Below are 101,931 nucleotides of genomic sequence, written 5' to 3'. Positions count from 1 at the left end.
GCTAAAATTTCATCTACTCCTTTACTAATTCTACAGATATTTATTGGACCCTTTCTATGTGCCAGGCACTGTTCTTGGGTTGCGGGCGTAGCAGTGAACTAATTAGGACAACATCCTTGCTCTTAATAGAGTATATGTTCTAGTTGGAATATAGACAATTTTTAAAAAATAAATGAAATTACTAGTATGTTTAATAGTGATAAGTGCTAAAGGGGGAGAAAAGGTAGGGAAAGAGGATAGGAAGTGTGAGAGAGGGGATGGAATGGTAGGCAGGGTTACCAAGGAAGGGACTCACAAACAAAAAAGCCTTGAGGAGGAGGGTATCTGTGTGTTTATTTTGTGGCCAATACTTCTGTTTCTGGGACTATGGTAGACTAAAAGATTGTGAACACTCCTTTTAGGAACATTGTTAAATGCTGGACATTATATAATAAATGCCACCTGTATTAGATGTCTATTGCTGTAATAACGAGATTTCTATTGATGTATAACAAATTACTTAAAGGCTTAAAACAACAGTAAACGTTCAGAATCTCTTGCAGTTTTTCTAGATCAGGAATTCAGGGGAAGTATAGCTGGGATCTGCTTCCACAATGGCTCCCTCATGCAGAGGGAAAGTTGATGCTGGTTTGAGAAGCCTCAGTTTATCCCCATGTGGGCCACTCCACAGGCTGCTTGAATGTCCCTACAACGTGACACTGGTTTCACCTAGAAAAAGCAATCCGCGACAGATCAAGATGGAGGCTGCCATGTTCTTAGGACCTATGCTTGGAAGATACACTCTCATTTCTACTTTATCCTTCTGGGCACATGGGTCAACCACGATTCAGTGTGGGAGAGCAGGATGGAAATACCAGGAAATAAACTTCATTGAAGGCCATCTTGGAAACTAGATACAACAGCGCTTCATATACACAGGTGTACATTCAAGAAATAAGGAAAAACAAGTAAAAGAAGCTAAAGCCTTACTGCCAAGCAGCACTGAATTAATAGTTTCCCCCAGGAGATTTGCCAGTCTCCATCTTCCTGGGTCCAAGGCACAATCTTCTAACCACAGTAGTTATTAAATAACTAAGGCTTAGACCCAGAAAGATGGGGATTTGGAATAAAAACCCAACAGTATAGCTGGAACCCTGGAAGTGTTACACCCTTAGCAAAAGGAGGCCTAGGAAGTCTGCCCACCAAGAAAGGAAAACATTAAGTGCCATCCTTATTGGCCTGAGTTCTGAAAAAAATTGTTCCCTAAGAATTTGTAGCCACAGTCAGACCCTCACATGCCTTCAGGTTTGGATTTACACTTCCTGCAGGAACCAAGAACCCCAAACTAGAAAAATTCACGGACAGTGGTCCTGAGTGGGTAGCCTCGAGATGGTTGGCAGAATTAGTTCTAAATCCTCTCTGGAGAAGCAAATCTTCAAACCATGTCATCCGTGATCCCCATGTAGTATATGCTTAGTAACGGTAAGCATACATCACAAAATTATAAAGCACGCCAGGAAACAGGCATTCCGAGTGAGACTCAGAAGAAACTATAAGCTGTAGAATTAAAAACCCAGGATTTGGGATTAAAGGATTATGAAAATGAGAATCTAATGTAACCATTCTTTTAGAAAGTAAGAGAAGTAAAAAATGAAATGAGCACAAAAATGATCAGTCAGATTTGAAAAGAAATAAGAACAATAACAACCACAAATTAGAAAGGAATAACATAATGATCAAAAGTACAATCTCATTGGGACCTCCTACTTGTAGCAGTGTGTCAGAGCCAGCAGTCCCCAGGGCTGGGTCATTTGGCGAATCTGTGATTTAAGCCACTTTTCTTCTGGACTTTCTCTCCTGCCTAGTGAGGATGTAGTTTTCTGAGATTTGCTAAGTTACCGCTGATCCACATGCTTTATGGTTTCCAAAAGTTCGCTGCTCTTCCCTCCCCTTCCCTTCTCTTTTTCTTTGTGGATTTAGGGCTTCGAAAATTGCGTTAGTGAGTTTCAGGAGGGAGGGAGTCTAGGCATATCAAGGGTTCAGTTGACCATCTTTATCTGAAAGTGTGTCATGGTATTCTTTATATCTTTTTGTGTGCTAGAAAGTTTTCATAATTTAAGTAATTAGATTTCATGCTCAGAAGTAGACACATTCAGAGCCAGGCTGGTGTTTGATTATTGATAAGGGCAGTTATGTATCCCAAGAATGACGCTGTGCTGGCTTCCTAGAAGTTAGGCAACCACTTTTCTCTACCACACAGAGAAATTACATTTCTCCTGATCTCAAAGGAAATTGCTATCCTTTTCTCGATAATGTAAATAAAGATACTTCTTGAACATTTTCTTGCTACACATTTTACTCCTATCTTTTTGAAAGTAGACATCGAATAGTGATTTAGTGAATCCAGCGATTAAAGAGCAATAAGAAATAACCCAAAACATTCACATTTTAAATTTCCGGAATTAATGACTAGTTCAAAATGATTTCCTGGGCCCGTACACTTGTATTTTAACTTCCTCACAAATGAATAGCTATCTCAGAACTCTGTCGGGAATGAGATCTGTCCATTAGGTCAGAGGGCAACACGATGCGATGAGGCTCACGAACACCGAGTGCTTTGCGAGTGATGTCAGAAGCCTTGGGGGAGTCTACACATCTAAGGGGCTTTATTCATCCCAGTCAAACTCAGGGCTCCCACGCAGTCACCACTCAAGAGACAAGGGAATGAAACGTCTGTCTCTAATTTCAGTGGCTTTTTGATCCCCCAGAGTAACTGCCTGTAAATCCACTTGAGGCTTGTCTGCCAGAGTTGGTGAAAATTCACACTTAAGGTCAAAGCCGCCAGTTTGGTTAGTCTGCTGGAAAAGTCTGTTAAACTCAGCTCATCCAGGGAGGCCGGGTGGGGCCTCTTGGCCCCATCACACTTTCCCTTTGCCTTTGATGTTATTTGCCCTGGAACTCTTCACCTCTATATTTACGGTTCCCGACACGCTGGATGGACCACTTCGCCTGTAGCCGTGTTATTGGAGTCAGCCGAGGTCAACAGGACGCTCGCATGCTTTGGGCTGTAGGGATTTTCAATGCTTAATTCTGCTTTCCTCTGCTTCACTCTTAGTTACTTCTGCTGTTCTTCTCTCTCTCTCCACGCCACCTCTCCACGGTCGTCTCATTTCAGAGAAAATCTGCGTTTCATTAATGACCAATGGAATGGAAATAATAGATAATTTCTGGAATTTTTATTTACAAATGTGAATGAAATGGACAAAAAGGGATCAATTTCAGTTCTTGGAAATAGAATATATTTGTTGTGCAAGAACAAGTGCAATGGGGGAGGTAAGTAAAACACTGGGTGGCTTGACTAACTTTCTGTGTTCTAGAGAAATTATTTCTAGGAATGAAGAACAGTTTTATCTTTAGGCTTCTTTATTTATTTTATTTAACATGTCCTTATATAGTACTACCTAGTGCCAGGCTTTAAGGACTTCATAAGTATTTAATCCTAATAATCCTGGGACATAACTATTAATTTTATCCACATTTTATAAGTGATTAAAAAAATGAGGTACGGAGAAGTTACCTAACTTCCTAAGTTTGCACAGCTGGCAAGCGGCAGGACTGAGCTTCAACTCCAGGTGGTTCCCTGCTCCAAGGTCCATGTTCTTCCTTTTCTAAAAAATTGAACCCATACCTTATCACCTATAGGTACACTATGCCTGTAGAAATTAAATAGAGAAGGGAGAAAGGAAGGGAGAGAGAGAAGGAAAAGAAGGGGGGGGGAGGGAAAGGGAGGGAGGGTGGGAGGAGACAGAGGCGGGACAGGAGGAGAAAGAGAATCTTAAGTAACAATGATCAGTCACTTTCATCACTATCATCACAAGCTGGGTTTAATGTGACAGCATACATTTAAAGTATGTACCATTTGAAAATGCTTCCAGTGTAATCTTATCTTTACCGCAAAGCAAAGTGTCCTTGTACTTGAAAGCAGGGAAATAGTACATTAAAATCTAAATTTGCTTTAAATCAAGCATTTTAATTTGCCAAGTAGACTGTGATTGTAGGGAAATAAAGAGGTTATTTCATCATATTTTTCAGGATATTTACAAACTTCTCAATAACTGGCTAAGGAAAAATACACATATCAGAAGAAAGGTGTCCATTTCTACCATGTTCCTAAAAACTGTATTCTGTTTTCAAATGCAGACTCAATAAGTGAGTTTTAACTTCTGCAAAAATGGGTTAAATAGATGAGAGATGCTCTATAGGCATATATGTTTTCTCGGTAAATCCAGCTATCCCGTAATGTGTAGATGTTCTTAAACACGTGGTTATGAAATATATTACGAAACTGGAGACGCATTTTAACTGTGTATGTGTTGTGGAGGCAGTAGTCCAGAGCTGACGTCAGGACGCAGAGGAAGGAAGGCTGCAGAAGTGTGGCTGGAACAGGGGGACCCAAAGAATGATTGTGTGTGAAGCGATTTGAGTAAATATAAGACAGGAGGAGAAGAAAATATTTATGTAACAAAGCTAATAATTCAAAATGTCATACCCAAACATTCATTTTTCTTCCTAATAAATTTTCTTCCTAATAAATTAATTTGATAGGTGTAAACAGCTATACTTTGAGGTATCACTTAACAAAACGCACTGACATCTCAGACCTCCGTGGACATTATATGTTAGTCCTGCTCAGAATGGCACATCTCCATCTGTTTCTTTAGTGCTTGGACACAGTGTTTCTTTATGGTGATTTAAACTTTGTGTCTTGGCTCCACTGAGAGTATCTTGATGCAGGTCGCTCTTATATAAATACTCTCCCCCCAGATTTTTGCTTTGTTTTAGTTACTCTCCATGTTCCGATAATTCTTACCACATGGAGCAAAACATTGCAATACTTTATTTGGAGAATGGAGGCCCTTATTTTGTTTTTTCTTTTGATGGAGCTCAAAATAAGAGAATGGGAATATTTCAAAACTGGTTGTATATTAAAGAAAAATGTGTTCCGTGTCCATCTCAAAAGGGAAAAAAAAAAACTGATCAGGTTTTTGACTACCTGTAATTTGATTCATCTTCTAAAGGCTTCCTGTGTTACTTAACTCATTAGAATGCAAATTCCATGAGCGACAGGTTTTGTCTCCTGACTTTTATTCAGCGAGGTATCTCCCATGTCCAAAAGTATAGGCACACAATAGGTCCTCAAAAGTATTTGTGAATAAGTGAATAAAACAACATCTTGGAATGCAATCTAAATGAAAAACTCACAAATTTCAAACAAAAAATATTTAAAGGATTAATCCCAATGAATTAAGCAAGTGTTTTTTTTTTTTTATAGGGCTGTGTAAACATGATGATTTCTTAGAAAGGTTTTGCTTAATGATACTTGTGAAAATTTTTTTAATGTTTGCTTGTTTCGAAGTTATGCAAATCAACTGCTCTGATAATTTTTAATCATTAGTAAAAATACAGAAGCTTGAAAATCCTGGTAGCTATTCACAAAAGTCTGAATAAAAAAACCAAACTTCTCCATTATAGAACGTATATTGTGAACATTTCTTTCTATTAATATTTGAGTAGCATTTCTTAATTTTAAAGTGTTCTTTCTGTAAAAATCACAATTTTCTTAAACTTTCTGATTTTAAAGTTCTGATGTTTCCCAATCTTAAATTTGTCCTATAGATGGAGATCTTCCTTCTGGCCAAAACTGCGTGGACGACTCCTCACGAATCTGGCATCATATCTCATACAGACCTTTAACTTTTGTTTTAATCTTTAACTTTCCTTTTCAGGCCGGATCTTTAGATAAGCTCTACTCCTACCGTCATCTCTTTGCACCAACTTGTCTTCCCTCTCATCCACGTCTACGTTAGTTGGGCAGAGTTGTCTTGGATAATCTAGTTAAGTTTCTGTTTTCTGTTCGAACATCCCAAGCTTTTGCTCTCCTGGTTTCGAAGCTCTACTGTGAAATACCAAGAACTGGCCAAGTCAGGGCAATGGCCATAACTGATGGAGAGTTACCTTGAAACGGGCTTCTCAAAGGAGGCGGAGAATGTGGGCTGAGGCCATGTGACTGATGCTGGCAGGACTCTGGTTTTTGGCTGTCACCCTGATCCCTTTCACTTTTGCACATCTCCCACTCTTCTCACTCATTCGTGGGATTCATTCTGTTGCTGTTTCTAGTTCTCTCTTTTTCCATTCTTAGCCACCGAAGAAACGCATGGAATTCACACTACCTTAGACAACACTTTTCAGGTAATTTCTTCATATTAAAAGGGTCATTTGCTTCATTAGGTAATTCAGAATTGAAAATAAAAATGCTTTAAGAAATGGCTACCAAATGATTTATCGGTTGGTCTAACTTTGCCACCTCAAATAACATGCATTTTATCACATAGTGTTTCCTCTTGTTCACAGTGAACTAAGAAGTAAAATTAATGTTATTTACTCAGTATTACTTATTATTTCCTTGGGAAATATATCAATCCAGGAATTTCTGCACGACTGAATCAAGACATCACTTTTAAAGAGGAAGAGAGAATGGAGCAGGAGATGCTGTGTTCTGGCTGATCACTCAGCTTCCTCTTTGTGGGAGGCTGGTCAAAGTGGTCCCTCGGGTCAGGTCAAGCCCCTTTTCTGGAATATTTAAGCCTCCTAAATATTCTTTACATGGATAAGCCTACCTCATCATGGTAGATATTGTTGAAATACTTTCAAATCAAAACATTGGTTATGCTAGTTGAAAAAGCTTTTTAACAGTATTGGAGATATAGAAATAATATTTCCATTTCTCTGGTTTATATCCCAAATCATTTTTTTTGACTCCCTTACACCTTTTTTTTTTTTAAGGATTTTATTTTTCTCCTTTTTCTCCCCAAAGCCCCCCGGTACATAGTTGTATATTTCGTTGTGGGTCCTTCTAGTTGTGGCATGTGGGATGCTGCCTCAGCGTGGTCTGATGAGCAGTGCCATGTCTGCGCCCAGGATTCGAACCAACGAAACACCAGGCCGCCTGCAGTGGAGCGCGCGAACCTAACCACTCGGCCACGGGGCCAGCCCCTCCCTTACACCTTTTTTCTAACTTAACAGTCCGGCAATATAAGTATCAACAGTAAAACATTATTTGTCAGTTTTTTTTAAAGGAAAGTTTTCTTCTTAAAATTAGGTTTTCAAAATATTTCGTCCCACTAACTGGTTAATGCTGATAGTCATGGTCTGAATTATCTAAATGCCTTTACTCTCTAATGTCACTAGGGATCACAAAACAAACCTACAATTTGAGAAAATGTGACCATGGCAATTTTCTCCATAACTTTTTGCTGCTGTGAATTCTTAGCACTGATTATATACTTGAGGAAGAGAGCTAGGTTGTTTATTTTTTTCTAAGTTGTTCCTTACAAGACGTGCACTCTCATTTTATGTTGCATGAAGTTTAAATTTTCAACATGTCTAGTTCTCCTGTTCCCAACATCTGAAAAAAGGAGAAAAAATGGTTTGATAATTACCAGTTTCCCTAAAAGAATAATTGGATTACTCTAAGTGGTGTGTGTGTGTGTGTCTGTGTAGAGAGAGAGAGCGAATAAGACAGATAATAAGAGAGAAATAAAATTTAAAGTGATGACTCACTTTCTTCTATTTCACTCAAACTCACTTCCCCTCTTTACCTCATGCCCCTCACTATGACTTTTTTGACATTAAATTCTTATATGTTCCATTGCCACATAACCAATTTCAGTATATAGCCGCTCCTCTGGGAACTCAGTAACCACAGAAAGTTTTAGAAACTTGTGTCAAGAAGAGCTCCAAGACCTGCAGCAAATTGGTTTTCTGTGGTTTTTAATTTTATTTATATTCAATAAAAATACTACCAATAGAGTTGTTTGATAAGAGATGTAAAAAATTTTCTAAAATATGTAACAGTTTGTGGTATTCATAAATATTTAATATTATAGGGAATTTCTTCCTTCACAATTGAGAGCAGATCCTGTTGTCTTTGTGCTTATATAAATGGAAAAGCCGTTTTCTTCCTTAGTTTCCTCCACGTGGGGAGAAGACACCGCTGCCCTCACAAAGTTCCTGGATGTAATGTACCTGCAACTCTCAATAATTCCATTATTGTTGTTATTGTGACAATGTGTCATCATTATCATTGTTAGTATTATGGTTTTCCTCCTAGAGCTGACAACACCCGGCTCCTTCCATAACTTCCTCCTAGTTATTCTGTATTCTTTGGTGTCTCAAGCTCACTGTTGGAATTGGTTTTACCAAGTATTAACTTCCATAAACGTGTTGGAAGGAGAAAGAGTAGAGAGGAAGAAGGCACTGCGAATACAGTCAGATTCACTCCAAGCCTGGGGCTCCCCAGAAATTACCCTTCTGGTCACACTTCTGTGTTCTCATTATTATTGACACGTTTACTCCTAAGGCTAATTTTGTAATGGTCTGGAGTTCTGATAGACTCTGTTTGGCCAAACTCTGCTGTAAGTAAGGTGACAGCAATTATCTGGTCAATTATAGCAGTGACAGTCAATCTGATTATTGGTTTAAAATTTAGTGTCTTTTGTTTAATTATCTAAGTAAGGGAAAAGGTACCTTTTAAGACCAAATTGCATTTATGTAAGACTAAGTTAATCTTTAATTTCTAAATTAATTAATCTTTAATTTCTTTCACTTCTAATTTGGATCTTTAAATATGGAAACTTCCAAAGAATTGAGACTAGAGCTTAGATTTAGGAATGAGAGGAGGTAAAATCTTGCGGCATAGGGAAATACACACACGCATATTTTTCTTTTTTATACAAGTATTGATCTCAGACTGTGTCTTATATTTACCAGTTTCCATATGGAGAAATAATTTCTAATTGTTCATTTTTCAGTCTTTCATTTAAGGGAACCTCTTTTCATTATTTATTATGCCTAGTAATGATTGTAATGACTTCAATTAAATTCTTTGGATAATTAAATATTTTTATATTTATATTTCTAGTATTTATGTTTTTTTCATTACAGTACAGATTTCTTTAAACTTTTCCCAAACCACATGTGGAATTCTGGAATCAAGTAGTATTGAATCATCTCATCATTCTAGTGTGGACCTAAATTCTTACTCAGTTTTGAATTGATGCCCACTGCTCATTTTGATGAGGCTCTTAGACTTTTCTTTAAATTGGTGGCCTTAGAAGTATAAACACAAGTATTTAAATGCCAAACCTGTTGCAGAAACAGAAGAGTAACATGTAGGGAGTCCTGAGCTTGGCGAGAATCGCATTGTATTCACAATGCCCTCTTCCTCTCTACTCTTTCTCCCAGCATGTTTACAGAAGTTAGAACTTGGTAAAACCAATACCAGTGGTGACCATGAGACATCCAAAAGAATCACTGTTAAGAGGAGGATGTGGAAAGAGCCAGGCATTGTTGTCAGTGGTGCCAGGCCAGCAACTTTCCTGCTGTATCTATTTAAAAATCGTAACCTTGAACAATTCACTTCTCTCTAGAACTTTCTTTCCTCAGCTGCAAGATGGGAGTATGGACTGGAGGGTCTCTAAGGCTCTTTCCAAGCCTGACATTCCTAGAACTAACTCAGGTCAGTTTATCACCCTTTGTTTCTTCTCCCATAATCACTGATGGCTTCAGTTACTTCTTCCCCATGGAAGTGAAATTTGAAGAAATGTGAAGACGTGATTATTTTTCTTATGCTAAAGATCACTCTGATAAAGAGAACAATTTAAGGGCCTACTGCTCTCATCAATACCCAAACAACTTTTTAAACATGCCTTTATAATAATCTTGTCTGAGGACTAGCATAAATCAATTTCTTCCCTACCACATTATTGATGTATGTCATGATTCCCTGTAAAGGGAAATTTTAACAGATGGTCATTAGAGATAAAAAAAAAAGTATTATTTTTTTCTTCCACAGATTTTTTTAGTTGAAACAGTTTTATTTTAGAGCATAGTTTATAGATAATACCAAAGTGTAGGCTTTGCAGTAGAGACGGTGGTTTGCTTGCTGTTATTTTCATATGGAAGAGCCAACAGTGATTTGCAATGCCAACTGGCACTCAATTTCAAAGTAACCTCAAGAACTCAGGTAAGCCCATCTCAGTTTCCTGATGACAAAGGTAAATGCACAATAGCCTCCCTTCTTCCTCCACACCACCATCATTAGCATCATCCATTATTAAAACGAGGGGTATAACACTGGGCTAACACTGAATCTTGCTCATGTGAAAAAGAATCAGCCTGTTGAAAGAAAGTTTCAAAGTGACGACCTGGTGGCTTTAAAAATTTTTATTTTTTTTATGGAGATGAGCTGGAAGCTAGAGAAAGTATGTAGTTTATAAAAAAAAGGAAAGAAAGAAACCAAAGTTCTATTTTTGGCTTTTCTGCCACTGACTCATAGTATTAACTTGAACCAGTGACCAACTTTCGTCTGTTAACTAAGTCTATCCACACAAGAAGCTTAGTTAACAGACGACAGTGAAAAAAATGCTTCAGCTTCCCTATTTGAATGCTGGAGAACTGCTGAGATCACTTATATAAATATTTTTCTCTAAGCTCCCTAGAAGACAGGAACTTTATAAATACTTAGTATTACTGTTGCACCTTGGGTACAAGCAGACAGGAAAATTATGAGTCTCCTATATTTAAGTAAGAAAAAACCTAATTCAGATGATTCTCATTCATGCCAAGCGACTTTGCATTGGCTTGTTCCTGTCCCTTGGGCTTTTCTTTTTTTGTCTTCTTTCCCCTTGCAGTTGATGGATGTGGAAATATAAATAAATGCTCCCAGAGTGTTTGGGAGGTGAGGAAGCTCAGCACGGTGCAGTCATGCTGTGTATCAGAATGGGTGAGGAGTTAAAATAAACAGTACATTTAAAACTCCGGATTGAAAGTGTGAGAAAATGATTCACTTTAAGAATGAGTAATTTGGTTGAATGTTTTGAACTTAAGACCTCACTGAATCTCTAGTTTCGTCTGTTCTGTTTCTTTTCCGGATCCATGTGGAGAAAAGAAACCTAAAAAATATGATTGTAACTGGCATGTGTAGAGTCTCTCTGTTTATTTCCAGTGGAGTCTTCTTACAAAATTAATTCACCTGTCTCTTTGCAACTTCTTGTCTAACAGGCTCTTCCCCTGAGGTCTGAATGGAACTAGGTTCTGGAATGATGATCTTGGAATACACATAGGGTTATTTTTGGATGGTGGAATTTCAGGTGATTTTTCTTAGTTTGCTTTCTTATTCACAATTTTCTGCATTTCCTGACCTTTTTCTTTAAATAAGGAGCAAGTATCATTTTTATAAAAGAATAGTTTTTAAAAAAGTACATTTGAAACCCCTTACCGCTGATGTAATCTTCCTCTCTGCCTGCCGTATACTCCGAGTTTTTAACAGACCTACACTTTCTTCCGGCTTTCCTTACAGATTTAAGACAAGCAGCTATACAGTAATTAATTTCCAAATTGGGAAACTGAGTCCTCTATGCAGTTGAGTGGGGAGTTGATTTTGATCTCGGGAAGCCAGGGAGCTTCTGAAGCACACTTAGGTAAAATGTTCTCTTTTCTCTTTACTTCCTGGGGTAATTCAAGCCAAAGAAGAATGGGTCTCTTGAGAGTGAATTATGCTAATAATGTTCTGCTGTTGACCTAATCTGAAGATGATTATATTAGTTTTAATATTTCTTGAGCACACAGGGTTTTTTAGATTCAATGCCAGTCACAGACAAACAAAAGACAATAACTTCACACTCAACTCATCTTACTCAGTGAAAGAATAAAAACAATTTAAGAACTTTTCTTTTGTGTATTTACCTGTGGTCTTTTCTATTTTTGTCTCAATTCCAACGCAGAGCAGAACATTTAGTCATATCTGGGGGCAAAGTGCGCTCCCCCCATCCAAGTTTGTTAAGAGAATGCTTTCCCGGAAGATCTGGAAATGCATCTCTTTACTCTTCCTACAAATATTTATTAACACTTGTTGCATGCTGGTCCATATTCTACGCAATGCGGTTAGAACGAGAAACCAGAAGCGGTTCTCGTCTAATGAGGCTCCTGGAATAAAACAAGGATTAGACAGACACTGAAGAGTGGGGGTGCCATCATGAGGTCTGGACAAAACATTCTACGGGCACCATGCTGGAGGGGTCAGTGCAATCTGACTGAAGTGTGGCAAGGAGGATCAGAAAATACTTCAAAGAACAGAGAGGAGAAAAAGGCAGCCATGTTGGAGTGAACAATCTGAAAAGGCAGCGACCTGAGACAGCAGGGCTGTCTTCCGAGGAGGCTGGAGGTCGTTTTCCTGTGTCTAAAGGGCAGTGGGTGAGTGAGACGAGAGGGTTGGAAGGTGAAGCTAGAACAGGAAACGGGGGTCAGATTCCAGATGTGAATCTGAGATCTCTATAATGAACCCCAGGAAGCAGACACTGCCATGTGTTCCAGGCTCCTCTAAGCTAGGAATAAAAGTGGGGCCACAAAACTGGAAGTTTGCCTTGATCACTCTGGAGTATCGAACTGCCCTGAAATCCCTGTGCAATGTGCCGAGTGTGCCTTACCTGGTGCCAAGGCCCACTCCTCTTGGCCTCCATGTCCACCATTTTGTTCCTCTCTCCATATTCCCTTTCTCTTCCTGGCTGGAACCGGCAGCAGAAGCCACGTCCCTGGTGCTTGGAGAAGCTCAGATCTAGGGTCACAGCTCTCAGGCTGCTGCAGTTGATGCCGCCGCCCCTGCTGGCTGCCCAGTGGGCCCCCTGGCTGCTGACAGCTCATACTCTTAATGCCTCAGTTCTTTTAAAGCTTCACAGGCTCTTTTATCTCTTGCCTTGTCCCAAGGATTCAACATCACTCTTCTCTGATGTTGGACTAGGGCCACTGGCTAATCCCATGGACCTGGATCCCTGGATCCCCTCTCTCCTCGGGGATGAGCCCCTTCTCAGGCCGCACTCCTTGAACTCCCTGGTAAGCACATCCACTTGAAGGTGCCTTCCAGACAGGGTCAAATATGCCTGAATCCTTGGGAGAACACAGTTTTGATGAATGATGATAAGTTTGGAAAAGTTATGGGAACAGAAATGGGAATTAACAACTAGAGCAAGAAAACCAGGCTGAAACATGACTTGAAGAGAGAGCAGTATAGGAGGTTTGTGCGGGGCCTCCAAATCCAGAGCAAAGAGCACATATCCATATTTTTTCCTCTAGCTTACTTGTTTTTCTATTTTGTATTGTTTGTATTTTTCTAAGCCATCTTAAAACTTTTTTGAAACATGGCAGAGTATAAATAAATGAATAAATAAAGAAGGCAATTTACAGTTGCCACGTTCAGTAGTTATGCCGAAGACAGGAGTGATGTGGTCGAAGGTCGAGACAAAAAAAAAAAAACCCTTTTTAATAAACATGACTACGGCCAGAACTTGAAATAGCAGGAAAAGAGGATTTCAAAGTAAAATCTGACTCCCAAATGATGTTTCAACCCTGACCTACTCTGCTGATGGCAAAGTAGTTTGGCAGAATTCGCCCCCTCAAAACCAAACCAAACCGAACCCAAACAAACAGCAGGCAAGCATGGGGCGGGGCGCTGACTCCTGCAGCCAGGAACAAGACTTCCCAGACGGGGGCTCGCGGGGTGGAAGGGCCAGGGACGTGCGCTGGAGGAGGTGATCCCTGTCCCTCCCTGGGGGCATCGCTGGGTACAATGGCTCCGGGAGATCAATAGCAACGGATAGAGAGATGCTACTGTTACCCTGGACGGGACTTTCTCGCTTTCCCTCCACTGAACCCAGGATTACGCCTTTTGATCCTTCGACTCCTCCCCTCCCCGGCTAGGCTGAACTTGCCCTCTCTCATCAGTTTCCCATTCTTTCCCGGGGATCCCTCCCCGTTCCCCTACAAGTGCCAAGCTCTCCCCCAACTCACGCCTCCCTCTCGCTTTTCTTGGCTTCTGCCTCCTCCCTCTCCTTCCCGGACGCCCCTCGCTGCCCTCCCCGCCGATCCCAGACCGCGGGGACCGAGTCGGGGGCGCGGGGCGGCAGGTGGATCGGCGGGAAGGGCCTGGCACGCAGCCGGGGCGGGGAGGGCGCGCGGTGCTGCCCCTCCCGCGGCCGAGGGCGGGCGGAGGCCGAGGGGCGGGCCCGGCTCCCGCCGCTGCTCCTCGGGCCGCCCCGCGCCAGTCGGCGGGAGCCCAGGTGCCGGGCGGCAGCGCCCGAGGATGCGCGCCGGGCCGCTGCTGCTGCTGGGGGCGCTGCTGGGCGGCGCGGCGGCGGGGGGCTCGGGCCGGCCCCTGCCGCACCGCACGCTCCTCGACCCCGACGGCGGGTACTGGCTGAGCTGGGGCCCGCGGGGCGGCCGGCTCGCCTTCCGCCTCGAGGTGCGCACCGCTGGCTACGTGGGCTTCGGCTTCTCGCCCACCGGGGCCATGGCCGCGGCCGACATCGTCGTCGGCGGGGTGGCCCACGGGCGGCCCTACCTGCAGGTAAGCGGCCCCTCCCGAGCCCGCCGCACCCGGGGAGGCGCGGTTGCAGCGCCCCGGGGCCCCGCGTTCTCGGCCCGGGCTACACGCTGTCACCCCGCAGCGCCAGCCCCGCGCGCTCCCCCCGCCGTCGCTCCTGCACCCCGGGGCCCCGTCGCCGCCGCCAGCTCTGAGGTGTACCCCCGGGAAGCGGAGCACGGGGGACCGCAGGCAGTTTTCCATCTTGGATCACTTTCCGGTCCCCAGCGCCCCATTAATAAATAGACCTCCACGTACACACCTGCCACGCATCCGCCTGCGTCCCTTGATGGGAAAACAGAGGAACCCTGGCTTTGGGGACCTAACAGGACGGTTCTCTCAGGGTTGGAGGGGCCAGAGAGCCTAAGCACTTTGCTTTCTTGCTGTCTAGGGTCGGGGATCTCAGAATTTCCCAAATCACAGCGATTTTGGAGCCCCGAGGCACGGGGCTGATGTCAGCTACCTCACCCCAGAGATAAATGAAAGGTCCCCAAGAATCAAGAATCGGTTAGGAACTCTGCTGTTCCGAGAGCCGCTTAGGAAGCCGCATTTGAAGACCTGCAAAACCGAGTCCCCAGGCAAAGTCCCCTATGAAGGGGCAAAACTTTCCCCTTACTTTAGCAGCCAGCAAAGTTAATTTGACAGCTGCTGAGTTGCTTTGAAAGAGCCAGAGTAGAGATGTTGCCTGTTCATAGATGTCTTTATGAACAAGAAAAAAAAAAAAAAAAAAAAGACGTGAGATGACCGGAATGATAAGGTAGTTAGGTTTTCTCTTTGATCTTGTTTGTTTGATCTTGACCAGCATTTGGACACTTTTCCCAGATGACATAACATCTTAGTAAATGCGTGCATGCTCTTTGTTACTTACCAAAGTTCATCCAAATGCTGCCCTGTGCTAACCAGCCCTCTCTTGATCTGGATGAAAACTCCTGGCTGTTGTGGCATTGTGTTAACGCTGTGATGATGGGAAAACCAATGTACCAGGTGGATTTCACAATGCATTTCTCAGTAATTTTATTCCTGACTTCTAAATTTGATTTCCACGACGTTCTGACTGAGATGCCATCAAATTTGAATGCTACCTTTGGCTGGAAACAAAGGAAATGACATCAATAAAAACTTCAAAACCACCCTGGTGTCGATTTTTTCACAAATTAATCCTTTCCTCCCTAAATAAGTACTCTACTGCTGCAATAAAATAAAGTTTTATGAGGATTGCAGTCTGTTGAAGTCATTGATGTATAAATTTTCTCCTGCTGCAGCATCTCAGACATTAAATTTGTAAACCAAGAGTTTGACCCCAAACACAGGCCTCCCTGGCTGAATAACTTTCTTGCCATATGAAGTAACAATACTTTATTTAACTACCTATTTGAGCCAACTCTTTTTGATTTTTTAGGGTGGGGATTGTAATATGCCCCTTAACTATCTTTGCATGTTTTTTTGAAGCACACATGGGAAATTGTACTGTGGTAATTTCATAAAGCAGGGTGTACTTTCAAAGATAACTTGATATTGTTTTTCCCAAAAAGTAGCATTTCTAGAAAGCCCACCCAATTTGATATGAAATGAAAGGCCGAGGCTAGAGTCCTGTTTCATCATGCAGTGATGGGTTCCCTGTAAACAGACACTTTGTTAAGCTACAGTGTCTTCACAGTGCTGCTGGTTCTTCACAGAGATTGCGTAAGAATTAATTAAGAGGTCTTTAGATTGATTTTGAACCTTTCTTAAAGTAAAGAGTGAATACATATTGCTATGAGATAAAACTTAGAAACGGACACTTTCCCAGTATATTTAATAAGCAAGACATAGGCTTTCTCCCCTCTATTTATATTCCTAAGGAAATAAAATCCTTATTTTTGTATATAAATACAATCATTTTCAGTTGACTGAGATCCTTTAATATTCCATTTCCTTATACATCCTACTCATTTTAGAACATGAAATACAGTAAAATTATGCTAATTAGTTAAGTGGAAAGACAATTCATTAAAAACCTTTTTAATAAAATTAAAGATATGGAAGACTAAAAATACAAAGAAATGTATCCATCTGGGTCATTCAGGCTGGGTGATTCCATTTTCCAACACTTGAAATTGAATCTTTTCCCTAGAAACTATTTATTTGGGATTCTTCATTCCGTGGTATGATAAGGGTATAATCAGCACCTATATCAAGGTAAATATCTTCTTCATCATAGTGTATGTGATTCCATTAGTCGACTTTGGATTTCGTGTAATTTTACTCCCAGGGAGTACAAACTTTACGAGAAACAATGAAACAAAAAACGTTGGCTTCTGGGGCGTCACTGTAGGTGCAGCAGCCACTGATGGTTGGAGATGGTATCAAGCTGGATGATGATAACCTATGTTGACATCCCACTCACCTCCCCTGGTGACTTTTTTCATGTATTTCATTTCATACTTTCTTATTTAATTTTTTAAAACTTGACCTTTAGATATATTTTATTCTTTTATAGTTCTGACTTTAATTTTTCTGATTATCTTAAACTCTTCAGTAGGATGTTAACTCCTGGATAACTATATAAGAATGAATCCCAGCCAACCAGGTAGACAATTGTTGGCTAAATAGATGTCACAAACCCAAAGGCCTGTGGAGGTCAGGTCACAAATGTGAGAGAGCGATGGGGCCTGAGGGAAACAGGCGGGATGTAATTCGACAGAGAACTGAGGGGCGACCGAGGGACCTTGAGGAAACCTGAGGTTTTGTGAGTGAACTAGTGTTATGTGGGAATGTAAATCAAGTATTGCCAGATCCTGTTTGTTTTGTTTTTCTTGAGAGAAGACAGAAATTTAGATTTTTTGTGTGTGTAAGTAAAATCTTCTGATTACTAAATACTGGCCACAGGTCAGGCTCATACAAAGCGCCATGTAGCACACATACACAGACAAGTTCAGCTGAGATACAGCCCATGAATGACTTAATCTGGGACCAAGAGGAAAGGTCCGCACAGAATCAAGCCAAATTAAGAAAATCCATGAAAGTCAGAGAGGCAGGTCCATTTCTTTTCAGGTTTCTTCTGTGCCAAGAATATTCTGTCCAGTGTCAGAGGGGACCTTGCCTGTTGTTTTGGTTGTCTGTTGTTGTGTGGCAAACCACCCCAAAACACAGCAGCTTAACACAATGACAACACTTAGTTGGCGCACAAATCTGTAGGTTGAGCAGGGCGTGGTGGGGACAGATCTTTCTGCTCCACTTGGTGTCAACTCCGAGGTGAGTGGCTGGAATCATCTGAAGCCTTGCTCACTGGCTTGTCTGACTGGCAGTTGGTGCTGGCCGTTGGCTGAGACCCCAGCCGGTGCTGTGGTGGGAACGTGGCCTCTCCGTGTAGCTGCTCGGCTTCCCCACAGCAGAGTGACTGGGTCCCAGGAGTGAACATCCCAAGAGGCCCCGGTGGAAACTGTGTAGCCTTTCATAAGTTAGCCTTTGAGTCACGTATGTGTCTTCTGCTGTAGTCACAGTCTCACTGGATTTAAGAGGGGACGTAGGGGAATGGAGTGTATTAGCGTGACCATCTTTGGAAAACCCATTCTACTACAGCCACCCTCACTGACTAGCCACAGTCGCCTTCCTATCGCCACTTTTGAGTACCTGCCTACATGCATCCACCCTCTCTTGACACTGCTGAGACTGAGGGCCAATGTTTACTTGTCCACCTTCTTTCCTTTTCCTCGTTCTCTCTCTCTCTCTCACACACACACACACACACCCCCACTCATAAGAAGTTAGTGAACACTTGATAATTTCTCCACTGTCCTATTGCATACTCCCTCCACCTCTCCGCCCCTCTCCACCCCCGAAAAAGAGTTCTGAACTTCTCCAACCCATACTGTCCAATGGATGCCATCACTAATTCAGGGTTAGACCCAGTGAGACTGCCTCCAGAGGGCAGTGTGACATTTGCTTGTAGGCGTGTGGAGGGAAAGATCAGATGTTGGTTTCCTTGCCTCAAGACAACAGACTACTGTACCCAGAGAGGAGGCATTATGGAAATTTGCCCTTCCCATTTTGTAACCCTCTGACCCTAGCTGGAGATAGTTCCTCAAATGGTGTATAACCAGGTACAATCAAAACAGGAAAGAAAAGAGAGCAATGTGGTTGTGAAGTGAAGCCTGCCTCCATGTAATCTATGGGATAAATTGTTCGGGAGCGGCTTCCACTTGGGGAAACATTACCCCTGGGATGCAGCTGGGGTCAGTTTCTACACTGTCTTCCCCAAAACTGCCAGGGGTGGGGGTGGGACGCAGTCTCTCCTTTTGCGTTGGCTTTTGAAAACCTCACCATTTTGTCTCAATGAGTTAACTCAGCTCTCACTTCCCTGATGGATTCGTGTCCTTTCCTTGTACTTTGCCCCTTTTTGACACAGAGCAATTCCACCCCCACCGGAGCCACTTAGCAACTGTGAGTCCCTATTTGAGAAAAGTAATCCGGGGTGATGAATGCCCAGTTTGTGCGGGTTAGAGAAGAGAGCAGCATTGTCGGGCGTGCCCGTAGAATTTGCACAAAAATTGAGTCCCTCTTCCTCTGGGGGTATAAATCACTCGTGAATGGAGGCTGAAACATATGTCATCATTTGTTACAGCCTTGCTTGTTGGCTGCCTCTAAAACTGAAGCCTTTCTGTGATGAGAAGTCTTCTGCAGCAGGCTAATTGCTGCGGGGCGGCTCGCTGAGGAAGTGCTTGGAGCCGATTTGAAATCAACAGAAAACAGCGAGCATTCTTTGCGGTTAACGATGTGCTTCTTTTAAGTGCACCCCAGCCAACGGCAACAAAGAAATGTTTGGAAAGCAAATTGAAAGCTGTAAGGGAAAGATGAAGAGAGTGCGCAACCCTGACACAGCTCAGCTGGGGCTTTGTTAAGAGATATTTATAAGTCTTCAGATTATAGTGTCCCTGTCCGCCCCGCCCCCCAATTTCCAGATGACAAGGGACCTCTCGAAGCTTCATGCTTTGTGCATTAGTAATTCGGACACATGCTCCAGTGTCATGTGCGAACACATGCTGATGCTCTTCAGCTGTGTGGTTCTCCCTGGGAGAATAGATGATTTCGTAATGCCAGCCCGAGGAACCGGGCAGACCTAAGAGCCAATGCACCTGAGGTCACCAGCAACGTTCAAGGCTTCAGGCAACCAATGACATATTCCTGGATTCTTGCAAGGAGATGCAACGGTCCACTGCAAAGAAAGTGAACCGTGATTTATTGATTCATCATTTGTAATAGAGCCCTATTAAAATAAAGTTGCTGGTAAAAGAGATGAATTCATTATACATCATCATGTGTTTGGAAATGTTTTGATCCATATTTTTAAAAAACTGCATATTGATGCTTCACAATGCTGTTTATTGTAACTTTAACTAGTATAGAACTTTTAAACAGAAAAATATTTCTCCAGGAAGCATCTTCCAAATCCATGTCTTTTTAATTTGTTAAATTCTAGAGTAGATAAAAAAAAAAAAAAAAGGCTGCTGGTAAGGACAGCATACAGCACATAAGCAGAGAATTCTGCCAAAATAACTTCAAGCGAATAATTTTTGTTAAATGTAAAATTGGGATTATATATCAGAGTGCTATACATTAATGTACACAGCAAATTTAATTTATTATTGAGGTCTTTCTTATTCATCTAATGTAGCCAAAAATTATGAGAAAATCTTTAAACAACTTCTGTTTTTACTGGTTAAATATTGATGTTTTTGGTATTTACTTGGTGCTCTTCAGAGCTCAGAGTTTGGCTGATTCCCCTCAAATTTACTAAACTACCCTTCTCCCCCTCAATTTTACAGGTAAGAAACTGAGCCTTAGATAGCCTTAGATAGATAGCCTAGTAAATGGCTTGTTGGAGGCCAGACAGGTCAGCAGGCTACATTCATTTCCTCTGCATCCTGGTTCAGTGTACTTTCTTCCCTGCAAGCAAGCAGCAGCTTACATAAAAATATTCCAGTTTTCTTCCTCAATAGTGAAAGAACATGTATAATAAAATACATTTTTAGACAGATTGATAAAATAAAATCATAGTATTTCTTTTAATACTTTCGTTCCACTACAAATGTCACAGATATGCATTTCTATGATATGATTTTTCATTGATTGAGTTCTTAATATATGTCATATGTTATAAGTCCTTAAAGTGTGTTATCTCATGTAGTTTTCATGTTTGCCTTAGGAGGTCAATATCTGATTTCTCCCACTTTGTATGTGTATAAACTTGAGGCTTGAGGTCACACAGCGTGGGAATCATTTGTGACTTTCATGTGACTGTTTCAGTAATGTGCTCACCTGTGGGTGGAGAATGTTGGAATGTTCATTCACTCATTCAACCAATATTTACTGACTGTTATTGAACAATTCTAGATGCTGGGGGCGCAGCATTGAGTGAGATGAAATCAGTGGTATCATGGAGCTCGTAGTTGGTGGGGGTGAAAAATAAATAAGCAAGGAAAATATCAGAAAGTGGTAAGTGCTGTGCAGAGAATTAAAATAGGGTGACGTGGTAGGGGCACCTGTGTGGCTGCTTCAGATTAGGATGCTTATAATCAAAACATGAAGGGAAACAAGTGTCCTAAGTTTTAAAGGTTGTCTTTCGAGATTAACCATAGTGTTTATAACTCAAAGTATTATATACCATGAAAAAGATTATCTGGCCTGGGCATCAAAGAACTGAGTAGACCTTGAATATAGGAAACTGCCTACCTGGAGGAAATATAATTAGTGTTTTTTCAAATGTGTCTGAACCACATGAGCTCTCCTTTCTATTTCTGTGGCATTGTTACACAGATGTTTAGTAAGCTCAACTAGAGTCTTTCAAACTTTGATCTAGAGACTTGGTGATTTTGTAGAAGTTTCTTTCTTAATAATAGGTGTGAATGTTTTTCTCTTCTACTCTGTGTTCCTTCTCATCTTCGATAATGTTAGAGAGCTAAAAACTTTGAGAAGCTAGATCAACAAAAACACATGTGTCTGGGGAAGATTTCCATCTCTCAGGCAATTTTCAAACTAAAAGTGAAATCTCAATTTCTTAGATATGACTAAATTGATGCCTTCTTTCCCCCTGCAAAGTTCATGCACTGAAACCCACTCATCCATGGAAACTCGTGGTTGATGAAACCATGTAGCACCTAGGCCTCCTGGTGCCTTGGACATCCAGATCCCTTTGGACAGGGCCAAGATGGATCCACGCTATGGCAGATTGCAGTCCAGTAACGAGCAGGCAGAGCTAAGAGAGAACTGAGAACTGGGAAAGGTACTTTCTCTGTCAGAAGTTCCCAAACTTTCTGAATGTTAGAATCACTTGAGAGGTCTTTCAAAGATTCCACTGTCCAGGAAGCCCCTCTACCTCCCCCAGACCAATTAAACCACAACCTCTGGGAGGTGGACACAGCCATTAATATATTGTAAAGTTTCCCAGGCAATTCTAATGTGCACACTAGTTCAGGAACTACTCACCTTGTGTGGTCAGGCTCTTTTATAGGAATCAGGTGACTTTGTGGTCAACCTACACAAGCTTGGGAGATTCCAGGCATAGGGCATGGGGGTGCAAAGCAGGATTCAACACACAGCAATTCACAGTGACCATTTGATGTTCGAAGCAAGGGCTTGTATGTGCTTGGATATTTAAGGTTATTTTGTAAAATTCAGAAATAAAGTGGGTTTTCCTAGAATGGAAACGCTTCTGAGATGAGTTTAACAAATTTGTTAATGATTCTAAGTATCTTCTCAAATGTAGGTGCCGAAACAAGAGCGGCAATGGAAGAAGTATGGGGAGTGATGTATCTCAAAATATGCTGAACCAGAAATCTCTGTCCTCCTCACAGCCTTCTACCATTCCTACACACCCTTCTCCGCTTGCTCCTAGCTGCTGTCTTTCTAAGCAGCAGGAACAGCTGCCCACGCAGAGTCTAAACTTTATAAGTTATATATGGTCAAAGGGCATCAAAGGAACATTATTACAGGAAGGTCCCAGGTAATTTTCAGCCTGTATTTAAGCCAAGGGAAGTTCTCTGTTCTAAAATCTTTTGTTAGAATTAATGGTAACAAAGTGGACTCCTGTTATATTTGGAAAAATTCTCAAGCATCTTTCCAGCTATGTAAATAGATCTCCTCCCCCTCCCTCCTCCATTCTCCAAGGTTACTAACAAGCAGTGAAATGCTCTAAAGCTGTTGTTGCGGAAGGGAAATGAAGCAGGGGTGGTGGGTAATTAGTATTTTATTAGGATATGGACGGGACGTTTCCAAGTTGATGACCGTGTCAGTGCTGCCACATCTTCCAGAGGTACAGGGGCAATTCCATGTGCTTGGCGGGTCCTCAAGAAATACCTGCTGAGCTGTTAAAAGCAGGCAGTGCTGGTGTGAACCCCAGAACTGCCTGCTACATAGTCAGGTTCGTCGTGTGGCCCTTGACACACTCCTTAACCTCTCCAAGTGACAGTTTCCTTTAGGAAGAAGGGAACCATGAAATCGAATGCGTGGGGTTTTGTGAGGATTAAATGAAATAGGCATGCAAAGCACTTAGCAGAGTGTGTGGCACACTGAAAGTTCTCAATAAACACCAGATATTATTATAATGAATCAGTCACTTAGCGGAATGTCAGAATTATCAGAAGATTACATGGAGACAAATATCCTAGCTTTTCAACTTGGGCAAAAGATGGCTGCTAAATGTATAGATGGGAGAGATTGATAACAATTTTTGAGAAAATTCGAGGACAAAATTTAAGCAATTGATTTGGGAACACTTTGCAATCATTAATGACTGGAGGCGAGCATGGTTTCCATAAACACAGATTATACTGACAAGACTGCATTTTCTTTTGCATTTGATTTTCTAGACCTCTAGTTGGGGGTATTAAATAAATGGTCCATCTGAATGATAGTAAGGTTTCTCATGATGTCCCTGCAGAAGATGGACTAATAAAGTTGAATTAGTTACAATCACAAAAATTTAAGCATACTCAAAACATGTTGATAATACACTGGCTACAGAATGAAGACTCCAAAGATGGGATTATATTAAAATAATGAAAGGAAACTAAAAGTTAAAAATTCACTGAGAATACAAATAAAGTTAAAACACTTGGTTAAAAAATTAGTTGTGTATGTACAAAATGTGTACGATTGGACTTAATTGGAATTCATGTGAAAAAGGTCTAATAGTGATTTCATTTGAAGCTCGAAAGATGTGCTTGCTAAACCCACAGATGCAATATTAGACTATAAACTCTGCTGTTTACGTCGAGGGAAGTTAACACTGATGTAGTACTCTGTGCTAGGCTAATCACACCAGAAAATACCTTCTAGAATAATAACACTTTTCAAGGATGTGTGGGTGAACTGGAGCGCTCTGAAGGAGGATTGCAAAAATGGTTGAACTCTCTGGAAATCGGGGTAGCTGAGTTCTAGGAAAGAGCTGGCGCTGCTTTGCCTGAAGAAAGAACAATTAGAAACGACACCATCATTATCTTTGACGTAGTGGACGGTCTTCCTCGAAAAGTATGGGTTAGAGGCTACCTATTAGGCTCCAGAAGGAAGAAAAAGACCCAATTAACATACACTAAAGGGTAGAAGATTATAGCTTAGTGTAAGAAATGCATTTCTAACAATCAGACGTATTAAAATTGAATGAGTTGCCCCTGAGGTTGTAGGTTCATGAGGTTTGTCACTGGAGGTGTTAAATACTGTGTCACCATCTCTTAAAAAATACTTTTGAGAGAAATCCTTTGGTGGGAGCTAGGGTCGGGTATCCCTCAGGTTGTCTTCCAACTTGAGTGTAATGCTGAAAATAACTTCACTCCATGTTCATGCTTTTAGGTTATTCAAGAAATTAACAGAAGGGAAGACATTAACAATTATGAAACTGTCTATATTGTTTTTTAACGTGCCTCAAGAAGTGCTCTTGTCTCTGTGGATAGGTATGCACTGAACCATTACAATGGTTATAGGAGTATTTCATTTCTTTCCCTACTATGTGTTTCATATATTTGAATTATGTATAATGAATATATTATTAGTTTTGAAATCTGAAAATAATAAAGAAAACGAATGTTTTATGACTGGTATATACCCAAGAGGAGAATTTGGAGGGCTTCAAGAGCAAAGCTGAGTGTAAAGTTGGTGAGTTTCTGAAACTTGGTTTGTGCACTGTTTTGATCTAAGATCAGCCTACATATTCTCTGCCTCCTGCCCTTCCCACCTGATGCGTAGGTAGGCATCTGAGACTTAACCTCATTAACCCCCAACCTGCTTCTTTCCCAGATTCCCAGTCTCAGTAAAGGGCAGCTCCTGGTAGCTCCAGTCAAGAATTAGTAGTCATCCTCGTTTCCTCTCTTTCTTTCACCCCACATGTAAAACCCACCTTCAGGTTCAACGGACTCTTCCTCCAGACTTCATCTAAAACCTGCCCACGGCCCTTCACTTTCACCACTGCTGCTCAAGCTCGACCGCTGGGACCACTGCATGATGCCTGTCTTCTGACTTCACTCTTCTTCCTTCTTCTCTTCATTTTCTACATGGTAGCCACAATGACACACACACACACACACACACACACTCATTTTTTCATGTCAATTAGACTATGCCACTTGCTGCTTGAAGGTCAAATGACTTTTATATAAACTTGGTATTAAATTTGAACTCCCTACACTGACCTATAAGGCGTCACAACATCTGGGCCATCTGATCCCTGTTGACCTCATCTACCTGCCCTGGGCACTATAGTTGAGCCACACTGGCTTTTATTTGCTTCATCAAACTGGGTGAATCTGTCCCCCTTCAGGTTCTTTCCAACAGCTGCTCTCTTTCTGGAATCTACTTCCTCCACACTTTTCGCGACTGGCTTCTAATTGTAGTTTCTTTCTCAGAGTCGGTGTCGTTGCCTCAGTGGTGACTTTTCTGATCATTCAACCTGAAGCCTTCCCAGTCCCTCTCTATAATCTCTGTTTTATTTTCCTATGAGTACTTATTATCTAAACATTTTTGGTTATATTATTATTTAAATTTTTAAAAAATTGTCTGCTCTCCCAACTAAACCATAAGTTTCCTTATAGTAGGGACTTTGTCTACTATCCTGTACAATCACGTTACCTGGGCCCTACACAGGGCCTGAGGAATAGTGGTCACCCAATAAAATATGTAGGGAGGAAAGGAGAGTAGGAAGAAAGGGCCCAAGGAAGGAACCAGCTTTCATCTCAAAATTTTCTCCTTCCATAAACTGCTCATGGACAGTCAACAGAAGTCATCTAAAAATTTTTTAAAAATTAAGACAATGGGATAAGATGAAGGTAAAATAACATCTTGTTTGGGTGGTAAGATCTGAAAGTATTTTTCCACTGAAGTTTATTGTTAGAGATAGACTCTATCTCTAGCTAGACAGACATTCTAGATAGAAATTCTAGATAGATCTCTAGATCTAGATAGAAATCTAGATAGATCTCTAGATAGAAAACTAATGTTTTATTTTACTTTTTTACTCTATATCTGATGATTCTATAATTATAACAAAGTATTCAATTCCTCTACATGAAAACTGAAATGGGATGATTGGCAGTGGGACAAAATTCGAGATGTGTATTTTCAGAAGGTGGCATTTAAAGAATAAACAGATTGCTCAGGTGGGCCCCTCATCAGAATGCAAGCTAACCGAGTTCATATTTTCGCATTCTGGTAGCTATTTAACTGATTTCTTATTAGACCAAGAGAGTTTCAGTTTTATCTGAAGTGGTCTCTGGAAGGTGAGCCCCATCTGTTTTGACATTCTGCTCAAATTTCTAAAATTAGTGAAGAAATGTCATAAAATAAGCTTATACTGCGATCTGAAGATTATGCTTAGTTTGTTTACACAGTTTTATGAGCTTTTAGGATCAAAGATACTCTTTAACAGAAATATTTATTATTGTGCTCAATATTATTAAAGCCACCATAACACTTGTTATAGAAATTGATATCACAAACAGAAATGTTTGAAGTAATGAGGCTTTTGAGATTTAGAAAAAGAAGAAAAACTACAAGCACCTGTTGAGGAAAATGATGACAGATGGTAGCATTTTTCTCAAGGTTCGCTCTGCAGCTGTGCTTACATTTGGTTCTGCACGCTGAATCGGGATTTCTTCCTATCTTTTATTGCACCCGTAAGAGTTTTCACTTCATCCCCTTTAACACAGCACCAGTCAAAGCTCTTTTCTGTTGCAGAAATTTTATTTGAGAGAAGAAAAAGAGTGACAATGAGTAAGAACCAATTTAACATCTGTGTAATCATGTTTTTAAACCAGAGATCATAGCACTCTGGTAGATTATCAAAGCGACCCTTTTAGGTTTGTTATCTTAGCTTGAAAGTGTCAGTCAGTACCCGCACTATGACATTAGATGACAAATGCCAACTTCTGCTGATGCCAACTCATTTGACTGTTGCCACACAGCGTTGGGAAACCTCAAAGATACATTGCACAGCTTTTTCCAAAGCCTAAAGTGTTCAAAAGAAAACATATCCTGTGAGCATGTTTCAGGAGTAATATATTTATGACACAACTGCAGATTAACTTTATTGCTGAAGTCTACTTATCACCTTGGATTTCCAAGGATACCAGGAAGTATTTTAACTTTAAAAAGTATAAACAAGCGAAGTGCATGATGAATATAATAATCCACAATAAAACAAAAAATAATTCCTCAATGACATCTCCTGTTGAGGCTGATCTTATGCAGATAGCTGAGTTCGAATATGACTCAAGTCCACATAAAGCCACTTATCTTGGGTGACGTTACTTCACATTTCACTTTACAGAATATTCAAACTGAGTAAGAATGAAAAAGAATGACTTCTGTGTATCAGCTTTTATATTTACATAATTAAAACATCTGCATGTTTTTATTCTTAAACTTTTACAAAATCTCCCAGAATCATGATTCTCCCTCAACCCTCTTGCCCTCATAAAGTGCATTTTTCATGATACTTAATTGGAGCCTACTTTTTTGGTCAGTATTTTATGTTATATTTGTAACATATACAATGTATTAATACACACATCATACAATTAGATTTTTTAACGGCTCTGACATCAGCCCATGACAATTGAACATGCACTCTGATTGATGTTCCTATTTTACTATTAAAAGTCCTGGAATATCAAGCATCCTAGGAAGATGGCAGAAAAATGGCCTTCATCGTGGGATGGACAGTAGAGCTGCATCTGGCTCCATTCGCTAAATGAGACAGGAAGTGGGGACGAGGGGCACCCTTTGGTTCCAATTATAAAGGTGAAAATCACATAGTAAAAATGATCTGGGAAATTTCCTTAAATGTCTCATAAGTACTATACAGATTGGTTTTGTGAATATAAATTCCTAGGTGATGTTACTGATATTCAAACTCTGAATTGGTGCATGTTTTACTGTCTATTTCACTCTCCAGGTTTTTTTCCTGGAGGATGCTAGTAACAAAATAACGAGTCCACGTGATTGGCCACTTTAGGAACGTGTATCCCTTTGTCAAACTGGCAGGAAACCCTTAAACTCTCCGAATCTGCTTTTTCTGGTTAGCCAGTCTACGTGAGAGGGATTTTCAAGATTGATTGTTCTTTGAGTGGCTTTCTTTCCCTCCCTCCTCCTTTCCCTTCTTCCATCCCTCTCTTCCTTCTCTTCTTCCTCTTAGCAAGAATAGTTGAATGATAGGAAATTTGGGACCCAGATTTTTTTTTCGTCTTTTTCTCTGATCTCGCCTCACTTAGTTATGCTTTTAATGTTTGCCAATATGCCATTTTTGACTGTATAATATTGACACCATTAAGACCGTGTTTGAATATAGTCCATGTGTTTTCTTAGCCCAGGCTGAAGGAAGACAGAAGGTGCTGCTGGGGATCATTTTCTGCCACCAAGTTAAACTATTCCTATATCACAAAGATGTGAATATCGCATGCTGGTTCTTGGATTCTTATCTTTTATTTTAAAAATTATTCCTTTATTTAGATATAGCAAAAAGGATACTAAATCCTTAGCAGGATGCTCCTTTTAAAATTACACATAGTTAATAAGCATCTGCAATATGCAAGTCACTCCGTTAAGGCACTGAGGATATAAATTCACATTAGAAAACATTCTGAAACATGCTTTCTCTTTCAGATCTGTTTTTTCCCCCTTATTTCTTTAAAAAAGGTAGGAAATACCCTCAGTGTAAAAAGATTTCAAAGAGCTGTTGCATGCATAAACTCTTTTTTTCTAAATGCTGATGTCAGTTTCATAAGATTTATGTCCATTTAGGGGCTAAAAGGTCATAACAACGTTCACAGATTTCAGTGCCAGATGTGTCTGCCTGGCAGATCATGCAGACCCTAACTCATTCTAGCATCTGGTTAAACACATTCCGCACCAGATCTTAACCATATGTAAATATAATTGAGAGCAAGTGGGAAAATAATCTGTTGTCCCCCTCTTTTTGTTCCACTTACAAGATAAACAACTATATTAAAGGTACAAATTTACAACTGGATTAACAAGATTAGTTTTTGTTTCTAGGCCATTACCTCATGGTCGAGAAGATCATGCTATGTGTAGAGTATATTGCACGCTACATGGGAATGCAGAAAGAAGAGGAAGCGTTCAAAGAGGGAATGATCACTTCCAGTTGGAATGATCAAAGAGAGCTTCACAGAGGAGACAGAAGCATGAGTGTGGAAGAGAAAGAGGCATTTCAATGGCTGGAATTAGTGGGAGACGCTCACAGTGGGGTGAAGGGAGTCGGGGAGATGGAAAGGAAGAATGTCAACAAAAGCAAAAACTCACAAAAGGCAGAGGTCATGTGATGAGACTGATGATAGACACCCTGGAAAACCAGGTTAGGCTAGATTTTAGAGAAACTTGAATCTAAATTATAGAACTTTGTACGATACACTGTTAAATAAAATGTAGTGACACATTGGGAGTGGTTTTCAAGGAAGACCTTGACAGAAATATGCAGGCGATAGAGTCGGAACTGAGATAGGAGAAGTTGTCATGAAGTAGAAGTGAAAGGTGGGCTGTTGTTTCAAAGGACGGACTGATTGGAGCAGGGTTATCTGTGGAGATGTGAGGAATAGGGGAAGAAGTTAAAGAACACTGTGGTTTTGAATTTGGATGTCTGGGAGAATGGGAGTGTAGTGAAAGAAAATCAGGAAAACTAATCTTACAGATAAAAGGTGAATACAAGTTTGGATGTATCGCATTTGAAATGATAATAAGACTTCCAGGCGAAGTTATCCAACAGACTTCTGGATATGTGATACTGAACAAAAGTGATGACTGGAAACTATTGGAGTAGATGAGACTCCCAAAAGGATGAAATATGAAGATGGGGAGTATGATGTCAAGGACAGAACTTTGATGCCCACAGTTAGGGAATGGGAAGAACAGAGACAAACTGCCAGAGGTGAACAGTCAGCAGGGGGCCTTCTGGAAGTGGGGAGTGTTGACATCCTTGCCTTGTTCCCAGGGTTCACTTGTTCTCAAACTTGGGGGAAAGAATTCAGTCTTTCACCATTAAGTATGATGTTAGCTGCAGGTTTTTTATAGATGCCCTTTTTAAGGTTAAGGACATACCCTTCTATCGCTAGTTTACTGAGAGACTTTACCATGAATGAATGAATGTTTCAAATGTTTTTTCTGCATTTATTGAGATCATCAAATGGTTATTCTTTTTCAGATTTTTGACTTGGTAAATTGCATTGATATATTTTCTAGTGTTGAACCAACTCTGTGTGGTCATGCTATATCATCTTTTTTTTTTTTTGGTCAGGAAGATTGTCCCTGAGCTAACATCTGTGCCAATCGTCCTCTATTTTGTATGCGGGACGCACCACAGCGTGGCTTGATGAATGGTGTGTAGGTCTATGCCTGGGACCCGAACCCACGAACGCTGGGCTGACGAGGTGGTACATGTGAATGTAGCCTCTACACCACGGGGCTGACTCCTATATCATCTTTTTTTAATTTCTGGGTTCTGTTTGCTACTTTTAAGAAAATTTGCATCTTGGCCCGTGAGCAATATTAATCTGTAAGTTTTTTTGGTAATGTTTTTGATTTTGGTATCAGGGTAATACTGCCATCAAAAAATGAGTTGGGACGTACTCCCTGCTCTTTTGTCTTCTGGGAGAGTTTGTGAAGAATTGATATTACCTCTTCTTTAAATGTTTGGTAAAATTCCAAGTGAAGGCACTGTGGCTTAGAATTATCTTCGTAGGAAGGTTTTTACTCGTGAGTAGATTCTACGGCTATTCGGAGTACCTGTCTTCCTGATTAAGTTTTCTGGTTTGTGTCTTTCAAGGACTGCTTGTTTCTCATCTAAATTATCCAAGTTTTTTACATCATCTTCTAATGTCTGTAGGATCTGTTATATTTCTCTTCCACTTCATTTACATCTGTTTGTTTTCTGCTTGTCCTGTGTGCTGTTTTGTATTTCTTTTTTTTCTGCTTTCTTTTAGATTATTTTTTATGACTCCGTAAAGTGGGTATTATTTAGGATAGAAAGAAGGTAAGATGTGAACTCTCATGTATCATAACTGAAATTCTCTAATAAAGTGTGCTGTATGATCAGAAGCTGAGGGTGGGGAAATGTTGACTTCTTGTACAGAGAAGGTTTGCAATATTTGTCTTGGGAGGTCTCCGGAGAAAACAGCAAGAGATTAACACCTGGATTTCCAAGCATTAATAAGGGCCCAGCTGAAGTAAACATGTAAATAACAATACTCTTTGGATAGTTAAGGTATAATGTGATCAAATCTGAAGATAATGTCTCAAAATAGGCTCTAAAATGGGAAAATGTGGAAAAATTGTAAAGGAATTAAGTGGACATCAGGATATTTCACATTTCAATTTTAGTTTTAATAAAATCCATTCATGTTTTCCCTCAATAAGGTTGATGATATCAGCTTCTTTTAGATGATCGCATTTTTCTAGAAGTTTGATATAATTGGCAGCCGTCTTTTCTAAATATTGAACACTCAGAGGTTTTCACAGGGTGGGTGATCGTATGGGATTTTTAATAAGACCTGAGTAAAGTTTCTCCCATTTTCTCGTAGCTAAGTTATCTGAAAAGCCAGAAGAAGGTGGAAAAGCTGGGAGGAATTGGTATTGATGAATGGAAATAGAACAAATGGAAAATTGGCAAGCCAGCGGGGTATTTTGTGGGACTAATGGTTTTGGAAGCATATTTGTGAGACTAGGATAATTATTCTACTCTTTGAACTGATTGCATTTTGTGTTGTATTCGTTTCGTTTACAAAAACCGTGATTGCTGGAATCCTATAATGAAATGTGAGCTCAGCGTAACAGCACACTTGGTTCATCTCAACCCCGCTTGCCCATAGGCATTGTTAGTTCATTTACACGTTGAAAATCTAGATGATCGAAAGTGGGAAAATCACAGGATTATAGAATATTCCATTGGAATTGTTTTCACAATGACAACATGCTCTCAGAATAAATTTTTTGAAAAATCTCAACTTTAGCAGTAGGAAAAGCAACATTTTATGTTAAAAAACCCAACAAAAACCCTTGATGTTGATATTTTCTTAGGCAGAAAAATATAAATGAATCCATACTTTTCCAGAAGCGGCCACTATGGTGTAGAACAGTGAAGAAGGATACAGACTCCGGTCAGATTGTCTGGTTTGGATACTGGTTTGCTACTTGCCAGCTGTGTGATCCTGGGCAAGATGATTAACTACTCTGTGCGCTTCAGTGTCTTTGTCTGTGAAATAGGAAAGTAGTTTTATCTGGTAGACTGGATATGAAGATTAAATGGGTTAATACATGTATGGGTGTTAACATATGTGTAACACGCGCCTGAGCTGGGCCTGGTACATGGTGTGTACCCAGTAAGTTGTGGCTGTCACCAGAGGGAAGGAAGGTTAGGCTGTGTGCATCGCCAGTAGTGTGGGGTTTGAACAAGATCTAAATCTGGTACCCTGGAGGTCAAATTTACACACGCTGGATAACTACCTTAAAAACAGTACTAGGAATAAAAGTGCCAAATGCCGTCCATTTGAGTATGACGCTTACAGACAATTGAAGGTTTTTTCTTGTATACTGTATTTTCTTTGCCAGGCATAGCAACCATTTTTTCAAATGTAATTTTAATGTTCGTAAGGATAATTACAATTATGTTCAGCATGTATATTCTAAATATCTCTTGTGATTTTTAAAAAATAAAACATAACTATGTAGTGAAAAACAGCATAATTAAGGCAAATTTTGTGTCTTCTGTAAGTGATGAAAATTAACACCATGAGTTTTATAACTCTCAACATAGTACGCTACTGGTAAAAGGCATAGGGAAATAATTCGCTTGAAAACAAAACTATATTGCAAAAGAGGGAAAGAAATTAGCATTGAATGGGCACTAACCATAGTAGGCAGTTTTTTCCCCCAAATACTATTTCATATTTATCTTTCAAAATCCATCAAATAGGTATATATTATCCCCATTTTGCTAATGTTAGAACGAAAGCTCACAGAATTTGACTTCAACCATTCTTCAAGGCTGTTTATGGGTAGGGCTGGGGATCAGGTCCTGATCATTTGATTTCAAAGCCCATGCCCTTGTCATTGCATCTGTGTGCCTCCCAGAAGTGATCTGTAAACCACTGAACAAGCTTGGTACAAAAATTATAGCTGACCCAGAAAAACAAAACTTCCCCAGTTTTTCAATATCTTGCAATTCAAGTAGTTTCATTACATTCCGTATTTTCCATTGCATTTCATTTTAATAAGCATATGCCATTAAAGCACACACTGAAACAACCTGTACCCTCAAGATGGTCTCCCCTGGTTTAGGGGCAGTGAAAGGAAGCTCCTCCTGGTGTGAGAGCAGAAAACGTGCTGGCCTTGGGGTGGTTCTGGCTTTGTCACAAACCAGTTATTTCACTTTGGGGCAAGCCATTTCAGTGTGGAAGTTTCTCTTCTCGCTTGTCTGATGAGGAAGGTAAAGTCCTCGGTGATCTCGAATGTCTGTTCCTTCCATCTCTTTGGATGCTCTACAACGTTATAAATTCTCGCCACATTTTCCTGAAGGGCCAGAAGTCCAAATATGGACCAACTTCCTAGGGAACTGATTGCTTAGTTGGGATACTCTAGCCCCTTGAAAATTCCCAGGACTTCAAAAATGTCTATAGAGACAGGATTTTGTAATAAGCAAACCCAGAATTGGTTTTTTAAGGTCCTATAAAATACACTTAAATTCTTTTCACTCTGAATTTAGGATATCCTGATTTTCTTTTCCATATTTTCCCACAGGATTATTTTACAAATGCAAACAGAGAGTTGAAAAAAGACACTCAGCAAGATTACCACCTAGAATATGCCATGGAAAATAGTACACACACAGTAATTGAATTTACCAGAGAGCTGCATACGTGTGACGTCAACGACAGAACTCTGACGGTAAGGAGCCTGTGAGCGAGGCGTGTGTGAACAACTTGCACGTTTACGGTTATGAAACACTTTACAGAATAAAAGGAACAAATATTTAAAAATAACCTTTGACAACAAAGGCACAGGGTCTGTTTTGGAATAGTTTTGAATTCTCTTTAGAGGCCACAAAAACAATCTAAGGCTATAAATTTCAGTTAAGGCAGTTTTTGTGTGAACCTAAAATTCTGAAGAGCTGTTTCAAGTGTGTGTGACTTTACCTATAAAAGACTTCTAGCTTCTTCTCTATAAAGTCTGAAAATAGACCACAGATAAATGTTGAAAGAAAAGTATTACACAAGAGGGAATTACGTTACTGAATATTAGGATATAATTCATCTGATTTGTAACTAATTCATTTTTGTAAATTTCTAAAATCAAGATCAGTAATAGACATTAAAATTGCCTATCGACATGTTACACAGGATTTCTTATTGTCAGACTTCGTGCAAAAATTAATATCTTTATATATATGCAAAGTAAATATTTAGAGAGTATGTAATTCATGTGGTGCTTTGGAAGTTTGCATGAATTTCTTGGATCAATTTCATTTTGTGTAGAACAATAAAATTATCTTTTTTACTTGGTAAATGAAAGCTTTAAAAATGGGAACGTAAAAATCTGAAGTAGTTTTGATTAACATTCAGCATAAAGAGTAAAACAGAAAGAAAAAAACATGAAAAGGCGTGAATCACTTTTTATGTCATATACAGGGCAATTATATTTTAATTGGAATAACAATTATAGTCATTTGACTTATTAAGAAAGAATATAGCTTTTAAAATAAATAGCTTTGGCTTTATTATTTATTTTCAAAGTTCTCCTTACAAAGATCTGGCAAAGACACCTTTATCTGTGGGAGGACTGAACAATTTCTTTATACCCCAGCAACCGCCCCCCGCCCCCCCCCCCCAACTCCTTCCATCCCCACGCTTTGGGCAATCTCTCTTGGTTGCTCAATGGAAACCAATTTCACCTGACAGTACTTTCCCAAGTTAGGATACTCCAGTTCCTTGGAAATTCCCAGGATTCATAAAATGACTATAGATAGAGTCTAGGATAATGAACAAACCCAGAATCAGAACTTTCTCCTGTATTTGCAATTTCTGTAAATTTGTACATGTGGCTGGGCTAGTGCCTGTGGAAAATGTACTGTGAAAGGAAAAGTCCTGACCTGGAAACTAATTTGAAAATTAGAATTTATTTATTTATTTCCTACAAATAGAATTATTTATTTTCCCTAAAATATTCTGTGGCATTAAAACAGGTTTTAATTTTCCAAAATCTCTGCTGCTTAATAAGAGTATTTGCTGGGTAGCTCCTGGTTTGGAGTTTTAGCATGACCATGATGTTACAGTTGCCGTGGGCATGAAAGCATCACCACTGAGTCGATGGTCCTCCCTCTATTTTGGAACACATAATTCTTGCATGCTGAGAGAGAAGATTTCTTCCAAAAGGAAACCTGTCTAGCTGGATACCTAATGACTTAATCAGATTCACACCATTAATGTTAGAGGCCATATTGAGAACTCTAAACGTCATTATTCTCCTTTCTTCACTTCTATATCCTGCTTTGAATAGAATTCTTTAAACTCAGCTCAGTGGTAGGGGAAGTGCTCTCCTGAGATGTAATGGCGCCCATGTCTGGTCTCCAGGAGAGCACCGTGAGGGTGATCTGGGCCTACCACCACGAAGACGTGGGAGAGGGCGGCCCCAAGTACCACGGCTCCAACCGTGGCACCAGGAGTCTGCGCTTATTGAATCCTGAGAAAACCAACGTGTTGTCTGCAGCCACTCCATACTTTGATCTGGTAAACCAGGACGTAAGTGTCTTCAGGTTTTATGATTGTGGGGGTGGGCTTATGGGAAGAAGTGCATGAGAGTTTTTACTTTCATTATTGTGTGTAATAGCACGTCAACAGAATATGACTCTGTGTCCTCCTTCCCTTTTCCTTAAGACAGGTCCCCATCCCAACCAAAGGTACAACATATTGGTGCCAAATGTTTAAGATTCCTGTGTTCCAGGAAAAGCATCATGTCATAAAGGTATGTGTCTTACCCACAGGTTAAACTTACTTTCAGCTGAGGAGAAATTGTTGCTTTTAAAATAAAAACGATAAAAAAAGTTTCAAAATGATTTTCAATTACATGAAATTTATTTAAAGAACAAAGAACTGGCTTGTGTGAACCACAGACTGTCTTAAGAGTCATGGAATTTAGAGAGAAACCTTGGGTTGTAGCTGGTATTTTGCATTGTAGCTAGCATTTTGGGTTTTGTCTCCTCATTTTACATGTTAAAGGTAAAAGGTTAGGGATGCATTTGAACACCTCTAGTTATTTCTTAGGCAACGCTTGTACAATTGGAATGGCTGGAATTTCAATTTAAAATAATATATTTTCATACTGATAAATTATATCCAGAAAGGTTACATTCCCCACCAGTATTGTTTGAGAGTATCTGCTTCATTGAAAATACTGGATAATGTCATAAAAATAACTGTTACAGTATTTTTTTTTAAGCCTTGGCACCTGAGCTAACATCTGTTGCCAATCTTTTTTGTTTCCTCCTTTTTCTCCCCAAAGCCCCCCAGTACATGTTGTATATTCTAGTTGTAGCTCCTTCTGGTTCTGCTACATGGGATGCCACCACAGTGTGGCTTGATGAGCGGTGCTAGGTCCACTCCCAGAATCCGAACCGGCAAAACCCTGGGCAGCCAAAGCGGAGTGCGTGAACTTCACCACTAGGCCACAGGGCTGGCCCCATGGTATTTTTTTGAAAACAGGACAACAAGAAATTAATGAATTCCTACACAATTAAAAAATACAGAATTGGATAATAAATAAGCCCAATTTGCCTGTGACATATAATTTCCCCAGCTCCCTTGGGGATGGGTCTCTTAAAACGTTTGCATCTAGTTAGTGAATGAACAAGTATTTAAAAAAACTTCCAGGTCCCTGGCACTGGGTTGGGAAATGTTTGGCAGTTCCATAAAGGCTGAAGGTGTGATCTGTGCTCTCAAAGAACCTGCCGTGGGCTTGTTGGTGTCATGACGAAGACACAAGAAAGAAGAAGGTAGAATTAAATAGTGCATATGAAATACTGTGAACCTTCAGAAGGCCAGAGTTTGCCAACTTTTTGTCAGCCCTCAGACTGTGTGATAAAGCACCGCAAATATCAGAAAGGAAGAAACTTCTAGATTCTGGAATCTAGAGGGAAATATGTAGGTTCAGATCGCAGGTCGACTCTTTAATTCACTTTGTGCTCAGGTAGGTTGCTCTGGGTAACGCTGTAAAAGGCGGTCAGTAATAACACTTTTCCTACCAACCTCCAGGCATTTTGGCAGAGATGGAAACACTGAACACATTCTATAAAATGCCTTAAATTTGTTAATTTCTAGTATATTTGTCCAGTGGCACAGATCTGCCTTTTGTTTACAGAATGACTCATAGCTACTTAGAGAGGCTAGAGGAGCAGGTTGAGGGGATGTTTATTGAATTCATAAGTAGTCCTGAATATTTGCGGAATATTTTTGCAATCAGAAGACTTACCAACAGGGGCTGGCCTGGTGGTGCAGTGGTTAAGTTTGCACATTCTGCTTCGGCAGCCCGGGGTTCACCGGTTTGGATCCCGGGTGCAGACATGGCACTGTTGGCAAACGCGGTGCTGTGGTAGGCACCCCACGTATAAGGTAGAGGAAGATGGGCATGGATGTTAGCTCAGGGCCAGTCTTCCTTAGCAAAAAGAGGAGGCTTGGCAGTAGTTAGCTCAGGGCTAATCTTCCTCAAAAAAAAAAAAGACTTACCAACAATGTGGCCACGGGTGAGTTACTCACCTCTGTGTGATGTTATTTTCTATTTCTTGTGTGAAAGGGGAATGTGAATTCTGGCCTTACTTAATGCAGTGCCTAAGTCCTTCCCTTACACTAATGAAAAAGAATACTGCAACTTTCTTAGCAAAAAGAATATTGTGTTTATATATACTGTGTGACACATATTACTGTGTGTCATTTGCAGTAAATTTAATTGAAACCTGCCTTAAGGGACAAATGTAAAACTATATGTTCAGAAAGGAAAGCAAATGTTTCACAAAATAGGTCCTGGATTCATTGTTCAGCAGACGTTAATTGCTAAGATGTGAAATCCTTAACTACTTAACATTAATGCATTTTTATTCTTGTCGTTGTTAGTGCTAATAATTCAGTTGAATGAAATAAAAATAATAATTAAAGGAGGGCAATATATGTTCTGACCCTCTATGTAGGACATTTGCTTGGTACCTTGGCTAAGAATTCTTAGCTGGCTTTCCCCTCACGAGCCCATCACAGAAATACTCAGGTATGTGGGCATCTGTTATCCGAGGGCGGGCTTAGGATTAAGTCCCTTTGGGTTCACGTTGCCGTTTTCACTAGGTATCAAGAGGGATCTCAGTGACTTAGGGAAAGGCTTCGGGGCAGTTTGTGCAATTACTGGAGGTCTATAAAATGAGGAAAGTTCTTTATCCTGAGCGAGTGGGAGCGGGGGCTGGGGATTTGAGGGAGGGGCTGCAGGTCAGAGATGAGCGGTGCTCATACAAGCGTGTGTTATTGCAGGGTCAGAGGGCCGGTGGCTAGAATGTAAAATTCTATAATTACTTAAAAATACCACTTATAGGATAGATTCCTGAGCTTGCTCTTAAACCCAAAAGCATTTTAAAGTTCACTGAGTGTTAAGAAACATTTAACTCAAAAATGAACTCAACTAGGATAATTCAAAGCAAAAACCAAAGGAAAGCTCTCCAGGGAAAATAAATTCAAAATATATAAGTTGAATACATTTTGAGGCTGTCTTTCAAAAACAGTTTTAATTTGGGGCCGCCCCGTGGCACAGCAGTTAAGTGCACACATTCCGCTTCGGCGGCTCGGGGCTCGCTGGTTGGGATCCCAGGTGCGGACATGGCACTGCTCATCAAGCCATGCTGTGGCAGGCGTCCCACATATAAAGTGGAGGAAGATGGGCATGGATGTTAGCTCAGGGCCAGTCTTCCTCAGCAAAAAGAGGAGGATTGGCAGCAGATGTTAGCTCAGGGCTAATCTTCCTCAAAAAAAAAAAAACAAAACAGTTTTAATTTGCAGTTTACGCCAGTTTACAATAAAGTTTTTAATAAATTTCTGAAGTAGAATTCATAGATCTAGAACTTACCTTAAGAAATTATCTAATTTCCATTCTCTTTTCCTTAGCAGAGTTGATTTCTAATAATTTAAGAAAAGCGTATCTTCTTTTCATAGCATCAAAGACTGTGTTTTGAATAACCATCAGCGAACTGCTTCTCCTTATTTTGTGTCCCACAAATCGCTGACTCAAGAAGGCTCAGTCCTTCTCTGATACAAACCAAAAGCACTTTCTTGGAAAAAAGAATATTGCTTTTATATTGTAATGTGTGGGGTGTCATTTGCAGTGAGTTTGAAGAACGTATTGATTACAGGAGTATTGCGAGAAATCAATTCGTTGTGTGGACTCTATTTCAAGCAAGGAAGTGTGTAGTTTAAACGTTGATGGTACTGCCCAACATACATGTAGTAGTTGTAATAAGCATGATTATATAGCTATTACTAAGGAGACCAACAAAATATATCAGTGTATTGATCATGAATATATTTAATGGGAATGGCTAAAATTCAAAATATTAATTACATTTTCAATTTAAATTTTAATCACATGAAAAATTATTTGGTACTAAAAGCTTGAAATAATAAGGTAAATAATTTCTAAAATTATAAAATGACAAAGATAAATAATTTCATCTGCAGGAAAGATGAAATTATGATATAAGTTATTGGTGGTTCCAATTCACTTGTGATTCCAGTTTCTTGATTTGTATTTTGATTCTTGTAAAAAAAATGTTTTAAATTATCTTGAAAATGTTTGTATAGTCAGATGATGGATGTGGAGATTGTAAAAAAGAAAATTCTTGGTAATTTATATTAAACCCACACTTCTCTATGAGATCGTCTCTGTGTCTCTGTGAGACCCACTGTCTAGCCCCTCTCTCCATGTCTAAGTGTGACCCTATTTAAGCTTTGCCAAATATGTGACTTTACTCAAAATTAAAAATTTTTTTAGGGAAAGTGATTCCTTCTAATCTCTTTGGTAAATAGTAATATGGTTATCACAACTTAAAGGAATAATTGGATATGCTCTGCTAGAAGCTGGCGTTATCAGTTGGTTTAACACACTGCCTTTTTTAAGGAGCTTTTGTTGTTAGGGAAGTCTCCTCATAGATAAACAAAACTCCTGACTCATCTGTTTAAATGTGATGTGTCTTAGTCAATTTAATAAGTAGTTGTTGATGGCCTATTATGTTAAAGAGGAGAAAAAAGAAAAACACCAGGTCGAATCATCATCCTTGGTCGTCTCCCCTAAAAGGACCAGCTTCTCACAGGGAGATGGTGAGCCCCATGGCATGGTAGGTGGGTTCTGGGCTCTGACGGGCCAGGTTTGAATCCTTTCTTTCCATTATTAGTCATTTAACCATGAGAAAGTTCTTAGTCCCTCACAGCTCTATTTTATCGTGTCACTGGGAATGGTGCCTTCCTTATGGGGTTGTTTAGACTGAAGATTTAATAGCAATGTTTTTTTTTCAAATTTTATTAGCACTTAGCACAGTGTCTGACACAGAAAACTCTTAATAAACCCAACTGTTATGATAAGGCCATTTATTTTCAGTGTTGCTCTCTGAATGACTTTTCACTGAAAACTACTATGTAGTGAGGCGGCGCAGGAAGGGGTAGAGCATCACCCTGAAGTTTGACCATTGCTGGGTTTTAAGAGAGGATTACTCTTACTAGTTGTGTGGTCTTGGGAAAATTGTATACTGTCCTGTGCCTCAGACTCATCTGGAAAATGGGCCTAATAGTTCTCACCTAATAGGATTATTATGACTATTAAGTGAATCAAAGAAGTTTAATATTTGGGAAGTATTTAGAACAGTTTGGCACATGGTGTTGGTTAAATGAAGTAACTAAGTAAAATTATATAGGTCACTAGCAATATACAGTTGCTAATCTGTTGATCATCTTGTTAGGCTTCTGCATTGCTGAGGGGTCCCACACCAGCCAACCCTTTCTAGACAGTCAGAGTCCCAAATAAAACCCAGATGGCAACTCGTTTTATTTCAGGAGGCCACCTTGAGAACTTTGTGCTGTGGAGGAATGTGAGGTTGAGGTGAAGCAAACACGGTCATCGTTCTCTCTTCGTCAGGAGACACAGGAAGGGATATGCTGTGCTGTAGGTTAGCTACTGAAGAGGACATCTTTCTTGCCGTGAGATGAGATGCTGCTCTTCTTCTTTGCTGGTGGCATTCGTCAATCTGAACGATTTAATTTAGGGAATGTCTCCTAGAACAAGAAAATCAAAGCGTAATTGACATTGAATAACCATGAAATGACCTTGAAGCCAGAGTACTGTAGAGCCATGGAAGTCATTCAAAAATTGATTTTCCTCTGCCGTTCATGTAGCGTGAACATTCGGCTTTATATGCTCTGTTGCATGGGCAGTGTTGACCAGTTTCCCTGTTATGTTCAATCCTGTTTGTTTTTTTTTAAATAAAAGATACTGTCAAGTGGAGAACTCTAGCATTAATACATTCTGAAATGTCAAGTGTAATAGAAGGTTTCTATTTCTGAAAATGTGTAAGACTTCAGGGTTAAATTTTGTAAGTCGTGGCAATTCTCAGTGTCAAACTATGTGATGTGACAACTTTTAGAACTCTCTTCTCTCTGTCAGGGTATCTTCTTCCTTTTCTTTTTCCCTGATGGAAATAGCAGTTTGATTTGTCGTCAGGATGCATCCGCAGACTCTCGGCTTTAGTGCTCGTCCTCTTCTGTTTCACCTCACCTCACTGTGTAGCAGACTAGTAGATGTTTGCTACTGACTGCGGGCTGAATGGTTGTCTGTATTTTCACCCTTTTCCATCCCAACTCTGTAGAAGTTTTTTCGGCTTATCAATGTTCCCTTTTGTCTATTAATAATTTAACAATATTTCCTAAAGGCAAATCTTTGGATCTTTAGATAGATCTATTTAGTATGTTGAAAGAAATTAACTTTCAAAGTATGCCTCATGTGAAAACACTTTCTGTTCCTTTTAAATGCTTTGCAACACTACATTTGGTTATTAAATTTATAATTTCAATGCATTACCACTGGCATCTGTGGATTTTGTCACCTATTGACCAAATGGATGACTCTTGATCTTCTAGAAAAAATTATGCTGTAAAACTATAAGAACCCTCTTCCTTGGGAATGTGTCATATGATGTTTATAAATACCAAAATAATTTTACCCTTATATCCAAGTATATCTGAAATTTTATATAGCTTTTATCTACTAGAGAAGAGATGAAAATACTTGGGCATTTACTGTGACTGAAACTATAACTGAACAGAAAAAAGTTGGTAGGAACACTGCCATTAACAATAATGAGTTGACTCAATTAGCACATTTTAAAGGTTGCTGACTTAGATGCTCAGTGTTGCAAAGTTCTTTCTAGATCCTCTTGGGTTACATCCACTTCTCGGAAACATTGGCGGTTGTCTAGCTACATGGGTGTTCTCCCTAGCCTCTTGAGAGTGCGAGGTCATGGAATCCACTTTGAAAGCATGTCTTTTCATGGAAGTGATTTATTGCTAACTCTGTCCCTAATTAGCTTTCTGACCCTAGAGAAAGTGCTTAACCTTGCCCTGGTGCTCAAATTCCTTGTCTGTAAGATAAAGGGATCGGACCAGATGATTTCAATTGGCTCTTTTTATTTCTAAATATCCATGACTTGCTAAGAACTAGAAGTGAAGTCTGCTGGGGTTGGCTGCCCTGTGGTCCGAGTTCCTGAGATGCTGGTTCTCACCATCCCTGGGCCTGCCAGGGGAAAGTGCTTCGGACCCCATTGCCTCCCTGGAAGTTGAAAGGCCCCCTTCTTTAGTTCCTGAGGCATGGCATCTCTTAGCATGTATTCTGAGGCTTAGGTTTTCATCTGCAAACGAGGATAATAATACTTGTCTCAAATGGTCACTCTCATTATCAAATGAGAGGGTACCTGCAGAGTTCTGGCATGTCCAGCATATCTTAGGTAGCACAGTAAGTACTAGATATGTCCCCAATTTATGTTGCTTTTCAGGTATCTCTAAATCTTGGAAATAATCTAAACAAATAAGTAAATCTAAATGTTGGAAGTAATGTCATTTTTAAAGAAGAACAGAAGTTAAGAGTGCCAGGGTGACGTGGCCTGTAGGTTGGTACAGTGCACAGGACGGGCCCTGGAGACAGGTGGGGGTTGTGTTCTGTCTCTGCTTTTCATTAGCTCAGTGACCTTGGGAAAACTACACTCTCAGAGTTTGCATCTTCACTTGAGGGGTGGAAAAGTCATTTCCAGTGACAATGAAATGAATACCAGTGAAAACACCTGTTGCATAACAGGACCGTGATGGCTTGTTTTCTTCTCTTGATGGGGATTATAGAGATGGACAACTGAAACTTCACCAATATTTTCTCATTCTTCGAGTCAGGGCCATGCTGAAACTACAGTAGGCAGTATGTCTCTATTTTATTTTGAAGAAAAGATTCCCTGGGAATTAGATTTCATAGCTTGCTTCCATTATTCTAAACCAAATGAAATTTAAGCTCATTTCCTCCTGTTCTTGTCTAAGCGAGGATGAAAACCAGCTGGTGACTATCCTCTGGGAAATATTCTTTCACATTCTTAGGTAATCCATTAGCCTGCCATTCTGTGGCCTTAAGTAATACTATTTTCAACAGACATACAAAGGTATTCATTTTTCTTTGTTGTTTTTCTGCCACCCAACTCTACCCCCTACCTAGTACATCTTTTTTAACTAGTCAAAAAGGTTGGATGACAAAATTGAAAAGCATTAGCAGGCTGTTTTGATAATTATTGCCGATAAAATGGGTAAATAATTTAACAGCACTTTTATTGAAAGAGTATTAACATATTTATGTTGTCTTCTAGTTGTGGATGGCACAATAGAATTAAGAAGTATGGTAATATTAAAATATGAATGACTTTTACTTACATACAGGGAAGTATGCTGGTAAAATACCTATTTTTTGCTACTTTAAACACATTATTTTGTTAGATTTTTGCAGCCTCCCCTGAGTAAGCTGAATTACCACCACTTTCCAGATGAACACACTGAGGTGTGGCAGACATAGCTGACTTGCTTAACATTACACAAATTCTGTGAAGCAGTCAAGATGGGACGCAGATCTTCCTAGGAAAACCAGTGGACCTTTCTCTATACAATTCTGCTAGGACACGCCTTATGGTTTTTCTGGATGATATATGCTACAGTGAAAAATAATTTGTGTAAGAGATGTCTGGTAGCTTATATCCAGCCACTGGCCCTTTGAATAAGCTTTTCGGAGCCCAGCCTACTTTGGGGTCCTAGAGGATCAAGGCATAGACTGAGGGCTACCTGAGCAGATCCCACCAGAACCCTTCAGAGATACCAGTTCAAAGATCCTGAGAACTGACTTAGACCTCATGGGGTGGCATTTGAGTACACAGAGGCCTACTGTTTTCACTCTCGCAGGTTGGAAAGGCTCATCAACAAGGGATGACGCATAGAAAGTTTCATTGGTGATGATGCATAGAAAGTTTCATTTGTGATGTAGGAAGTCATTTAAATAAGATTAGAGTTAAGATGATTAGGTGAAAAATTATGGATATGGCTACAAAACAGCACAGAATGTTAAATTTTAGAGATGATGTTAGGGAGAAAGGAACTGGGAATAATTTCAGTGGGAAGAGCTAATCTTATTGGACACGTCTTGTAACATAAGGATCATTGGAAACCAGCCCCTGGCCTTCTGTGTAGGCTGAGTTAACAGTACTCTGCAGTTATGTATAAATAATGGTCATGACCTATTTTATTCCCCTTCCCTGTAATGGTCTTATAAAAAGGGACCTGTGAGAAGAAATACTAAGATTTTCATTTGGAAGTTAAATTTATGGTAAAATGCCTGGAGAAAAGTATCATAAAAACAGGAAGAGCTATGTTGTTGGAGAGAGAAGTAGAAGTGTTGGCATCTCGGAGTGGTCTGAGGACAGACTGTGTGTGCGGCTTCTGATCCTGCATTACCCACCCGTCAGCTGGAAGGCAATGTGGCTGCACCGCAGTGCTCTGCACGAGACCGAGTCCGTGTCAGTCGTGCAATTCACAACTGTGACTCTTTATTACTGAGTGATTGTTCTAAGTGATCTTTAACCCTTAAAATTCTACAACTTTAATATTAGAATTAACAAAACTGTAACTTTATAAAATAAACTTATAAGTTTATGTTTACAAATTTATAAAATTTATTAAAAAGTTGTACTGACAGGTTATCCTAAAAAATTTTAAGAGGAATGAAGATAATTTCTCTTGTGTTCCCGTGGGATATAACATGCAAATTTTATTTTGATATGTTTTCAATGTAAAAAATCGTATACTTATCAAAACAGGATGACATCCATTATTTCCTTTTTGATGCAACAGTGAAGTTTTTTATAGTTTTTATGAATGGAACTTTTAGTAATTAGCAGAAAAAATTATATGTGTAGTAGAAACTCACCTTAAAAAATGAGATATTTACTATTCAAGTTTATAAAACTTATAAATCAAAGGACAGTTTTAGACAACCCTCATCAAATTGTAAAAGGCTGCACAGTTGTACTCTTTAAAATATCAAACCTCTCGGTGCATTTAAAATGAATGTATTTCTACATCAAAAATTCAGATTATACATGAATTTAATAATGTATCTATTTTATGAAGAAAAATATTACACTCACCTATCAAAAATGTTACAGTTGAGTCTTGTTTCATTGTATTTTCCTTGGTTCGTAACCTGGGGTGCACATTAGAGTCATCTGCATAGAATCTTTGGGGATGGAGCCTAGGTCCTTATAGTGATGGTGGTCACTGCTCGCATTTAAAAAAGTTCCCCACGTGGTCTTGATCCAGACTCCCTGGTTGAGAGTCACTGTTTCATATTTATTAAATTTCCCAGGAGACTGTATTTAAGTTATATTTTATAGCATCTAATAAAATGCCCTTCATATCATAGCATCAATACATATTTTTATAGTAATACACTGTTTTATTCAACAAATATTATAAAAACTGAACCAGAGTCGAGCATACTATCGAAATACAGTGTTAGTTTTCTGCACATGAAGAAGATTTAAGCACTTTATGGTTTTGCGATAGTTTATTCCTTGATGCATTGCATATTTTTTTGTGGAAGTGGAGAGGCAAAAACACCAGCTGTTTCCTGGAACCACAGCTGACTCTCATTATAAAATTTCAACATGAACTAATTCAGATATAAGGGATACTTTCTTCTGGGAAGGGAAAAAGATTTATGTTCTAGTGAAACATATACATCGATGTTAACTCTATACATTAATGTTTATAAGGTAATGGACCCATTCTAGAAATTTTATACTGAAGGCCACCTTGTTGACTTTTAATGCATTCCATTACCAATAAAGAGAGATCTTTTCATCACTGAAGTCTCACTGAATTGCTCTATGTGGAATTTTAAATATTTTGTAAAGCAAGACCATGTAAATAACTGTTAGTAAATACATAAATGCTGCCCATAACCTCTCAGCCTTTAGCTTGGCATGAGGAAGTCCTGAGAATGTAGGAGAGGCACTTTGTGGTGTGCTTCAGAAACCAGATGTGTATTTAATGCACTACATGCCTTAATCAGCTGGAAACATCCCCGCACACTACCCTCTAAATCGCAAAGAGGAGTCAAGGAGTATCTAGTGAGTGCTGCTTCGGACAGCGCTCTGTGCTCTGTCTTTTGTCCGATATGTACAAGGCAGTATAAGACGTAGCCCTTCACCCCCAGGACCTCCCAGTCCAGGTGAGGAGAAGAGATGCGCGCGTGAGTAATAGAGAAACCCCCAAGCCGGCAGGTGAAGCTTTGTGTCAAGCCGCATCGTCTAGGCAGTAGAGACAACAAGAAAGGAGAGTGCTCTGAAGGCTTGGGCACAGTCCCATGCCGTGTGGGAAGGATAATTTGGGGAAAGTACATCTGGATGCATCTTAGGTAGGTGGGGACTTATGGTAAAGATGGCTAGGAGGCAACCTCTCTGTTTACGTGCTTAAGCGCCAAAATGATGATAAGACAGCATTTATGGAGAGCACCGTGGCTCTTTTGTGGATTATCAATCCTCATAATAAAACCAGGGAAGTAGGTAGTGTTACTCTTCTCATTTTACAGATGAGAAAGCCAAAATCCAGAGAGGTTAAGTAACTTGCCCAGTGCTGATAATTTTCCTGTTGGTATACTCTTCCCTGAGGAAGATAGTGTACTTTAAAAATAAATATGTATGCAAACTTTTGCTGGCTTAGCCTCAAAACATGACTTTTAGGCCTGTGGAAAACAACATTCGTTGACTAAAAAGTAGGACTCTTGCTTCAGTGTTAGAGTTCTGAAGTATTATGCATTGGTCGATGTGGAAGCTCCATCTGGTCCCACATGTGGCAGAGAATACTGGATGCTGCAACCAACATCTGCCCGTCCTACAGCCAGCTAGCAGCTGCTGGCTCCACTTGAAGTCCATCGTCTAGCTGTGTCAGATTAGAATGCAGAATCCCTGCCGTTACTTGTTGTCAGGGTAACTGCATTTTTTCATCGGAGAATGCCTTCACCATACCAAAGCCCCTAGTGTGCAATATTGAGAGGGACTGCGGACTGTAGCCTTTAGTACCTAAATGGGGTCAGTGACTTTATCCTGAATGGTACCATTGTGTAGCTTTATCCCCAGACATGAACTTACCAGTTTTACTTACTGTTAAAACTCTGGCAAGTTGCGTCATACTCTCCAAAATAGAAATCAAGGCTACCTCTTAATTGCACACACATGCACATAGCCATTTAGTTCTTTAAAGAAAAGCTGCAGGCAGCTCCTCAGAAGAGAGTGAGGGCCTTTCAGTGCTTGTGGAAGCGAAGGGGATTTCCCTAGAGCTGTAGTCACTGTAGAGGGACTTGACTGTTGAGTTTGTTGGACGTCCATTCCCATTGTCACCGTCAGTCGTGTTTTCTTGATAGTTTAAATGTATGTAATGTACATGGGCATCTTTGTAGAAGGGGTTTGTATCATTTAGCTTTCCATTTTATTGAATCATGGGCCTGATCAAGATCTCAAGAGATTATTTATTTATTGCCCAAGATTTGAAAAAATATTGCTTTAAAACCACCCTTCAAAGATGTATGTTTCTCATCATTGTTACATTTTCCATGGGCTTTCTAAAATCCTCTTTATTAATGAAATTTGGTATTTCCTCTATAATAGCTGATTTTAACTTTATGACTGCCAGGCAAAATTAATCCTTTTGGATGGAAACCGAGCACAGGTTTTTCGTCACAACGATCAACATCATGGCCTGTTATTGAATAAGCCTGTTAGCTTTTCTCTTCCCTTTTATAATCTGGGTATCAGTATATACCCATACGTAAAATGGAAATAACAATTCACGTCTTCTCAAGATTACTCTGACAGTCCTTTAAAAATACTGAATTTTGGAAAACAAATATTTGTTGATAACTTTTTATGTACCAGACACTATGCTTTACTTATGACTTACACCATTTTGCTGATGAGGAAACTGAGGCCCAGAAAAATTGGACGTCTTTCCTAATGGGACAGAGTATTTAGTATCATGAAACATCACTTGCCTAGTCTAGCAGTGGGAACTTGAGCAATTTATTTAACTTGTGTGAGCCTGAGGTTGGAGGGCTCTCTCTTCCCAGTCACTTAGAGCTGGTTTCAAATCCCGGCTCTCCCATTTACCATGTATATGACCTTGGGAAACTTATGGGACTTCTCTGAACCTCAGTTTCCTCGTTAGCAAAATGGAGACACTGCCTTTTCTCAAGATTGCTGTGAAAATTTTTGAAACTGTTTATAAAGCTCCTGATACATAATAGATATGAAACACTGTCCTTCTGTAATAATTGTTTTTTTACTCTGACACTCTAACCTTTGTGTTTTCTTTGGTCAACACTTTATTTCATGATTGCAGGAAATGAAGGCTAGTGAAAAAAAACTGCCTTTTTCATCCACTTAATTAATTGAAATTGGGATTCAGTTAGATGGTAAATCCCAAATTGCTGTTACTTGTCTGTATCTCTCTTTCAGCATATGAAATCAAAAACAATTTCAAGGTAAAAAATATACCCAAGATTTATATCCCTTTCTACTTTGTCATCTCTTACAAATCTATAGTGAAAGAATTTTTAGAGCTTGTGAAAAAGCTCTGAATTACTTAGATGTAACTATCCAGCAATTTAGAGCAGTTATGAAACTCACTTTGCTTTCACTGACTTTTCTGAGACATTAGAAAGAGGGAAAACATTGAAATATATTTGTTTATATCCAACTGGATTTCGTATGGTATATTAGGTCCTTTACAACTTGGAATTCACTATTTCCACTATCTCTTATTTTTATTTCTATAGTCACTTTTAAGATAAAGTTTAGTTCGTTTAAGAGCTACCCTGCCAAATGCATCTTCCTTGTTATGTAAGGCAAGCTCTCACTGCAAGAAGTTGTAAAATCCACAATTGAATTAAATTTACAAGGTTAGAGAACTAAGTTCTTTTTTCAATGATAAACAGGAAATGTCAGTTCTCTGAGTAATATTTTCCACTCATATAGCAAATAAAATTTTCCAACAGATTGTTGGTTCAGTCCCATTATTTCAAATATACTTATTGCAAGTGCTGAAAGATGTTGTATGGGATAATTTATTTCTTCAGCTTGAATTAATAATCATAAGAAATTTATATGTTATATCATGTGCTCTGGACTGGCCTTTCCCAATCTTGGAAAGAGATCATAACTGTTCAATTTTTATTCCTCATTGTTTGAAAGATTAAGGAATTTCTTCTGTACACTGTTTCTCAAGAGATTGTTTTAGTTTTCTCTCCTTTTTTTCCTATTTTGTATGATGTCTGTGTCTATTTGTGCCAATTTGACATATTTGAAAACTACGTTTAGTTTTCTAACATATGTATTTATTTCATTTTCAATGTAATATATGCTGGTTACAACAAGAAAAAAAGTGGAAAGGGTATAAAAGAAATAATGATGGTGTCCCCCTTCCTCAAAATTCTGCTTCCCTGAGGTAACCAATATTAACAAATCTATTTGTATTCTTCTATAACTTTATGCTCAAGAAAATATTTATAAAGTTACACAAGATTTTTTTGAGTTAACCTACTTTCTTTTTTTAAACAAAATTAGAATCAGTATATGTATTAGTTTGAATTTTGCTTTTTCAAATTGCCACCTTGTCATTATCAGGTCAAAATATAACAACACATCCATTTTAATATTTACATAATTTAATGCCCTGTTCTGTATAAGCCACAATTTCTGCAGCCAGCCACTGTTGATAAACATTCGACGTGATTTAATATTTTTGCTGCTATGAACAATGCTTCAATAAATGTTATTGTAAGTATATCCTTATTAGTGATTTCGCTTCTTTAGGATAGATTCCTAAATGCATCGAGTAAAGATTATATTCATTCCAAATTTTAATATATTTGTCAGATACTTCCTAAAATCCACGCACTAGCACGTGTGCGTATTTTCTCATTCCCTCTCAAGTACTGGGTGCTTCGGTCTTTTAATGTATTGCCTACTGATGGGTGAAAACTAATGTTTGTGGTTGCTTTGACTTACTTTGCTCAGACTGCCAGTGAGACTAATGGTCTTTTTATTTATATTTCCTCTTTGGTGAATTTGCTGTTCAAACTTTTACCAATTTCTTTATTTAAAATCCTTTTATTGAATGACGTGTAAAACTGCAGAAACACTAGTGTACAACTCATTGGATTTCCCCATGGTGAACTGATGTATGGAATCAGAATGAAGGTCAAGAAGTCAGAACGTTAACAGGCTCCCAGAAGTGGCCCCGAGTCCCCTTCCAGGTGCTGTCATCTCCAGGTGTAACCACGGTTCTGACTCTGATCACTATTTGTTAATTTTGCCTGTTTTGAACTGTATGTAGAGAGAATCAGACAGGAGTACTCTTTTGTGTCTGGCTTCTTTTGCTCAACACCATGTGCAAGTCAGCCATGCTATCGCATGTAGAAAATCATAGTTCATTTTGAGTTTTGCATAGTGTTGTCTGAATGTACCAGAATTTTTTATTCATTTGTGTCAGTTAGCTAATGCTGTGGACCAAACCACCCCAAAATTCGAAGGCTTTGAAGAAATACACATCTGTTGTTGTTTATGGATCAGCCAGGGGCTTCTGTTTCCCGCTTTGTTTACTCTTCCGTCTGTATCCAGCTTGGGTTGGGTGGCAGTTCTTTAAGGGTGGCTGGGCTCCCTCATGGTTGAGAGTTGGCTCTTTGTAGGCTGGTGTCGGAGGCTCAACTGGGAGTTGGGCTCTCCTTTTAGTGTCTTGTCCTCCAGAAGTCTAGACTGAGCTTGTTCAAATGGTGGTGGCAAAGTTCCAAAAGAGAGAGTAGAAACTGTAAGGCCCCTCAAGACCTTGTCTTGGGATGGCACACCATTACTCTTGCCCCCATAAACAGTTCCAGCCTGGGTACAAGACAGTTTTTCAAAGTGTAAAGCAGTTCTGGTTGCTCATACCCTCATAAATACTTGATATTATCAATACTTTTCATGTTAGCTATTCTAGAGGGAGTATAGTGGTATTATATGGTGTTATTTTTCGCAGCTTTGTTGAGGTACAACTGATTATAAATTTCACATATTTAAAATGTATCATTTGATAATTTCTGATCTATGTGCACACCTGTGAAATCATTATCGTAATAAAAATAATAAGCATATCCCCCGAATTTCATCATGGCTCTCTGTAACTTCTTTCTCCCACTCTTTCCCTTCTTCTATTCCCAGGCAACTGTATGTCTGCTTTCTGTCAGTATAGATTAGTTTTCTAGAATTATAATGGAATCCCAGTATATGTACTTTTTTTTAGTCTGCTTTCTTTTACTTAGTATAGTATAATTGTTTGAAATTTATCCATGTTGTTGCATGTTTGTAGTTTTAATAGCTGATTATTTTTATTATTGAGCAGCATTCCATTGTGTGGATATAGCACAATTTGTTTATCCATTCACTTGATGAATATTTGTGTTGTTTGGAGCTATTATAAATGAAGCTGCTGGAACATTTACGTACAAGTCTTTGTATGAACATACACTTTCTTCTTTTCTCTTGGATGTATACCTAGGAGTGGAATGACTGGGTCGCATGGTAGGCAATATGTTTAACATTTTAAAAAGCTGCCAAACTGTTTCCAAAGTAGTTGCACCATTTTACATTCGCACCAACAATGTGTGAGATGTTACGCTCCATGTCTTCACTGACACTTGGAATGGTCAGTCTTTTAAAATTCTAGCCATTCTCATTGTGGTCTTAATTTGTATTTCTCTAATGGCCAAGGATGTGGAACATCTTTTCATGTGCTTGTTTGCTGTTCACACATCTTCTTTGGTCAAGTGCCTCTTCAAACCTTCGTCCATTTTTAAAATTGGGTGTTTGTTTTCTTATTCTTGAATTTTGAGTATTCTTTTGTTGTTGATGTTGAGAAGATTTGCCCTGAGCTAACATTTGTTGCCTACCTTCCTCTTTTTGTACGTGAGCCACCGCTACAGCATGGCCACTGACGGATGAGTGGTGTAGGTCATGCCCGGTAACTGAACCCGGGCTGCTGAAGCGGAGCACACTGGACTTAACCACAACGCCACTGGGGCTGGCTTGAATCTTGAGTATTCTTAACATTCTGGATATAATTTATCACATATATGATTTGCAAGTATTTTGTCTTAATCTGTGGTCTGCCTTTTTATTCACTTAGCAGTGTTTCTGAAGAACAGAAGTTCTTAATTTTGGTAAAGTCTATTCTATTTTTTTTTTCTTTTGCAGATTGTGCTTTTCGTGTTGTAACTCAGAAATTTTTGCCAAACCCAAGGTCATGAATATTTTCTTATTTAATTTCTCCAAGCAATGATTTTAGTTTTTAGTGTTTAAGTCTTGCACAGCTTTTGTCAGATTTATTCCTAAGCATGTAATATTTTTGATATTATTTTAAAAGGCATTTACCTCTAAATTTAATTTTCTGATTGTTACCAATATGTAGAAATAATTATTATATATGGATCTTGTATCCCTCAAACATGCTAAACTCACCAATTCATTCTAGCAGCATTGTTACAGATTCAGTTGGGCTTTCTACGTGGATCATCATGTTATCTGAGAAGAAAGACACTTTCACTTCTTCCTGTCTGATGTGATGCCTTTTCTTTCTTTCTTTTTAAATTTTTTCCTTATTGCACTGTGTAGAACCTCCAGTCTAATGATGAACAGAAATGATGAGAGGCGACCCGTTGCTTGTTCCTTACCTAGGGAGAAAGTATTCAGTCTTTTATCATCAGGTGTGCTGTGAGTTCTAGGTTTTCCCATCACTCTTCTCTTATGGTGACTCCAATTATATGTAGAGTAGACTGCTTCTAGTTGTCCCATAGCTCACTGAAACTTCATTTTTTTCATTCTGTTTTTTATATTGCTCTATCTTCAAGTTCACCAATCTTTTCTTCTCCACTATCTACTCTGCTCTTATTACTGAACACTATCTCTTGCATCTCAGGCATTATAGTTTTAATCTCGAAAACTTATATTTGAGTATTTTAAAAATATCTCCATATGTCTACTTAACATGATCAATCTTTGCTCTATCCTCTGGAACATATGGCATACAGTTATATTATCTGTTTTAATGTCCTTGTCTACTACTTCTGTCATTTGCATGATTTCTGGGTTAGATTGGTTTGTGTGTTGTCATTATGGATTTTATTTTCCTAATTCTTTGTATGACTAGTAATTTTTGGTTGGATGCCAGACATTTTTAATTTACCTTATCAGGTGCTGGATGTTTGTATTCCTATAAATACTCTTGAGCTTTCTTCTGGGATGTAGCTAAGTCACTTGGAATCAGACCTTTTGGGTCTTATTTTTAAGCTTTGTTAGATGCTAATTTTACCCACTGCAAGACAAAACTCTTCTGAGTACTTTACTCAATGCTCTGTGAATTATGAGATTTTCCACTATGTTGGGGAAAGGCTCTATTCTCCACACTGTGATATTTCTGTCATTATTTCTTCTAATCCTTTAGAATGGTTTTTACCTAGTGGTGGGTAGGACTTTTTAGGGTGATTTTTACCAGCATGGGAGGATCAGTGTTCAGAAAGGGGCTTGAGGCAGACCTTCTGCAGACGTCTTGAGTTCTTTGTGCATCTCTCTCCTTTCCTGTATTTTTTTCCAACAGCTGTAACCTACTTAGCCTCCCTGGACTCCCCACTCTATCCCCTCAACTCAGGGAGAATGCCAGGTTCTGCCTGGCTTTCCCCTTCCTGTGAAACATCCTGGAAGCTCTCCAGGCAGTAAGCTGAAGAAATCATACTACTGATCTCATTTGTTTCTCCTTTCTCAGAGGTCACTCTCCTTTTTTGTCTGATGTCCAACATCTTGAGACACTGTTCAACATCGTTACTCATTAAGGAAGTGCAAATTAAAACTGCACTGGGGTACCACCACACACCTATATGAATAACTAAAATTAAAGGGTTGGTGAGATGTGAAGTAACTGGAACTCTGATACACTGCTGATGGGAATACAAAGTGGCACCACTACTTTGAAAAACTACGTGGCAGTTTCTTAAATAATTAAACATACAATACCACATATTCCAGCTATTCCACTGCTGGATATGTATCCAAGAATAATGAAAACATATGTCCATACAAAGACTTGTAAAAGAGTATTCTTAGCAGCTTTATCTGTAATAGCCAAGAAATAGGAACAACCCAAATGTCTATTAATAGATGAATGGATAGGCAAATTGTGTTGAATACTACTCAGCAATTAGAAAGAATGAAGTATTGATACATAAAACCAACATGGATGAATCTGAAAATTATTATGCTGAATGAAAGAAGCCAGACAGAGTACATATAATATGATTCCATTTTTTATAAAATTCTAGAAAATGTAAGTAATCTATAGTGACGTGAAGCCAGTCAGCGGCTTCCTGGGGATGATGATGGAACAAGGAGGGAAGACAATGAGAGATTGCCAAGAGGCGTGACAAACTTTGGGGAGATAATGAGTATATTCATTATCTCGATTGTGGCAATGGTTTTATGAGGTTGTCCATAGGTCAGAACTTATCAAATTTTATACTGAAATACGTGCATCTTGGTGTATGTCAATTATACCTTAATAAAAGTCAAATACAATGTTGTCCTGGAGAAGTCTGAGGTCAGAATATTTTCACATTCAGTAATTTTTCCTTAAATTATTTTTACTATGTCATTTAACTCATCCATAGAGTTTTATATTTCAATTGCTATGTTATTTTTTATTTCTAGAAATTCTATTTTGTTCTTTTTTAAGTCTACTGAGTCACTCTTGATAGTTCTTGCTCATTTTTCCAAGACCACCTTTTATTGTTTTTAAACATTTAAATACAATAAATAACATTTAAAAATAAAATATCCATAGCTGTTTTCTATTTTAGGTCTGATAATTCCGATCACTCAAGTCCTTGGGAATCTAAATATGTTGTGGATAGTCTCTTGTTTCTCCAAGTGTTGGTTCTATTTTGCCAGGTTCCTGTAACCCGTGGCAATCACAGGCTTCTGGACTGAGGATGCTTTGCTCCAGGAACTGTTATATTTTCTCTTGCCAGAAACCAGGGAATGCAACCCATGAGGGGTCCTTTGTTTTCTTGGTTTGGAATTTTCACAACCATACAGGGCTATAAATTCAAATCCTCCTGTCGCATGAGGGAGGACCTGTGTTTACACATCTCCAGGGGAGAAGATTGTTATTATTTTTTTCTACCCATGTCTTAGTCAGCTTGGGCCGCCATAATAAAATGACTGGTAAACTGAAGAAACAACAGTGATTTGTTTCTTACAGTTGTTGGGGCGAGGAAGTCCAAGATCAAGGTGCCAGTAAGGTAGGTTTCATTCTGAGGCCTCTTCTTTTGGCTTTTGGGTGGCTACTATTTCACTGTGTGCCCATAAGACCTCTTTTTTTGTGTGAGTGTAGAGAGAGCAAGCAAGCTCTCTGGTGTCTTTTCTTATAAAGGCATTACTTCCATCATGAGGGCCCCACTCTCATTACCTCATCTAACCCTAATTACCACCCAAAGTCCCCATCTTCAAATGCTATCATGTTGGAGGTTAGGACTAAGAATTTGGGGATGACATAAACCTTTAGTCCATGATAACCCAGAACTGTGGCAGAGACAGACAGGTTTTTTCATTGGCTGCCTTTGCTATCAGTTTGATTTTTCTAGTCTACCATTTCACTAGAGTTGTATCAACTTAGAGGGTCCAGGTTCCATGTCTAAATGAATGGTGCAGGGGGAAGAGGTGTGTGTCAAGTTCAGTCTCCGCGCCCCCCCCCCCATCATTCAATTAGCCTATCCTATGACCATCATTCCTGGAGACTCTAGGATCATAGGATAGACGTATATTCTCACGGGAGCCTTAGTTTCTGTTTTGGCTTGTCATTTTGATTTCAATTTTATAGATATATTTTTTACTTTTGGGAAATTTCCCTTAATTTCTTCCTGAGCCTATCAATACATTTGAAGACGTGTTTATTTTAAGTTTTGAGAATCCAGATGTTTTCCAAGTGAAGGATGTATGGAATACCTAGTTAGACTCCTGAAAGCTCACATTCTGAGGGCTACGACTCAGTTTTGCCAGATTCAGAGTTAAGAAGTCTAGAGTGCCATGACCAAAAGTTCAGAGACCAGATATTCCTGGTAATGTTTGGGGGTCTTGTGACAGGATCACAGAGAGCATGGATAAGAGGCCAACAAGTGAGTTTCTCTTGAGATAAAGCAGAACTATTGGGTTTTGGATGAAGGAATGGCATGATTTGTTGTAGAAATTTTGGAATACAATTTCGAGCCAGGAGTTTAGCCTGGACATGTTAGAAGAGTGTATGTGAGAGGAAAAAGCAGCCTCAGCTGGGAAAGTAGCCTTGGACATAAGGAGAGAATGCCACAAGAGTTGTTGTGGAGGGAGAAGTTGAAACACTTGGCAGCTCACTTGATGTTCAGGGTTAGGACTTTGACAAAAATCTGAAAGAAGTGATGGTTCATGCGGAAGAGAAGATGATGAGTTTTCTTTTGGAGCCATTATCCTAATTCCATTTATCAGATTTTTTTTAGGTTTCTTCTTTCAACTGCCAAGAAAGCAGATTAACCACATTTCTGAAACCGCACATTTCTCTTTGAATATGAACACCTAGGCAGAACCTAAACTTCTGAACTACGAAGTTAAGATTGAATGTGGTTTTTAACTAATACAGAAGGATATGGAATCAATCACCCATGCTTTCTATATGTTTCCTTCATAAGTAGATCCATTTTTAGTGTAATTTCTGTGACTACAGATCTGAGAATATTTAAACTGTTAAAAAGTCTTGATTGCAAAAGTTCTTTTAGGTTTAATTTAAAGGAGATGGCTGACATGTTTAGGAAAAAAGGGAGATCAGACATGTTGAGACTAATATCTCCTGAGTTTGTCATTGAGACTCATCTTGATGTCTGGGTTTGACAATTCAGGTCACCATTGAGCACTTGTGGGAACATGGAAATGTTTTGGGTTATGTGGGATTATTCATCAAATATGGATAGCAAAGTAAAGAAGACAAAATGCTAGTTAATTCTGGGTGGTTGTTCTATGAATGATGTTGTATTATTTTCTCTCTATATAAAATTTTCAAATTAACTCAAAGGCAAGCAAACAACCTCAAAGATGAATAAGACATTTGCTTTGCTCTCGAGAAACCTACATCTGGAGGAGAAGACTTATTTACTCAAATAGCTGGAAGGCAGCAGGAGACTTAAGGGCTTTGAGGAAGTGAATTCAGTGTGAACCTGTTTACTAAGCCAAGCAAAGCCTTCGTGGAATAGAGGCTGTCCACCGGAGTGGAGATGCACCTGCACAAGACCAGTGCTCAGCTCAGCCAGAGCCTGAGACACAGTTCAGCTTGTTGTTTTCCCTTTTTGTTGGGATTGCCCTATAAATGAGGACTTCTTTTTATGGAGGCCTCATGTTTAAACACACAGAGAACAAGAGAGAAATAAAGAGAGGAGCCAGAATTACAAAAGCCATCCGCTGGGATTCATTTATATAACTTTCTTGAAGTATAAAAGACTATATCTCTTAATTGTAGTAATGGTTAATCACAAATTCTGTGACAAGTGAAGCATGATCTTTTTCATTTATGTGTCATCCCTTTTCCAACCAGAGGGCAAAACTCCATGAAATAAATCCAATGGCTCTTTGAAACAGTACTATAATATGAAAGTAGAAGATGATTTGGAGCCGTATTCCTTACTCCATAGGTACTCCCTCACACCCACCCTGTAGCCTGTGCAAATAACAAAGGGGGACAAGCACAGTCATCCAGAGAGTGGGACTTAAGCCACTTGGCCCTGGGCGCACTTTCAAGCCTATGTGAGTCTCTTCGGCTTACTTAACTGTGCCTCAATTTCCTTGTCTGTAAAACGAAGACAGTGATAGCTGTCTCCAGAGAAAATGAAGAGTAAATGAAATTAATTGGGGTAATATGTGTAATGTGCTTCGTGCACAAATGCACAAAGGGTAGCAATTATTGATCCCATAGCACATATATGATTTTTATGGGATTCATCTTTTTATCTGGCCATGGAGCCTAAGCCCCTGACACTGTGCTGTGCTCCTCCTTGATCTTTAAACCTGGGTGCAGTTCCTGACCGTGGTGCTCGAGGGGGGTTTGTGGGATGAGTGACTCAAATCTAGACTCAAGTCCACAATGGCGAGTTGTAAATGGTGTTCAGAAAATCTCTTACCCCGGGACAAATGAACTTCGAATGTGTAGCACCGTGGATGATGTATCTAATTTAAGGGCTGTACTGAAAAGTTCTGCTGTGCCAGTTGTAGACTCCATAGAAGGGGCCAAAATTCAATAAATTATGATTTGAAGACCTGCATTTATTACCAGTTCTAAAGCAACATTATTTTGTATCTTAGAGGAAAACACGTAACAGCAGTTTTTCCTTTCATTACAGGATAAAACAGAATATAGTTTACATTTAAATTTAGTTTAAACTTAAAGAGCAATGAATTCTAGACCTCTGGATAAAAGCCAACATAGTACTCTGCATGAGGCAGTGTTATTAATTCGTATTGCCTACGATTAGATCTAGTCTTTAAACTATGCCTGAAGGAATAAAAAATGCCATTGAGTGATTATTTCCCTACTCCTAGAAGAAAAAAACCCATGGCCCATTTATTAGATTTCTCCAGGAAACACAAATCTCAAATTATGATGAATAATGCTAAAATAATATACTTCATTTAAAACTGCCAAAATCATTATGATAAATTGTATACAAACACAAGTACTAAAAGTTTCAGGATGTGAAAATAAGTTTTAAAGTGTTATTTTTAAAATATGCAGAGTTAAATTGGTTATTTTTACACATAAGTTGTATTGGACTAAATGAAAAACTAAGCTTTTTCCTTTCCCCTAATTTGAGGCTGTGGCGTTTTATCATGAGGATCATCTGTTAGTAATTGAGTTCTGTCCTTTCATGAATGGAATTATTAGGCCTTTAAGCCATAAAAAAACCCACACACACAACAACGAAAAAAGCAGACTGGTGGCTGTAACTTCAAAGGAGACCAGAAAACAAAACAGCAACGCAGAGAGACAGAAACTGTTTGACACAGAACCAAGGAAAGGTCTCGGTGTCTTTCTTGAGACCTTCCCAGCAGGAGCTGTGCCTGCTCAGGGGTGAAGCCACACCTAGTGACATCTGCCCCTGGGCTGTGAAGTCTTGACAGCAGGTTTGGGGAAGAAAACTCTTTTACTCTAAAGGCCTAAAAACTCAGAGGATATCATTGGGTTTTCAAAGGAACAAAGCGTTGTCTGGAAACTTAGCTCAAACCCATCCTGGTCAATTATTACTCTAAATAACAAACTTTAAATTAAAAAAAGTTATGACAAGAAATAGATAATGTTGCACTGACGTAAGATTAGGGAAATAAACATTTTTGAAGATTTTGCGGGGGACTCTGTGTTATAAAATTAAGTATAATGGCATGGCATAAATAGATATGTAATATTATATGTAATATATATGGAACAGTATATATAATCTATCTATCTGTGATAGATTATGGATGCGAAATATGAGAACTAACATTTGATGACTGCTTTGTGTATAGCATGCCCTGTGCGGAGGTTTGCAGGGTCTCATGTAATTCTCATGCGCACCTTGAGGTAGGAAATAGGGACTCTTGCAGTTCATTAACTTGTCAGGGGCCATTCAGCTAGTAAGAGATGAAACCAGAATTTTAAAAATAATATTTGTTCCCTGTAAAAGTTCAAATACAGGAGGCTATAGAGTGAAAAGCAAAAGCTCTAACTTCTACCACTCAAGTTCCACTTCCCATAAGCCATCATTCATATTTTCTGAAATTTTCTATACATATTAAATCATATACCTTTATGTCTATTTTTGTTTATATTTTCATCTCTTTATATATATATAGTTTTTCTTGTTTTTGTTTTTAGACCCTAATCGGATTACACTATATATTCTGATACTTGCTTTTTACATTTAGCAGTATGTTTTGGAAAATGTTTCCCTTTAGTGTGTATAGATCTATCTTCTTTTGTGACTATGTGGTAGTCCATTGTCTGAATTTAATATAACTTAATAAGCAACACTAAATTATTTCCAGTTTTATGCTATTACGTACTTTCTCTCTGTATTAGTCAGCTTGGGCTGCCATCACAAAATGCCATAGACTGGGTGGCTGAAACAGGAGAAATTTATTTCTCACAGTTCTAGAGGCTGAGAAGTCCAAGATCAAAATGCCAGCAAGTACATTTCGTCCTGAGGCCTCTTCTCTTGGCTTGTGGATGACTGCCTTCTCACTGTGTTCTCACTACACGGGGAGAGAGAAAGAGAGAGCGCACGAGTGAGCTCCGGAGGGCAGAGCGCTCTCTCATCTCTTCTTTTAAGGACTCTAATCCTATTGGATCAGGGCTTTACCCTTATGACCTCATTCTAACTTAATTACCTCCATAAAGGCCCATCTCCAAATAGGGTCACTTTTGGGATTAGGGCTTCAACATATGAATTTGAGGGGGATGCAACATTCAGTCCAGAATACTCTCCAGCGTTGCTTAGGAACAAACTTTTAATATGTTGCCAGTCCCATAGATGAGAGAGTATGTTGTTTTCATTTCCATTCACTTAATTATGAACGAATTTTAAACCTTTTTCTCTGTTTGTAACCGCTTGTATCTCTTTGCTCGTATCTCTTTGCTCTTTTCGTTCATGTACTTTGCCCATTTCACTATTGGGCTTTTTTTGTTTGTTTTTTCAGAGCTTTTCTATAGTAACGGAATTAGCCCTTTAGTGACATAAATGCTGCAAAAATTTTCTTCATCATTTTGGTAATTTAATGTTTACTTATCTTTGCTGAATGTTGCTTCCAAGTTTTTCTCTACTAATCTTTAGTTCACTTCTGCAGGATAGGAGGATGGGTTATATTAAATAAAGTTGAAATGTCCATGCATTTTATTGCACCGTTCTGTCTCCCCTGTCATTCTGTGATGTGGAGCTATGTTCCTATAAGATGTTCCCCATTTCTGCAGTTTTTGTCCTCCATAAAACATGTTGGTCCATGTGTTCTCTTCCCCCTGCATAGGATTGGCAGAAATCCACGTATACTTATACTTTTGAGCTATGTATTGCTGGATTGAAGAGTATGCGTTGACCAATAAAACTGTTGGAAAAGTTCTCTGAACAATTTTTCTGCATTATGAAACAGCAAAATCATATCTACTTTATATGAACTGTATGTACTTTCAATTACATGAATTGCCAGCATTTTAAATGCAGGTTAACCTAAAAAACAATTAATATATCATTTAAAAACAGATCGCACTTGCAAAGATGTAAGCAATAGCCTGTCACAGAATACCCAGCAAAATCTAGTCTTGATGTTATGTTTTCTTAATTACAACACGCACAAATAATAAAGGCTTTGAAGAAGTCTGCTCTATGTAGTGAATTGTCAGCAAGTAATAAAACAATGAGTTGATACTCCAACTAAGGAGAAAAAAATTCACATATGAAATAATTGCAATCAATAACAAATGATATATGTGCTAAGTTTACAGAACTGCATATAGTTTTCAATTGCTTACTGCAAATTATGATGTGCTAGATACATTTTCTCCTTTACTTTTCATAATGGATTAAAAGTTGATTTGTAGTTTCATTTTATAGATGAGAAAACTGAGTTTGAGAAAGGGTAAGTCCTTTGCCTCAGGTCACAGAGCTAGGAAGTGCCATACGCTGGATTCCACACGAAGTCTTTGGCTTCAGACTACCACATAGTCCTGCCTCCTGAAAGAAGTTCAGAGAAACAGGGAAAACGTGAGCCAAAATAATCAGAGAAGGCATCCAGGGAAAACAAAACCTGGGCTTTCAAGAATGAGGAGGATTTTAATAAGCAAAGTTGAGTAAGGGGGACTTGCTGGATGGAGAAAACAGTGTGAATGAAATCTTGCAAGTAGGAATGAACATGGCATATGAAGGGAAGGGATCCCTACGGTTGGGATTCCATGCATGTGGAACTGTGTAGGCAACATGCAGCCAACGACAGAGGGCCCTGAATGTCAGAAAAAGAAATGAGGACGTGATCAGCTACAGAATGAGTGATGTGGAGCCACTGAATATTATCGATTAGATTAACAAGGTGAAAAGTGCTGATTTGGGAAGATCATTTGCCTGGAATATGGAGCATTGTCCAGAAGGCAAGCTCCTAAACATCCAAGAAGACCAGGACGTGGCTGTTGGTGTACCCCAGGTCAGACGGATAGGAGGTGTGGACTAGGATGATTTATGACTGAAAAGTAACTTGAAGGACATTTTGGAGATGAGAAATATGGAATAGGATGAGTCATATTGCTCTGACATATTCTAAATACTCAGTGTTCTCGTGAAAGAATTCAGTTTTCAAATACATTATAGAAGAAGAGACTCAGCTATTAGTTATTTTGGGAATTCTTTTTTGTTTTTTTCAAAAGGCTTAATTAACAAAGCTTCTAACTTAATCCAGAGTTGGGTAGTCATCTCCATTTTCATTGTTTGTCTGAAGAGGGAAAAGAAACAAATAAAGGGTGACTGAGAAAATAATCGTCATTGACAATTACCATCAGCATCAAACCCATTTTTATCTCAACTAAGTGTTGCTTGGGTTTATTTCAAGCAAATCCCTTAGTCCAAAGATTTATGATGTTTGAAGAGCTGCAGCTTCCTTTTGAGGTTTTCCCTAAATATTGTATTGTCTTTCATCCCTAGGCTGTTTTCCCTTTTGGTAGAAAAATGGCAGCTCAAACTCCTGAAGTAGCACTTTCTCTTTCACATCTTAGGGATGAGAGAAGACAGCTCTCTTGTCAACCACCATGTAAAATTCCCTGTGATTTGACCAATTTAAGTTCATGTCAAGGATGAGATCACGTAGATGGGTTTAGGATACTCCAGAGAAGTAGGAATCATTCTTAGCCAAATGGTGTGGCTAGGCAATTCAGGATCCTGCTAGGAAGGTCTTCTTGGGGAATCGATGCTGGAAGGCAACCAAAAATTATCATACCCTGGCCTTGGCTTCTCTACCGTTCTAGAATATGAACTATGTGACTGTCAGATTCATGTCTGATGCATCTTTGGCTTCTCCGTTGGCATCTAATGAAGAGCACATAGTAGCTAATATAGATGGGTTGTATTTTTTTTAGTTGATTAGTTGAAGGCATGTGTGCATGCGTAAATTAATGAATGGAGGAGATCTCTTAGAGAAAAGATCTTTGGAGCAAAATTGTAAGGAAAATTTATATTCAAAACTGTACATAAGCACACATAAGAAGTATCATTAGGGCTAAGTTTCTTTTGGAGAAAAGAGAGAGGTCATATTTCAGAAAAAGACCTCTGTAGAGAAAATACAGTTCCATCTTATACATATGAATTTGAAAATCAAATCCTAAATAAATTGGCATGGCACACATAAATATATATTTCATATGATTATATATTTTGTAATAAAACATTTGACCATCGCAATATTTTTTGCCTGAATCTTTATAACGTACAACTGTTAAAATTAGATGTTGACATACTGGAATTTGTGAATGGATTATTTGTGTAGATTTGGTTGTTATCTATGTGGGCACAATGTTAAAAATGTATTGAAAAACCCCGAATCCAACTTAGAATAATAATACTCGCATCATTCTTTGAGCACCTACAAGGTATCTGTTGCTTTACATGTGACAGACATTTAATTTTCGGGTAATCTTATAAGTGAACTTCATTATCACTGATTTACTGATAAGGAAACTGAAATAGAGAGAAGTTAAGCAACTAGGAAATAGAGAAAGTGATGGAGCAAGATTCAAACCCAAGAAAATGTGGTCCAAAAAATGCTCTTCTATTATGTTGCTTGTCTCAAGTTGGGTTCCCAGATGCAGTTCCTTGAGACAAATATTTATGTTCAGATGATTGATGAAGGTGGTGTCAGGAGCAAACACAGCGGGAGAGTATGGCCAGGGAGCATGTGATTGCCTTGGTGTTCTACCTTCAACCTAATCCCATTATCTCACTCCATCAGGCTGCAATAACGCAATACCATAGACTGGGTGCCTTATAAGCAGCAGAAATTTGTTTCTCACAGTTCTAGAGGCTGAGAAGTCCAAGATCAAGGCACTAACAGATTTGGTATCTGGTGAGGCTGGTCTTCTTACTCTAACCTCACATGGTGGAAGGGGTCAGGGATCCCTCTGGGGTCTCTTTTCTAAGAGCATTAATCCCACTCGTGAGGGCTCTGCTTTCAATGACCCCACCTTCTAATATCATCACCTTGGGGGTTAAGATTTCAATATATGAATTTTGGGGGACATAGATATTCAGTCCATAGCACCCATGGAGAACATAAAATAGGTTTAGAGTTTGTCCCATCTGACCCAAGATGGCTGGACATTCATCCTCCCCTGACTTTCCCCTGCCCCAGAGGAATGTATGTTTTCTGATGCTTCTTGTTCTCTGCAAATGAACCCAAGGTCAGACCTCTGAGGAAAGTCACAGGTGCAAGTGATTAGAAATAAGGCAGCCAGAACCTGGGTGATGGGTACACAGAAAAGGTTAAAGGGACTGAAGTGACCGTGCTGGAGCACTGACACTCTCCCATCTCTTCCCTGCAAATAAAGACACGACTGTATCAGTGTGGTGGTTAGGAGCACCAACTTCTGATCCAGGTGCCAAAGGTCAAATCTGGGCTCTGACACTTGGGCGAATTTCTTAACTTATTTGTGTTTTATTTTCTGCAGCTGCAAAATGTGTGATAATTCTGTTACTTAAGCTCATAAGGTTGTTTTGAGGATTAAATGACTATGTATACATATATTCATCTAGTCTATATATAGACTAGGGTGTTAGAGTCCAGTGGAAAGTAAGAGCTCCTGTGATGAGACTTGCTCAAGGTCATGTCACACAGCTGGTTAGTGGCATAGCCAAGAAGCGAACTTGGTCTCTTGACCTCTAGGTCTTTCCACTATTCCTTGATGGCTATATAAGCGTTAATTTAAAATTTCTTAGAGTAGTTATGTGATCTAGTTTATTGAGTATCTCAGTTAACTGCAAATTAATATATATGTTAATATAGCACCAGAAGCTACCTTAGATTTTGTGAATAATCTATCAAAAATTCAAAGAACAATATATTCACTAAGTGTGCTGTGTTATAAGCTTTCTTAAAGGTAATTTTCCGTTTTGACTTGTTTGTTTTTATATTCTTGAGCTGTTTAGCAAAAGAGTCTAATTCACATTCAGAAATAAATGACTATAAATCATAATGCTTTACTCTCTCAAGGGTACTCACATATACATCGAGTAAAACAGGCTTAATACTAAATACCTTGTAGAATTTCAGGAATCAGTAAGCGAGGGAGAGAGGCATTTGTGTGTGTTGCAGGGGGTGATTTTTTTTCCTGTATTGCTTTTCAAGGGCATTTATTGAAGTAATTTTGTTAGTAACTTACCCAGATCCAATTAAGAATAATAAATAAAATGAAAGAGTAAAACAAAAGCAAGGTGGTTTTTTGTGGCAAGCTTCCTAAGAGGAAGAGAAAAGGTTATTTCAGATAGCACATACATAAATACACACACATATTGATGGATTGATGATTGTAGTTACTTGTGTCTGATTATTAATGAGGACTCTTGGTTGCAAGTAACAGAAACCAGACTTGAGCTAGCTTAGGAAATAGAAAGGAATGTATTTACTCATGAAATAAGAGGAAAGGTTGACTAAATAAACCACAGAATGGCAGAGATGCAGCTGGATTCAGGAATAACTTGTTATGTAATCAAACCCTGCCGAGGCTGTCTTATCTTGTCTTTGAAACTTTTTTGTGTGTTGACGTTATTGTATCTCACTGTACACTGGCTTCTTCCACAGTCTTCAGCTTCTAGAGAGTGATGGATTCTTTGCCATAGTCTGAAAATCCCAAGACAAGATTGATGGGTTGGGCACGGGTCCCTGAACTGGTCAGTGGTGGCTGGCAGGGCATGGGTTTGCGTGAAGATGGTAGTTCCCGTGAGAATCCAGAGTTGCAGTAGAGGGTGAATTATTTCCGAGAAGTCTCTTCTCCCTCAGTTCTTCCCTTTTCTTCCTTCCTTTTCTTCATCTCTATCCCACTTGACCATCACTTCCGGGCTTTAGCTGCCAGGTCCATTCATGATCTGGCTTCTTGACACCACATCAGTTAAGTCAGGCTTTGCTTTGAACCCTGACCTTTTTGAGAGTGGATTACCTATGGGACAATGATACCACGCTCTTGCTTGATTTGGTCGCCTCTCATAAGTTAGATATATTGTCATGTTAAAAGAGCATTTCTCATTAGGGATGAGGATAAAGAGGGAGAGAGGGAGAGAGAGAGAGGCAGATACCCCCGTCCCACCAGTCACGTGAGCATATCGGCATGATCTTATAATCATCCGTCTACACTGCTGGTTCTGGCTGAAATGTTCTCATAGGGAGCATTGCTTTATTAGCCAGCTGCCCTTTGGATAACCTTTGTCAGAGAGAGTTTAATGGCTCTGATATGGACAGCAACCTGTGCCTCCAGTGGGTATGTAAAGCAGGGTGCCAGGAACAAGAATGGGCAGGAAGAAGGGTGATGGGAATTTACAAACTTTCCAGCTCATTACAGATTCCTCCATCACTTCTCTCCTTTTGTTTTAATTTTTAATTTGTTGAATTTCAGGTTGTTTTTGGAGAGCTATCATCCATTCGTGTTTCAACAAGCAACATCTTAAATGGGTAGACCTGGAAGGATAGGTATAGGAAAATTGCTCAGAAGAGCTCTAACAGCCTCCTGGTTGTCTCCCTCCAAGCTCAGTATACTTAGGCCAATCAAGAAGGGTACTTTTTCCCCCTTTTGTAGCCCCCCCAAAATAAAAACTAAAGCAAGATGCATGTATATTTAGCTATAGATAATGACACATTTAACATCAGTCATGTCAAGGGAAACAATGCATATTTGTGATATATTTATGATGTCACAAATAAATGCAAGGACAATCATGACCTAGGTGTAAATGTACAAATCTGTGAATTTTTAGTTTATGATAAAAAAAACCTTGAGAGTAGGGGCTGTATTCGTTTTCTAGGGCTGCCGTAATAAGTGACCACAAGCTGGATAGCTTGAAATAGCAGAAGTTTCTTCTCTCACAGTTCTGGCAGCCAGAAGTCCACAATCAAAGCATCAACAGGGCCACGCTCCCTCCGCAGGCTCTAGGAGAGAATCCTTCCGTGGCTTCTCCACCTTTTGATGGTTTCTGGTGTGCTTTAGTTTGTGGCAGCTTGACTCCACTCTCCAATCTCCATCTTCACATGGTCCTCTTCTCTGTGTGTGTGTCTGAGTCTGAGTCTCCCTCTCCTTTCTCTTCTATAAAGACACTAGTCATTGGATTAGGACCCACCATAAGCCAGTGTAACCTCATCTTAACTAATTATATCTGCGAAGACCCTATTTCAAAATAAGATCACCTTCTGAGGTTCTAGGTGGACATGAATTTTGGAAGGACGCTATTCAACCCAGTAGAGGGGAATTAAGCAAAAAAAAAAATTATTTCTTTCAGCAAGTGTTATTGTTTAGGTAATTGGTATTTGGAGGTTACAAAAGCATGTGGGTTCTCAAGTTTGCCAAAGCCCAGGGGCTTTCTGGAGAAGTCCTTTTGGAATTGAATCTGTTTCACAACAGGAACTGGTGAAAGGAGACCAGCAGGCAGGCACAGTTTTGTCAAGGATGCCATGCCTTCAATGAGAGAAAGATTACACACATTTCCCCTAAGATTTCCTTAGCTGCTGCTCTCATACAGTGCCTTGCTTCTAAGTTCTAAGGAATTCTGAGACACTTAGTTTTTTTTGTCTTATTCTCATCTTATCCCAAGTGAGATTCTTTGGATCATTTCATTACTTTATGTAATTTTTATGTACTTTTTTTTTTACTGACTATGTAGAATAGGTTGCTGATGTTTAAGCTTTTTCAATCATATTGTGTCCTTTGCATCAAATTCCACCCCCAGCTCTACCCTCATGCAGTTTTAGAGGAGATGGAAATTCTTTTCTCTCTTGCCAAAATAATTGAGTCATTTACTGAGGCGGACTAGGTGGGATGCATGGATTCTGGAAGGTTTGCAATGGGAGCAAAGTGCTCCGATTCCCTGGAACTTACACCCTGCGGTGAATGGTTACGCCCATCCAGAGCTAAGGACCAGCACTCAGAGCAAAATAAAGAAAGAGTGATGCACGGAGGTAAAAGTGTGAGTCATGAGTTTTGAGGTTTTATGTGAATGGTTGTGGAAGTGTCTTCTGTCTTCAAGTGGAGGACCACCAGGATTGATCCACAGTCGTGAGTGTCTGGGTCCCTTGTGAGGGGCTGCTGAGGAAAGGGTCAACTGGCTTCCTGGGAAAAGTGCTGGCTCGCTCAACTAGAAAGGTGTGAAAGAAGGAAAAGAGCAGGAAAGAGGAACAGAAAGCTTCAGAGGGAGCACAGTCTTGGGTGGTTATAAGCACAGGGTGGGACAGCGGGGTTGGGTTGCTGGATGCAGGGTAGGTCTCTGGAATTGAGACAATCAAGAAAATAGGAGGCAATGAATTTGTGGACTCAGCCTCATTGATGTTGGCTTCATGGAAAGCATAGTACTCACTTCATTTCCAATAAATAATTACTAAGCAATCTGTGTGTTCAGGGACTGTGCTAGACGTATTTGACCCGGATAAAGAAGGTAAGAGAAGATGATGGGGTCATGAGGAACGGTGTAAATATTTGGGCTTTCGATTTCCGGGTTCAGTTTTACGGTCAGGGTTAATCTCCACTTGGGCCTTGGCTATGCACAGCAGCTCTCTTTCTTCTTCTTCTCTTTTTACTCCTAAGTCCTCTCCAGAGTACCATGAAGTGCCAGTTCCTCGAACTAACTGAAGGAGTTGTTTTATTCTTTAAAGTCCTTCAGGTTGAATGTTCCCCTTTCTTTTTCATCTGTGTGTTGTTTCCCGGCTGTTCCTTTAAAATGCACCGAGGCTAACAGGGGACCCCAGCTGCGAGCATCCTTGCCTGGCCCCTACTGCATCTGAAAGTGGGCATACAGGCCTATCCTCTCTTCTGCATCTGTAAATCCCCCCTATGTACAAGCACACAGTGATCAATGACGCGGCCTCATATGTCATCAGGTGTTTGTGTCATTGCCATCTGCTTCCATATGCACTGCTTTATATCCCTTTTAGTTTATTTCTTTGACCACCAAATAGCCAGCCTAAAATAAAAATTAAATTAAATGTTTATTCTAGTCTCAGTAATACCAGTGTATCTATGTTTATACTTGATGTTGCCGTGTTCTTCTTTGAGAATTTCTATAATTTTAATATTTTTTTGAATAGAGGCAACTCTTGGCATTCCATTCGGATTGTGATAATAATGTGATATCTGTGAAGTAACCGAAATGGGAAATCCTTTTTAAGTGCTGCCCCTTATAGCATGATTCATTACAGCCTCATTTGTCTCAGAAATATTTTAAATACAGAAACGTGTAACTCCACTCTTGTTTCATATGATGCAGTGATGCAAAAGGAAAGAGTCTTTTCCTCTTGGACAGTTTCTGAGTACGTAAAAAAGAGCAGTGCTTAATGCTCGCTTTCAGCCAACAAGCAGGCCATGTCATGGAGCACGTGTGTGCCTCGCTCTCCGCCCTCACACGGTGCTCCAGTCTCCTCCTCAGCCTTGCTCGGGCTCAGGAGAATATCACAACAGGGTACCACACATGGGTGCTATGACTGCTTCAGATGTTTGTGCAACTGATGGAGGAAGCAGAAGAGGATGAGTAGCCATCATTTCAGGACTGGTAGTGCTGCATGGGCATCACTGAGCTCTGTCAGCATGGCAGGGAGCTGTGGGAGATGCTATCCCATGTTGGGCACCGTGAGCCAACAGCACGGACTCACTTTGATCAGATACTCCCATTCCCTGGAACTTGTACCCTGCAATAAATGGGTTATCCCCATCCATAGGACTATCCTTGGTGTCTCACTTAATTATCCCCCAGGGTCATCTTAAAATTTCCTCTCCAGGGCCAGCCTGGTGGTGCAGTGGTTAAGTTCGCAGGCTCTGCTTTGGCGGCCCGGGGTTCCCCGGTTTGGATCCTGGGCACAGACCTGCACATTGCTCATCATGCCATACTGTGGTAGGCGTCCCACATATAAAGTGGAGGAAGATGGACACGCATGTTAGCTCAGGGCCAGTTTTCCTAAGCATAAAGAGGAGGATTGGTGACGATGTTAGCTCAGGGCTAATCTTCCTCAAAAAAAAAAAAAAAAGGAAAGTTTCCTCTCCAGAAATTCTCCTATTCTTCAGGAGTTTCATAACCCATATTTTTTCTTCCATACGAGCAACTCCTTAATTCACTAGTTATCCTTACATATAATTCTTTCTTTGTCCCTCTCCTGTCTCACATCTTTTCTGTTTTGCCAGGAGCTTTTCTTCCTCCAAGACTTCTTGTACTTTCCTTTGATCACTACCTAGGTTTGCATGTGGAAAGTTTCCTTGCTGTTTTATGAGTGTATTTTTTCTAAGGAAATCCTCACTTTTTAGGCTGTGCCCTCAATTTGTAATCTGGGGGTCCTTGAAGCCCTCACCAGATTTGAAGGAGTGACTTTGTTATTTGCCCTCCTTAGGAGAGAGCACATTTAAAGACCATGGGGACCATGGGTCTGTGTCCTCTTGCTAGAGGCCACGGGGCACTTGGGCTGGGTGGCAAAGGGGACGGGAGACCTCCAGCGTAAGGCTTGCAGGCTGGCACTGCTCCTCGGATGGCGGTGTCTTGTGATAATTCTTGGTAGTGGCTCCAAGGCACCTCCTGGCCTGGGCTCCACGGTGTCCTCATCCTCACTGCTGACGGCTCTTGGCAGCTTGCCCACTTGAAGCCTCTCATCCTCCCGCTCACTGGCAGCGATGTCCGGGGTCTTTGGTGCTTCTCCAGCGTATCTTCCTGCAATAATGTGCTGCCGATAGAAGAGGACTGACCTTGGGGGTCGCACCAGCCTAGTTTCAAATCCCCATCTCCCCGTTCCTAGCTGTGGTACTTTGGGCTTGGTGCCTAATCTTCTGAGTCTCAGTTTCTCATCTGTAAAATGGAGACAGTAACATTTACCTTATAAATTTGTTGTAAATATTAAGCAAAGTATGCCAAATGACTAATACAGTGGCTGGCAGAGAATAAGTGCTAAATAAAAGACAGATGTTACTATCGTTGTTCCCAGAATGCATTGGTAGCTTGGCAGTTTGGTGTTGGTTTCAGCACTTTCTCTCTCTCTCTCTCTGTAAAAGCACTTGTTCTTATAAGGTTCTTTGAAGAAATTTATTTGAAGCTCCTTAAAGGCAGGCATCGCCCAGCCTCATGCACTCCACACCCACCCTCTTTCGTTCCCTCTGGCTTGGCCTCAGTGAAGACTACTAGTTTCTGCAGCTGCCTTGTAAGAGCCAGCTCTTGTTTGCCCTAATGGCTCCTCCCCGGGACCCCCCTTGCAGAGCTCAGTATGACCTACAAGTTCTGCCTGAACTTAGGCGGTGCTTAGCAAGTCTCACATGCACCTGACCATCTGGCTGTGGACATATATGATCTCAGTGCCCTGTCCCCGTTGGAGTACCGAGGTGCCCAAGTAAGTCAAGTCTCACAAGAAAGCTCAAACTAGATGTGAAAACTAAAATCGAATAGAAATCCTGGGTTACCCTTCTGTGTGATTGTTGTATATTGTGCAACCATGCTTGAACAATCACTGCCATTTTCAAGCAAAATAGAAAATAGTTTCTGCCTTCAGGGTGCAAGATCTGTTGGAGATGAGACAAGTGCAGATGAAGCCATGCGCAGTATCATTTCTGTGACTGTGATGTTAAGAATGTGCGTGTGACTTGGGTGGGGCTTGACTCACTGGGCAACACAAAAGAAAGCTGGATTGGAAAACTCAAACCCCCAGCTGTCCCTTCAGATCTCTGCCTGCTACATAGCATTTCCCTCCTTGGCTGCTTAGATTTTCCTATTAAAAAAGGAAAACTATATAGAAAGTCAGAATGGAAAGCCTTAGGACAAAAGAGCTGAAAACATTTCATCTTTACATGCGCGTCTAAAGCAGAGAGCAAGCCGGGGTTCAGAATGCACTGCCTGCGTTTGAGGAGTTAGGGCTGAAAGGAGAAGCGTGGATGAGCTCTAAGGCAGCTCAACTCCTGGAAATTCAGGGATGCACCAGGGCTTCGGTGACAGACGAACGGAGGGTTCAGAGAACCCTGTAACTGATGGCAACACCTAGAGTCCAGCTCGGCTAAGGGGGCTCGTGCATTTCCTCTGGCTGTGAGGCTCCCTGGGATGTTAGGATGTCTTAGCTCATTCTGCGTTCCTGACCTGAAGGGGGTAGTATAGAAGGGACGCTGGAAGGGGCTGCTCACATGGATGGTGCTTTCAATATTGGGACCAACTTGTTTTCACTGGTTTCTAGGTTCTCTCTCCTGTTCGAGCAGTGTCACAGGAGCACATCACTGCAAAGCCTTTTTCTCTCCCAAATTCTAATAGTAAAAGTCTTATTAGAATTTCATTTTAATTACTAAAATAAAAATATCCATTATTGAGCCCTACTTTGTACCCAGCACTATGTTCAGCACCAGATAGACAGATGATAGATAGATAGATAGACAGTAGAAAAGTAGACAGATAGGTGATACATCGATGGATGATAGATTGATAGATAAAATAGATAGATAGATAGATAGATGAATGAGACATTGTCTGTCACCTCCAGTAGGGATGGGTAAAGAACATTGTGAAGTGGAAAAGAGAGAGAATGAGAGAGTTTATACCTATAGCCTTGATTATTTTTTTCTATGTGAAAAAAGAACAAAGAGAGAGGAGTGGCAGGGCAAAGTCAAGGCTGGAAGAGAGCAAGCAAGGTTTGAAACAGTGGCTGTGCCTAATGGTAAGGGAAACAAAAGTGAGTTAAAAAAACAAACAATGGGGCCCAGCCTCGTGGTGGAGTGGTGAAGTTCTGCTTTGGTGGCCCGGGGTTCGCTGGTTTGGATCCCAGGTCGGGACATGGCGCCACTTGGCAAGCCATGCTGTTGCAGCTGTCCCACATATAAAGCAGAGGAAGATGGGCACAGATGTTAGCTCAGGGCCAGTCTTCCTCAGCAAGAAGAGGAGGATTGGCGACAGATGTTAGCTCAGGGCTAATCTTCCTCAAAGAAACAAAAACAAAACCAAAACCAAACAATGGATTGGTAAAGTCCTGTGGTTCTTGGAGTAAATGGTTATCTCATCTTCGTTGCTGCCATTGTTGTCATCATCATCATCATTGTCATCATCTCCAGAACAAATTATACTTGAACCCCATAACCTTTGCATAGTTAAGAAAATATTCCTTTGAAACACTGATAATCTTTTGTGCCAGTTTCATGCTTATCGTAGGGTATTGTAGGGTGGTTTATTTATCACGTCCTCCCTCTCATTTGTGCCTGTTTAGGTTGAGCCGGTGATTCAGAGAGGCCACGAGAGTCTGGTCCATCACATCCTGCTCTATCAGTGCGGCAGCAGCTTTAACAACAGCGTCCTGGACTACGGCCATGAGTGCTACCACCCGAACATGCCCGATGCGTTCCTCACCTGCGAGACTGTCATGTTTGCCTGGGCCATTGGCGGAGAGGTGGGGCTAACGATGACAGAGATGTAACACTGCTAACTGATTGTGTTTTTGCCCTATGAGTCTAACACTGATAAGTAAAGCTTTATACACTATTTTTGATTTGAGGGTGGCTTATTTTTCTTTCCATAGGAAGTAATTCTTTCCTTAAGCCATTTTATTTTATCAACTATAGATTAATGAATTCCAGAATGTTGAAGTATCTTTCAGAAGTGTTGGTTTTTGAGTAGAGTAGAGCTTCCAGGGCCTTTCACGGACAGTCTCATGGAGTTCTCCTTCTTTAGGGTTTTTCCTTTCCACCTCATGTTGGATTATCCCTCGGCACTCCATTAGATCCTCATTATGTGCTCCTGGAAGTCCATTATGACAATCCGACATATAAGGAAGGTGAGTTTGTTCTTCATACATTCTACCAATGATTTTTAAAAAGTCTCGCAACTCTTATCTTGACATAGTTGAAAGAAAATAGCATCCAATGTTAGAAAGAATTAACTTATTCATTTGTCATCCAAATTAGGATACTTTTTAGAGTGAAAGAGGGTACTGTTAATAATTCCACTGGAACAACAGTCATTAAGCCACACTGAACCAGGCAAATGGACACATGTGGTCACTAATCTTAACAAGCCATTTGCATATTCCTTATCAGGAGACAGAATAATTGACTGCTTCCCTTTGTGATGTAAATTATCCCCAATACATGGTGCTTACGAAACATTTTCTTTCTAATTGCACAATAAAAAACTACCGTTCGTCACACTAGAAAATATTAAGTACTTTGTTATGTGATGGGCAAACCATAAATATACCCAAGAAATATTTATGCAGTGATATTGTGTAATATGATATTAAAATGAAGAGGGGTAAGTCTTTATGTTTGATTTTTGAATTTACTTATGTAATTTTCCAAAACCAAAAAGTTGAAAGATTCACTATGAAATTGTCAACCGAAGCAACTCAAAGTTATTATTTTACATTGATTTGTGCAATTATTCAGCAAATACTGAGCACCAACTATGTGCTGGGTCTGTGCTTAACGATATAATGTGAGCGAAAAACAGACATTGTCCCCACCCCTGTGGAAATTATAGTGTAGTGGGAAAGAGAAACAATAAAATAATCACACTAGTTAATAAAATTACATTTTTGCTAATTGGTCCAAAGGGTCAATTTGGTAGTCACAGGGAGGTAAGTCCCCACTGCAGAAGGGAGTCAATTAATTTCAAAGTCATTAGAACAGATTTATGAAGTGTTTTGGACTCATGCTCTCCATCCTTATGTTAACTATGTCACAGCAAGGAATGTGTCTTATTCATCTTTCATCCCTGCAATGCCTAATGTAGTGCTGTGCACATAATAGATTCTTAATAATTGTTTGTTGATTGAATGTTTGCTCAATGCTTAAGAGATGGTGACAGACTATAAGGAAAGTTAATCATTAGCAGTTTCCTCCATCAGTAGATGGTTTCTAGCCTAAGGGATTTTCACCTCTATGTAAATGTTATTGAACTTCACCTCAAAGCAATATAAAATAAAACTTTTGTTGAGTCATTCTACATTCTAATAAATGACTTTAGAATTCTCATCCTGTCTTCATGTTAGATAATTGTGGAATATATCAGCTGCACAGTACAAACATTTCTTCTGTGGTTTGCTGTGTGAGTCCAAAATAGTTGCAGACAATATGGCGACTTGTCTTTTAATTCCTGTTTATGAAGCTGCGTGTTGTCTTCCATTAATCTTTCCCTTGTGAGATTTTAAGGAAAATTAATGAGCCCATTTTCACTAAATATGGAGAACTTTTTTTAAGAAACTCAAACTCACTTTTAATTCTATGCTCTTGTTCCAGGCTTAATAGATAATTCTGGACTGAGGATATTTCATACGACAGAAATAAGGAAATACGATGCGGGGGCGATTGAGGCTGGCCTGTGGGTTAGCCTCTTCCACACCATCCCTCCCGGGATGCCCGAGTTCCGCTCCGAGGGCCACTGCACGCTGGAGTGCCTGCAGGAGGTGCGCTGAGCGCCTGTCTACAGATGCAGCAATGCTCTTAGAAAACTGTGTTAGGAAAATTCCATGCTTGTTTATTATTAGTCTTTTTCTTGTTGTCTGCTGTAAAACTATTATTTATAATTTTAGCAAGACCTTTGATTGCTTTTTAAAATCTGAAGGCTACAGGAGTAGAATTTTGAAGACGAGATAACTTCCAGGGTGACTCTTTCCCACTGCTCCCTCCTTTGTTTCATATTGGACACTTGGTTTTATCTTTTACGATTTCTACCTTTGTTTATGTAATCTCTTTTTCCTTTCTCTACTTTACCTTTTGTATTTTTTTCCATTATTCATTTTCAATTTTTTCTCTTTTTCTCTGCCTTACAGTTTCTTTCCCTTCTTTAACCAAAAAGGACGAAAATCTAGTATAAAAATACATATTGGATAAGAGAAAACCATATATAAGTATAATGGCTGCTTCCCTGTAGTTTTTCTTCACTGAAAGTATTTCAACATGAATCGTATTCTTTATGAATTATAAAATATTGTTAGTATGGCAGACAGGTGAAGTGGGAAGATTGCTCTCTTCTGAGTTATTTAGACATGATTCAAATTGCCATGCCATCATTTACTAGCTGTAAGACCATGGGCAACTCACTTAATTCCACTCTCCCACTGCGGTTTTCTTATCTGGAAAAGTGGAAATAATTTCTCCTTATAAGCTCTTCAGCCTGCGGGTTACTAACATCCTGGAATCTTTTTGACAGGAGCTTTACCTCCTTACTCCTAAAGGAAAGAAATAGATAACATTTAGAAGTGGTCCAGTAGGTCCTTAATAAGCATTATTTCCCTTTCTTTTCTCCCTGCAAATGTTGCTTCACGAGGATAACACTGCTAGGAATAAGTCATGAAAAATCCAAATTCAAAATGTTTGGCATCTCAGGCCTTCACTTAAATTGCTTTAGATGTCTTCTCAGTTGTTTCTCCAAGTCTGAAGGCGAACTGTCTGAACACACGTGCATTTGGGGTAATCGAGTCTTCCTCTGTGTCCCCAACCTCCAAGGCTCTGGAAGCTGAAAAGCCAAGTGGGATCCACGTGTTTGCTGTTCTTCTCCACGCTCACCTGGCTGGCAGAGGCATCAGGCTGCGTCATTTTCGCAAAGGGGAAGAAATGAGATTACTTGCTTACGATGACGATTTCGACTTCAATTTCCAGGAGTTCCAGTATCTAAAGGAAGAACAAACAATCTTACCCGTATGAATGTTTTGTTCTTTTTCAATGAATCTTATAAAAGTCATGAGACATCTATTTGCCAAAATTAGTAAGGTTTCTACTAGCAAAATGAATTGCTCATCGTATCCATAGTCTGAAACCACCCACCATGGGCATTGCACAACACAGATGGAATGTGTTTGATCTGTTTTCCAAAATTGAAGCTCATTTTTCTTCTGATTCCCGGGGGCAATTCAAGTTGTTGACTTAAAAAGAAAATAAAAACTTGGGTTCTGAGCACTAAACATTATTCCTTTTTTTAACTGATTCCCCAGTTAACATTCCTTTGGGTTGCAATTCTGGTAATGAAAAAAATCAGAGATTTCCTTATACAATAGGATAGTTTTTGATAGCTTCATCTCAGTAAAAATGAACATAAAGATAATTCTTTCATTTGACAAAGGTATTCAGGCATAGCTAATTATACCACGTTGCGTAATCCAACAATACTTGGATTATGGTGGAAGGACACAGAATAATGAAGGATTTAAGAAAAAATTTTGTGATGCTTCATTTCGTCAATCTTTTTATTCCATAAGCATCAAGCTCGATAGTTATACAATTTCCTACCTTTAATTTCTTCTTAAAAAACAGATTCTTGTACTATTTAGGAAATGAGAGTAATGGCAATGGTAATCTTTTGTACACGAGAAATTCCTCGATACCCCCTGAGAGTAGAAAGATGAAGATTGAGAAGCAATGACCTTGTCAAGATTCCTAAGGACTGCACTCTATTGTGTTGTCTTATCTTGAGGCTTTCCAACCAGTTTTATTGTGTTGTCTCAGAGCTCCCACCTGATGTGCCCTGAGCAGGTATAACTGTGTTGAGATACTGACCCCTGGGCCCTCTGAGCAGATCTGGGGGCTGGCACCCAGAGCTAGCTGCCTCTGGTCCATGAATAGCCCATCCATTTACCTGAGTGGGAGCCATAAAAAAATATTTCCTATGTGTGCCGAATTGTTCAAAAAGTTGGAAAACACTGGAACAATAAAGTACCATTACTTTGCCTCACAATTCTGATATAAGAAATAGACATGACTAAAGACCTTTAAGGAAAATAATGTAAATGAAGAGGTGATCCATTAACTAACATCTCTGGCTAACATTTATGAAGTGTTTAATCTGTACTAAGAGCTAAGTGTGTGTTATGTCATTTAATTTTCTCACATCAGCTGTGCAAAATAAGTGCTATTTTTATCCTTATTTTTTAGATGAACAAATTGTACCCGGATGATTCATTTCCTTACCCAAGGTCATGCAGCTAGAACATGGTGGAGTCTGGCCAGAAAGCCTTCGTTGTTTGTTTGTGTATTATACTAGCAATCCTAGAATTAAATAGATCAAAGGTCTTCTCCTGAATCCAATGACTTAATGCATCCATTCATATAGCAAATTAACCTGTTGGCCTACAAATGTGTTTGCTAAATAAAATAGCATAAAATGCTAGTCTGAAAGCTTTTACTTTTATGTTTTAGGGAGATAATCTAATTACTGAGTGTCGCTACAACACAAAAGATAGAGGCCGGATGACTTGGGTAAGAAAATTTTTTCATTTTTAAAATTCATTTGTGGAGAGGGAGGAATAAACTTTGTAGAAGAAAAAAAGTAAAAGGCATTCCCATTTGGAAGCAAAATTCCTGAAAGTCTTGAACATGAAACATTATAAAACTGAAATCAGAGCTGTTTTAGAATTTTATCAGATTAAGTAATGATACTATGGTAATAGTTGCAGTGTAATTTATTGACTCCTTCATGAAAAGCTTTCCTTAGACTTTTAGTTTTTTCTCACCAAATATTATTAATAAGAGACCTGTGGTCACTAATGGCCATCTACGTGAGTCTGGACTCAGATGAATTAAGACTTCAAAAGGAAGAATGAACTGCATGATCATAGGGCTTCTGAACCAAAGAGAAATCTGATCCCAACAGATTTTCTGGGGAGTTCTGCCAGACGTTCAAGAAATAGACTCATCTCTTTCAGGGAATACAAAGAGAGGGAACATCTCCCATCAACTCACTTGATGAAGTTAACATAATCTTAATACTAAAACTTGATAATAGCAGTGTGAGAGAGGTCAACAACATGCACCTGATGGAAATATCTTTGACTATGTATTGACAAACCAAATCTTGCATAATAGAAACATGTAATGTTAGGACCAATTTGGGTTTAACCAAAAAATGTAAAATTGGTTTAAATTAGATCCTCCCCAAAGCCCCAGCACATAGCTGTATACCCTAGTTGTAAGTCATTCTAGTTCTTCTATGTGGGATGCCGCCACAGCATGGCTTGATGAGTGGTGTGTAGGTCCACGCCCAGGATCCAAACCCGTGAACCCTGGGCCGCAGAAGCAGTGTGCATGAACTTAACCAATCAGCCACAGGGCCGGCCCCAGAAAATATGTTAACCACATTCTTCAACCAAGAGATTGAGGGAAAAAGATATATGATCACCTCAATGGAAGCACATGAAGTATTTATAAAATTTGTCAATCATGGGCAGAAAGAACATTTAGCAAACCAGGAAGAGGAGAGAATTGCCTTAACCAGCTAAAGATCAGCTATGAAAAATTGATAGCAATAATCAAGCTAAGTGAAATATTAGAGGTATTTCTTTTAAAATCAAGAAGAATACTAGGGTATTTATTATCATTGTTTCTACTCAACATTGTACTAGAAAAGAAAAAAAATGAGATATAGGGACCAGAAAGGAAGAAACAAAGAAGTAAAACACATTATTCACACATATTGCAATTTACTACATCAAAAGCTTCCTAAAAACTGATAATATCTAAAATTAATTGTATTTTAGTATACAAGAAACTATCCCAAGAAAATGCAATTTTTAACTATAAGTTCTATAGAAATAAAATCTAACATTAGAGATGTTTAATCTCTACAGAAAAATTATTAATCTTTATCGCAAGACATTAAAGAAATTAAGAGATACTGTGTTCATGGATAGAAAGGCTCAGTAAGATAAAGATGATCCTTCAATTTAAATTGGTCTATAAATATGATGTAATTCCAGTAAAAATAAATCAGAGAGATTTTAAGATTTGTGGTTTTAATATCCTAAGAAATCTTGCCTGCCCATAGCCACAAAGATTTTCTCCTATTTTTTAATTTTTCTAAAAATTTTACAGTTTTAGCTTTTATATGGAGCAAGTTGATTCTAAAATCTACACAGAAGAGCAAAGAGCTAATAATAGGCAAAAGACTACAAAAAAAGAACAAGATGGGAAACAAGCTACTGGATCTGAAGGCTTATTTTAGAGCTATGATGATGAATATGGTGTTTTGCGTCCAGACTTAAAACAGTAGAACAGAATAGGGAGCCTGGAAACAGCTGCAAATCCTCCATTTGGAAACTTGGCTTAGGATAGACATGGCATTCAGATCAATGGGAAAGTATGGACTTTTCATTAAAGAATTACTGGCACAATTGGCTATCCAGATAACAAAAATAAAATGGTGTCTTTATCTCACAATATATACAGAAAATAAACTCCAGGTAAATTACATATTTAAATGTGAAGAACAAAATTTTAAAACCATTAGGAGCAAAATACATGACTATATCTTTATGACTTGGGGTAGGTAAGAACTTAAACAATACATAAAAAGCACAAACTATAAATTAAAAGAATGATGAATTTGACTACATTAAAGTTTTGGGTTACCAAAAAACACTATTAAATAAGTGAAAAGACAAATTTTAAACTAAAAAAAATACTTGCAATGCAGAGATTAACAAAGCCTTAGTATCCTGCATATAAAAGAAATTCCATAAATCAGTAATATAAGACAAACATACAGTAGAAAAAGAGCAAAAGACAAAAACATTTCATCACAGAAATAGAAGCCCAAATAGATAATTAACAGATGAAAGGATGCTCTGTTTCCTTTGAAACCAGAGTCATGCACATGCAAACCAGAAGGAGATATTTTATACCCACCAGTTTGGCAATATTTAAAATTGCAATTCCAATGTGCTAACACTGGTACCCTCATACACTGCTGAATGTAAATTTATAAAACCACTTCAGGGAAAAACATGGCATTGTCTAGAAAAGTTGGAGATTCATATATGCTCTACCCAGTTCCATTCATTTAACCTTGAGGTTATTTTTGCAAAGTGTTCCAGGAGAGAAATATATAAAATATTCATAGTAACGTGTAGCAACACAGGAACAAAAACTGGCAACAGCTCAACTATTTCTCAAAAGGAGAACAAATAATGCATTATAATATGTGCATATGATATATAAATAGTATACAGTTATGAAAATTAATGAACTAAAACCACATATATTAACATGAATGTATCTGAAGAACATCGTTGATTGAAAAGAACGAGTTTGCATCAGACTATATGTAGTATGCTATCATGTATCTAAAGTTCAAGAACATACAAAATATATGTAAACAATATATTGTCTACACATACATACATCAATAAACTGAATGTAAATTGTGATGAAAAGCAATAAAATGATAAACAAAATATTAAGACATCTTTGCTTAGGATGGGAAAGAGGAGAATTGAAGAGGATCACACAGAGGGTAGTCAGTATACTGGTGTTGGCTTTATTTTTCTCATGCCTTTCATATAATTTTGTTTGGATGAAATATTTTACTCTAGACATAATAAATTATTATTTTAGTGTATATTTTGGTGCTCTTCCTGGATGCTCTCCATCTTCGGGGCCAACACAGCTAAACTCCAGCCACTGAAAATATCAGATGATAAGAATTCACAACTGTGTCCCTCACTGGGCCTAGCCCTTGGTATCAAGGAACACCTCACTTAAAGTTGCACGCTCTCCAGTGGGGCAGCCAGCAGCCCGTGACTGGTTGATGTAAGGATAGAAAGGCCCAGCTCCGTTGTTACAATTTGGTGCAACTCTGAAGAGCCATCCAACTCAAAGGATAAATTAAATGTGATATTTACTGAGGTGTCAGCTGCAACGTCATTTGTAGATCAACTTTTCCCTTTGCCCAATCCTGCCTTGCTCATCAAGTGCAAAATATTATGTTTTGCAATTTGTACAGTCATTGCATATTAGTCACTACATTAATTTATAACTGTGAACAATACTGGTAAGCTTTTCACCCTAATTTTTGAAGGATAGATGATTTGCTGGACACAGAATTCTTAGTTAATTTCTTTTTCCCTGCAGCCCTTGAGTATGTAATTCCAGTATCTTTCATTTACTTCCATCATTTATGATGAGATGTCAGCTGTCAACTGTATTCTTGTTCCCCCATATGTGATGTGTCATTTTTCTCTTGCTACTTTCAAGATTTTCTCTTTGTCTTTGGCTTTTAGCCATATGACTATGATGTGTCTAGGTGTGGCTTTCTTCATATTTATCTTTGGTGTTCATTAAGCTTCTGGAGTCTGTATGTTAATGTTTTTCACTAAATTTGGGAAAATTTCAGCCATTATTTTTTCAAATTTTTTTCTATTCTTTTCTCTCTTCCCTCTCATTCTGGAACTCCAATTACATGTATATTGGAACATTAAATATTGTCCCACAGATCTCTGAGTTGTTTTCACTTTCTTTAGTCTTTTTTTCTCCCCCGTCTCTGTTCTTTGGATCGGAAAATTTCTACTGATCTATCTTCAAATTCACTGATTCTTTCCTTTGCTGTCTCAAATCTGCTGTTGAGCTCATCCTGTGAATTTTTAATCCAGTTATGGTAGCTTTCAGCTCTACAATTTCTATTTGCTTCTCTCTTATGTTGTCTTTTCTCTGATGTCATTCTCTGTTTGTTCACTCATTTTAGCGTATTTGCTTTTAATTACTTTACCATCTTTCTTTAACTTTTTAAACATATTTATATTTGCTTTTAAGTCTTTGCTAAATCCAGCATCTGTATCCTCTCACAATTAGTTTCTACTGACTAACTTTTTTTCTCTGAGTACAGATGACAGTTTCCTGTTTCTTTTCATGTTTAATAACTTTTGGTTGAAAATTGGACATTATAGATAATATGTTGTAGCAACTCTATATTCTGTTCTTCTGAGGATCTTTGATCTTTTTAGATTTTAGTAGATAATTTACTACTGAGATTCAAAATGTGAAATCTGTCTCTTCTGTGGTGTGTAGCTGCTGATGTTTATAGACATGACAACAAGATTATAGAAAATTCAGTGCAATCAGGCAAAGATTCCGCCAGACTGACTGACTGGTATCTATCATGTTAACCAAACCTCCCTATAATTCTCTGAAATGTTCACTGTGGTGGAAAGTTTGTGTCACATAAACAGACCTTAAAGGAGATTATTAGGTTATTTAAGAGAGGCAACTTTTAAAGAGATAGAAATAATTCTTTTAATTTTTAAATATGTCGATACCTTTTTAAAGACCAAATTATGCTTTACTAAAAAAATGTCTATTTTCAGGGAGGATTAAGCACCAGGAATGAAATGTGTCTCTCGTATCTTCTTTATTACCCAAGAATTAATCTTACTCGATGTGCAAGTATTCCAGACATTATGGAGCAGCTTCAGTTCATCGGTGTTAAGGAGATCTACAGGCCGGTCACGTAAGTAGGAAATGGATTTCTTGGTGGGGGTAACGGACTTCAGGGAAGGATGGCTTTATTTTCATACTGGATTCATCACCATGTTATGGAATTCCTGTATGTGCTATTCTATTTGATTCTTTTCAACTGGGAGACCAGATTAGCTTCTTGGTTGCTATCTTCAGGGTCCCCAAGACTACCCCCAGGTTCAGTGATTTTCTAGGAGGACCTAAAGGATTCAGTGTATAGTTGTACTCATGACTAATATTTATTACAGTGAAAGAATATAAAGAAACAACAGAAGGAGTAGGCACGTGGGACAAAGTCCAGAGGAAACCAGGGGTGAGTGTCCAGGAGACCCTCTCCCAGTGGACTTGCTCACAATGTGCTCAATTCCACCAGCATCAGATTATGATAACATGTATGAAATGTTGTCAACTGGAGAAGCTCATGAGAGACTCAGTGTCCAGAGTTTTTATTGGGGGCTGGTCACATAGGTGCCCTCTGCTTAGCAAGTACCAAAATTCCAGACTCCAGAAGGAAAGCAGGTGTTCAACATAAACAGCATCATTTGTACAAACAGTGTAGGCAGCATGAGTCACCTGTATCATTTAGAGGAAGCTTTATATCAGGAAATTGTCGGCTGTTTTAAGTTTGCCGATGTCAGCCAAAGGTTGGCCATCCAAGCAGGCATTTCTTTCTTTCTTTTTTTTTTTTTTGCTGAGCAAGATTCACCCTGAGCTAACATCTGCTGCCAGTCTTGCACTTTTTGTATGTGAACCACTGTCTCAGCATGGCCACTGATAGACAGGTGGTGTAGGTCTGCACCTCAGAACCAAATCCAGGTTGCTGAAGTGGAGCACCCCAAACTTAACCACTAGGCCACTGGGGCTGGTCCGCAAGCAGGCATTTCTAAGGTTGGCAGTCTCAGGCCTGCTATGTTAACTCTTTCTGCATAAGTGCATATCACAGAAACTACTTAAGGTAAAATAATAAACAAAATACATATTATTTTTGCCCTCTTGAGGTTATGTTCTAGAGTGAGGGAGCGGTAATAAACAAATAAACAATATAAATATAAAATTTCAGGTATTAGTGGATGTTATGAAAATAATTGAGACAGTGGAGGAAGTGTGTAGCTGTTGTCAGTAGGGTGGTGGAAGCCTTTGGGGGGGGTCTCAATCTGTCCAGGCTACTATAACGTAAATGCCATAGACGGTGTTGCTCATACACGATGGAAATTTATTTCTCCCAGTTCCGGAGGCTGGGAAGTCTTAAGATCGAGGCGCTGGCAGATTCTGTGTCTAGTGAGGACCCTCGTAGACAGCTGTCTTCTCAAAGTAACCTCATGGCAGAAGGGGCAAGGGAGCTTTCTCAAGCTGCATTTATAAGAGCACTAATCTCATTCGTGAGGACTCTGCCCTCATGACCTAATCACCTCCCAAAGGTCCTACCTCCTAATAACATTGCCTTAGGGGTTAGGATTTTAACATATGAATTTTGGGGGGACACAAACATTCAATCCACGGCAGGAGGTGATGTTTGAGCAGAGACCTCAGTGATGAGGAACTAGCCATGGGAAGATGTGCAAGTGTCCTCTCTGCAGAGAGGAGAGCCAGCGTAAGGACCAATGGTGGGTATGAAGAAGCTGAGTTTGGCTGGAACAGAATGAAATGTGGTAGAGAATAGGTGAGGAGGTCTGACAGCAAGTGGGACCAGATCATGGAGGACTTCACAGGCAACATAAGGACTTTGGGTTTTACATGCAATGAGAAGCCATTGTAGGGTATAAACAAATATAAAAAATTGACTCTAGGAGGACAATAATTCCAACCAGGAGACTATTGTGACTGTCCAGTTGAGAGGTGAGGGTATTTGGGACCAGAGTGGTGGCAGTAGAGTTGATGAGATGGTTACGTTCAGGTGACCTTTTGAAGGTAGCACCACTGGATGTGTTGACTGATCGGGTCTCGGGAAGATGGCGGGGGAAAGAGGGGAGGAAGGGGATCTGAGGAGGTGCGAATGGCGTGGGAGCACCTTGGAAGAAGAAATTGAAGATCTGTTTTGGATATACTAAGGATGATGGAGAGAAAAGGATTTTATCCACTCTTAGTAACACCACAGAGTAGAATTAAGGTGACTGGTGGAAATTTTGGAGCATATATTTTGTTTTACTATAAGGAAGAATTTTCTAATGATTAGGGCTTTTCAAAATGAAAGAGACACGTAATTAGGCAAAAGATACACGTAGATTTTTGAGGTGTATTTAAGGAGAGGGTAAAGGACACAGTGAGGATGTGGTGAAATGCAGATGCTGAAGGAGAATGGGATTATGGTCTACTTTTTGTTCCAAAATATTACAGAGATTATAAATTGTGAACTAGGAACACTGTTCTTTTTAAATTGAACTTAGTCTTTGTAGATATGTTCCACTGAGTTCCTACCAAGAGAACCCAGTGTCCCACAGAGCAGGAATCTGTATCTACTAAAATACGAAGAACAAAATGCAAATTTTATTTGCAAATTAGTTTGTAGTTTATGAAGCATTTTCTCCTGCATAATTTCATTTAATTTATTTCTGCACCATTCTATAGGTAGAGCAGGAATTTTTTTTTTTTTTTTTTTTTTTAGATTTTTTTTTATTTTTTCCTTTTTCTCCCCAAAGCCCCCTGGTACATAGTTGTATATTCTTTGTTGTGGGTCCCTCTAGTTGTGGCATGTGGGACGCCGCCTCAGCGTGGCCCGACGAGCAGTGCCATGTCCGCGCCCAGGACTCGAACCAACGAAACACTGGGCCGCCTGCAGCGGAGCGCGCGAACTTAACCACTTGGCCACGGGGCCAGCCCCCTAGAGCAGGAATTTTAATCCCGGTTCTGTAGAGGAGGAAATGGAGACAGAGAGGTTAAGACACTGTTCAACATCATATCGTACCGAATAAATGGGGAGCTAGGGTTTGTACTGTGGTCTCTTTTTAGTCAAAATAAATAATTACATATGCCAACAAATAAATAAAACATTAATAAAAATCAAAAGAGTGCGTAAAATGTCATTCTAAAAACACAAGGCTTCGGTCTTTTTTTTTGTTTAAAATATAAATATTATATTGTTCCTTGCTAAGACTTAAATGACCTTTTTTCCTTTAGCATATTTTTTGCATATTGACTAGAAACTTTTCCTAATCAAGGGTTAATCTGAGAGAATGTTGAAAACAAATGGGTGTTCAAAGCTGTGTGTTTACAAGATGATGATTCGAAATGCATTCTATGGCCCAGTTATTTCCTTTTGTGTTTAACTTGTGTGAAGCTTCCGAAAATGCTCAGCTCCCTCGTCCCAAAGAGCTCTGTCACTGTCCACACCTTTGGTCTCCCCCAGGAAATATCGAAGTTGGGTTTTTCATCACTTAGAAAGATGAGGAGAAATGCTTCAGAACAAGGTCAGTTTTGAGATGTCATTGCCCTCGTAAAACCATTTAACTACGTGGCTAAATATATTTCTTCTTCAAAAATACCAGTAAAAAAGAGCCTCTGTTCTAAAATACATGTTTGGGCTTTAAATCAGACTTTCAAGACTAGCTCATCATCACAGTGACACAAATGTTACTGAAAGCCAAACCAGCAAGGTACTGGCGAAAAGATCAGAAAGAGAGAAATGGTTTGGGTGTTTTTCTGTTTTGCTTAAAGGATTATTGCTAATTTGGATTCAGGATACAGTACTAGAAAGGAATATCATATAACATATAACCCCAAATCTCCTATTCTCTGTGTTTAATATACTGATTAGTTAGATGCTCCATTTTATTTTAAACATTCTGTAGCAATCCTAGGATTAGAAGATAAGCTGCTAGAAAAATAGAGACAACTACATCCTGTGTCAGGATTTGTCTGTTTTGGGAGATGAAGTTTTTCTCTGCCTCCTACAGATCTGGCAAGGCTTAAGGAAAAACAACAAACTCACACAGATCAGATAACAGACTAGATAATGAGTTTAGATAAATTTTGTATTCTGTGCCGCACCACACATCACCCCTGTCTGTGCAGTTCCAGTGAGGTCTGTGTGATGGAAAGTTCCTGTGTTATTTGTTCTATTTCTAAAAAAGAAACAAGAGAAGTGTTTCTATAATTTTTTTTTTTGCAGGAAAAATCACTTTATAATGTGTAAAATTCACGCATACTTTTTATAAAGAATTTAGGTAATACAGAAAAAAGTTTCAAAAAGAAGACAAAAGCAGTCACGTCAAATTCTGTTACAAATAAACAATACTAACATTATTTGGGTGTTATTACAGACACTTTCTATGTAGGCGTTGATATAAACATGAATTAATTATTGTTATAAAGGTTATAATTTGCTCACTGTTTTAAACAAAACATTAGACTTTAATTTTGTTTTATCAGAAGGAAAAGAAACTAAACTAAAACAGAACAATGGTTGAACTTCAAATAAATGCTGCCCTGTTGTTTTTAACCACAAAAGACAATTGTTTTATTTATTTATCTATTTATTTTATTTTTTGGGGAAAACTAGCCCTGAGCTAACATCTGCTGGCAATCTTCCTCTTTTTTGCTGAGGAAGACTGGCCCTGAGCTAACATCCATGCCCATCTTCCTCTACTTTCTATGTGGGACGGCTGCCACAGCATGGCTTGACATGCAGTGCATAGGTCCACACCCAGGATCCAAACCGGTGAACCCCGGGCCAATGAAGCAGAACGTGTGAACTTAACCGCTGTGCCACTGGGCTGGCCTGGAGATAATTGTTTTCTAAAGGGCCTCTTGAAGGTTGAGAAAATAGATCGTAAAAGACATTAAGATGTTGTACTCTTTTAAATACGTCTGCATTTTAGATCATAAAAGACGAGGACATTCATACTTTCACATTTTCTCCCACCTCCCTTTTCCATACCTCCAAATAGTTACTATTTATAATTTTTGTACTTTCAAGATGTTTAATTTTTACATTTAATTCTTAAACCTAATTCCCACAATATTTAATGCAACTTTTCTATTTAAATAGATTCAGTGGCAACTCCAATCTCTATATGATTTCTACAGTTCTGATTCATCAGAATTTTATGTTTAAGTTGTGTAATCGGGAATGGCTTCCAAGTACTTTATGCCCTGAATTCTTTTATGTTTGAGAATTTCTGCATTTATATTTGGACCACGTTTGGCTAGATGTAATATTTTGGGGTCATAACATTTTTTCTCCCTTCGGAGATCTCTGTGGTTGGGTGGGAGCATTCTTCCTCTACCTGTGGAATTCGTAAGTTATGTTAAACGTGTTTCAGTGTTGAGCATCTGAATCAAATTTCCCTGGAACACAGTGTCCTTTCAGTCCGTATATGCACTTCTTTTTTTCATTTCAGGAAAATTTTCTAATGTTATAGCTACAAGCTTTTTTCTATTCTATTCGAGATTTTTCTCAAGCATTTTCTCTTATAATTTTTCAGGAGTGCTTTTCTGCTTCTTGCTTTTTCTAATTTATTTGGTGCTAAATTTGTTTTGTCTTAAATTTATTTCCTTGATCTGCTATCTCCCTTCTCATCGCATTCTGTTGTTTTATCATCTCGTATCTGAGCTCTTGTTCCATTAAATTCATGTTCTTATGAAATAAATTTTAGCGTAAACACGTGTGGGAATTCTCTCCAATATAATTGGTTTATATTTTCTTCTGGAGTCAGCTGTTTGTGTCTCTTTACATGAAATATGATATAATTTCCTTTTTGCCCTCTGCTTGCATGGTTATTACATCATTTCTCAGTTATGCCGAGCCAGTTCTGAAACACCCCCTCTTTGCTCTTATAAAATGTGGGTAGATTCTTAACGACCTTCTGAGCAAATCTGAGCGTAACTTTCTTTCTTTCCACACCACAGTTGAGGGTTGGTTGATATCTTTTACGTACATACTTTTCTACATTTTGAGGGTAAAGGGCTGTGGGTGTGGAGGGGGGACTGTTATTCCTTCCTCAGATTTTATTACAAGCCAATTTGAGGAAGTTTTCTAACTGGTAGGAGCTGATTCCCTTTCCATGGAGGAATGTCCCAGGCCTTCTAGCAGGCTGTCAGATGTTCTGTCAGGGAGACTCACCTTTACAGTGCGCTCCCGTATTCCTTTACATAGAGTGTCAGAGGATTAGGGTAGGAGCTTGTTACGTCAGATTTCCTGGCTTCCTTCTTTAACAATTAGAGTGTCAACTTTATGGCATCAGGTTGTGTCTTTTTTCGTCAGCTTGTTGATATCTTTTTATTTCTGTTTTATTCCTTATTTTTCAAAGTCAAATTGCCTGAGGTGAAACTTACCATAAAAGGCACCGATTGTAAGTATATTGTTAGAAGGTTTTCTCAGATGTGTACGCCTGTTTAACCCTATCACACAGGAGATATAACACATCTCCATCCCCCTAGACGTTCTCTTGTGCCTCTCTGAAGACAGTCCCACCTCCCACACAGAGCCCCAGGAAACTGAATCTGCTCGATGTCGCTATAGTAGTTTGCTCTTTTCTAGATTTTTATAAAAATGGAATCACATGGTATGTACTCTGTTGTGCCTGGCTTCTTTGACTGAGAATGTTTCTGAGGTTCATCATGCTGGTGTGTGTGTCAGCAGCCCCTTCCTTGTCATTGCTGAGTAGTATTCCCTTGGGTGGGAATTTGTCAGTTCACCAGTTGAGAGATATCTGGTTTGCTTCCAGTTTCTGGCTATCATGATGAAAGCTGCTACGAACATGATTGTGTTAGTCTTTGTGTGGACACTTGCTTTTAATTTCTGTGTTAATACCTAGTGGAATCACTGGATTGTTTACTAAGTTCATGTTTACTCCATGAGACTCTCAAAATGTCCTCCAGAATGGTGTACATTTTCACATTCTTACCAGTAACATCTAAGAGTTCCTGTTGCTTAACATTCTTCCCAATGTTTTGATTTTCAACGTTTTAAATTTTACCTATTTTCTTGTGTGTGTGGTGGTATCTTATTGTAGCTTTATTTTCCATTTCCCTTATGACTAATGACGTTGAGCCAGTTTTCACATGCTTATTAGTCATTTATACTTGTTCCTTTTGAGCCATCTGTTCAATGTTTGTCCATTGTTTAATTGGATTCCTTGTTTTCAGATTACTGAGTTGTATGAGTTCTTTATGATTTTTAAGAGTTCTTCATACTTTGGATATAAGTTCTTTGTCAGATATATGTTTGCAAATAATTTTTCCCAGTCTGTGACTTGATTTTCATTTTTTTAACTTATTTTTTGAAATCCATTTGATTATTTTCGGTTTGTTTTGTGCCTTTGAGATCCTGTGTAAGAAATCTTTACCCCCCCCCACCCAAGGTGTGAGCACTTTCTCCTGTTTTTTTTTTTTCTTCCCCCCGTAAAACGTTTACAGTTTTAGCTTTTGCATTTAGGTTAATGATCCATTTTGAGGAAATTTGTGTGTGTGGGAAGAGGTTGTTCAAAGACAATTTGATGAAAAAAACTACACTTTTCCTATTGAGTTACCCTGGAGTATTGGTTGAAAATCATTTGACCATATATTGACTATTTCCACACTCTGTATTCTGCTTCTTTGCTGTACGTATTTAGACTTACTATAATACCACACTTGGTTATTATGGGTTTATAGTAAGTCTTAAAATAAGAGCTTGTAAATCGCCAAACTTTGTCATTTTTTTCTATTCCCAAAATTATTTGGTATAGTCTAAGTTTACTGCATTTTCGAGTATATTTTTAAATCAACTTGTCAATTAGATTAAACTTTCAAGGGAAAATTACTCATCACTATTAAATCATATTAACATGATTAATTTTGATCAACTGCAGTGATGTATAAATAATACCCTTTTATTTGTGTATCTCAGTAGACATTTACAGCTTGCTCAAATGTGCAGAAATGTAACAGTTTTAATTTCTGTCATGTTCCTAATACTCCCAGGTCCCAGCCCCAGTGATAGCAGAAGAACTTACTGCTTCAAGGTTACCTCTTTCTGGTTGAAAGCTTAATCTTTGCAGGAAAAATGCCCAGGATAAGCATTCACTTTTCAAGGACTTCTCTTTCTGTCTTTTCCTTCTCTTTCCTCGGGGGGTGATTTGGAAGCGTGGTGCAGGATAGAAAGCTTACAGATGACACGTAGGAAGTTTGTTGGTGTGATGGTCTTACAGAGCAAGAGCCTGAACAAAGTTAGTGGGAACGGAAAGGAGACAATACTGAGACAAACCTCCACCTAAGAGAGCTGAGTGCCGCACCCCTGTTCACCCAGCCTCAGTCCTGCCGTCTCCCACATAGGAGCCATGGGGTTCGCCCTTTTCTCTATCCTTTTTCTGTGTATTTATGTTAACAAATGTGTTTACACCCCTTCTGTCACTTTATGCTGTGCCATCTCAATACATACTAGTTTACTTATTTATTCTAGCAGCAAAGCTTTTTAAGATTTCATCTATGTGCTGTACTACCCTTCTCACTCTCACCAGCAAGGCTGCAGGAAATTCAGAGGATTTAGGCCACCTCGGCGCCTTAGGAGAGATTCCAGTGCCACCTTGTGGCATTTTAGGTGGTTACACCCTGATGATTTCCCCCAGCATTTCCTTGGTTATAAAGGCGATTTTCTTTTTTCAAGATAGATAACTTATCTTTTTGAAAAGTAAATTTTATTTTTAATATTTGATTTAAAAAGTATTTTATATTTAATAAAACCTAACTGTAGCTTTTTAGTGTATTTCCAAGGGCATTGTATATAAATATAATAGGCCCTTCTCAAGTCAGATTTTTGTTTTACGCTAATTCTGGATTGTATCTCTATGAGTCTTCATGGCAAATTAAATTTTAAAATGCTATAGATGTTAGGTCATTCCTAGATATGTTTAATGCAGTGTGATGCTGATTCCTCTTTCTTTATGGTACTTAACTTTAAGGTCTCTGTGAAAGTAATGCATTTAAAACTCAAAGCAGATATGACTTTAAGTAAAGGAAAAAGGAAGTTAGGATGAAGAAGAGAAAGATCCTTATATATTGCCCACTGTTTTACTCATTGTCTCATTTATTAAGAGTATGGAGGAAATGATTTTAATTTAGACATTACAAATTTATCTTTGTAACTCTAAAAAATTATTAAAAGATGTTTAATATACTTAAAAAGATAATATTCAGTGTGTCTGAGTAGGTTATGTAAGAGAGAGAGTGAGTAATGACATAAATAAATGAAGAAATTGTGAAGATGGAATATCAAAAATGTAGATTCCTTGGCTGGAGGATAATTAGTTGATAATTACTGAAAATCAGTGAAACCTCTTCTTGAGGAGTCCAGGAAACAAATACCTGCTATTATTACCCATAATAATCTCCTGGAAGGTCCATAGATTTGTTCACGTAAATTTTTGTGATGTGACAACACTTAGACTTTTACTTTTTTCAGGAATCAATAATATAAAATTCATATTTAATGAAAGATGCCACCTGAAGTGTATCTTTTCAAGAAGGTCATGTCATTCTTCTGTGATTACTTTCCTTTTTTTTTTTTTAAAGATTGGCCCTGAGCTAACATCTGTTGCCAAGCTTCCTTTTTTTTTCCCTCCTTCTCCCCAAAGCCCCCCAGTACATAGTTGTGTATTTTAGTTGTGGGTCCTTCTAGTTGTGGCATATGGGATGCCGCCTCAGCATGGCCTAATGAGCAGTGCCATGTCCGCGCCCAGGATCCGAACAAGGGAAACCCTGGGCCACCGAAGTGGAGCGTGCGAACTTAACCACTCGGCCCGGGGCCAGCCCCTCTTCTTTCTTTCTTGGACGTTTAACATGTGTATTTTTCCAGCCATAAGTGGAAGCAGAGTTTATCTTCTACAGAGTGTTGTTCCTCAGTCAAATTTTAAAAACACTGGTTCAATTTCAAATCTTGTGTATTTATTGTCACTTAGCCAAGTGACATACAAAACAGGGCAGCCAGCAGGAGTCAGACTTTTCAACAGCACGGAATTGAAATTTCCATCTCTCTTCTTTTAAGAACATGAGCATTTCTTTATTACACCATTAGCATTACGCCCTTGAGACCTGCATGCTTAACCATTTGCATTGTAACTAGAGCCAAAACAAATAAGGGAGGAATTGTGAGGCTCTGGGGGAGCTTTCTGAGCAAAATTATGTGTCTGAAAGGAATACCCATCTGGTACTAAAACAAGGAATTTGATTTTTTAAAAAGACTCATTATTTGGCATATATTTCTCCCAGTAATTGCTGATGAGTTCATCAGTGCTCTGCGTTACGTTATCTATGTGTGTAAAAATGAACGCATACGAGGTCTCTTTTAGAAAGTTGCAAAGTAATGGAAACATGTGATGCTTTTGTTCTGAATATGAGTAATTGTGGTGGTTTATTTTAAATTCAGGACCTGGCCTTTCATTATCAAAAGCCCCAAGCAGTATAGAAACCTTTCTTTCATGGATGCAATGAATAAGTTTAAATGGACTAAAAAGGAAGGTCTCTCCTTCAATAAGCTGGTCCTTAGCCTGCCGGTGAACGTGAGATGCTCCAAGACGGACAACGCGGAGTGGTCGGTAAGCCCCACTTTGTTTTCATTTTCTGGGAAACCAGGTGTCACCATTTACCTGAATCCACAACAGGTAAAATCTAAGGAACAGACCAATATCCATAAATCTAACGGCCCAGTTGTCTTTTGGTATATCTGATAATTTATTTGTTCAGTAATTACTTGGGTTGACTGAAAACTCCTGATTCCACTCCCTTTGAAGAGGGGAATTTATTCTAAAACCAGAGTTGGGATGAAGCAGGAACAGGATGAAGTGAGAACTTCAGAAAGCGACAGAGCCTGTCTCTATCTCTTCTTCTCAAAGATGTGTCTGGCCCTCTTCTCCACCTCCCTGGGAGTCCCTAAGGCTCTGCCTCCTGACCTTTGACCACCTCAGCAGCCTCCCACCCCACCCCCCAGCCTTTGACCCCTGCAGAAGTGCAGTGGCTGAGCAAGCTTGGCTGCCGTCCTGCTCTGAAATCACCTGCTCTTTCATTTTCAGATTCAAGGGATGACAGCGTTGCCTCCAGACATAGAAAGACCCTACAAAGCAGAGCCTTTGGTGTGTGGCACCTCTCGGTCCTCTTCTCTGCGCAGAAATGTCTCTCTCAAGCTCCTTGTGGGCCTCACGGCCCTCGGCAGCACGCCCAGCAGCTGGCGCTGGTGGTCGTAATTCTGCTGTGCTGGTGACAGTGTTTTGTGTGATCTCACCTGTCACTTACCCTGCGGGTTAGAGACACTTAGCTCCTGAAGAGAGAGTGTGAAGAGCGTGGAGACCTGCCCTTCATACATTCCCGTCCGCCCCTCCTCCCTCTTTCCCAGGTCGCCTGAGGGATGTCAGTCGGGTTCTCTCCTTTTCCTCAGAAATGTCTGATAGCACATGTCGATGGCAGGTAAAGCAAAACTGGCCTGACTTTAAAGAACCTTTTTCAAAAAACTGGACAACGTGGAAGTAAAAGAATTCTTTATTTCCTTCTGTATTCCATTTTATTTAAATACTCATTGTTGCTAATTTACTTTTTAATTTTTGATTTGGTTTTCTATATTCCTTTAAAAAATGCCTTCATCTTAAAAATATAAGGAAGGAAGTACCCTCCATTCCAGGTTTCTTCCTTTCCTCATTCCTTGGGTGCGACTTCCCACGCGTGACCATGGTCCTTCCTGCCTTTCACTGTTATCTGTTCCGTCCTTTCTGTAAATTACCATGGGCCCCTTCCCGCGATGCTTTTCAACCATGCCCATTCGAATCTCCTCGTTTATCTGAGTCTGTGGGTACCACCAAACTACCTGGAACCCATCTCAAAATACTTTCTTTTCTTGTCTGCTCAGCACTGGCCAGGTGAGTTTTTTCTTGAGCTCTGTCATTTTCTGAAAAGAAGGAAGCCATGGGAAACAGACATGGCATATAACTGATTGTGAGCTGAGGAGAAAATGTAGCTGGCTGCCTACTCTGTGCTGTGAGGGGTCCTTGATGAGGTTCCAGGTCAGAGGCCAGACCGTGTGAGCCAGCCCAGGAGGGTGTGGGTCCACGCAGTACGCAGCTCCCTGCCGTGCTGGGTGCCCATGCTGCGGACTGGCTCAATTTGAGTCACAGTTGCTATTGTAGATTTATTTTTATATTAGTTAATGAACTAACTTTCCATAATAAAATTGTCACCGATTGAAAAGCTCATCACTTCTTTGGTTCTTTATGTATAGTTCAACCAAATCTTGTTTTGTGTCCTTTCTTCATTTCTTAGGCTGAATTTGTTTGGATCATATTAATAAACTAAATAAAATTAAATTTTTGTGTGGTATCTTGTACCCTCCGTGAGAGAAGAAAATGATTGAGTACTGATGTTTCCAGTCAAATTAATAAAGAATGTTGCATTTTTCTATTCTATTTTTAAGGCCTTTCTCCCCAGCAAACAATGTCTTCAACACAAACTACATTGTCTTTTAAATAAATATTGTGTTTTGGAGTGGTTCCTTCTTCATTCTCAGGATTTGTCCATTTAATGAAATGTTTGTAATATTTATGAGGCATATTTTATAGTTAACTTTACTTATTTTTTATTTCCTAAGTGCTGTATCAGATTCTGTGACTTTCTATCCAAATATTTGTATAAGAAATATGATAATCCCAACACTTCCTATTTGAAATTTCCTGTTGATTTTGACTTGAGAATTTCTGAATCTGAGATGTCAAAGTAAAGTGATTTTGGGGGGCAATTATGTAATATTATATTTGTTTCAATTGTTCTTGGTAAGGAAAGAACCTTACCCAGTACCAGCTAGAAAAGGATGCACAGCTTTTGGAAGCCTGCATTTTTGTAGCCAGGGGACTCTACTTTTCCAGTTGATGTTTCTAAGAATAAAGCTGACATTCTTCCTCTCCTAGGAATTCTCATAAATATATAATTTCGAGGCATTGACTCTTTACTGGAAATTATGATAGGTTATCTGTTGAAAATTTGTCAGGATTCTGACTATATTCTCAGTTAGTTTGCATTGAACAAGATCTTCCAGAATAGCCCAGGCTTTCCTTTGCTGCCCTGGATCAAGTTGCACTCCCTATTTCCTAGGCTGTCAGAAAGGAGCACCTGAGAGCGAGGGAGCATGGGGTCTTCATGTACAGTTGTCCCTGGTTTGATCCTTAATGCAGGAGGGTGGGAGAGACACATGTGATGAAACCAGTATTCATCAAGGCCGTGTGAGGTTCAGGGTATCTTGGGTGATCATCTTCTCTGGAGGGGTCTCAGGCAGGATTAAGGTGGTCCTGGCAGTGATAAGAGTGATGCAGTCAACAGAGGCAGACGTATTAAAGCTTTGAACCGTATCTTAACGGCTGTGGAGGACAATGATGAGCGGCAAACAGGAGGACAGGTGGAAGCAGTACATAAGTGCACTGAACAATTTGCTCAACCAAACTCTTATTGTTGGACATACGGGCCATTTCTAGTTTTTCAATATGATAAACAGTGCTGTGATCAACAGTCTTATAGTTAAAACTTTGTCATATTTATAAGTATTACCTTATAATGTTACTGAAAGTGGAATTACAGAATTAATAATTGTCTGGTTTTGAGAATTTTGAATTAATAATTATAAATTTTTGAGAATTTTGATGAATGTTGCCAGATGTCTTCAATTTATTGTTCAAACTATTCTCAAACTGTTCGGAAAAGTATTCTATCTATTTATCTATGATCTATCTGTCTGTCTACAGAGAGAGAATGATAATTCAAATATGGTGAAATAATAATTGAGGACTTTGGGTGAAAGGTATAAGGGGTTTTTTTTTTTACACTATTCTTACAACTTTTTAAGTTTAAGTTGTTTCAGAGTAAAAAGTTATAAATGCAAATGAAACAATGAAGGATCCACCTAACAGTAGAGTGATCTTTCTTCCCCAGACAGTCTCCACCGTTTTGGGGTGGCAAAGAGAGAAGCTGGATGGCAATTACTCCTTAGATGCTGATGGGAAAGGGGCGGGATGGCTGGCAGTTCTGACGAAAGATGGGGTATCTTCCCCCTTTGGAGGTCCCGAACAAACAAAAGGCTTGAAGAATCCAGGGAGTAAGGAAGGATCCCCAAAACAAGACAGGAGGAGATCTTGGAACTGAGAATCATTAAAAATATATATATAAATAATTTATTTTGTGTATTTCCCTCTGATTATAAATTAAATGTGTAGTAATACCTATACACTGAAGAAAATTTATAAAATATGGTAACTTCAAACAAAATAAATAACAAACTCTGTTAATCTGATTACCTAGAGAATACCACTTTTAACCTTTTGGTGCATATGCTTCAGGTCTATGAAAGTATATATTTGTGTGAATCCATATCTAGGTGTTAGACATCACTAGTTTCTGAAACAAATTCCAAAATAGCAGAGGTTTAACACAATAAAGTTTATTTCATGCTCGTGTGATAGCTTCGTGTGTGTGGTTCATTTGGTGATGGGCTTTCCTTCTCAAGTTGATTCAGAGACCTAAGATCCTGTGGCTCCATCATCCCGAAAGCCTGAGAGTCCCTTGCATTCAGCCTGCTCATGGAGAAAGACCTGACCTAGAAGCGACATAAATCACGTCCACTTTCCCTCTGTTGTTTAAAATTAGTCACATGGCTTCACTAAAATGAAAAAGGGACTGGGAACGTAATGTCTGTTTCGGTAGCTGCCTCCCAATGACAACACCACAGAGGAGAAAATATCTATGCTCCAATATATATTTTTAGCAAAATTGACTTTTATCTGGTCCAGTGATTCCAAGTTTTTGAGTTTTACAAACAATTCTTATAGATGAAGAAAATGTGGTATACATACACAAGGTATTACTACTCAGCCATAAAAAATGAAATCATGCCATTTGAAACAACACGGATGGACCTTGAGTGTATTATGCTAAGAGAAATAAGTCAGACAAAGACAAATACTGTATGATCTCACTCATATGTGGAAGATAACACCAACAGCAACAAACAAACACATAGATACAGAGATTAGATTGGGGTTACCTGAAGGGAAAGGGGGAGAGGAGAGGGCGAAAGAGGTAAAAGGGCACATGTGTATGGTGATGGATAGTAATTAGTCTCTGGGTGGTGAATATGATGTAATCTGCACAGAAATCAAAATATAAAGATGTACTCTTGAAATTTATGTAATGTCATAAACCCACGTTACCTCAACGAAAAAAAAGTTAGACCAATATAGGGTTGTCAACTATATGTTTTGTCAAGTAGAGCACTAAGCAGAATAATAACTATTTACTTAACAAATTTTATTGCAAGCCTACTTGGAACCAGGCTCTGTACCACTGGGAGTGCTGGGTTTACACTTGTGACCAAACACAGATATTGTCTCTGCCATGACGGAGATTAGAGTCTTGCGATGAAGCTCATAGCTGAGTTAGCTAAAGTCTGCTATCACCAACATGTCATTTAAAACAGTGGACAGTGGAGGGATTCAGAATAAATGCCAGTCCTTCAATTTGAATACATTTATGAAAAGCCTATTCATCATCATGGACCATCACTTCTCCATAGACTATTTGGACCATGAACCTAGTTTATATCTTTTTGATCATCATAGCCTTAAAAGACCTTGACTGAAAGTTGTATCCAAATCCAGAAGAGTCAAACTGGTACTCCATGAGCAGAAAATGGTCAATTGAATAGACTCATGGCAGCATCCCTTATTCTCCTGGCCAGAGCTGTGTTCCATGGAAAATATAAAAAATCATGGAAAATCATTACAAACTTGAACAGGCTCACTGCAGAAATTCTCAGAGCCTTTAATATATGAATGTGCATTTGAAAATCCAAGAGAAGATATGTATTATGAAACATTTCCCAAACTCATTGACCGATGAACCACATTGCGGTGGAGCATTGTTCCCCAAGTAGCAAGCTTTGAGGCAGACAACTTTCCCAGCAGAGCATGTCTACGTTTCTGTAACAAGTTTTCCAGAGATTCCAAGCTTTTCACGGGCAGCTGCAAAACAGCCCAACAGACATAGATCTTCCACTTGGGCTCACTGGTCCATTCCTTATTTGCTGTTCTATTTTGCTGACACAGACTATTTTTTGTGTGTGTGTGAGGAAGATTGGCCCTGAGCTGACATATGTTGCCAACCTTCTTCTTTTTGCTTGAGGAGGATTGTCATTGAGCTAACATCTGTGTTAATCTTCCTGTTTTATGTTGGATGCCACCACAGCATGGCTCGACTAGTGGTGCTAGGTCCACACCCGGGATCTGAATCTGTGAACCCTGGTTTGCTAAAGCAGAGCGCACGAACCCAACCAATACGCTGCTGGGCTGGCTCCAAACACTATTTTTTAAAAAATTAATCTAGAGTTAGTACAATTTACAGAAAGCAAGGAAAAGTAAAGTAGCTTTTTTAAAAAAGAATATACTAAAATTAATTACATGGCACAAATAAGGTATTTGAGAAATATTGACAAGTAAGGCAATATATCTTTGGCAAGTTTCAGACCTAAAGACACAGACTAATGATGTGGAATTGATGTAATACAAAAAAAATTGGAAATTGAGGGGAATAATCTACAAATGTAGGATGCAAGCCTGAATTGAACAAATCTCCCCCTTAATATTTTTAAATAACTGCATTAAATATTGACAACCAAAATAATGCCATATATTTACATCATGTTTTGGAATTTGCAAGGTGCTTTTCACGATACTTCTCGTTTAATGTTTAAAACTGCTTTACAGGTGACTGTTTTCTGAAAAGCTACGTAGACAGCCCCTTGTACTGCAAGAATCACGGGAGATCTAAGTTTCAGTCAGTTTACAAACTACACGCACATAAACTAGACCCAAATTTACTTGGGCTTACCAAGCTTCAGTTTTCCCCATCGGTAAAGTAGGGATAATCGTTTCTGATCTTACAAAGTGGATCACGGATTAAATGTGATAATGAGGACACAGCGCCTGGCACAGTGAGCTGGGTCAGTGTTCGCTTTCCTGCTCCCCTTTGCAGGATCTCACATTTAAGATGTACGTTGCCTGGCAACCAATGCTGATGACTATTACGTCTGAGTGAAGGTGGCAATCAATCACACACAAGCCCTTGAATGACTGGCTACTTGTCATGTCTTATGTTCCTGAGGAGGAAAAACTGTATTGTGCTCTTTTATCTCCTCTTGGAAATAATCTGTTCTCATTGAAACTAACAATAGTTCAGAGTTCAAGTGAACCAATTCCCCTTTCTTGTCTTGTAGATGATTAGTTTTTTGTGTGACCAGCTTTAAAATTCTGCTCTACTTTTTGTTGCTTTGGGAGACTTTTTCTTCCATGTTTGATGCTGGTGTCTTCACCTCACCTTGAGAAACCATTCCATAAGTTGTCTTCTCTCATGAGGATATGTCTGTAAAAATGGGTTCTTCCAAGGAATCCTACTAAATATAATAATATTCTGTTAACCAAGAACAAGGAAGTAAGAGAAATAAAAGAGAGTGGGGTGGGAGAGTAGCTATATTCAGCGGGAAAGTGTTTCTCTCTGTTGTCCATCAGAGGGCGTTCGTGTATCTGGTTGTAAATCCCGCCTGCACGGAGCGGACTGGGAGGTAGAGACCACCGCTAACCAGCTGCCTGACCCTTCACGTCTCGGACTCTGCCTACTTCCTTCCATGTTACTACTATTTTTGCTAAGTCTGAATGCAACTACTTTAACTTTAAATTTTCTTTTTGAGGATTTAGCTCTAAAATAAAAGTTAAGTCTCTTAACCTTTTGCTGTGATGATTCGAAGCCTCTTTTAAAAATTTCCAAATTGTTGTTTTACTGTAGCTTGTGTTTCATACTGTG

The 101,931-nt window shown here is 39.2% G+C and overlaps 1 protein-coding gene across 2 annotated transcripts; it reads left to right on the top strand.

The window, feature by feature from the left end:
• Positions 1–14,111: 14,111 nt before the first annotated feature.
• Positions 14,112–96,401, top strand: MOXD1 (monooxygenase DBH like 1). 2 transcript variants are annotated; one of them, XM_014828894.3, is made up of 12 exons: positions 14,112–14,437; positions 33,725–33,871; positions 35,554–35,721; positions 35,861–35,944; positions 74,130–74,309; positions 74,591–74,693; positions 76,156–76,322; positions 77,365–77,556; positions 79,051–79,110; positions 83,988–84,130; positions 94,478–94,646; positions 95,121–96,401. In XM_014828894.3, exons 1-12 carry the CDS (start codon positions 14,174–14,176, stop codon positions 95,289–95,291), a joined length of 1,848 nt encoding a protein of 615 aa, XP_014684380.3. In that variant the 5' UTR covers positions 14,112–14,173; the 3' UTR covers positions 95,292–96,401. The 2 variants fall into 2 exon arrangements, with proteins under 2 accessions (XP_014684380.3, XP_070352494.1); XM_070496393.1 differs by lacking the exon at positions 77,365–77,556.
• Positions 96,402–101,931: the final 5,530 nt, after the last annotated feature.

Source organism: Equus asinus, chromosome 24 (assembly GCF_041296235.1).
Source record: "Equus asinus isolate D_3611 breed Donkey chromosome 24, EquAss-T2T_v2, whole genome shotgun sequence".
NCBI classification, from domain to species: Eukaryota; Metazoa; Chordata; class Mammalia; order Perissodactyla; family Equidae; genus Equus; species Equus asinus.
This window is presented reverse-complemented; position numbering and strand designations above follow the sequence as displayed.

Bases quoted from the DNA above. Each gene is read 5' to 3' on its own strand.
- MOXD1 (XM_014828894.3), top strand. From the start codon at position 14,174: ATGCGCGCCGGGCCGCTGCTGCTGCTGGGGGCGCTGCTGGGCGGCGCG. The intron at 74,310-74,590 runs GTGGGGCTAACG...CTCCTTCTTTAG, and splicing joins CCTGGGCCATTGGCGGAGAG to GGTTTTTCCTTTCCACCTCA. The intron at 74,694-76,155 runs GTGAGTTTGTTC...CTCTTGTTCCAG, and splicing joins CAATCCGACATATAAGGAAG to GCTTAATAGATAATTCTGGA.